At 47.6% G+C, this 144,179-nt stretch overlaps 1 protein-coding gene across 2 annotated transcripts; it reads left to right on the top strand.

Annotated features, from left to right (window-relative positions):
- The first annotated feature begins 30,670 nt into the window (after positions 1-30,670).
- LOC126530741 (brain-specific serine protease 4-like) lies at positions 30,671-141,980 on the top strand. 2 transcript variants are annotated; one of them, XM_072288197.1, is made up of 9 exons: positions 30,671-31,154; positions 96,656-96,708; positions 107,064-107,196; positions 110,016-110,262; positions 112,632-113,065; positions 117,196-117,358; positions 125,552-125,832; positions 133,040-133,197; positions 141,027-141,980. In XM_072288197.1, the coding sequence occupies exons 3-9, from the start codon at positions 107,094-107,096 to the stop codon at positions 141,180-141,182; spliced, it is 1,542 nt and encodes a 513-aa protein (XP_072144298.1). In that variant the 5' UTR covers positions 30,671-31,154; positions 96,656-96,708; positions 107,064-107,093; the 3' UTR covers positions 141,183-141,980. The 2 variants fall into 2 exon arrangements, with proteins under 2 accessions (XP_072144298.1, XP_050033985.2); XM_050178028.3 differs by lacking the exons at positions 30,671-31,154; positions 96,656-96,708 and adding an exon at positions 102,408-104,055.
- Positions 141,981-144,179: the final 2,199 nt, after the last annotated feature.

Here is a 144,179-nt window from a genome sequence, read left to right as displayed (position 1 = left end):
AAAGCGCAAGGATAGCCGAATGGTAAGAACGCTTTAAGAGGCCGAACAAGAAACAAAACATGAATAGAATGTGGCTCCCCTCGGCAGGCAGAAAACCGACGCGGCAGCACCACTTAAGGAAGGCCTAGACACGCACACAAACACACACACCTCGCTTTTTGGAGAGCGAGGCACCTTGGCGAGGGCGGTGACTTCGCACTGCTCGGTGTGTTTCTCTGCCGCCTGCCGTTGCTGCCGTGTTTGACCGAGAGCGCCCATGCAAAGCGGGGGATCGCCCCCAGGGGCCCCTGGCGGCGGAGGAGAGCGTTTCGGCCTTCATGACGTAAAGGCCGGGAGCCGTTCTTTTCTCGTTTTCAAGGGCGCACACAACGGTTTACTATATTTTCTTTCCCTCCTGCCTTTCCCTAGCTTCGTTCTTTTTTCGCTTCCTTTATTGCATCGCCGTACACGCCAACGAAACAGTCCGTGTACTCGGCACCGACGAACAGTGAGCGCGCAGCCGCGAGAAATAAATAAGCAACGAGGAAAGATACAGCTAACGAAGGCCCCAACGTTGGGGAGGGGGAGTCGCGGGGAAAAAACAAATTATCGCTATTCCTCGTACGATGTTCGCGGGGCGTATACACGGGGTATAGGCCACTTTTCCGCTACCGTCCGCAGCCACATTGGCGCCTCTCGACCAGCTGGGAGGAGCCGCTGTCATTACGAAAATAGATCAAACGACGACGAGAACGACGATAGCGCGCGGAGGGACAGTGAAGACGCCGCTAACAAGCCGTGGAGAAAGCGATGAGTCCCTTGGCTGACCGCCTTGCTGTTCGTTTGTTTGTTTGTTTTGTCTATTCAGCAGTGCACTCGACGTGGAAGAGCCGAGAGCTGCGGCACACGCTATTAGCAAGAAAAAAATCGTGCACTGCACTTTTGTACCCGCCTACAGGGAAAACAAGAATAGACAGAGGCTCGAAATCGGGCCGTTGCGAGCGGTCGACACTTTCTGCCGAACACGAGACAGAGAGAGAGATATAAACAAAAGTAAAAATCACGCGCGGTTTGTCCACACGCATACAAGAGATAACGAGTGCGGCTATATAGGATTGCAGAGACGGGAGCGAGCACGTGCGCATACCTTTGCACAGCCGACCGCACCGTAAACGAGACGAGCAGGCATCCCGCCGCAGGGACGACGAACCGACGACGGTCCTCGCTGACTTTGACTATTTTTAGCGACCAGTTGGCGGCCCGTACGCCCGTTTTCGGCTTATTTTCTTACGCGCGTTCTTACGCATTACGGCGGCCGCGTTCGAGGCACAACCGCCGCCGCCGCATTGCGCTCGTTTGTTTCTTTTGTTTTGTTTTTCTATGCGCTTTCGCCGAGCAGAAGGTCATCAATAATCGATGCAATCTCTGCAGCACGCACGCTGTCTTCGGGAACGTGTGGCTGAGCCTTTCGGGCAAATGTCTGTAGGAGCGCGCCGCGCGCGTAGACATCAGAGTTACGAACGTCGACGACGATGCGCCCCGACAGGCGCGCGCTGGCATGCTCATCGAACAATAGGTCGTCGTCGTCGTCGTATAGCTGCGAACAAAAACAAGTTCTGGGCGGTCACTCTCTTCGTTCAGGTGCCGAAAAAAAGGCGAGCGCAATTTTTCAAAGAAAGAAAAGGTAAATGTCCACGTAGGAGCGGGCGGACGCTTGACATCCACTTGACCTCGTTTCCAAAAGTTCGAAGAGGGTACCGAGGGGATCGTGTCGGTAGCCGCGTTTTCTTTTTTTTTTCGGTATTCTTGGTTGCTTCTCTTCTAGGGGCCACGTGTTGTTTGCGTGCTCGGTACAATTCAGTGCAACGTGAAATGAAAAGGAGGGGGGACAGGGGGGGGGGGGGGGGAGCGATACTCGATGGTCGTGTCGTGGAGTCTGAGAGCCCCTTGATTATATCGCGTCCCGAAGGTAAACCATCGAGAGAATGGCGCGTTTGTTAGCCGAAGAAACACGCTTTCGAACCGGTGCGAGTAATCCCATTATGGGAAGACACAGGAGCGGCGAGACTATAGCCTTGCGCTTGAAGGAGGCCGGCGCAAGCCAGATTAGGATCAGTCTAATGGGATGAATTACCGGGGTCCTCTGCGCACGACGCCTTTTGGTGCACGATATACAACCACGCGGGAGACGTAATTTCTACCCTCGGGGCCCTCGCCCGCGATATTATGTTAAGTCCGGCGGGTCAACACAAAGACAGCTTGAAGACCGTGTATTCTGCAGATGCGTTGAGACAAAGGCTGCTTTTCTTTTTTCTTCCTGCTTTAAACTCTTTTAAACGCTTGAGTGCGCAACAGATAGGAAAACCGCGATGAGCGGGTATTTTTTTTTTTTCCTTGTTTCTGAAAATATTTGCCGAAGAGTGAGTGGCCGTAACCGACGTCCAAGACACTATAGGCGGAGTGCGTTCTGCAATGAGATAGAAGGAAAAGAGGCTGTAAGCGTTTGATCACCCTAATTAAGGTCGGACAGTCTCTGCAACTGACGAGCGATGAGTCTTATCTAGGAAACTAGGTGTGAAATCTGCTTCTGTGAAGTGTTTTCATGTGACGGTTGTTACAAGTGCTCGCAGCCAAGTTGTGGGAATCTCCCAGTAATCGCGTGCTTTAATTGTTTATCCGCGCTGACGATAAAGATGTCGCTGTTTCACTGCGACAACTTAATCAAATTCGTAAGGAGTATCCCTTTAATAAGGTTTCAAAGCACAGAGTGCGTATTATTTATTGTGTGTTATATACTACTATGCAGTTGCTTCTCTTTCATGTCAGGATGCCACGATATTGCATTGTTACAGTATAACTAACTGCGTACATCATTCTTTCTTCATTTTTTTTTTTTTTTGTAGCACTGCCTTCGTTCGTTCGTCTCACTCGTTTGTTTCTGCCTTGCCGAAACTGTTTTTCAGTACCATATTATCCTCCTTACGCCCTATAGAAGCATTCTCATTTGATCAGAATGGATTTGTGCCTTAGTTTGTGTCCCAGTAGTACGCGCTCTGAATTTAACCGTGATTATTATTTTCGTGGGCCGTCAGAACTGCAGTGCATTGAAATAACTCAAAAATAAACAAATAAATTATGAAGAAATGGCAAGTACTTCGCCCTTTTTTGTTTTTTTGAGCCTGGAGTTTTCCACATAGGTGTCTATGCTTGAACAAACCGCATCATGGAGCCACCAACAAATCGAGCCCTTCTGGTTCCTACTGAGGTGCGCGAGAAGACGCTGACAAACACCGTGATGTCGATCAGGTTAAAAGAGACCAGCAATAACAAATAAACTTTTTGAAAGCAAAAATCATTTGCCAGTTTATCCCATATAAGGAAATTATTGTAACCATGGAATGCTATATCTATATTTTTTTTTAAACATGATCAGCTTAGGTGCTTTCATTCTAGGCTTAGTCCTACAGGACGTAGCTTCCGCATACATGTGCGAATCAACACGTATAATATCGTGTTTATGCAGGAAACATCCGGGACTATTTCTTGCTTTCGCACCATGTACGACACCGAGGGCCACGCAAGGTGCATCGGACACCCGGTTTGGAAGGTTCAGAGACCACACGACGTTCACTGTACTTCACTTACTTCGGTGTCGAGGGTATGGGGGAGACTTCGCCGCAAATGTATCTCCAGCGCTGTGGTGTTTTGTTTCCCGGCTCGCATAAGCTGTGTGCGAGTTACGACAGGGAGGGTGAGTCACGGGAATGCCTCCGCCTGCGTACCTTTCTTATCTATGCGATCACTTTCTATTTTCTCGTCTATAAACACGTCGACACGGGCTACTCCGATCTCGCAAAATCTGGACGGCCCTCAGTATATTAATTAAAAGACAAAAACACGGATAGGAAACACCAATACAAGACGAAGAAGACGATTGTATTGACTGGCTTCTTCATCTTGCTTGTGTTCACCGCTGTCTCTCTCTATCTCTCTCTCTTCTTCTTTTTCTAAAACGCGTCGATGGCCCAGCTCATCACTTTGTTCCCGACTTGGCCCTGCTTGAGCGTGTTATTTTGGCTTGCCTCCAAAATTCATGCCCGATAGCAATCATCTTGAACCTTCCTTTGACGTGCCCCGCGACCCTGTTAAATTGCCAAAAGTCTTGTATACTGGAGCGAGAAGAGCACGAAAAAAAAAATAATAAAAGGAAAGGAAAGGAAGCTCGCATAGCTGAGTACTGCTGGTGGCGACTTCTTGTGCGCGACTGTTCTCGAAGCGTTCGGCTTTTGGATACACTTGGACTAAGACACCTTTCTTCGAGCCTCAGTGGTGCTGCCGAGCGAAGGTTTATTTTTCTTCAACACTCTGTTTGACGTATAATTGTAGTTGGACTTTACGGCCTTCTTCTGCATTCTACGAACTTTCCTCCGAATAACCACTTAACTTTTTGTTGGATTCACAATAACTTGACTGCGGATTCTTCGTGGACGTCACGTCCATTTAGTCTCGTATCTAAATGCTCAAAAAGGTGAGAATACTGACCGTTCCGAGGGAATCAAGCAGCGAACGGGGAGACGAAGGAAAAACTGCCTTAGTGATCGTGAACCGTTGTCAAGAGGTTCCGACCAGTGGTCTCCTTCTAGATCGTATTCTATATACCTTACCTAGTTGATACCCTAGTCGGCTTTAACTCTGTCGTCAGCTGGGATTGATCCATTGTAGCTAACTCGATCGCCGGCGCTACTTATTTTAGTAGTCGAGTCGGCCAATCACCTCACGAGGAACAGCGGTGGAAACTTACATTTTACTCACGACGCCGCTTGTTTTACCTCTGTTGCGGAGACGCTCCCGTAACGTGTGCAGGTTGTATCAATGGCCATCACATTCCTCTTGTGCTGGCAGTCCTTCATTGCCTAGTACGTCCTTTATCGAATTATATACTTCCATAGACGAAGAAATTTGTTACTTTAACAAATTGCGATGTCTCATCTTTTTTTAAAGGTGTCGAAAGTACGATGGCTGCACAGGCCGACAGCTCTGAGTTAGTGAGCGTACAGAATGCAGGCGTTATATGTTCTTACGTGGCGCTTTGTAGTTTCTAGCTCTCCGTGCGTTCCTAGGGTCCATCCGTGACGCTTCGCCTCCCATCAGGGTTGCCGCGACGCTAATCTATACGCGTCTGCGCCCTGTTTGGATAGGCGTGGCACTTACAAATGCCTATGGATGTCGCACCTGTGCGCCTCATATGCTTATGCGTATAAGGTCTGTGGGCGCGTTCACACGGTCGCCCGTCGTATCTACTTTCAGTTTTGTGCGCGAAGAAAATAGTACTTGTTAAGCATCTCTCTCTCCCTCTCTCTCTCTCTCTCTCTCTCTCTCTCTCTCTCTCTCTCTCTCTCTCACACACACACACACACTCTCTTTCTCTCTCTCTAAGAGTGAAGTTATTTTTCAGACCTGTATCCAGCATGAATGCTATAAGCTCTTCAGTGGGACGCAGTTGATACTACGGACATTACCTCGGTCCGACAACGTCCCGTTGCTGAAGGAGTGTGTAGGGTTGCGTTTTTAAAGCGTTCCTAAAAGCGGTCCTTCAGCTTGTGGCGCAACTTGGTGAAGGCCGAATTCGGTGAATTTTGGAAGGCCGTATGCGTAGGCTTCGCGCGATATTCCACATTCTCGTGAGATACTTCTCTAAATCAACCTCTGTGCAGAATGATCTCACCGCCATTGCATACAACTTGTCAAGTTGCAGCAGAACCTACCTTTGTGTGTGGCTCGCTACACGAATGTCATCTGTAGAGAGTGATTTGCGCACGCGCGTTTCAGCTCTTTGGCTGATTGCGCGCGCCCATTCATACTTGGCATCCATCGTTGAAATTTACTGTCAAGATCCAAAGACGGATTTCATGGCTTGAGCTATTACGTCATGAATGCCGTCGTACACGAATAGAGATTAGTCCGAGCTCTCTGCCGTAGCAGTAAACACTCTACACGTCAGCAAGCCTGCCTGCTTTTCAATAAAGAGCTCTCTTTCTGTTTCTCCCCTATGTGACGAAGACAGAGACGTTTGTTATGGCAACAAAGCTGAGAGGTCAGCCTGAATCAATGTTCTGACCTGCTACTCAGCATTGTGAGAGAGAGGCAGGAGTAAAAAGAGAGAGAGGGAGAGAAGTGTCGATGCTGAGGGTGAACGTGGTGGTGAGTGAACGTGAACAGCGAATACTCTTCGAAGACTCAAATCTAGACCACTTTCGTGCAAGACTTTGACGAGAGCATTTAGGACATCACGTCGGAAAGAATCCAGCCAAGGTCCGAATAGAACCTTTTCGGACAAAGGTTGGTTGGTAAGTTTGAACAAATGTTGCACCAATGATTGTCTTTGTCCAGCATATCGTGGGCAGCTTCACGAGACTCGTTCCGTAGTCTCGGGTATACCCCAATGTTAAGTGCAGCACCGTATGCCAATAAAAAAAAAGTGTAAATGTATGTATGTTTCTCCCGGGTCCTGGACGATCATGAACAGTAAAGTGAACCCTGGCGCTTACACTGAGATAGCCAAAAAATCGCTATATACGCCGAAGGCTTACGTGACCGCCTGAACGAATACAGCGCTCAACGCGGAAACTAGGATTCGCTGTCCTACGTTCGATTTACAATTCAACAAAGGGACTATTTCCGTTTCGCGATATATTCGTTCGCAGGGTAAACGCTGCTCCCGTACGTGCCATGTGTTTGGATGACTGCGCACGGCGCTCTTGAAGGGAATACAGGAGCCATCGCCCGTTTTGATAACGGCGACGGCGCCAGGTTAAGGTATTCGATGGCGGTATAATTAATCACAGTGGCAGGAAGAAATTCCAGAGGAGGCACGCTTTTCGTCCAGCTCGAGTAGCTCGCCGTTCCAGAACGCGCCGCGGAGCAAAAGGAAAGGGGGGGCAGGGATTCAGCTCTGCCCTGCACGCGTGTGGTGGTGTCGCACGCGTCCGGGCAGCCAGATTCCGTTGCCGGGCGAGAAGCGGGCAGGCAGGAAGGAAGGCAGCCCTCCTCTCGGCGTTCACGCAGGAAGAAAACAAAGGCCGTCCCGTGACACCGAGAAAGTGCGCACGCCAGGAGCCTCCGCCGTAGAAGCCGAGCGTCCAGTTCCGGCCCGGTCGTCGTGCGTGACTATAGCGGTACAGCACGACGCACCCATAAACACGCGGGGGACGTGCTCGACCCGCTCGTGAATTCGGTGCAGCAGTGCCAGAGGTTTCAGCTCGCAAACACGGCGCAGCGTTTATACATCTTTAAGCGTTCAACTTCCACCGAGGCTTCACCGAAGAGACGCGACCCTTTTTGTGCAGGCTATGGTGGGGCGACGTGTTCATCAATGGCTACGCGTTCCGCATAGGGATGCCCGATACCGCGGCAAGTGGCGATTGCGGCGACGCGGAAACAATGCGGCATGTTCTTTGCTAGAGCCCGCGGTAGAGTGTGCACAGACAATCGCTTTCCATCGTGCTGAACCAGTTGGACGACCAGCCTCTGTCGGAAGAAAGAATTTTGAGACATCGATGCCACTTAACATCGCACCAGAAGGCCGAGCCGTCTTGAGATTGACCGGCCTGTCATTAGAACGCCTTTTCTGTTACCCGTTCCTGGTTTTTTATTGCGATAGGGATCATATGGACACTCCAACCGAATTTTTGCCGTCGTCGGCGTCGCCGTGAGGTTCCGCATTTATTTAGGTATGCTATATGCCACGCCCTGATGTATTGCATGCGGTGTAAGCCGGTTATATTGCCGCACCATTCTATCAATAAACTTGGTCATACCAGGTCTTACATTCCTGACACCATATCATTCCTTAGAATTTCGAGAATGGCACCCCATAAATAAATATAATGAAACAAAACACCGATAGCACATGCCTTTCATCATAAATCTTCTCAGAGTTAAATACTAAAACTGCGCAACAATAACTGAGCTTCAATTCATACTGCTACTACACCTACGAGTCTCACACTTCGCGCAATATTCTCACACGTTCCTGTAGCATTCATTGCTTCGCGATTGTGGCGAAGCTGTTATTGTTTTTCTTTTTCTCGCTCTCTCCGAGGTAAATACTAAAACTGCACAACAATAACTGAGCTTCAATTCATACTGCTACTCCTACGAGTCTCACACTTCGCGTAATATTCTCACACGTTCCTGTAGCATTCATTGCTTCGCACTTGTGGCGAAGCTGTTATTGTTTTTCGTTTTCTCGCTCTCTCAGAGTTAAATACTAAAACTGCACAGCAATAACTGAGCTTCAATTCATACTGCTACTCCTACAAGTCTCACACTTCGCGTAATATTCTCACACGTTCCTGTAGCATTAATTGCTTCGCACTTGTGGCGAAGCTGTTATTGTTTTTCTTTTTCTCGCTCTCTTTGCCCTCTTTCTTACCCCTATGTTATCTACCCCAGGCCAGGGTGAACCTCCCTGCCTTTCCTCTATCGGTATCTCTCTGGTTCCCTTCTGATGGACGTAATTCCATATATATATATATATATATATATATATATATATATATATATATAAACCAGGCCAACGGCTGCAAGGAGTTTTCTCATCTGTCTGTGTCCTTAACTTCTTTTTTTCGCGTCGCCTCTTCATCTTTTTGCCGCGGTAGCTTAGTGGCCATGCGTTCTCTTGCTGAGCACGAGTTCGTGAGTTCGAGCCCGAGCTGCGGCGGCCGCATTTCGATGGGGACGAAATGCGCACCCCCTCGTGTACACTGCCCTGGTTGAAGTAACCTATAGGTTGCCAAAAAATTTCCAGAACCGTCCGCTACGCCGTCTCTCAGTGTTGCCATGGGGCATTGAACACGAATCCGGTACCTACACTTCGCGCCAACTTCCCTGTCTTTCCTCCCCTTTTGTCTCTCTCTCTCCGTCTTTTTAATTTTCTTTTTTATATAATTTGGTGACTTCGTTGCTTCTACTTCAATTTCATCTTCATTTCATTCCGTACAGGAAGAACGTATTAAGATGATAGCTCGAGAAGTACTTAGGAAAGTGGATAAAAGGATGAGACGGCTTTAAGTACAGGCTCGCTGACAATAAGCATTTGAGTTAGCATTTCAGGCTCCTGCGGCTCGACCATCCTCTGCCTCGTGGTAAGCAAGCACATACTTAAATGCATCTCAGGCGCACAGGCCACGCGCCCTTAACTGAACTTAATCTGCATCGAACTCTTCGAGCGCGGTCGAAGCACGAAGCATAATTCAGTGCGCTAGGTTCCCAGTGAAACGTGTCTACAAGCGACGTATCGAGATCGAGCTGTACTGATTCGAGCAGGCTATGGGAAGCGTATTAGCCGGACTGGGGTACACTGTAAAATAATTTACACCCTAAAAAGTGAAGAAGGGTGTAAATGTGTCTATAACTCACACCCTTAGAGTGTCCATTATATATAGATAACACCGTAAGGGTGTGAGTTATAGACACATTTACACCCTTTTTCACTTTTTAGGGTGTAAATTATTTTACAGTGTATTCTAGAGTGGTCACGTGAAGACAGGGATCAGCGTATAATCGCATCCAAAGGTAAACGGGAGTATTTTCCACGTCAACTTGAGTCGTGCAAGTTGCATTGCGCTGGTTTACGATAGCCTCTAACCGCATCTCCACCCCAAAAAATTGCATCTCACCGCTAAATATATTTCATTTGCCCTAACTGAGAGCAAGGTTGCCACGCCTTAGAGCGACTTATACCTCTTGGCTAAAAGAGGCAATTAATTGCGCGCCATTTCCGCCCTTCCCGAATGTAACACGTTCCGGCTGCAGCGCGCCATCTTCTACTGCACGGAATTACTCGGCTGCAATGTAACGCGGACGCGGTGTCTTTGTCTCTCGTACATCCGCGCACGCGTAGGAAGTGTGTCTCGCGTCGGTCGGTGGTAACACCGCGGGCGTGCTCCGTGCAAGAAGAACTTGTGACCATAAGTGGAGCGCGGCGTCAACTATGGACGCCAGGAAGTAAAAATACAAACAAAAGTCATTTCCGCGCTCTCAGACGAGCTTGCGCGGGGGCTGGCGCTTGACCCCGAGTGACGGCGCGCTGAACTAAGTATGCTTGCTGGTCAGAGGTCGTCACCGTATGTGCGACGTCATTGCAGGAGAGGGCCGCGCTCATTTTCGTGGCTGGCGAATTGCACGCCCTTGGTGAGAGTTCGCACGACAGGGGCCTAGTTGTCATTAGGAGAGACTCAAAAAAAAAAAAAAAATGAAGAAGGCAATTTGAAACTCGTTCACCGGTCTAGAAAGGAAAACGCAAGTGCGCTCGCACGCCATACTGCAGTAATGAAGAGCTTTCAGCCTGGCGGCAGTTCTCTCTTTCGCCGCTTTCTTTTTTTTTTTTCTCCTTAGAGCGACTAAGTTGTGAACTAGTTATCAAAGGCTATTAAAGATACGAAGATGCAAAGGAATTTCTGCTAGCCGTGTGGTTACGGGTTCATCCGTGAACGTGGATGTGCTGATTTTGTGCACGTAATAAACAACACTATACGTAAAAAAAAAAAACCAGTGAAGTAGAAGAAATCTCTTAAAAGCATTGTCGCAGAATATTGCTTAACGCTCGGTTAAACAAGAGCCCTGTCCGATCTGGGAATAAACGAACATTTCTGTGACTCCACGTGGTGGCTCAATGGCCATGGCGTTGTGTATATTACTCAGCACATGGACGCGTGTCGATTCCCGGCCGTTGTGGTTGCATTTCGACGGCGTCTGAACGCCAAAACGCTTGGGCACCCTGCTTTGTATGCGCGTTAAAGGGACACAAATGACAAAAGAAAAAAGAAAGAATCAGTGTGAGCTGTGTTTATAACTTAACCTTCTGCAATAATAAAAAAAAGAAGAAAATAACAGTTAGCGGGAGAAAAGGCTTCGTAAGATAGAAAAGACGCAAAAAAAAGAAGAAAAACGAAACACACGTTGCAGCCTCCCCCTTCCAAACCAGTTCGCCGTGACGTCATCGATTTTTGATGGCGTCAGATATGGCCTAGTAAGTTGGTTACTGGTAAACATCGGCTACCGTGCATTCTTAAATAGTTAGCCTGAAGTTTGTAAGTTTCAGGGTACGTTAAGTGGGCCACAACCGAACAAATACAGGGAAAAGATTATTTCGTAATCTGTGACGTCACACTGGCGTGCCAGCTTCGGGACTATGCTGCGAAATCAAAACAAATATGGAACTTTGGCCGTCAATTTGTCTCCTAATACTCAAGCTGTGGCTACGAAATTAACGGAAGTACAGCGTTGAAAGTATACTTTGGCTGTCCAAAATGATTCAGCCTCATTCATTCATTTCAATGCAGCTGGTCAAACTTAACCCAGTGCCCTCCACTACGGCGCCCCTCGCCCACTGCTCACTTTCGGGATGGTAAACCATAGAGAGTAATTAATTTTTTATGTGTTTGGGACACTTATGTTGGCATACATGCTACTGCTGTGTATTATACTTAAATCAGGGTAGCAAACCGGAGGTTTTAACTCTGGTTAACCTCCCTGCCTTTCTCTCATTTGCAAATCAATGAGTACAGCGCAGTAAATGTACACCAACAGAAGTGCCACCAACTGCTGCTTTCTGTTCCGCTTACATCACTGAGAACAGTGCAGTAAAAACGAATCTGAATAACGAAGAAATAACGGGCTTGAAAGAATATAAATATGAAAGGGAGATATTTAAAAGGCCGGACAGCCTTGGGGCGACCTTTCTGAGAATTTCAGCTCAACTTGCAACAGAGCCGTTCCGGTCTAGCAGTTGCATTAATTTTCTAACGCCTGTATTTAACGCACACTTATTTTCTTGGAATAATTTTGCCCGCATATGGCATGGCTTTTATATTATGCTAGTTTAAACTGGGTGCGAAATTTCGATTTTTCAGGACACCGCCAGAACATGCGCTATCTACCGAACCTTGTCTATCAAACCTTGCCTATCTTTTCACGGTGGTGCAAGAATGTTTTAATGCAAGACGCGCAATCAACCCAAAATATTTATATTTTGGCCACAAACGCACCTAAAACATCGCCCCCATTCCTACAAATTGGGAGCTCGATGACACTCTTAATTCACAGGGGGCAGTGGGGAAACATTCCCGGTGTGGTCCATATTTGAAATAAAAGATAGCACGCAGGAAAGCAACAACAAATGGAGTGCAGCTGCAAGCTCAGAAGGCATGCAGTCGCAGCAGCTTTGAGAACTTGAAGTGCATGAGCATGACCTCTTAGATGGGGCAGTGGGCCCGTAATCTTGGAGGCTATGACATGGTTCGGAATCCTGACCCGGCGAAGAAATAAACCATTCTTCCTGTTCAGAGCAGGCAGATGATTTCCGAAGGCACATTGGCGGAACGTTTCGATATAAGCATAAGCAAAGCACCCATCACGAAAGCTCGAACTGTTCCACGCCCGGAGTTCCGTGATAAATACCGAACACCTTCTACACACCTGGACACATACTCACTGAGACTCGGACTTATTGCTTTCCTTGCCCTTCATGTGGCTCACGCGTGTCGTATAAATACAGGCCATTTTTCTGTACGAACAAGATGAACATACCTTTCCTAGCTATTCAAGCCTCCAGCATTTGTAACGGGAAGAACTTGCGGAATTTATTAGAGTAATTAATAATTAATGATAAATAAATTGGTGCTCTAGTTGTGTGCTTCATGCATAAAACGACGTTTAGGTAACAAATTAACCGGAATGCCAATGCATTTCGCCGCAAAGTTCGGAAATTAATATCTCGAAACTGGTGCCATCCTCAGAATTCGTTTCAAATGGATCCGCCTTGCGAACTCCACGGCTAGAATTTCTAAGTTGCAATATTGCAATAAGGTAATTATTTAAAAATTTATTTAGGGAATTTTTTTTTAATGAGACAATTATGCATCTCAAATTTTTGTGCAAGTAATGCCCGCCTCTTCGAGTAGACCAGCTCATCAACTAGAATTGTGATATCTGCCACAGGCAACCTCTAAATATTTTTGAAAGTGTTCTATGAAACACCATGCATGTACATATTTAATAAAAGGGAGGTGCACCACAAATCTAAGTCGGCGTTGCTCAAGACGCCGACTTTAGAAGTACTGATTGTTGGGCGTATTGGTAAACACGGAATGCGCTCGTCGGCGATTTTTTTTCTATCTCGTCCCTGTTCTTTTGCGCCATTCTTCCTTGAGTGTGGATTACCCACACGCCCTATAGTCAGTGCTTCTGAATTTGAGTTTGTTGCATCAAGTTATAACAAGGAAAAAGGTGCTTGTGAAAGTAGAACCTACCATGCAGCTAGAAATGCGGCAAAAAAAAAATGAGTTGAAGGTCGTCTTGCGGTACTCCTGAAAAGTTCGCTACCTTTAGGGGTCCACGTCAAATATGGGCTAAATAATGCGAAATACTCAGCGGTTGCAATTTTTAGAGTTCATTTCGAAGTTCCTTTTTTTATGCCGCGGTGAAGTTCTAGTGTTGCGATATATTTCCAAGCGATAACTGACTAATATGCGTAGGACGGCTGCAGCTAGGATAACACCGGTCGTTTGTCTCAGGGTGAAGTCAAATCGTCGAAGCCAAGTGATGGCCCAGACAAGCCCCTCGTTGGAACAATGACCGCAGCCCAATGCTTTCGATTCTTATTAGATCACTATCGACTATTTCAATGTCTCAATCGTCTCATTAATGCACTTCCTGGTTGTACATGATTGAGACGATTAAAACACTGAAACAGTCGACAGTGATCTAACAAGGGTCGAAAGCCTAGTACTAGTAGGGTCGAAAGCCTAGTAACAAGGGTCGAAAGCCTAGTACAGTATTCTTTAGCCTAGTACACGATTGAGACGACTGAGACTTCTTTACCAGGAAGAATGTGATGCTATAGATTTAAAATCGTACAGCCTCAAATGTCGAAACACTAATGCCGCAAGTAAACTCTGCATGCGGAAAGTATAGCAACCTAATAATAAATATTTTGTTACTAAAATGTCAGGACGTGATAAAAGAACGGCACAAACACACTGTTGTTGGCACCTTAATCCAATAACATTCCTATTATGCGCATCGGCGCACGCTAGCATAAATCAGTAGCGGAGGCCAGTGCGATATTATTTGTGGTCTCTATGGTAGACTTGTGTGGAATAACAATAATATTCAAAATTAAAAACCGAGGACGTCTTAAGTCCCACACTATATTTCTTAGATGAGTTATATGTTATTTCTAACCCGTCATAAGGTAAGCGAGAAATGAATGATGCAGGAGATAAGATCGTAATCATAAGACAAGCAAAACCAAGTGAAAGTTCCAACCACATCAACTTCACCGGATAGAGGGGAAAGCGAGGTACGTTGAACCAACTGAGCTTGTACTATCATCATTATCATTACGCGCCAGTTCTAAGAAAAACGCCTTTCAGGGATCTTCTGTTATTACCGTTCTGCGTCAGACGAACCGAGGCTCTGTCTGCAAGAAGTATTGCATTATCACCCTATCCGCCTGATCATCTGCCTTCCTGAACAATGCTTCGCTTCCCTTGATAGCCAACAAGTTCTCCACAGGACAAGCCGTTATCTGTTCTGGTCATACCGCGACATGTCTAACTCCATTTCAAGCTCTTAATATCAAACAATCACGTATGCGTGTTCACCCTCCAGTTCACACTGTACAGTAATTCCATGTGTCTTCAATTTGCAGCTGCCCTTTTCAGTACAGCCGACTCCATTCGCTGTCTCTGATTTGTTCTCGGGTCTCTTTGTTGTCATCCTAGCATCCACCCAACAAGTACCCTGTCCAGGTGGCATAGTGGCAACCGCCTTTTGCCGCTGAGAACGATGTCGCAAGTCCAACTCCCATTGTCGACTGCCTCTTTCCCTTGAAAGTGAAATGCAAAGTCTTTACCCTATCGAGCGTTCGTTGAACTTCGAAAAAAAAAAACAATTTATTGTGGAGCCCTCAACTATACGGTGCTTGTGGAACCTTGTCAATTGACCCCCAGATACGCCTGCGGGTAAAGTTCTACTCCCTTTCTATCGCTTGATAGAAGTTTGATTTCTTTTTAAACTTCGGTCTACTGTGGCCTGCACCATCCTGATACTACACACACTGAGACCATCAAGCATTTCATGCTTTAATGGGGCCCTGCACCACCTTTCTCTGAAGCCTCAAAAGTACCTTCGGACGAGGTTTGTACCTCCCAGGAACGTATAATCGAAAAGATTTTTTTAACAAGACCTAGCAGGAGCGTAGATACCACGAGAGGAATATTGACCTCTCTCATTCCTCCTCAACGTCCTCCGTTCCGACGCAGGGAGGCGGAGCCTATGATGATGCCCCGCCCACGGCATTAGGTCACCAGGCTTTAATGTTGTGTTCCTTCTTTCGCTTCAACTTTTCGCGCATATTAACGGGTGCTGTGTGCTGTTGGCAACATGGTATTTCAGGTCGCCTGCTTCTGAGTGCGCGCGGCTGTGCAACTGGTTCTCCAAACCGCTGTTTGTTACGCCGTCTGTGCGCGGTTCGTTTCAGTAGTGTGCGTAGTTACATCGGTAGCGCGCCCAAGAACTCGCCGATGGATACCGCGCTCCGTGCTTGCATATTATACTCAGTGCGCGCACTGACCAGCACGGGATCCGCGGCGTTGGAACTAAGCGGCAGCGCCGCATCATAAGCTTCGTAAGGTTTTCGTTCAAAACCACTCGAAACAAACGAGGTACGAAGGCGGCGATGCCGAAAAGGCAGTGCAGTCAAAAATTGTTCGAACGCATGCGGGCGCGCTGGTTCTGGGCGCCGTTGAGCCATGGCTGAGCAACAGCAGACGACAGTTGGTTTCGCCCGGAAGTGCGCCATCCATGTGAAAATTTCAAGTGAAGTTTTCGCTTACATCAGCTATACTTCAGCCCGTTTAGTTAACTATGTCAATTAATACACACGACAACAGCAGGAAGATGTGCAGTGATTCAAACAACCTTCTTGAGTGATGTCAGTGATGAGCCAATAGCAGCCGTCTAAGGGAATGTGCTTTATGACGAAATAAAGCACACAGAAGAGAGTGAGAAAATTGCTTCTTTTGAAACGAGAGCGTTTGAGAAAAAGGTGACTTCGCGCGCCTCTTGTGAGCCCCACGCGCCGCGCACGTGTGCAAAATTTGGCTGAGATGTTCGCAGCAGCATGTACCATCCGCTGAATGTGTTTTTCGCAAATCCCGAGGAGTGGTTCAGGGCCCCTTTATGCAACGCGACACAATGCGCCCATCTTGTTATCCACGTAAACGAGATGAATGTTCCAAGCCAGAAAAGGAGACTTGTAACGTCTTTGCCCAATATCCCCCCCCTCTTTCGCTGAGTCACGCTCTATCGCAACAATCACCGTCGACTCATGCGAAAGGCGCGACCGCATAGCGGCCGCCCGAGTTGAACAGACTCCCACGCGAACGACCGCTCCGACGGGTACCGCCCCGGCCAAACACCCTCGAGAGCGCGCAGCATAACGCAAACGCCAACCGCTCACCCTTGAAGCCGTCCGAGACTATACAGTCGAGTGACCCCCAAACGCCTGCGGCACACTGTCTGAGAAGTTACGGCAGACAAATCGCTTTGTGCATTGTCGTTTTCCACCTCTATCTTTCTGCAGTGTACCTTTCACGGCGCGTTCACCTAAAGGCTGAATGGAAGTTCACGTACCTCCGTCATAGACCGCCTTCGGAACGGTATTACACAGAGATAAATAAATAAATAGAAAAGTCGAGTTTGGCCCGTAAGGCCAAGCATCGATTGCGGTAGCAAATAAGTTGACAGTTATACGAAGGATAGTAGTTATATCGGCACTATAAACTTCGAAACATTCCCTTACTAACTGAATTAACAAGCATGATGTCAACGCGCACAAGCAAACATGAACCCATCACACTCGATGGGCGCGCACTCGCTGTCAAAACGCTGGTGTGAGCAAGCGCGGCAGCTGCAGCGAGCGAAGTAACCTTCGTGCGGGCTGTCGCTTCAACTCAACAGCCGGAGAACACAGCGCGCACAAAGGAATGAGCCGTCTGCAGATCCCTTTCGAGTTAGGCGCGCGCGACCGAGCGCGGCCGTGCAAATTGCGAGCTCGTTGGCGGAGTCGAAGCCACCTCTCCCTCGCGTGCTACCAACGTTACGTTGCGCTCTACCTCGCCGCTTTCCTCCAGCTATGGCGCGCGAGATTGGTCGCGAAATGTGCAGTTGCTGCCGGAGTTACTTTTTTATGAAACCGCGTTTTCGGCCGTCGAAGCACAAGAAATCAGTTTATTCAAGCAGCGAGACCTACGTTATCTCACTGGCAGGATATTTTTAGTATCCCACCGCTAAACTAATTACCCTTCCTATAAGTTTCTGAGTCAGGGTAGGCACCGGAAGGAATATCGGTCTGCGTGCAGCTGTGCGTCTGAAAGACGCACTTTACACACATGGATAACGCGTTTAATTTGAGGCGATCTTTGGATACTTTGTGCGACGCGCACATCGACACAAAGCATATAACGAGCATTCGCTTACTGTGCAACCTATGTTTACCGAAACATGCACGGTGCAGCTGAGCGACATAAGAAACTTGCAATTGTGAATTTCGTTCAAGAATTATCTTTTCTTTTCTTGCTGTCTCGTAGATTTATGCAAATACATTCTCGAACAAAAATGACAATTGCGTAATTATATCACAGTTATTAGTCTGAAAACTTGAGTGCAAATCATTACTTCACAGAGCAGTACAGCTGCGTCCTGTGAGAAACAACTGGGCTGAGAAACACGGGCAGCTGCAAAGGATGCAAACCGACGTTTTTTATTGTTTATTTTTTATTGCGATAGCAATTATATGAACACTCCAGTCGCCATTAGGTGCATACTTTGCACGGCCACGGGCGGTCGCGCACACCGTATCTTGAAAGGGACCCGCAGACGGCTCATACCTTTCTGCACGCTGTGTTCTCGCCGCTCTTGCGTTTAAGCAATATACCTCACGAAGGTCACTTCGCTCGCTTCTCGTGCTGCCTCACTTGCTCGCACCAGTGTTTTCAGAGCGAGTGTCCGCGTTCATCGAGCTTGATGTGTTCATGTTTGCTTGTGCGCGCTGACACCATCCTTGTTGATTCAGTTAGTAAACGAACGTTTCCATCTTTACGCGACCGATAAAACTAGTATCCTTGCTTCGTATAGCTACTAATTTGCTAGCGCACTAATACCGTTTGTTTTGCATCGTATATTTTTCTTCACATACCCATCTCCCACAACCAAATACGTTAAACGTATTCCTTAATTTGTAGCAGCAGAATGTCGACGGAGATCATTATTAACTACTGAGTATTAAATACTAAGCAGTCAACACTACGATAAATGCCATCTTGAAACAAACCTGTTTCATGTACGTTGAAGACCATCAAGGCTTAATAAAACGTTTATACGAGCTGTTTCCGGCTACACTTATGGTGGTGCGGGCCTTTTGGATTTCGCGTTTCTTTTCTACTAAAATCTTGTTTTATTCCATGGAAATTCTGCAGCCTACTTGTCACCATTTGGTTCTTAAGGTTTTCAATCAATTACTTAATGGCATTGCACTTCTTCATGAACCGATTACGAACAACATGTCACGTTATGGAGTTACCTGCCCTGACACCACTTTATGTTAATAAATATCAGTAATTATAAACGTTCTAGGTATAATAATATTCTTATTCTTGTTAGCGGCTCAGCGCCGGATTGTCGCATATTCAGAATGTTGACATGCAAATGCGGTGTCTTCGGCTGCACTTTATTCTATATTTGCACAGTTGTCTGAGCACCTTCTCGTGATAAACGTTTGCTGATGTCATTGCATACTCCAGCTGTTTCCAACAGCTGTTCCCGTGGGTGACCACCAACACTTTCATTCGAAAAAAACAAATGTTTGGAAACAAATAAACAAAGAGCTGTCGCGTTTCCAAAATGGCCGGCTAACCAGCCCAAGTCTCTACTCTCGTAAACAATGCAAAATCCGAAATCGGGTGATATACGCTTACTTCAGAACGTTTCCTAGACGTCGCTCGACACGGACATGGACAGTTATTCTGCAGGCACCGGATAGATTTCAGGAAAGCTAAAGTTAGCCTTCTTTTGTCTGCTGTGTTTACGAACAAACTTGGTGTAAATCTTACGCACATCGTACCGGGTCGTCGTAGAAAATAAGGCGCACAAGGCGCGTTTTCCGGCCGTGGCGCGCGCAGTTCCACGCTAATCGCGTGGAAATGCGAGACGCGACGAGTCGTCACGACACGCCGTCGAAACGCGTCACTTCCTAGAGACTCGAGACGACGCAGTTTATAACGGAGAGAAGTAGAGAATGCGCGCGGCGCGGTCCAAAAAAAAAAAAAAAATTCGCGCCGCAAATTTGTAGACGGTGGACGCCTCGAGCCGTCTCGTTCCCGAAACGTTTCGCCTCGTCGTTACAAAATGTACGGGTTGTTCAGGTCAGCGAGCCCCTTCTTCCTGTCCCGAAAGAGTCGTCTCGAGCGCCGTGTAATCAGCGTCTCTTCCTTGCGGCTTATATCTTCCAAGTGACCCGACAGGAATGTCCACTGTGTGAGCAGAGGCTTGCGTTCCTGTTTAATTACACAGGGTCTACGCCTGCCGTTATGCTCTCGATCTCGGCCACTCTCGGAAACGGTCACGTCGGCGAGGCAAGCAGCACTGCTGGCGGGCAAGTGGACTGGGAATGACTTTTAGAGGGAGACACTGAAAAGGAAACAAATAAGTCAAGCTGTTTAACTAAATTACCCTTCTGCAAATGACAAAACAAAAGCTACTCTTACCATGACCGTAGTACTGTTAAGCGAGAAAAGACGAAAGAACAAAACAAGGAGTGAACACCGCCTTGAAGTACCCCCATCAGCTCGCTGTGACGTTGTAGATTCTGACGGCGCCCTCAACAACCTCAGAATATAATGGTATGTTTACGCTGCTCAAGTCAAACAAAATTTGCATGGATGCGCCAGCCAATTACGGTCGCTTGCTTTTGTGACGTCAAACAGTTTAGCGTGTTCAGGACGGCCGTTTTGCCTGTACAGATATGTTATGGTGTCACTGGTTTTCTAGTGGTGCCTGAACGTCTAGGCAAATTTTATTGGTGATCCTGACATCAGCGCTCAACCAGAACCTATATTTTAGCTTGGAACAACGAGATTTTATTTGTCAGTTAGACTAGCGTTTACGCAAGCAGAGTAAAGTCGTTAAACTGTGAGCGGACTCTACTTGGCTGGGCCCTCTTTCAGAGGGGAAGGGTAGGCGCGCTGTATTTTTGTGGGTGGAGCTTGTACGGAATTCTGAGGTTGACAGCGACTATAATTACTTTTTATCGGCAAATCTAAAGTAATTCGCGTATCAGCTAACACTGACGCCACAGATTCTGGCTGCGTCTGCTAGGGTGTATAGTTAGATTAGATTTATTTAATCGGCAAACGTGAACTAAGTCTTACTGTAAAGAAGCCAACCAATGAACTTAGCGAACTTTGAGAACTTTCACAGCGTCATGACAGCCCAAATACGAAAAGAACCAAAATTATTTGAAGTTGGCGACGTCATGCTGATGTACCGGCGCTGGTGATTACACTTTCGTTTATTTTAAATTACGTAACCGATAGTGTAATCTTCAGCTTTGATTCTGCTAATGAACTTCCTAGAGCGAGACTAACAAAAACATAATTTTGAAGCAAGACGTTATCACACTAATCAACAGCAATAACAGAGGAATCACACGAATAACACAAGATAATCGGGTGTCATACGCGCAAACGAACAAGGTAAACAAGGTACTACCAAGTGTGTTGGTTTGGTTAGTCGGTTATCTATGAGGCTGTGTTGGGCAGCGCGATGTGGGAAAAGGGACACAGGAAAAATATGAGGACAAGCGCTTACTGCACACTGAAATTTTGTCTGATAATATATGTATATATATATATATGTATATATATATATATATATATATATATATATATATATATATATATATATATATATATATATATATATATATATATATATATATATATATATATAAATATGTGAAATAGAGAGATGCTTGCCATCACCGCTCACTGGTCGCGCTGCCATTGTCTAACAACGCCAACTCCCTTTGTGATAAGCCTAGGGATGGCGTACTTATGCAAGGGCATACTTCACGTGCCATGCTAGCCGATTCAACGATGACACGCGTTCAATCGTCCTTGTGTTTGAATATTACTTTTGCTTTTACAAACAGAGGGCTAAAAAACCTTCTTTTCCATTCTTCACATTATTCGCATGTTCACGCAAGCGATCGTTCAGACAGCTGCCTGTCTGACCGACGTAGCATGCGCCGCATTTCAAGAGCATTCTGCACACAACCTCCTGCACACAATCCACGCAACGGTTACGGTGCTTGACTTAACACTGGACTTTTTGCTCCTTGGCTGGTGTGATTCTCTTTGATAACGAAGAAAGTTTGTGTGAGGCAGAAAAAAATACAGGTACACCAACCAGCCCCCTCACCAACTTTTTTTTTTAAGTCCATGGGCGATTTGATCTTTGTATGCAATCACCGCGACCTTACGGTCCTTTTCTGTGGACCACTCTTCGGTGACCATGGTCCGCAGGAAAAAAAGAAAACCTAACAGCGAAGCCATGCATGGCTAGCTGAGGCAATCCGCAAGAAAAGAAGAAAATCTTACAGCGAAGCCATGCATGGCTTCGCTGTTAGATTTCCTTCTTTTCCTACGGATTGCCTCAGCTACTGAGACGATTAGTCAGTCAGGATAACCTGAGGCTTTCAGGCTTGTAACTTCTGCTTGAAAAGTGTCATTTAGTCTGTGGTGGTATGACCGGTCTAATGCATTAGAGAAGCAAGCGTCAAGAATAGCCCTCTTTACTAGTTTACTGTGTGCTGATGGGAGAGCAGGAGTGATTTCCGATGTCCTTTGTCCCACTTTGGGATGCACTACACATTCTCAAAGTACTAGCGAGCGTAAAAGATAAGAAAGGAAGAACGACAACATAAAGCCCATATGAAATGTCACGCAAACGCCAAGATACATCACACCACAGACAGCAAAGTTGTTTTTGAAAGAAATGTCGCAAATGTGTTTTGTCTTCATGTATTTGTTGCGCAGGCATACATCAAAAGGCAAGGCCAGAGGCTGAGTAACAGCATGCTAATCTGACGCTTCACATCACTGAAAACTTCGGTGCATATTGGAAGCTGATACAGTTTCAATTAAATCAGTGCCAATTGCAAATACCCGGCCAACATAGCCCAAAGTATATTACGCACAGTTGTTTTCTTGCAGCGGGCACGAGTGCGCTCATCTTTTTAAGGTCTACGTATACATGATAACTCACCAAGCAGGATAACAATACAGGCGGTTTTGCCATGCTGAGGGTCTATGTGCTGATGTCAGTGGCGCCGCCATATTGTTTTACATCCAGCATGGTGTAAAGCTTCGTTTCATTTTGATAGGTTTGTTTCCAGCGACACAGTTGATGCTGCGAATGGGACAACAAGATGGCGTCCGTGCCGTCACGTGGATACTCTCTTAACTACGTAGACGACTAAACGTACCTAAATGTATTCGAGCCGCTTCAAATTAAGCAACAATTGTCTCATGCAAGCGCCCGGTATAGTCGCGGGCGAATGTACGCGTTTTCCATGCATCAGAAATTGAAACGCTACGGCCTCGTTCGAGCATGTCTCCGAGAACCAAGTTTGCGAAGAAGCAACAGGAGGAAATATACGCATGCGCCGTATTTTCTTCTTTCTTTGTGCGGATGTAAGCGTATGGGGCGCTCCCGTTACTTCTCAGGGGGGTCACGGATACAAATGGCACCTGGTCGAGCGCCGTGTCACTTTATCGAAGACGCCAACAAGCCCGAAGGAGGAAGAGATTCCCTTCAGTGTGGAGGATGCAACGGAATCCGGCGTCTTCGGCGCGTAGGGCTCATTGAGGATGGCAAGCACCAAGCACGCGACAGGCACACGAAAAACTCAACTCACGCACTATGTACAATCACACAAACACACACAAAAGGTGACAGTAACATGCAGAGAGAGAAAGATTTCTCGGTAATAAAAGCTCCTTCCACCGTGTGCAAATGGTCAGCTAAATCGCCAACTCGGCTATTCCACACACGCCTGACCTCATCACCTTCCTGGGGACCGGGCCCAAACGCAACGATAAGCTCTACTCTCTTCTATAGCAGCAGCGGCACGTGCCTGTCGGAGCTCCCGGTATGAGGGGGGACTCGCGGGCCTCAGCAGACAGCCCCCTAATGTGGCGGCGCCATGTCTCGAAGCTGAAGAGAAAAAAAAAAAAGAAACGAAACAATTATGCGATATATTGTACGTTCAAATGAGGTTGCACAGATTCGTCAAAAAAAGAAAGAAAAACGATTGCAATGTAGCGTGAACGCGTCGTATGCTCTAAAGATTGTGGGGCCAGAGTTCTGCTATCAAGCTGAATACCCGCGCAGTTGGAGCCCGAAGCCTCCAGAACTGTAATGCACGCCGCGTGGCCAGGCTTAGGAAAAGTTAGCGCATTTCGTTGCTTTCACACGCGTCCCCCAAGTTTTCTGGCACTGACAGCGTAATCAAATTAACACGCAGAGAGAGAAAATTTGTTATCAATAGTTAATTAAAACAAATTGCAATAAGTCACAAGACTGTATTGAGAGGGACATCGCAAACTCCTGTTTCTTCACTCATTCTAGCCCGTGTTGGAATCTCAGCGCTGACACCCGTTGTTGCAATCGGGTCGCAAGCCCCAAGGGTAGCGTTGGCCTGGCGGCCTGGGGCATAACTGGAAGCATCCGAAGGTCCCGGCAAAGCATGAGTCGACTGGTAACAGAACAACTTGTTTATTCTAGCATCGCAAAAGAGCGGGCGGTCAGGTCGACCGAAGTGGAGAGACAGGAGAGCACGTAACTCAACGGAAGAAATCGGAGCCTCTCTCTAGGCGTCCGGGGGCAGCTGCTCTTATACTTTCGCAGTTGAGGGCAAGAAGGAAGGCCTCGTGACGAGGCCACGTGACGGCGGGTACGGACACGCTGAGAGACATGTTGAGACGAGTGTAGTGACGCATCCGCCAACCCGGCGCCGGTCAGACCTCCTCGCTTCACACTTGGGGAGCTCCTCTCCCCGGCTGCCGCGCTTTGACGAGCGTGGGCACACACACACACACGCACACACGAAGACACGTGGCACTGAAACACGCCTGGACGCGCTTGGCGGGGAGGCTTTGCAGGATCTCCGAACGGGCCAAAATGTCCGCCGCTTTGAACGAAGCCCCGGCGTCCGTTGCATCCGCGCCGGCTATACCGCGCGCCGTAGGCGAAACGTAACACCCGTTTTTCCTTTTTTTTCTTTTGCAGGAGAGGTTACGCCATCTAGTTGCGCAGTTCGTTTTTGAAACATTTAGGAGAAAAGCAGCTTCGTCGCTGTTATGTGATACTGTAGTCCCCACTCAACTGACTATCACTGACTATCAGCTTACTTGAAAACAGATTTACCCTCGAGGGCTTAACACAGCGCGAACTTACAGTTCTATAAAAGTACCGTTTGGCTTCGATCGTATGCGCATCTATGTTGCGCCTTCAATCACCACTGATTTCATGGGCGGGTTTAATGGTTCTTAGCCGGACTTGTTGCTACGACGACACAGATTAAGGAAACAAATATCACTTGCGCTGATTTCCTATTATAGCTAACTGCTCAGTGGACACACACACACACACACACACACACACACACACACACACACACACACACACACACACACACACACACACACACGCACACGCACACGCACACGCACACGCACGCACACACGCACGCACGCACGCACGCACACGCATGCACGCACACACACACACACGCGCACGCACGCACACGCACGCACGCACACATACGCACGCACGCACGCACACACACGCACGCACGCACACACACGCACGCACGCACGCACACAAACATACAACTCAGAAGGAAAAAAAATATTTAATCGTGACTGCGAGATTCCTAGTGCTAACGCGAAATGGGGAAGGGGAGAGTTAGCACGTAGATACCCAATTTGAAGTAATTGAACTGTTCATTTCCAAAGCAACCTTCGTTCCGCATAGTTAGGGGAACCAAAGGTCAGAAGGTATGCTAACGCCACCCTCCTGCTCACATAGCGTAGATGTAATATATGCCATAAAAATAAGAATAGAAAAGTAATTACTGAATTTATGCTAATTAGCCACTATTACATTTTGCCATAGCTGCTGTCTCTACGACAGGTTGTATTTAAGACATCTGCATAGCCTTAAAGTAGGCAGGTGCTATAAAAAGCCTGCTGCAGTGCTCCAGCACAGTTATCGAAATCTGCCACACCACGCTCGGTTTCGTACTGAACCTACTAATTTCTCCTTTGTCCTCTTCAAAACACAAAACTGCGAGGTCAAATGAGACGTGCCAAACTTTCCGATTTGCACTTGCGTATTCACTTTGTCTGAGCGAGATATTCGTGATTGAAACGCAGCCTCCACGCAGTCAGCATAACGAGCCAACAAATTCATTCACTGCAAGAGAGAGAGAGAGAGAGATGGAAATGGCGCACGACCGCCGTCATGACGTCACTCCGGGTGCAAGCCGCCACAGCGACGCACACGTTGAGAGACGTGAGACCTTGAAAAGCGACAAAACTATCTGATTGAAGCTGCAAAACGGTGCCATCAGATGGACGAGGCGTGTTGCTGCTCGAGGAAAGCGGGCACTTTGAAAAACCTGTCTCCACTAACCGAGTGAGCCGATACGAGGGAAATTCGCGAGAGAAACGAAGCAACGTCTGTTTAGGAATATCGTAGAAGGAAAGACGACGTTTTCAAACGAAGTGATCGTGGCGACTCGGGCTGGTTGATGTTCATAATGGACAGATTATTGAGGTGCATCAGCACACGCGCCAAGCAGAACAGAAAAAAGAAACACGTCAAAACTTGTGTGAAGATCCTGAAGCTTGTTAACCAACCACGATGTTCCCTGAGGCGATCGTTGACGAATCCTTCCCTATTGTCCCACATACATTTTGCCACATGAAAGGCAAGCCACGTCCAGAAGCGCTGTCCTGCCTCTTTTTCCTTTTTCTTTTTGTGTGCACGCTGGTGCATTTCAAGATCTGTCTATTACAAATGAACGACCGAGTGTACGTAGGCGCATGATACACCAGTCAGACGGCGCTACTGCGTAGGGAGCGTAGGGACGAGAAGGAGATAAAGAAAGTTGGCAACCGAGTACAGGGTAATTGAAACTATAAATAGACTACCAGGAGTCATGAGGAAGAAAGTGAGAGAAACAGAGACAATTAAATTGGGTGCAAAGAATGGATACAAAAAGGACCATATAGATTTACAAGAATGAGAAGAAAGTAACTACAAGAAAAAAATTGCTACGATAACCCAAAGGGCAGTGCCTTGCTATTTGTGGCTGGAGCCTGTTCTCTGAGGGCAAAAACATACTGGAGCAAATATTTGGAATTCGAGGAGGCAATTCATCATCATCATCAGCCTGGTTACGCCAAATGCCGAGCAAAGGCCTCTCCCATACTTCTCCAACTATCTCGGTCATGTATTAATTGTGGCCATGTTCTCCCTGCAAACTTCTTAATCTCATCCGCCCACCTAACTTTCGGCCGCGCCCTGCTACGCTTCCCTTTCCTTGGAATCCAGTCCGTAACCCTTAATGACCATCGGTTATGTTCCCTCCTCATTACATGTCCTGCCCATGCCCATTTCTTTTTCTTGATTTCAACTAAGATGTCATTCACTCGCGTTTGTTCCCTCACCCAATCTGCTCTTTTCTTATCCCTTAACGTTACGCCCATCATTCTTCTTTCCATAGCTCGTTGCGTCGTCCTCAATTTAAGTAGAACCCTTTTCGTAAGTCTCCAGGTTTCTGCCCCTACGTGAGTACTGGTAAGACACAGCTGTTACACACTTTTCTCTTGAGGGATAATGGCAACCTGCTGTTCATGATCTGAGAATGCCTGCCAAACGCAATTACAGCAGCAAAAATCTAGAGACCAGTCAGCACATCCTTATAGAATGCGAAGGGATTCACCCAGTGAGACCCGGTGGTAACGTAGACCTCTCAGAAGTGCCTGGGTTTAAAGTGGACGGAAGAGTTTACCGGTCAGCAACCGAGATGCATGAAGTTTGCCAGCGGCGCGACGTTTACTCGAAACAGTGTTCGGAAGGGAAACGGGGGCAGGGAGGGGGATTAAGGATGCAGCAGAAAGCGTGTTTAGGTTCTAACCAAAAGTGAAAGTTCGATAAAGGGCGTTTCCTTAGCGCTAGCGCCCTTTATGAGTGTAAGCGCCGGCTCTGCAAAACTAATGCCTCTTGATCGCAATGCCGAAAATGATTGCCCGGGAAGGAATGTAGATCGGATATCGATTGATTGTTCCCGGCTCAACGAGCTCCCGGAGTTGATGAGGAAGTAATGGCGTTTACGAGCGTTTACGAGCGCTTACGACCGCAGGCGTCTCGAAGCAGTACAGGCAATGTATACAATGCACAAGCCAGTGCTCGCACGTAATAGCGAGTGGTGGTCTCTAGCCGGCTATTGTTGTTCTCACAGGTACGCGGCTGGCGAGGCGCGAGAGCTTGAGGAACTACGGGCCAGCTCGGGGCTCTGGGCCATAGTTGGGCGCCGGCTCCTTTCAGGCGTGACGTTTTTTGCGAAGCCGCTTTCACCAGCAGTTTCGATTTCGCCCGCTGCGCCCTATTTGTTCCGTGGACCGTTCAGGTCGCTGCAGTCAACGGGTGTTTTCCTCGTGTGCCACACACCGTGGATGGGCGTAATGAAAAAAAACAAAACAAGATGTACAAGAACAAAAGAGCCTGGAGATGCTTGGCCAACCCAGCGTGCCGCCTCCGTAAGCCGCTTATTCTAAATTTACATAAGACGCCGTAATAACCGGGAAGTCTCGAGCAGCTATGCGCAGAAAGGCGCCTCGTAGATCGTCCCGGTGGATCCATGAAAACGGCGCGCAGGAAGGGGTAGGCACACTTGCCACGACAGGAGTGGAATTTGCGGGCTAAATTTGACAAGCTTTCGCGTACGCGGTACTAGTACATTCGGCAATTTAGGCGTTACTTCCGAAAAAGTGCCTTTCGATTGAGCGTACGTTCAATCAAGACTGAAATGATGCATGGAAAGGCAGGGAGGTTGACCTTAAGTAGTTTGGGTTCGGTATCCGACAAAGGAGGCGGCGGGCAGGGGAGGGGGTGAATAAGGGGATAGAAAGAAAAAGGAGCACAAATGAAATAAACCGCATGTACAATCATGCTGTGTCAATGGTATATCAGGCGCGTGGAACGTTAAAGTAATTCTAGATAGACTGAGAATTAAGAAATTAAAAGAAAAGAAAAGAAACGAAGAGTGAACCTGTCGACAAAAGTTTGCGCAAGGTGAACACTGCGAAAACCTTGAAATAATTTACCACTTTAACCTGCAACTTGGATTTCAAAGGTGAAGTTAGACTCAAGTGTAGAGCGCAACATCCGCGCACATTCTGCATGCTTACAAGACTCTGTCGGCTCACAAGTATACCGGCATTCACCACAGCAGAAATTTTATGGGGATGTGGGCCTCGTCTGCCGCCACTGTACTCTCCAAGCCTAAACGTTCATCTGCCGAACGGCTGCCTCAGGCCACATTCCCTGAGGATGAACGGTATCTGGTCGGTTATCTGCAATGATGCCAGAAGCCACGCAGCGAGACCCTGTACTCAGTGGCTTGATCAATTACTAACGCACAGTAATTGAGTTTTATCCCTCGCCCTCAAGAAAGATAAGCTTTGCCTAATACGGATAGCGGGGACCAAGGACTGCAGATTTCCATACAGCATTTTGAAATGCCAGCGCACCGAAATCCTTCGGTGGTCGGCTGCAAATTATATGACGACAGGTGCAGTCCACTGTGTGCTAACATCCCGTTAAAGACACGGCGTACAATGGCAAATAATAGCTTTTGGCATTGAAGAGCAGCCCTCTATAGACAAAACGTATCCTTTTACTGATCTTCTTGGTGCACTGAAATTTTCAGTGAATGTGAAACGTCTGTATTAAAAACGACATTTAAAAAAGAATGCTTACATGTCCTCAGTACTTAGGCAATAAATTAATTGGTAAAGGCGGTTGCTCTTCATATCGTGTAGACGGACTTGCTATTAGATGTGCACCATTCGTTGTAGACCTACTTGTCTGCACCACGAAGAGACAGTCCCTGTTGCCTCTGGGCGGCCAGGATCGGCCCTCCCACAAATACGCTTTAAATGTGGCGCCGTCTGAAGGCCACACATAGGGCACTACGGCTATTTTCTCTCTTGTGGTGGATTGGTTGGAGTACCACTGTTTTATTTGTTGATAGATAGAATTTATTGACAGGAAAGGCAGAGAGGTCGACCTGAGCTATAGTGCGTTCGAGTCTGCTACTCCGCACTGAAATCGATAGGTCACAACAGGGATTACGTCAAAATAAACGGTATCAATGTTGGTAATCTTTGTCTACGTGCATTCATTCCATGTGGGATGTGCAGATCTCCCCTGTGTTCACGGATTTCAAGGAAACCGAAGGGATGCAACTGAGGTGGCTCGGTAAGTGCAGCGTGTGAACGCCCGCACTAGGACACATGCAGATGAAATATTAATTCACGGATAAAATTAATTTACAAAATGCTTCAGTTATAAAAAAAATACACAAATGTGAAATAACCTAACCACATGCAGCAGCCACGCACGCGCTTGGCACGCTTCGTTGACAGTAGGGGCGTTGCTGACGTGATTAGCATGCGGAAGTAAAAGCTGACATACGCTGTTCGTTTGCCTCCCGCAAAGAGAGCTGCGCGCCTTCAAGTAACGTTCCACCGTGCGTCTTTTGTAGCCACTTTATTACCGTCCACTCAACGACGAGAGCTCAACGTGTAAGGCTGCGAGGCTAAACGCCTGCAACTGCAAACACCGCGAAGCCCCAAGTCAAAAAAAAGAAAAAGAAGAAAGACAGAAAAAAAAAGAGTGAGCACCCGGAAGAAAGTACGCTACTCCGAAGCGGGGGAGAGTTCCCCGCCTAGATGGTCAATAATGGAGACGTAGTACGGCGCGGCGACGGGATATCGGGACAGGGTAGCGGGCGCCCAAAGACGAGACGTTGCGTTCAAGTGGCGACAAACGAGCGACCGACCGAAGAGCAGCCGGCCGCGGTGCGGCCACCGCACACACACGCGCACGCACGCAAGGGGAAGGCGACGACGGCAGCCAAGGTGAAGGTCGCCGTTTCCTTTCTATCGCGAAACCGTCCCTGGCCCAGATCGCGGCCGAATGGAAAACTGGCCGAATGGATCGCGCGGCGGGACGGGTCCGCTCGCGCTCGCTCGCGGCCCGTCGCGGCAAACGGGCAGGCACGTTCGCCCGGCTGGTGCAGCGGGGGCGCGCCAATTCGGGCAAATGTCCCGACGCGCGCCCAGCGCGTACACCAACGGCGCGTATTGGCCCCGGGAAGAAGAAGAAGAAGAAGCAGAAGAAGACGCTTCGTGAAGGAAAGCCGATTCGGGAGACGGTGTGGCGATGTTGGAAAGAGGAGGGGGTGCTGGTGGAGGGGGGGAGTGAGGAGCATCTCTGCTGCAGGCTTGAGCAGCCAGAGTATATAGCGGTGGCTGCTGCCAAATCGAGGTCAGCGTTCCAGGTAAGGCGGTCAGAGAGCGAGGGAGAGGGCGAGAGGCGGCGGCCGCCGTTGCAGCCGCCCGCGGGCGAAGAAGGAGTCGGCTGCCCCTTCTCGGCGGCGAACGGCAGCATCCAGGAATGGAAGGAACGGCGCCGCGCACGCAACAACAACCACCGGTCGCTGCAGTCCAGCAAGCCGCAGCAGCGGTCCAGACAGTGTAGTGGCCACGCGCGATCCCGCGCGACGACCGCTGGACTCCGCCCACCCGACGCCGCTTGCCTCGTACTCGATGGTAATGCAGCTGCCGAGATTCGGGTGGCCCGCGACCACGCCGGCCGGCTAGGCGACTGTCAACACCCCCGGTGTCGTTCGGATGAAGAAACTCGCCTTCTGCGGTGTGACGCCCCACGAACGGATTACCGCTCTCTTGCCGGTGAGTCGCGGGCGGGCAGTGGTGGTAGTTGGCCCGACCGTGGGATCTGGTGTGAGTTTTGGTGCTTGACCGAAGCGTGGAGGTGGACAACGGTCGTCGCCTACGAAATAGTACTCGGCGCGGACGTGTGTCCCGTCGTTGGTTTTCGGAACGCCGTCTTTACAGTAAGTTAGCTGATTTTAGGGGAATCAATTTGGAAGCTCATCAGGCAAGAAAAAGGGGCCCTTAGATTCCAACAAGCTTTCACGTTCATTCTTTGGTGGGACTCGAAGATATTTAACGAGGAATGGTCAGCATCGTTAAACAGCCTAACACGCTAAGCGACTGCGAAAGAGACTACGGTGAGCACAAGGTCACCTGAAAAAAACCCTTTGGACACTTCTTCAATCTGAGTAATAATCCACTCAACCATTTTCACTCATGGATGTACCAACTGTCACTGTCTAATTGTGTCGAACGCCGCTTTCTCGAACCTGCGACTCTCTTCGAGGATGCTTATGAAGGCGCAGCGACGCGTCTTTTTTAAGACGATAACGGCCTGTGATTTAAGCGAGGTGCCCAATATAAGTGGCCGATGGGCAGCTCTAGAGACCCACCCCTGTATTTGCATTTATTAGCGGCTGCACTCACATGTCATCCCACCAGCGCAAGCAGCTGGAGGGTTGTGAGCTATTTGCATGCGTCTGTAATCTGCGACTTGGCTACGCCGACTCATCTCCACGTGCAGCTGCGGTGTACAATGCCTTGACTAGGCGAAGACGGACGGTCGTAATTAAATCTTTGTTTATGCGAGACTTACGACCTAGAACGGTTAGACATTTCGTTGCTCTGCATTTCACTGGGATTCACCTTCGTGTGCATTGGAAACGCTCGCTTGCATTCCCGCTCGGTTTTGCTATTTCAACTCAAGCTTCGACCTTGATGCCTACCGACCGCGTCGCGTTGCGTGATGCCTGTGAACTGAGTATTGTTATGGGATGGTTAGTATAGACGCAATGCGAAGACCAGTCGCGATACCACTTCGCGAGTTACCTTCGCCGTAATGGTAGGGGGCCTTACGCTTCGGTACTTGGCACTGAGTTTCTGAAATAAAATAGCTCGCGAATGCGTTGATTCCAACGTAATTCCCAACGACAAGTAATTCACCGAGCTAAAAATGCGTAAGTGATCAACGCGAAATGATAAAACAAATATTTTAACCTTAATTTTTCCACTTTCACCTCGTGAGAACTTTTGAAACGGAACAACTCTATCAGAAAGTGAAAAAAAAAGCACTCTCCTTTCTTCTGTGCATATTTTATTTGTTGCCTTTTCCTGGTTTGTTGCCTATTTATTACTCGTTACACAGATGTTCACGTGACGCACATCTTCACTCTAAGTGCTCAATCTTCCTCTTCTTCACTGCGTATTTTATGAACTATTAGTACTAACAAGTTATTGCGCGAAATACCGGAGCGAATACCTTGTGTGACTGTTAAGGTACTATATTGCCATCTTTTTGGTGAAATCGCTTTATTGCATCTGACATACGGGCGCTTCGATGTCCCTCAAGAGTGGTTGATTGTGGCATATCAGTTTCCTGGGGAATATTATTTTCTAAATAATCCGACCTCTACTGTCGTAAATTTCGTACGCGATCATAGCAGCCGATATTTCCACGCCTTAAATGTGATGAACGCCTTCTGGCGATATTTTTTTCTTCTCCGCTGCCTTTCCCGGCCACGCTGGATGCATTGGGATCGGGGCCGAATGCAAAAACGCCCGTGTGCGGTTATTCCTCTCTCTTTTCTTTTTCACTTTTTGAAATAAGAATAAACACAGTCGTCGTTGTCGCCGTTTGCTTGCGAATGCTACCCCTTTTCCTTTGGTCAGTAACGCAGGATTAAAAAAGAAAGCGCAAATTCTTGCACTAGGTGATACTTAAGTATAAAACAGAAGAATACGCAGCATAACTAAGATTGAAAGGCTCTATCGAACAGTTGTCGCTGTCTCGAATGGCGCCCGTGTCAGTGTACACAATTCTCACACGCAACGAAAGCGTTGGACGCGCCTTAGAGAGCTTTAAGATTTATTAAATTACTGGGTTCTACGTGCCAAAACCCCGTTATGATTATGAGACACGCCGTAGTTTGGGACTCCGGAGGTGTGGATCACCTGGGCTTCCTTAACGTGCACCTAAATCTAGGTACCACGGGTGTTGTCGCATTTCACCCCCATCGAAATGCGACCGCCGTACCCGAGGTTCGATCCCGCGACCTCGTGCTTAGCGGCCCAACCCGTGCCTTAAAGAGCTACAGCTGGTCACAATTAATCCGGAGCCCCCCACTGCGGCGTCCCTTATAGCCCACTGTGCAGTTTTCGGACGCCCAATACCACAATTCCCATTTTAAGCTTCTTCTCCGCCGCAGCGAAGCGCTGTACTGCTAAAAAAATCTAGCAGTCAGCTTTCATTGAACGGGGCAGACTCACGTTCGCAAGTGCCTCGCCTGTCTGGTCACTCGCGAAGCATCGTAGCAAATTATTCACGTCCACATCCTACCACACATGCCGGTGGGCTTAATGCGAGCCAGGAATTCCACGGCCGATTCCCGCTCGGCTTATGTGTGAGTTTCATGTGAATGAAACTGCGAAATGTAGTTGCTATGTGAGCGCTGTGTGCTGTATAGTCAGTGTGCTGTAAACCTGGAGAGAGTATGCTATAAACTTTGTAAAATTGCAGAATAATTTATCTCGTTGCGCTGCGCTCCTGGTGTGCCGCTATGGCACGAACAATATACCAAGGAAATTATTGCTACAGATGCGTTTATGCGCGCGGCACATTAAAAGTGAAGCCTACGAGAACCGAAAATTGCGAGAAATTGTGCGAACGCACGCTTACTTGCGTTATTATAGGCCCACCGGGAAAGTGAAGCGTCGTGTACGCTGAGCTAAAAAGAAATGCAGCATTCAATAAGACTGGCATTACTTTTCTGGTGACAGATGGACCAGAAAGGTTGCGTGCACGGCACAATCGCAAATCGTGTCGTGGCAATAACTTTTTTTATTACCATTTCTTCATAAACATTCATAAGAACTGTGACAGATTGTACCGTGCAAAGGCTAGTGGTTAAATGCAAACTCTCTGATTCTACGTTCTTCGCCCTTCCCCCTCCACAAATGTAGGGTAGCCAGCCGGGCAAGTTCTTGATTAACCTCACTACCTTTCCCTCTTCGTTACTCTCTCTCTCTCTGTGTGTGTGTGTGTGTTTGTGTGATTCCAACCCTGCCACTTTGATATCGCTGAAGTGAGTGATCTCTAACCAACGCCAGTCGTCCTTCGAGGATTCTGAGAGAAAGTTCGAACAAAATTGTTAAATTGAAAACTGCCAAACTCGGCCGATGATTGGCGCCTTATCTGTCGTCGCATGTGCTCTTCATCTGCATTCGATGAACGGCAGCTATTGAGCGCAAACCTAGTTTGTCTCTCAGTTTGTTCATAGATTACGGATAGCAACTCGCCGGAAACTTCTGGAATATGAGTAGCTCAGGACTGCGCCACATGCGATGCAACTAAAACGACAGGTATAACCTCCAAGGACAGCAACACGGTAGTATTCTTTCAGAAGCTTAGCCGGCATTCTAGTTCCGGTAAAGAGAAAATAGTGGAGCCATGCAGGTCGTTGAATGTGCATAGCAGATAACGCGTGGTCTATAAGATTAACAGAATGGTTGATTATGGGGGATAAGCGCTGTCGAGCATGCCAGAGGTCAACGTAGTTGAATGAGCTAGCAAAAGTTGGAAACACAATGTAGTCGGCTGACATAACACGAGGGCACTTCGAGAGCCCCGGCAGAGACCGCCGACGTGCAAGTGGACTCAAAATTGACTAATCTATATACTTACTTTGGTGATAATGATAGTAGTAATTACGAAGACGAATGACGATGATATTGGCGGTGATATTGGCGATGATGACTGCGGTGATAAAATCGTGACGATCGTTTGACGATGAAAGCGCATAGTCCATCCACGTCCTAATGTTATCACATGTCGCGACATACCGTTTTACGTAGGCCGGGATAGCGCTATCAGGACGCGTGAAACGAGCTTGGTCCTCCTCGTCGTTTGCCTTGTTGGAGCCGAAAAAAGAACGAAAAGCGGAGAGAAAAAATAGACTCGGCGGCGCGAGAACAAGTTCAACCTCGCAAGGCTTGCGGTGAGGCCGGACTGTTTGCATTTCTATGGGCAAACAGACGTGTAATGCAATGTTCACGCTCCATCAAGAGGGCCATCACGGCGTCACAGTCCCGACCGCGCAATGAAATATTCGGTAATGCTTGGACGGCGACCGTAATCAGCCATGTGGCTGGCAGCAGGGAGAAGCGTCCGGCGAGGCGCGAATGGTGGTCGCTTTACTAGTCCCCACCACCATTAAGGGCGCCCTTGACGATCTGCGGCGAGACCGGGAGTCCCAATTTTCTAAGAGATATGAGCAGCGTCTGTGCGCCGGCGTGTCGTGTCATTTGTGCGCTGGAAAGAACTGCCGCTGCTGGACGGAGTTGTTGAGGAGCTACAGTTGAGGTAGCCGCTGTAGGAGACTTTTCTTTCTTCTCTTTCTTTCAGAACTTACGGGAATGGCGTAGCCCGAGTATCACGCTTACCAGCCTCTGTACTGCAAACCACACAAAATAAAACATAGGAATGGTTGCCAAAGGAAAAATACAACGCTATTCTTGTTATGGGATTATGCGAGCCATACGGTTTCTACGTGAAAATTGTGTAAAAAAGAAGCAATTTATTAGTTCAGTTCAGGTATAATATGTCGATGCATCCATTGTGGCTTATTCAGAGCATAAATATAACGCACGTCGCAAAGAAAACTTCATTTGAGCTCTATGTAGACCGTCGGACATCCGCACGAGAGGCATACCTGAATAAATCACTAGCTTTGCAGCGGCTGAGATTACTGTGGTGTCATATTTGCTAAGAAATTATGATAAGGCACGTCCTATATATATATATATATATATATATATATATTTATTTATATATATATGTATAAGCCACGTGGTTAACTGGTGAGCTGAAAGAAGTTGAGAAGTAAGGAGTTCAATTGTTTGGAACTGTTACTTATAACCGAAAACCACAGGCGTTTCTCAGAAACAAAGCTTCGAAGTTGAAGAAACAATTCCTCCTGGTCCGGGTTTCTGAGAAATGCGGCCGTTGGGTTTCCATAGTAGCTTCATGCCAGATACGGGTGGATGTCAATTTGTCCTTTGATGATCTTTCCTGTACCTTGCGGAATTCTGCAGGACTGATTCGCCATATCAAAAGTTTGTATGGTTAATTTCTTTATTTATTTCGTGAGTACGCAACAAATTGTATGGTTCATAAACGTTCAGATCCCATTTGTCTAGCACGGTGTCCCTGCGTGTGCCGCCATTTCCCGGAAAAGTATTAAACACCCTAGAGACCGCACAGTACACTGAAAAATTCGCATTGAAGTTAAATACGATGTTCATGCTGTAGTATTCAAAATTAGCAGCTGTAAGATCAATACGTCTGCTGCCAACATAACTGGAACGTTCTTTTTCGGCGTTCTCGGACAGAAGTTGCAAATGAATTGTGCGCTGGTTTGTACGTAAAATTAGCCTATGAGCTGTTATGCCATATCTCAGTCGCAAACGATGGCAGAATACAAGGTGCAGTTCTCTTTGACAGCGGACCACACTATGCATTGTGAGCTTACGCAAGATCGTCAGTGACATCAATGCTACGGAAGCACATTGAACACTAATTAATTAGCTTTTATTTATTTATTGGGTTTATTTGTTTACACATTTAGTCATTTATTTCTTTGAAGTACTCTCAAGGTTTAAATGTATTCCAAACAGGAATGGTTACAGAAAATAGTTACATAATACAGAAAGCAAGATGTGTTATAAATGTGAAACAACATTTATCTACATCTGTGGGAATTATTACTGAAATAATTACAACGATAGCGAGAAATAAAACTGGCAAGCCTAATAACTGCACAACGTTCGGCTGTGTAAAACACAGACGCACTCACTCCGCCCCCCCCATGCACACACACACATGCACATACTATATACAGTAGATGTTGCAAAAATGTGTTTTCCGTATTATACGATGTTCGCTGATAACTGCAGAAACACGTCATGATCATCGATGGCCACTTGTGTTGCAGCAAAATGATTTGACTCGTCGTACGTATGTGGCAGATATGAATTTCCCAATGAAGTCATCCTCCAGCGTGGAAAACCAACTTTACGAATGTGATCAGGTCTTTAATTATGCTATGCATTGTGCTGAAAGTAACAGCTTGCGTAGATCATGGCGATTATACATCATTATCTTCAGCCTGGTTACGGCCACTGCAGATCAAAGGCCTCTCCCATACTTCTCCAACTACCCCGGTCATGTACTAATTGTGGTCATGTTGTCCCTGCAAACTTCTTAATCTCATCCGCCCACGTAACTTTCTGCCGCCCCCTGCAGGTGATGATACAACCTACGAGAAAAAGCCCCAGAAAGGATATTTTACCGTGAGTTGCTAGGTTTGTTAGGTTAAGGCTTAATTTCATTTCCGTCAGACTAGACGTACCATCGTAGGTAGATAGTATGAATCGAACAGAATTGTCGAGAGCGATTTCGAGAGAAGAGGTTCAATTGCTTTTAAATGCAGCGTACTGAAGTTCAGTCCTGACGCGGGTTTTGTATAGGTTAAGCTTTAGCTTAGCAGGTGATCTGGAAAAGTTACGTCGTGTGTATCCCAGCATGCGGATAGCGTAGTTAATGACAAATTGAACGTGAGTATTTCAAGAAAAGTGTGATGCGACGTGGCCACCGAGATACTTATGTGAGGACCCATTTTCTAACGAGACTTGGTCAGACTGTATACAGGAATAAGATGGTTAGTTTCTCCAGCTGCACGCATAAATGTATTAACTTTCAATTCTGTTAGTCATGTTTCACACCAAGAGGAAACAGCGTTAAGATCAGATTGAAGCACGATTACGTCATTGACGGTAGTTATTTCGCGGAATATCGCGCATTCATCAGCGAATAAGGGAAGGCTAGAAGAATGACACTGTGGCGAGTTGTTTATACGAGTAAGAAATAAAAACCAAGCATAGAACCAAGCATAGAGCCCTGCAGTACACCACAATGTACAAGTCTCACAGGGCTGAGAGTTGTAATCGTTAGCGGAGACGAACCGCGAGTGGTTGTTGAAGAAACATTTTATTCACGTTGGAATTCTTCTGTTAGTGTTAAGCAAGCTAAGTTTATGTAGCAGACGCTGGTAACACACCTTGTCGAAAGCTTTACAAAAATGCAAGAAAGCACAGCCGTCTAGCAATGATTTGTTAAAAATAACTTTGAGTTCAGAAGCGAAGGCTTCTAGCAGTGTTTCTCAGGAGCGCGATTTTCGGAAACCGTGTTCCTATGCAGTGGAGGAGTTAGATTCCAAAAACTTGGCGAGGTGAGAAAACAAAATGTGTTGAACGATTTTACATGGAATGTTAGTAAGTGATATGGGCCTGTAATTAATATCGGAATGTTTATCACGTGATCTTAGAAAGTGGATACACCTTTCCGATATTCCAGGCGGATGGTAGCGAACTTTCATGAAGTGTCTGTTCAAAAAAGCTTGATTAGCATTATCTAACAATAACAAGCCATACCATTGAAAAAATTTGGCACTGATTAAGTCGCTACCAGTTCTGACGACCGACAGCTGTCAGGATATTATATTTTATAATAGAGCTACAGCGAATAATTGTGTCTGTATCTCGTGCAAGGAAAGGTATAAATTGAGTAGCTGTGCTGTTTTCGTTCACTCTTGCCTCCTTAAAGCTGGCACCCACACAACGGGGATCGTGTGGGCCGTGAGCAGCCGAAGTTACACCAATAAGCGAATGTACTGCGATAACGAGAGACCATAAACGACACAGGCTATTCAAGTAGAGCTGGAAACTATAATTCTTTTTTTCAAGTAATCTGCTTAATAAAAGCTTTGTCCGTGTAAAATTTTATTGTTTATGGTTTCATGCACTCTTCCGGAAGAAAGCTGAAACTGTAAAAAGCTATGAGAAAAAGAATGGTCAGAAGCAGGTCGTCAAAATTGACTGCGACGGTGCCACTAACCAACCAGGGTAATGTTATTTGGGGTGCACTTTTCAATTGTGCCTCCACTCACGGCTCCAGTCGAGGCCACAAAATAATTTCGCCAAGTGATTATGCAATCGACAATCGCTTTACGAAATGAAGTGCATTACATTACGTCCACTGTTACTCTTGTATACATGAAAAGCATGCAAACTTTGGCTAGACATACAGCCTGAGTCTAGTTTGTTCTTAGATTTAGAAATGTCATAAAGCGAAGTTGAGGCAGAAAAAAAGAAAAAAAAAACTGTTTCAAGGATGAGCCTAATGACTTACACCACGTACAATACCACGGTTTTGATAAAAATGAAAGACTACAGAGCGCGTAAGTGGCAAGCATTCCTGTCCACAATAGAAGGTTACAAAACAAATCAGCAGCAAAGAGCGAAAAAGTGCGCTTTGTTTTTAGAGAAACGCGTGCTATACAGCTAGCTGATGCAATTTATATGCAATAACTACTTGGCAGGAGGCAGGCAATATAAGGTTTGCTTTCTAAGACATATTGATATATTTACCTATATCCCAATTTTGACGTTTACTGTAGTAAGCGTCTCCCTGCAGTATTGCAAAATTAGTTAACGTTTTTATTACACGGCGTATAGTGCTCGAAATTTTATTTCCGCGGTTCTGTGGAAGCGCTCATTAGGTATTGCTCACTAACACGCATCACGTAACGGTCCACATACAGATAGTGCTTGAAAGGGAAGCACAACAAAGGGTATAGGAGTGCTCCGGCGACCGTATTTGCCTGCGTCGGTAACCTCTTCGTCAAGTTACGTTAATTATAGTGTGGGAAATAGGTAAGTCACCATTTGCTTGTTCTATAGTACAGCGGGATTATTCGTGAAGCAATCGTACTGGACAACTATGAACGCATCTGTAGCATTGTTTTCTTTTTTCGAAGGCCATCGAAGGGCGAAATTTGTAAAATTGTGACTTGCTTGGATCACATTCTTTCAATAGGCAATCATCTCTACAGCGCAATCCTGTAGTCGTTTCATAGTTAGTTGGATGAGTCTCTATCGGCACAGCTGTACAGCAGGTAAGATGACTGTGAAAGAAAGCAAATATTTGAAATTGATATATCTTATTTTCAAGGTATTCGCGAGCTTGCGTCACCACGTAACATCTAGATGCTGGATTCAGAACTGACATATTGTTCTTTTTGTCAGCGAAAGTGGGTATCAAATATTATACCAAAGCCAGTTATTTGAGAGTACTTGAGGAAACAATGAATAATTCATTGACTATCAATAGTGAACGGAGGTTGCCGAAGGTTGCAGTTATGGGCTTTTAATAGTCTACTTGTAAATCACTGCGTTTATCTTTTTCTTCTGTATCAGTATAATAAATGACTGAGGAGAGATTGAAGAAGTACCTCGGGTTCTCCCGTCCTCGATTTTCTATGCAGGAAAAAAAAGCCCAGAATTGTTATGTTTCTTTTCATTTCGGTATTGTGAGGGTTGTCACCAGTAATCATTACACACTTAGCCTCTGCATAACATCATTTATCCTTCCGATTCCATTTACACACCTCGATTGCACTACATCTGACTTCAGCAACATGAAAAAACTGCGAAGAGCGACTGGTAAGTTTTACGGGCCACTAACCAGAGGTGGCGAGTTGGGTGTTTGCTCATTATAAGTTTACTCCATACTTTGAAGGTGCGTACCGAATCTCCCAAAGTCTTTCAGCTGGTCGCGATGGCGCTTAGCTGGACAGAAAGAGAGAGAGAGCATGGAGATGTTAAAGGCAGGAAGGTTAACCGGAGGACAAACAACCAGTTCGCTGCCCAATTGTTTGGAACCGAAGCAAGTGGAGACTGAAGAGTACCGCCTAGTTCCTCAAGATTTTTTAATCACTCTTTCCGATTCCTACAGCTGTCTTACAGCGAAGCTTACTTTGCCTAAGCCGTGGGCCTCTTGTGCTTGAAGTACACAAAAACGATAGTTTCTCAGCGAATATACTATTTATACCGCACTGAATGTTCGCCGCGAAGTAGTGCCAGTGAGCTCACACCCGTACTGCGTAATAAATAACCCTTACATAAAAGCTGTAGTACATATAATGTCGGCTCATAGGCATCTCTAGAGCTCACAAATCTCTTAACGGTACTGTCTAATGATAACTAACGACTTGTTCGATCTTCTCACTTTTTTTATTTATGCTACCACATTCTGGGGCCACTGGGTAAATGTCAATTCCTGGCCAATACCTCAGAATGGATATGTGTCACTGCGACGCAAGAAGTACAGAATACTTAGAATGCATTTGGATACGTGCTGTGCTTCGCTGTACCTATATGGGGGCCCCTCTCGGCGATTCTTCTGTGGTCAAGCATCATGCATCAGCTTCGCCCACGGGAGACGGAGAGCCGATAGCTATGCAGGTGACCGTAAAAGTGCGCAGGTCATCCGCTACCGCCGCTACCTTGCTAACTCAAAGGAGTTTCGTGCCATTTATAGATTACAAAATTGCGTGGGATGCTCGTGGTATCTTTTTTGAAGTAAAAACAGTTATTAATTATGAAGAAGATGAATACTTCATTTAGATTTCTAATTTTTCTTCCGCCCAACCCACAGCGCTGAAGGCGCCCATGTAACGGCATTCGTATATTTCACTATGTAGATCTCTCCTCTCTCTCTTTTCGTCTCCACACCCCTTACCCCCAGCGAAGGGTAGCAAACCAGACGTACGTCTGGTTAACCTCCCGGTTTTTCCGATCTTCTCTCTCTCTCTCTCTCTCTCTCTCTTTGCACATAAGAATTACCTGGAAGCTGATGCCGAAATATGAACGCGGCGGTGCGAAGTTTTCCGTGCAAGTCTGACATCGCGTTGACGTTTTAGCCGCCACCGCCACTGTGTTTCGTTTGCAGCACAGTAACCTAAAGGGCTCATCGTGTTTGCGCTTTCAGTTTGACCATTGCGTGATAATGACTGAAAGCTTTGGGTTAATTGATACTTGACTTTTGCAATTCTTTCGGAAACCAAGTGGACTGATTGTTATAACTACGGTGTAGTCTGTAAGAATAAAGCTAGGCGAACTTTACTAGCTGATTGTTATTTTATTGTATTTGAGGTCGTTATTTGGAGTGAAAAATTACGCGCTGGAGTGTGCCGTTCCTTACGGCTCGGTTTATGAAGCTCACTGAGTGTATTCTGCTTACTGGGGACATTACTAACACCCTGTAGCTATCACTAATGTACCACCTATTAACAATTACAAAAAGCTACGTCTAATTTTATCGTCACCTGTGTGGACTGACTGAATGGCGTGGTTATGATATGCATCTGTAACCTAAATTTCGTCATTTCTTTAAAACTGTTCACACCACAGCCATTTAAGTCCTTATAGTTAACGGGAAGTCAGCCTACAACACGTCGCAACAGACGTAGTGCAATGCAAATGCATTGCGAAGAAACAACGGTACGTTTTTTTTTTTCTTAGAAACGTCAAACTTCTTGTGTTTTACATTAGACAGCAACATCTACATGTATTCCTAGAACTTGGCAAAAGCATTCACTGTCGATGTCTACATCACCGGTACTATCCGTAACACGCAGGGATCGAAAATGCCGGTGCGTCCAATGTAGACATATCATTCATTAGCTGCGACGAAGGCTGCGGGAATACCACCTCTCGCCATTTTTTTTTTTGTCATATGGAACCCCGAATGCTGCAAACAGCCTCTTGAAATGTGTGCATGCAAACATCTTGCTGCATTAGTACTGAAATGACCTCGTGCATTGCTATGCATCGCCTATTCAATTCTTATCGCAACCCATTATAGCTTGATCGCTGACGACCCGCGCTTTCAGAACCTGGGCGAATAGATATCATTTTCCTCGAGCGAAACATTCCTCGCTATTGGGACCAACGCGACAACGGCTCAGGAATGGTACAATACATGTCTCTATAATGTACAGAACACTAACCACTCCTATTGTTCGCAAGTAACCATATCGTAGATCATCGATATCATGAACTTGCTCGCGCATTTCAAGCAGCGCCGCGCGACGGGAGGAGTGTCGCCGCTTCCCGCAGCGCAAATTTCGCCCTTGAGTGCCTTTGAAAAAAAAAGAACACCAACAGAAAAGAGAGCACACGAAATGCAAAACGCGGCTCCTCAGTCCCACGTGGTGATGAGAAAACGAACAACCAGAGCAGAAAATGCCCGACCTACAACTCCACGGCGCCATACAAATTACTTCCTCGTGGAAGGTGATAATATATAGGTGCCTCTTCCTCTGGCTCAGACTGTGGCACCGCAGGTTCATGCAAGGCATGCGCAACTGTTGGGGCTCACCGTGGGAGAGGTACGTACGTATACACGGCGGAAAAGTGAGAGTTCCGCCTGCCCACCTTCGAGTCGTGTCTTGATCGCGGGAACTGGACTTGGGCGGATTCGCTTTCTTCGAGAGCACGTGCACCAAACGGCGGCTTACCCCGACCTACGACGTGTTGACAGAGATAAAAACACCGGATTGCGCGGCTCCTGCGAACGCGGGGGGGTATTGTTGGACGTGGCACGCGCAGCGGGTGGGTGGGCCGCTTCCTTCTGATGCTCCAGAGCACGTTCGATTCGGGGAGCACTGCCCGCGCTTGGGTGAATGCAAAGTGCGAAGAACGCCCGTGTCCTTATAGATTTGGGTTGCAAGGTGAGGGAACTTCGCGTGGTCGCACTCGATTCGGTGTCGTCGGCTGCGGTGCCAATCACAATCCATGACGTAGCTCTGGAACGACGATAAATAGCCGAGTAATGCTTGAATTAGGGAGCTTTACTTGTCAAAACCACGATTTGATTGTGAGGCACGCCGCACTAGGGAACTCCTGGGCCGCTATCTTGTACACGTTCGAAAAGCCGACGTTCGTTTTCGCCTCGCACGAGTGTGCAGGCTGCGCCGATATCGCGGCCTAGGTCAACCTGGTCCAATCGCGTGAGGCGAAATCGAACGTCGGCTTTTCGAACGTGTACAAGATAGCGGCCCTGGTTATGTTTGGCCACCAAGGGATTTTTAATGTGCCCCCAATGCATGGGCCTCGGGCGTTTTTGCATTTTGCTCCGTGGAAATGCGGCCGCCGAGGCCGTGATCTGATCCTGCTACCTCGTGTTTAGCAGCGCAACGCCATAGCCGGTAAGCCAACGCGGCGGGTGCTAACCAATCTTGGTGCGAGTAAGGTGCTGTAAGAGTATCGTGTCCAGTGGTGTGCAAAGTTGAATTTGAAGCACATTTTAAGTTCTTATCTACTAAGCATTTTAAACGCGAAGCTTTCTTTGCCTACCCGCCGAAGTTTCTCGTGACTGGCTTTCTCGGTGTCTCAGCGGATACATTTGTGGATGTATCTGCGTGCCCTCTTGCACGATTGTCAGGTTGGGGGCATAGTACGAACCGGAACTGGATCTAGTGTCACCCGAGGTAACTCGGAGTGGCATGTGATGTACGTATAAGTGTAGACGGGAGCAGAAACAAAGCACACGCGTCATCGTCATGGCACCGTTGTCCTTCCGCTGTTATCTTCATTTTGTCGTTATCATTCCTTCGCTGTCATGTCATCATGCCAAGCATGATGGCATGACATGCATGCGTGTCATGACGCATGCGTGGTAGTGGTCGTTCCATTGTTGTCACTCCAGCTTCGTCATTTGATTGTCGCCATGCCGTCATCGTCCCGTCATTGTCGTCACATTGGCGCGTAGTAGTGACGGGCAAGAATACAGCAGCAAAACTGTGTATAACTTTTTATTGGGCGAACCTGTGCCCGCAAAAGTAAATTACACTCAAAGCACACCGATAGCGGCGAACACAGCCGGCGATCGTCGGAATCCGATCAGCGGGTCAAACGCGTCGGCTTTTATACGTCACTCATGGAAGGTCCTATAGTGTTATCGCTGGTGCCCGCGTGGTTTCCATAAACTATTGCCCAATTCGTGTCGCGCATGGAATCTGATAATACATGGTTCGGTGGGAACATACACAACAGATAGAATGAACGATAAGATTCGCGTAAGTCCCAAATCATGCAGGCGCGTCTTGTGCTGAGCGATAAAGTTTCACATTTGCTATACTCGCGGACAACGCTCTGTGGCTGTGGAGGGAAAGCTACGGGCGCGTGGCTGCTGCACATGTGTTATCACGCCAAGTAGTCCGGCAGCCTTTGACACTGCTTTTGGTTGCCCAGAACAGGCGCTGAATCGACGCAGCGTCCACGTGCGAGGGTTTCGCGTTTCCCCAGACGCGGAGGAGAAAAGCAGTGGTGTGTTCTGTCTTACTTAACTGTTCCTGATAAGGTGTCTATGCCACGGTGGTCTATGCTTTGTTTTCCCCAGCATAAACTGACGTGGTATAAAACGCGGGACTGTTTTCAGAAGCGCTCTCACTTGTGCGTGTTTTGCCTACATAGCTTTCGTTTCGCAGCTACAGAGGAGAAGGAGGAGGAGGAGGAAAAACGTTTATTGAAAGAAAAAAAAAAGGACAAGCAAAGTTGTGCGCGAGTATAGCCCGTGAAAAGCGGTCACCGGAGAAACACGAGCAAGTACACGTGTCAATATTATTGTCATTGGGCCGTCGTCATCACTGCATCGTCATAATTTCAGAATCGTCACCCGATTGTCATCATGAGTTGAAAACTTGCGCTTGGTGTGTCTTCTTCTCTCACGTACGTGTCGTTTTTTTGTCGCGCAATATCATTTAAGTAATTGATTACCAACTTGCCCGGAATGCTGCTCTCATTGTCATCATGTCGCTGCTAAGCATGAGGTAGCGGGATCGAATCCCGGCCGCGGTGGCCGCATTTCGATGGAGGCGAAATGCAAACACACCCTTCTACCGCGCATTGGGTTCGCGTTACAATACCCAAGGGGGTCCAATAATCTGTCGTGGTCAAATAATAAGCTGTCGTCATTCCTTTGTCAACATGCGTGAGATCCACAAGTCGAAGCAGGCGTTTCCCGGTGAAGACAAACCTAATCCCACAGCATGTGAGATCTGCGATTTCTTGCCAACCTCAATTTTTGTCGATACGCTAAAGGACACGCCCGAAACAAGAGATACCTTCGAATGTTTCAAACGATTTAGCGAGAAGAAAGGGGGTTAACCTAGGGCCCCGATTTTTATTAGTCATATCATAATAAGCCAACAAACACTGACACCAAGGACAACATAGGGGAAATTACTTGTGCTTAATAAATAAAACAAAGAAATGATAAATTAATGAAAATTAAAGTGGATGAAATAACAACTTGCCGCAGGGGGGAACCGAACCCACAACCTTCGCATTTCGCGTGCGATGCTCTACCAATTGAGCTACCGCTGCGCCGTTTTCTCGTCCACTTTGTTGGGTATTTATGTGTCCTTGTAGAACCCTGGGAGTGTTAGCCAGCGACATCACTCACAGACCTTGGCGGCAGACGTGGAACGTCGTTTCTGCCCCAGGCGTTTTAGGTTTCTTATGTGCAATTCAGAAATATTTTAAACTACACGGCTACTTTGAGCAGCAGTGACTGTTTAGAAATATATAGCATGCACAAAAAAAAAAAAAAAAACATAAAGTTTCCTTCCCGCAACAGTTATTACGTTCGGACAACTTGAAAACGCTGAAGGGTTCTGCAGTTATCACGAACCATAATGTTAAGTGTGTTATCTCCGATTCCGAAAAGCATTTTTTTCTTCTGCTGACTTGTTGAGGTGTTATAGCAGGGACGTAATTAATGGCTTCACATTGCTTGATAGTAAAACCGCCTTCAGTTTTCCCTGTTAAACGATTTATACAGATTCCACTCACTCTGTAGGAATAGATTAAATTGCTTAAATGATATTGCGCGACATAAAAACGACACGGACGTGAAAGAAGACGACACACAATGGATTACCAACTTGCCCGGAATGCTGCTCTCATTAAGTTCATTTCTAGTTCAATGGGCCCTTTTCTAAATGTTCTTCGTGATCCCTGTGCCACTGTTTCCCTCGCAATATCATTTAAGCAATGGATTACCAACTTGCCCGGAATGCTGCTCTCAATAGATCAAAGCCAAGCTCTCATGAGCCAGCGAGGCAAGGTGGCACATTACTACGAGAGACGCGCTGTACACTTCAACGACAAACATGCCCCCACCATGGTGAACCTTGTAGAGCAAGCGGAAGTATATTTCAGCATTACAAAGTGTTTAATCCAAGGACATGGCGTGCTCGACCTTGTAGAGACAAGCCATAGTGCCACCATGCGGTGAGAGACACAGCTGCTACTTTTGGCGACTAGTGCGTCTACTCACTTCTCTGTTGACCATGGTGCTCTGAGAAGCGAACACTTATACACACCACCTCGACTTGCCGGGCCATCCCCTGACTGCCCCCTATAGACCAAGCAAGTGTGAAGCGGTGGGAGGGGCTGCTGGTCAGCGACAGCCTTAACGATCAACTCAGTTTGATCTACAGGGCACGCAGAGCGGCAACACCCTGTGGCGCCCTGGACAGAGAGCAGCCACCACTGCTTGAATGGGACCCATGAACGAAGTGGGCCCCACACCACAAACCCCATTTGTTCCTTCAAATAAATGTTTCTCTCTCTCTCGTCATTGTCAGCTTGAAGGTGAGGGCGCTCACTTTTTTGCAAGTGTTGGTATGCGACGCGGCTAATGTCCCCAATTCTCAAGGGGCCGGATTGTGCGAGGTAAATTCTTATGGGTGTCTGATTCCCCCCCCCCCCCCCCCCCCTTTCGAGACATGCGTCCGTGGCATACTGGTTCCAGCATCGGGGTTCTTTGCTGCGGGAACCTGGTTCGAAATCAATAGTTAGATGCATGTATTCTCCTTCCACGAACGTGTCAAGGTCGCATCATCAGCCAATAACTGGCATACAACTTCAAAAGTGGGGAAAATGCACAAAGACATACCTACCGCTTTAATGTAATGTCGCAATTTTTAAAACGAAGCTTTCGTTGCCTACGATCCCGTGGTTTCGCCTGGGTCGGTCGCTCGTCGGGCTCACGCAGAGTAGATGCCTACTCACTCTTAAAGAAAAAAATATGAAGAAACACGTCTGCAGGCGTTAACGCCGGACGCTCGCCGGATCTATCGCTTTATGGGGCACACAAGCCTTTCGCCTTATTATCTCGCGGACGTCAAACAAAACGTTGCCTCAAACGCTCGCACTATGGGAGTCGGTCTATGCGAAGCTGTCGTCAGCCGACAAGATTGAAGCGGCCCATCTCGACAAGAGACGCATAGCGGGCTCTGGCGACGAACGCGTGCGCCGCAGCAGTCAGCTTTAGGCGCACCCCAGGAAAACGCGACACGGACCACTGACCACATAGCATCGAAACACTCAGTTGCCACAACGCTCTCGCGCGTGCGCACACGCGTCTCAAAAACAGTTCGGCCGACGAGCGTGCCTCACAAGTGCGCGAGAGCGCGTGCCCGAGTGGGCACGCGCTATCGGGCACGCGAGTACAAACACGCCAGTACGTGGAAGAAGTCCCACGTACTGGCGAAATAGTCAAAGAAAACAACTAAGTTTATTGAAGCGCTTGAAGACGCATATATATAGCAGTAAAGGAGAAGAGTATTTAGGTAGCCTTTGTTGTTTCGTTGCGTTATTCCGAAGACAACAGGTCAGGTGACCGCCACACCTGTAATGGTCGTACAGATTGCCATGCGTACACGCGGACGAGTTATTTGTGTGCTCTCCCGTGTTGAGCCATGTAGGGTGATAGTGTATAGCTTCCGTGAAACGGAAGTTTGCGTGAAATCTCGAGCAAAAACCACCTCCGGAATGAAAGCGCAGGTGTCATTGTCTCGTGCGTTCCTCTCCACAACTTGAATCTTAGTTGTTCGTACTGTACTGGAGAAGAACCAGTAGTAGTATGCAGTGCTTCGAGAAATACGACGACGACGAGTTTGGTCTGAGCCTTGTGCCTGCATTGCGTGAGTTGTGTGACCTCTCGCTGCGTTGCTCTACTCTCTGAGAGCTACATTACATCAGGACACCTCTCGACAATTTGGTGGTGGTTCTTGGCCCTATACTAGCCTGGAATTCTGCAGCCGGACGCTTCCTCCAGTTTCGGCCGTGCCTGAGGACACCACGCAGCCTGATTCTCGTCTGCTCCAGTACTCCGCGCCAACGAGATCCTGTTGTCTTCAGCGGCACTGATGATCACGACTAGGAGGATTCGCTTTCGTCATACGACCGCGTGAGTGCCCATAACAAATGGGACGACACAGCTAAACTGACTTACGTCACCTTCTCTCTTTCTGGGGTCGCTAATCTCCGGTTCTGGAATCATGAATCAACACTTTCCACCTGGACGGCATTTACGAATTGCTTTAAAGGAGTCTTCGGCCACCCTGCTGTGCGCGAGCTTCGCCCCGGAACAACGCCTGCGGTTGCGCTCACCAGAAGGGTGAAAACTCCACCAGCTGCATTGAAGATGTAGTTGACATTCTCCCGCGCATTAATCCCGCTATGCCCGAAGCTGAAGAGATAAAGAATGTCATGAAAGGCACAGAGAATGACGCCTTCCAAATCCTCTTCGCGAAAGATCCTCAAAGGGTGACGTGGTTAAACTGCGCCAGAGCTACGACGCGCTCCACAAACAACGCCTTACTATACGCGCCGAGCTATCGCGCCGGACGACACGATGTCGGCCCTGACCGACTGTTCCAGTGCTGCTCCCACACGCTCCTCGTTCCTCGACCAAATCAAACAATTTGTTCGAGAAGAAAGATGGGGGCCAAGTGTCACTTTACATATACAGGGTGTTTCAGCGAACACTTTCAAAAATGTTTAAAAGTTGCCCGTGGCAGATATCACAATTCTAATTCAGAACTGGTCTACTCGAATGGGCGGACTGTACTTGCACAAAAGATTCGCATGCAAAATCGACTAGTTAACAAGAATTCACTAATTAATATTTAGCTAATTATCTTATGACCCATATTGCAATTTACTCATTCTAGCAGTGGACTTCGTAAGGCGGATCCACTTGCAACGAATTCTCAGGATGACAGCAGTTTCGAGATATAAATTCCCGAACTTTGCTTAGAATGCATTCGTGCTCCAATTAATTCGTTAACAAAACGTTGTTTCATGCACTGAAGCACACAAGTAACTGGAACTTCAATGCATTTCTCCGCAAAGTTCGGGAATTTATATCTCGAAAGTGCTGTCGTCCTGCGAATTCGTTCCTATTGGATTCGCCTCGAGAAGTCCACTGCTAGGATTAGTAAACTGCAATATGGGTGATAAGATAAATAGCTAAAATTAATTAGTGAATTATTGTTAATTAACCGATATTGCATTGCTATTTTTTGTGCAACTAGAGTCCGCCGTTTCGAGTAGACCGGCTGATAAACTAGAATAGAGCTATCTACCACAGGCAACCTTTAAATAATGTTTAAAGTGTTCGCTGAAGCACCCTGTATATGGTCGAGCGGTATAGTGGTCCGGCTTATCTACATCGACGGATATGCGGCATTGTAAGTGCTTGTTGCCGCGGTTACGCCTGACAACCGCGTGGCCGGTAAGAAAAGTGCCAATCAGAAGATTAACTGGTCAAATGGACCCCATGTTCTTCGAAGACCTGCCCTGCCTTGAACACCAACATCGTGTCTATTTGTACAAGATATGCGTTCCTGCTACACGCTCTGCAAACATCTTCTCGCATTTCGCGTCGCACTTACTGGTGTTTGCGCACTGGTGGGCGTTCATGCGGCAATTGCCGTAGACACTACCTGTGGAGCCACACAGCACTGCCTTTTTTGGAATGAATCCCTTTCAGAACCTCACTTGTGGCACCAGTCGCATCCACCTTTTCAACCAAAATATTTCTTCAACACACGCTATAAACAGAACGGTCAAGATGCCACAGTTGAGCATTTGTTGCTCTGGGCGTACCTTTTAGTGCAGTATTGCAATAAATAATTAAGGCAGTATATTTTTAATCGAAGCTTTTTCTTCCTACCTACACCCGGTTTTGCATGGCTACTCTCTCTCTCGCCGAGTGAAGAGAGCCAATCCTGGATGCTGCAATCGAAAGCCATGACTTGTGCATGGCGATAGGGACTCCAATGCACAATGCATGTTCTCGTTGGGGGCTTCAATGTGATTTGTAACACGGGAATATTCTCAAAGCGAAATAATCCCGACCACCCGATATTCCTTACAGGGCACGCAATGCGCGGTAAACGAGCGTTTCTTGCATTATTCCGTATCGGAATGCCACCGCCGGGGTCCGGAGTCGAACCAGTGACCTAGCTCACCCTCAGCAGCTAAACGCCATAGCCGCTAAATTGCCGCGGTGGGTATACCACACGCGCAGCATGAATTGCGCATCTTGCAATATGTCTCTCTGTCAGCCCGACCAAGCTGCAGCAGGTTGCCGAATAGGGTGGGATAATTTGAACAAGGGAACGGACTGTCGATAGGGTGTCTGACAATTTGCTATAGGAGTTAAAAACGTCTACTCCGTAATTAAACCATCGCCGTTCTTTCGAGCCCCTTGATTCCGTTCTCGGAAGGCCACGCCGTAACGTTCAGTGCGAAAAGAAAGACCCGAAGTGTAAGTGAGCGACTTAAAGGCGAACTACGGCGACATTTCACTTTATATAAATTGGTTATGAATAATAGGTCGCAAAATAGCTGCAAGAATGGTAACTGCCTCATTTTCCTAATGACAACCTTTATCGAAGCACGCCACGCCGGTGACTCCTGGTTAGCTGATGTGACGCAAATCCCAGCCCGTGACCTCCGAGATCTCCTACTCGCCGCTTGCAGTGCCTAAATTTCGGAAGCCATGCCCAGGTACCACGCTTGTTATCAGTATTGCGGCTTTTGCTCCATTTCCGGCTTGCGGTAATGGCGGCTGTATTTATTGCCTTCCTTTCTTCTTTCTTTATTTCTTTATCTTTTTCTCTTGAGTCTTGGCACCGAAAGCGATAATTCGGCGGGCCTTCGTGACACACTCCCTCGTATTCCGAGCTTAAAATTAAATCTACAACTATAGGCATCATCAAGAGGTTCAAAACTTCCTTGCAGCTGGCTCCGTTAGGTGTTTTGCTGTTTGGCAGGCTATGTGCTTTCGCTCGTAGGTGGCGTCGCCCAAGCAAGTCAACAGCGTTCGTAAACCTCGTCCCGCCAGCTGCTCAGTGGTGCCACGCTGGCTTCCTGAAGTCTGTCGCGCATTTAAACCGCGGAATTTGTCCACTTGAAGGGGGGAACTCGCGGAAACGTATTCCCCGCAAACTTCTCTGCTCGGACGGAACCGCACGAATACGTGCGACCCGCACGTAGAGGAAATGTGTTAGGAGTGCACCAGGACGTGAAGCCGACAGTGTTGTTCTTCTCTATTTTTTTTTTTCCCCAAGCCTGGCATCCACAGGTGACGACATTTCCTTTTTATGCCGGCCCAGCAGAAGCGCATGCCCAAGCCCGCGTGCACCAAACGACGCCCACCAACACGCGACTGCCAGTGTGCAGAACACTCGCGAGTGTTTGAGTCGCACGCCGACGGCAACAGTGTCTAGAGGGCTGCTCGGCGTTGCTCCGGTCTCGCGCTCTCGCGAGACGCAGTGACGCCTGATGCGGAGTTCCTCCTCGTCTCCTTTCTTTCTTTATACGCGGCTTTCGCTCCAACACTTGCGCATTGGACGTGTTTAAGGAACTCGAGGAAGCAGAGACCCGGCGCGAAAGGAAAGGGTATGAACACGGGACGAGGATTCGTCTCCCGCCCTTTTCTTTCGTGCCGTGTCTGTGTCGTTGAGCTCTTTGATCGCGTCAGAGATGCAGCCGCTATAGGCCCTCTGAAAGTCGTGTGAACTCCCTCATTCTTTTCTGCTCTCTCTCGCTTAGAACGCTATGTACGAGTACGTGCATCACGTATTACATTGAGTAATGGTCTTCAGCGCCCCGATGCAGCTCCCCGACTAATACGGGCCCCGAGGGAAAGCTGCGGCGTAATTTTTATCACATAGTTCTCTATTCATCATCATCATCAGCCTGGTTATGCCCACTGCAGGGCAAAGGCCTCTCCCATACTTCTCCAACTACCCCGGTCATGTACTAATTGTGGCCATGTTGTCCCTGCGAACTTCTTAATCTCATCCGCCCACCTAACTGTCTGCCGCCCTCTGCTACGCTTTCCTTCCCTTGGAATCCATTCCGTAACTCTTAATGACCATCGGTTATCTTCCCTCCTCATTACGTGTCCTGCCCATGCCCATTTCTTTTTCTTGATTTCAACTAAGATATCATTAACTCGCGTTTGTTCCCTCACCCAATCTGCTCTTTTCTTATCCCTTAACGTTACACCTATCATTTTTCTTTCCATAGCTCGTTGCGTAGTCCTCAATTTAAGTAGAACCCTTTTCGTAAGCCTCCAGGTTTCTGCCCCGTACGTGAGTACTGGTAAGACACAGCTGTTATAAACTTTTCTCTTGAGGGATAATGGCAAACTGCTGTTCATGATCTGAGAATGCCTGCCAAACGCACCCCAGCCCATTCTTATTCTTCTGATTATTTCAGTCTCATGATTCGGATCCGCAGTCACTACCTGTCCTAAGTAGTTCTCTATTGCGTCAAACTAAATCGGAGAAGATGAACGTTCTTCCATGCTACACTTATAGAAAAGCTGGGAAATTAAACTGCGTTCATTTCATTCGTCTCCATTAATTTATTCGCTTATTTATTTACTTACTTAAATATTAATTCATTCGTTTATTTATTTAAAAATGCGATAAGCCGTACGCCACCATTCAAGTGCCAAGGCAATCGGTCGCATAGGTACATTAAGTGTACCAAAGCCCATAAAAAAACTTAATTAATCAACATCATTTATATTAGCAACCTGATCAAATTAACACAAAATATTAGACAAGACATATAACGGGTCTAATGTGCCAACCAAAACAACATGTATAAAGCCCACTAGGAATAAATATTTCGCACCAACTACCATTGTCACAGTTATTCTAGCTTCTATTTTACTCACTGGTTTTGCCGGCTATGCGGCACAATACACGGACCGCATGCTTGTTTTTCGCAACTACGTAGGGGCGGTGCGAAATTTAAAAAAATAAGGACAGCAAGAATCACCGAAAAGATTAACAACGTCCCGCGAACCCCGCTTCCACCTGTTGAAAAAAAAAAAAAAAAAGACACGAGACCGGCATACTACCACACGCTTATTTCATAGATCCTTGTCTCTCGGCCACAGCTACGAATGGGGATGTTTAATTTCATTACTTCCTTTCATTTCACTTCTCTGTTCTCTTTTTCAGAAAGCCCACTTTCTAACAGGGCTACGGAGCAAGCATGGAATTATCTTCTCCACTTCCTCATAGTTCTGCCTCCTTTCTTGTGATTGCCGGTGTGCGTGTTTTCGTGCGTGTATGCATGGGCGTGTACACATGCCCGAGTCAGAAAAGCTCCAGAACGACGATTGTGCGCAACCCGTCACTGACCTTTTCTTATTTCTTCCCCTTTCTCTTCTCATCTCTCTTCTTTTCTTCTATCTTCCTCCTTTCTCTTTCTTTCTTTCTCTTTTCTTATCTTTCATTCACTTCGTTTTCTCACCGTGATTTCGCTTGTGTGCGCGTCCGTGTACCCGCCTCTGTCAGAACGGACCTCCACGTCGACTACGTGGGCACTCCAGCACAAGCTTTTGTTTCTTGGTCATTTTGTTGTTGTTGTTGTTAGTGTTTGCGCGTGTGTTTCGTGTTTTTCGTTTTTTTTTTTTCAATGTCTGTTTGGCTCTCACCTTGATAGCGGCCTGCATTTCACGGGAAAGAGAGCGACGTAATTGGAGCTGCGGCCTGCCACAATTGATAAGAGAAAGGTGAATTAATAAGGCACCGCGAGATGAGCCCTAATAACTCGCGTCTGTGCCGCACGCGGACGTTCCGCTGTCTCGACGGGTGCGGGTCGCGCATGCGTTGAGGAAGTGGTCGTCAGCCGTTCACGTACACGAGGGGGAGGGAACGCCCGACCGGCACCGCTGGCGAGATGGAGAGAGCGAGAGGGCCGTCAGTCGTAAGCGGCTGACGTCATAATGGAACGTGTCTCACCACGCCTTTGAAACGGGGTATATGCGTGTGTGTGGGTGCCCCCCACCCCCCTCTTCTCCTTTCTCCTTGCCGTATCGTGTTCCCTATATGAATGCGGTCCGTGCGTAACCGTTTTGGGCACTCTCTCGTCGAGCGGTTTATATAGGCACTCAAGAACGGGACTGCTGACCGGGCTAATTCCTAAACGGTCGTTGGCTTTTTCGTAGTCGGTCGTTAGGCGTCTGCTGTCTCCTTTAAAGGTGCGCACGGCTTATGTGGGCCCCTAGCCGTGAACGTGTCTATGTGGGCGAGATTCCTGCATTGTTCGGGTTTTGTTATGTCCGTAAATAAGTCCGCGCTATCCACAAATAAGAACTACATTGCATGATAAAGGAACAAAAGATTGGAGTTAGCAAGTTTCGCGGATTTCTAAACCTCCGCAAGGGCCAAAATACGAGAAAATACTTTGAATTACATGATGTCACATTGACGTACTGGAACTTGAGAAATGAGAGATGAAAGTATACGACCTTAGTTTGCTCTTTAGAAATGAGATCGTTGCCGCGAGATTTTAACTGAAGTATATTATTTATACTTTGTCTGGTGAAACTGTCTTAGCGTGTTTCTTTAGTGCATGTTTAAGCGTCTGCTGAGTAGCCTATGCGGGAAATGTGCTTTTCCCTACAGCTTTATAGAAAGCACTGCTCACTTATCCTGGTTCGCGGTCGGCACTTTCCAGTGTCGCGACCATTCACTGTGTAGGTCGACAACGGCCACCACCGGCGTCGAGCTTCCTGAATACCAAAGCGAGAAGACTCTAATGGCATCTTCGATCGGCCACTTCGGAGCGCTGTAAAACCGCTCTCACGAAGAGTCTTATCTCCGGCTGGTTGAAAGAGGCGTGCCCCTTGCGTCCGGGGGGGTTGTTTTCCATCGCTCCCCTCCCGCGTCGAGCGCTCTCAGGTGCTCCGAAGCCTGTGGTCGGAGCAGTCGACGAGCTTAAGAATGTTTCAGATCACGTGATAGAGCGTAGCGGTGTTGTCGCCGCCCCCCACTCCCCCCCCCCCCCCCCGGAATCTAACCAGTGCATTGTGTCCCAATGAACAATCTACGCATCTTGCCTGCCGTTTTGCCTGTATACGGGTCGGGAGCTTTGGTTATAGACTTCGACAACGTACGCCTTCGACGCGAAGTCAGATCCATCGTGTAGTCGTGTGGTTTCACCTCTGTCGTTTCCTCATCCGAGGGTAGCTATATGGGCCCCCTTGTCGGTATGGCACCTTCTACTTAGTCGTAGCGCAAGTTCAACGCCAGGGACAACAAGAAGACACATTTGACAACCATACGGCAATGATGGCTAGATGGCATTGTGTCATGGGGGCTAGTCACCCTAACACAGCGCGGTGTAGCGGTGAAATGTGCCTTTCTATTGTCCCTATTTGCTCAGCTTGTGTTACAACAAAGTAAAAGATCCTCCACCTAGAGCTAATCACGGGTTAAACCTGTGTTTGTATTCTGTTGCTCAGTTTGAGCAGCCCCGAACCCGCCCGACTTTCGAGGAGTAAGGGAAAGGGGGAATTGAAAGAGGAATTAAGGGAGAGGTTGAGAGAATGAGCACTACGCGCGCAGAGTAGAACGCACAGGACGACAGCTGTTTTATGTAAAACGCGCGATGATTCTGTCAGGCTATGCGGAACAAACTTTTTTTTTTGAAATGGACATGAAAGAAAGACACTAGGCCAGTTTAAACTGTAAGAGTAGTCTCTCAGAACTGTGTTTTCGTAATACATTATTAGGAGAGTGTAACGAACAAATTTAGCATGTTGAATTTCGCAGAAAATGCACAGGCTGGGTGGGTCAGCGTGTTGTCGCGGATTTTAAGTTACTTTCTCACATATGGACTGTCCCCTTTGACGCAGGAAAAAATTCTCGAAACTTGCCATCTTGATTCTTGGGTTCTTTTACAGTGCCACTTAGCCGATAAACAGTAAAGCGGACTTGCGCACACGCTGTCAAAATCCATGACATCACGACGAGCTAGAGCGGAAACTTCAAAGCGGTGTCTCCACCAGTCCTTCATTCTCGACTATTTTCCAGCCTCCTGACATTATGCTCACAGTAAGAGTGGCTACTTTTAACGATAGTTTCCTTTGTTTACTTATTAGCTCTTTAGTTATACAGCCGCACTTCATCTTTACGGTCTTTTAAGAGTCTTCAAGTGCCCCTCGGGCTTCATAAAATAAACGAGAGTTCGCGCATAGCAAACGATGCTGCGAACATCTCAGGCAAATTTTGTAGTCGTGGGCGATGTGTGGAGCTCGTAGGTGGAGCGCGAAGTCACCTTTTTCTCAAACACTCTCTTTTGAACAGAAGCCTTCGCCTTACTCTTCGGGCGATATATTTCATCATAAAGTATATACCCATGCGAGGCTGCTGCTGGCCAATCGCTGACATCAATCAACAAGGGCGTTTGAATCAGCGTGCTTGGTCCTACAGTTATTGTGTATAGACTTACTGACGTCATTTAATAAACAGGCTGAAGTAAGCGAAACTCTGCGCTTCGAATTTTGATGAGAATTATGTACTTCCAGAACTACGACTATCGTACTATCGCCGACTGTTGTCTGCTAACGTTCGGCCGCGCCCGACCACGTGACATGATGAAACTTTGGTCGCACCGCTTATCGGTTTCGTAGTCGTCGGGTCTTGCCAATTCCGATTAGTTTTGAACACTCAACTAGCCTAGAACCACGCGACACTTAAGGTGAGACCACCCGCAGGTTTGCCAGCGCGGGCTCACTCCTGGCCGCACATGGCTAAGACGCCATGGCAGACTTCGCTTCGTATTGAAACATTTCACAAGAAGCGCCATCTTGGATGCGGCTCCTATACGTCGGCCAAGCTGGCGCAGGACAAAGCTGCTCCGCACTAAGTAGCACGGCCAGACTGGAGCACACCAGCGCGAGCCCGCACTCCAGCCCTGTCCGGCACATAGTCAGCCACTACAGTTGCATGTAGCTGCGTCTGTAGCATAGCCTAGATACGGCGGCCGCTGCGTGGTTGCTCGACGAGCCTGCTGCTCGCTGAGAACCACCGCTTGCTCCGAGTGGTGTCTGTGGGTGACGCGACTCAAGGTCCGAGCGCTAACATCTGACGAACAGGGTCGTCTGCTTCCCGAGTTGCGCACCTTCGAGGTGTGACGCCCTCGTGGTCCGAAGCACTTTCCGTTCGAAATCCTTTCAACGCGAGTCCGGAGGAGGGCATCCATCGCTTATAGCCAATGTGCGCGCTGCCGACGTACTCACACGAGCGAACGTGGACGGGAAGTTTGTCAGACCCTCTGAAATTCTGTCATTGTCGTAGAGACAGGTGCTAAAGAATATGTGCTACGTACGTCGCTCGGTGCGAGCACAGCCGCGCCTATACTTGTATAGCACGACATGTAGCACAGCAAAGGGATGAGACACCACGAACTAAACCTCATTCTTAGTTTGGCGCGTCGTAGGGCCCCCAAATCGAAGTATAGCGGCATGTATGTGATCACCCGAAATCAAATTTTAACTGCGTGTCACGGTGACGTTCAGGAGTCGGGGCGTCGCGGGCAACACCCCGTTCCTCCGTAGCCTTCACACTGCAATGACACTGAAGGACCACGAGTACTGTGAAGGGGATCAAGGGCGATCTTTGGTTGCCAATAACTCAGCTTCTTCTGAACAGATTGAAGTACTTTTTGCCGCTAAGTATTTCTAACGTATTTTAACGTCAAATGCATTTCTAAACGTCGACAAAAAGTGACTCAGGGCCTCTTAAACAGACACAAAACAGAACCACTAAATCAGCTTAGATTTATAAATTATTCTATCCAAAATATTCTCGTTAATTTCCCTGTAAAAGGCTGACTACTAGAAAAACAAAATTGTTCCGTTTCTGTTTTCTCTCTCTCTCTCTTTTTCTTTCTTTCTTGCCGAAACCTCAGCGCCTGTTCCAGCCTATATACTTGCAAGTTTCCTGATCCCATCCTGCCACTTGACTCTTTGCCATCCTCGAGTGCATTTCCTCTTACGCAATGTACAAAACAACAATATCATCGATGCTTTATCATTCTCGCTTTACAGGCAAGTAGATGTAACCCCTGTGACGTGCGTGCATAAAGCGAACAAGTTAAGATTGCTAATTTATTCATTTTGTCATTTCGCCAAAGGTCGCACAATGTGCGGACTGTAGCGCGGCAATTACGGTAGTTGTAGACGTGCGTGCAACAACTTAGCGCCGGCGCGTGCATTTAACACCTCGCGGTAACCAGGCTGTTATCGTTGCCGACGCACGCATACCGTCGAGCAGCCGCTTTTAATCGCCAGCCACACGGAACGTACTGCGGCTGGTATTTCAGAGCGCAGCCCTTAGACGCCCGTTCCTGCGGCGAGCGTTGGCCTCCGTAGAGTTTCCTACGATAATTACTGCACGCAACTCTGGCGCTGAGATCGTTCAGCCCACCATGGGAAAGATTGGAAGTGCATAAATTTGTCCGATCTTCGTGCTTGTGGATTCAGACGTTCTTGCGACTTCATTCATTGTGCGTTATCTTGCTCCATTGTCCTAGGTTTCGGAGCAATCAATACTTTTCCAGGTGCAGAAGGCTCAGCGAAAACAGACAATCGCCATTAATTGCAGCGATTCAGCCTGTCGAGGTGGCCAACTCGACACGCACCAAACGTCTCAACGGGCTGAATTGTCCGCTAGAAATTCATGAAGGCGTTCTATGCCCCTTGTCGGCGCATGCATCGTGACGTAACGTGGCAATAAAGAAAAAAAAAAACGGCCGTGGCGTAATGGTCGCAATGGCGGTCTTCTGTGCTCGGTGTCCCGTGTTCTAATCGCAAAGTCGGGCAATCTTAATAACGTTTCTTCAATTATTTATTACACAGTACTTCGTTGAACTTAAGAAAGTAGCCAGCCGGGTTTATTGATACGAACACATTCTTTAGGAAACAGCGCGATTAACGTGACACAGAAAAGAGGCACACCACACAGGCGCTGACTTCCAACAAGTGCGTTGAGTGTGCGAGCGCAGAATATATAGGCAGAGAAGTAAAAACATAAAGATAGTAAACACCTGCATTTTGAAGCCATTCTTTTCATGTTTTCACGCCATTTATGTTTTGACTATTACTTCTCTGCCTATATATTCTGCGCGCGCACAATAAACATACTTGTTGGAAGTCAGCGCCTGTGTAGTGTGCCTTTTTTCTATGTCCCCTTATTCGCGCTCTTTGCAAAAGAATGACTTCGTTGAAACTTATGAGTTCACAAAGTCATGAAGCCGTCTGAAGCCAGAATGACGAAGTTTAGGCAAACCCATGCACCTCCCATAATTCACATGCTGACTGAACTACCGTTATTGCAGCTCCCGCAGAAAGTACAGCTAGAGTTCCCTCTAGTAGTTATTGTATGAAACTCTATATCGGCAGTGGCGGCGTCGGTGGCGTAATCGAGCGAACGACCAAAGCGAAAGATGAAAGAGCGAACGCGGAGCGGGAACTGAAAGATGCAAGCCGCGGACGCCGCAGACCAATGGGAGCAGCCCACTCAGTGACGTGCGCGCGGGAAACTGGTCTCATGCGGACCCGCCCAACCGCTCGATGAGAACTCGTGCCTGGTCTCAGCTGGACCGCTCGCTTCGTACTATCGTCCGCCCGCGCCAGCTCTCGCTCGAGCTTGTTTCGATTGTCATGGTTTGCAATTGTTTAGTAATATGATTGTACGCGCGACGCGAATTGTGTAGCGCCTTCTGGAAGCCACGCTGCACCAGCCACTATGCAAGAACCCTCGACGAGTCATGTATAAAAGCCGACATGCTTGACCCGCAGATCAGATTTTTTTGACGATCGACCGCTCTGCTACATGTGTCCCTCAAATTCTTTACCTCAGTACATCGCGAAATGAAAACACGTATAGAGCAGCGCTCGGATTTCTCATTAGGAAGTATCGTAATCGTCGGTGAATTTTTTTTTATACCTAGATATATCTTATTTGTCGTTACTGCCGCTACTGCAGCTGTTGTTGCCGAGATTCCCACAAGCGCGGAACTTTCCAAACGCAATGAGCAATTAGAAGATGCGTTCAAGGGAAAGCTGGATGATGTGTTACCGCCTATATTTAGGCAAAATTTGATGCCGAATCTTGTTTTACTGTCGATTGTCTAAAGAAAGCAATTGACGAGTTGGCGAAGAGCGTAAATTTTCTGAACGCTTTAGTGCAAACTTTGACGGCTGAAGAGGGGCTAAAGGTGACCAACAATCTCTAAGTGCACGGAACGCAGTACTTGACTAAAATGCAGCTGAACTAGAACAGTATTGTAAAAAAAATGAGGTGCAATAAATCCACCGCTCGTCACAAACAATGGCTGACTCCAGGCTAGTTGGAATCATTACGCAAAAAAAAAAAAAGATTATTTGTAGAAAAAAAGTTAGAAACAGCCATTCAACATACGGTTAAAACTGCGCTACAAGGAATACTGCAATATTATTAACAATCTGTTAAGGATCTCAAAGACGCGTTATTATGAGGATGAAGTCAATCGTTCCGTATCCAACATTAACAAGCAGTGGCGATTGATAAATTAATTTTTTAACAGCCCCATCGGCCCTCAAATAACAGATATTGTGCATCACAGTGTCATTTTCACTGATACAACCGAAACTGCCAACGCATCTAGCATTTTTTTTTCTGATCCTCCTCTCGATTTGCCATCGGATCCACCTCTGATCTCCCGTCATTCAGCACATTCATTTTTTTTTCTTTATCCCACCTCACCCTGCAAAGTACGCAATACTGTTTTCAATATGAAAGTAAAGAGTTCTGAAATCGACCATATTCACGTAAGCAATAGCAAGCCAACAATTGATATCACACGCGTATTGTCATTCATTACCAATCTCATTTTTGAAACCAACGCATTTCCCGGAGAACTGAAGCACAGCAAACTAATTCCCATATTCAAGAAAGGCGATAAATCTTTATTGACCAACTATGGGTCTATCTCTATACTTCCTTTCTTCAGCAAGCTAATCGAAAAAGTGATCAATGTTAGACCACCTGGTTACCTTCATAAATGTCATATACTACACCCAAAACGATTTGCCTTTCAACCAAGATACTCTACTGACCTTGCGTTAATAACTTTTCGCGATAGATGTAAATTGGAAATCGATAAAGGGAACTATGTCGGCTTCATATTTATTGATTTCAGCAAAGCCTTTGACACCATCATTCATTACCTATTATAAACTAAAATGACTGCGTACGTAATTAATGACACCCCACTAAAATTGTTTCAAAATTACCCTCTCAACAAGAAGTAGACTGTCAGTATAGGATGTTCTATCTCCCACAACAACCACCAATATCGGGGTCCCTCAAGGCTCCACAGTGAGTCCGCTTTTATTCTTACTCTATATTAATGATCTCCCTGACTGCCTTTCCTCATTCAGTGTCTGTTTACCATATGCTGACGATGCAACACTGACTGCTTCTAATCCACGCTTGGGCATTTTAACATCCGAACTAAACTCTGACTTCGTGAATTTACCCGCGCGGTGTCAAAAATAAAAAAATAAAAAGCAAATTGCATATTAACACTTCAAAGACTAAGTTTAGGATTTTTAGTTAAAGGTCTCTTAAGCTTTCAAATATACCCCCAGTTTTTATTAACTCCCTTGCCATACCACCGATTAAACACTGTACCTTTTTAGGTGTTCAAACTGACCATTCCTTAAAATTTACCTTTCCCATTATGCGCTTGCGGAATAAGATATTAAATCACATTTCTCCTTAAAGCACGGCATCATTTCCAAAAACATGCCGCAATCACACTTTACTATGCCCGCATCCACACTCACTCAATCTATTGAATTGGGACTAACTTGGGGACTAAGTTACAAAACAGACATAGCTCGCTTCAACGAACTCAAAATCAAGCCATCCGTGCGACTACATGGAGCCCTTGCAATTATCATGTCTTTCGCCTCTTTCATCATCATCACAATATTTGGTGTATAATGTCGGAATATTTGCCTCTCGCGTAATCAATAACCACATTCTTATTCCGTTCATCCATAGAACTAGATCCATAATCACAATGTCACCAGAATCTCATTACAAAAGAATCTTCTTTTGCGATAATTCGAACTAATAACGGCATTCAGACGACTGGGTTTTCATTAATTAGGCTATGAAATGCTTACCTTATGAAATCAAAACTAAACCATCCCTTTCATCATTTAAGCGAACTCTAAGTTCATACAATAATTCTCTGCATTTCATAATTCGTAAATACCCTGCATCGCGCGTCAAGTTTTTAGTATGTACTTATGTTCTACGTTGTATTCGGTATAAACTATGTAGTGAAGTTTTGATGTTTGTAATCAATTTTTGTTTTGTTACCTCATATGGGCCGTGCAACCATTTGCTGCGTTTTTCTTGTTTTTATTTCTTTTTTTTTCTTGGATATACCGGTTTGTGTGCGCTTATGTAAATATGTACGCCTCACCGCATTCTCTTTTTTTTTTCTTTTCGTGCACTAAATACGAGAGCTCCACCCTAGAGCAATGTCACTTTGAGACCTCTTCCTGTACAGTATATTGTCCGTAACATGTATCGTTGCACAGTATGTACTGAATCAAATAAAGCTTCAAACTTCAACTTCAATTAGCGTTAAAATGTACGTACCGGCGCCGCCGCCGTGCAAGGTGGAGCCGCAAATAGGCTGGCATTTTTTTTCAAATGTTACATCGCCCCAAGGCATTGTGTGGGGGTGTGGCGAGGAGCACGAGGAGATAGCGTAAAGCGCAACTCAGAGCAACAAAAAAAGTTGTTACTGGAAATTCAGAAACACAAAAATTACACCATAATTAGGGTCGAAACGCTCCACACGGTTGCCGCTTACCGTGTCCGCGCGTATGCTCAACTTGCCACAACGCAAATTAACAGGTGACCACCGTAAATGTTGTGCAAACCACTAAACCCGATGTCTTTTTTATCCACATTTTATTGGTGACCGACAGTGCTCGCTCTAACCAAGAGCAATACGCCCTATATGACCCAAATTGACCCAAGGCCTTGAGTCACGCCTGGAGTAATGCGACACCTATAGCTTCTGCCAGCCGAAGTAAACGTGACCGAAGCCAATCATACTGAGTTGCTTTGAAAGAGAGGGAAATACGAAAAGGGAAAGATGGGAACGAGTCCGGTTGGCTTCTCTACACGTGGGGACGCGGAAAGCTAGACAGATGAGAAATGGGAAAGGTAAAAACACTGAAGCAAAAATTACAACCGCGATGATGATGATGATGATGATGATGATTATAATAATAATAATAATAATAATAATAATAATAATAATAATAATAATAATAATAATAATAAAGTGTAGCTCAACACGGGCACACGACCACAAGCAAGAACGACACACACACGGCCATGCTCGCTTTCAATAAGGAAACTTTTTTTGGGGTATCAGCTGTACGAGGCATGTGCGTCACAAGGGCACGTGTGAAGGCATCATTCGAAGAAAGCCGCCAAATACGCAAGAAATATTTTTTTTTACGGAACTTGTGAAAATGTCAGACAACCGCCAGATACCCTGCAATATATTGTGTGGGACAACAAAATTATGGAAATGCGCAAACGACGCGGTCAAAGAAAGAGCCCTCCAGGACAAGTCATTATGGTCGTTAGCGCTGCCCGTTAAACTGAATCGATACCAACTCATATAATTTTCCGTTCTCCTGACAAAATTATTCAGGCATGAGTAGATATTCAAGTTCTTTAACTGAAAGGCATTGAATGGCTTGCTGATGCGCTGGTTGCAACATCATCAAATATTTATTTATTTATTTATTTATTTATTTATTTATTTATTTATTTATTTATTTATTTATTTATTTATTTATTTATTTATTTATTTATTTATTTGTTTTGGCACACATGAACAGCAATATTGCAGGAGTAGTTATAGCGTGCGGGGAATGTACAAGCAGTACATTCCCCGCACTGACGTACCTGCACTACGTCACTTACATTGAAAGAACGCAAGGCAAGATCAAGACGCTCACGAATGAAACGGCGTCACTTTAGCGCTTGCAATGACGATATAGTAGTATGCATAGCTCATTTCCTTAAGGAATCCTTTTTTCAGGTGTCGGCTCCTCTATGAAAAGAATGTGTTGAGCGTATTTCATTACCTAATTAGTTGTGAAAAATGAAAAAAGAAAGAAGAACGCCAATATGGCTTAATGGCTATGGCACTGCGCTGCTGAGCTCGAAGTATAGATGCGGGTTCGATCCTGACCGCGGCGGGTGGATTTCAACCGCATCGAAATGCAAGAACGTTCATGTATCTAGAATTAGGTGTATGTTGAAGAACCCCAGCTGGTCAGAACTATCCGGAGTATCCCATTACGCCTCGCTTCATAATGGGATCGTGATTCAGACACGTAAAATCCTAGTTGTTCCTTCTTTCTTTATTTCTTTCTTTCTTTTTTTTTTTGGGGGGGGGGGCAACCATAGAACCGCAAAACTAATTCGTATGACATAAATCTTCCTCATACATTGCGTCATGCTTCTGGCTCACTTTTCTCTTTCCTTTCACATCAGCGAAGGCCTTGAAGTGACCGTTCGGCAATTTATAAAAGAACTTGAAGTGGTGGACCTTAGTTCTGACACAAAGTGAAGCTGGCGCCGCGCGATGCGGAAGAACGGTAGATTTTGCCTGTGTAACTTTTCTTATCATCTTAGAGCTATCCTCTGAACGAGAGGAAAGGGGGTCAACCAAGGGGCCCGATTTTTATTAGTCATATCATAAGAAGCCAACAAACACTGACACGAAGGATACCATAGGGGAAGTTACTTGTGCTTATTAAATGAAATAAAGAAACGATAAATTCCACATCCGCCGCCAAGGTCTGTGAGTGGTGGCGCTGGCTAACACTCTCGGGGTTCTACTAGGAAACACAAATACACAAGAAAGTGGATAGGGAAGCGGCGCCGTGGTAGCTCAAGTGGTAGAGCATCGCACGCAAAATGCGAAGGTTGCCCCACCTGCGGCAAGTTGTTTTTTCATCCGCTTTCATTTCCATTATTCTATCGTTTCTTTATTTTATTTAGTAAGCACAAGTAACTTCCCCTATGTTGTCCTTGGTGTCAGTGTTTGCTGGCTTCTTATAGAGCTATCCTCTGTAGTTCTTCTATCGATGTCCCCGAGTTCCCGACAGGCTTTGTCACAATTCAATACGGCTCAGAAACAAACCCACATCGGCATCGTAGCCAACAACGTGTAACAGTGACGGCGGATGACACATGTATAATATGATGTCTGGGCCTCAAGCGTATAATATGCCAATAATCTGCTCTTCCATCCATAAACTTAGCATAGCTCTGTACCCGTCGTGAAATAGATTCTGGAAAGTTTGTGCCCGTGTCAGCTTTCAAATAATTAACTAAACATTCTTCGATACTTAGTTATCATGAGCATAACCTGCAATCGCTTTACGGTTATATTAGCGCACTTGGATACACTTTCTTTCCGCGTAGCGCTTACCCTTGGAATTTTATATCTGGCGATCTTAGTTCTCTTTCACTAAATAAAATTTACATCGAATATGATGGCAATGTCTTTTCGTAGCCGTATCTCTATATTAAACATAATTTCTTATTTTGTTACTCGAAAAAATGTCCCCATTATTGGAAACTTGCACTTTTGTAATCTTGTACTGTGTACCTACTGCCGCAATAACGCATTCTGAGCTGCAATATGTTCAAATAAAAATAAAGAAAAAGGTCGATTCTTCTAGCGCAAGCTCTAACAAACCCGTTGCTACCTTGAGACGCGACAAAAGTATAGCAAAGACTACCCCGATAGCCCATATTTTGCCGTTATTTGCGGTGAGTGAGTGGGTGGAAACATTGGTGAGCTCTAGCAATTGCGTTCTTGTGCGGCTGGGGCGGATTCTTCGGGGGAGTCTTCCTCCTTGTATCTCCCCCGAGGGTCTTCATCCGCTGCTTCGTCCGTCCTCTATCGCAATGGTCGGCTGCCCTCTGTCCAGGGCACCGCTGGCCTCTGCTGTCCGTCGTGCACGTCGCAAGCTAGACCTAGCTGGTGTTCGCAGCTGTCGCTGGACAGCAGTTCCTTCCATTGCTCCGCACTTGGGTGTGATATGATTGAAACTACGTCAGCTTGTTGACATGCCCATGTTATGAGGTATAATGTGGGTTTCTCATTGCACCATGGACATTTGTCCTTATATAGCGGGATCGAATCCCGGCCACGGCGGCCGCATTTCGATGGGGGCGAAATCCGAAAACACCCGTGTGCTTAGATTTAGGCGCACGTTAAAGAACCCCAGGTGGTCCGAGTTTCCGGAGTCCCCCACTACGGCGTGCCTCATAATCAGAAAGTGGTTTTGGCACGTAAAACCCCATAATTAAATTATTAATTATTTGTCCTTATATAGTGTGGGGTGCATTTTACTTAGCACGTTAAGGTTAGGGTACGACCGCGTTTGTAGTTGTCTCCATGCTACAGCTAGCTTCGTTCCTGCTAAGGGACTTGTGCGGTAAACAGCGCCTGCTCTTGTCTACAAAAAAAAAAAAAAAAGAAGAAGAAGAAGAAGAAAGTGAAAACATGCGCCTTTATGAAGTTAGCGCGCTCAGTCTTCAGTAACGGCTCCAATGTTAACACTGTACTAACCGAAAGGAAAGCCTCTCGCTTCAACTTTCATGGCAGTGATTCGCACGTGTATGTTCTTCTGCCTTAAGCCGTTCCAAATAAAGCAAAACAGCTCGGCTCGCGTGACCTACGGTGGCCTAGAAAAAAAAAATAGTCTTCTGAGCCACACCATTACACGCTCGTCGTCCTTCGAGCGAGCGCGCCGCAGAAGGTCAGAACTAGCGCCGCTTGCTATATGTCCAAATGCTCGAGCGAGCGCGTTTGTACTACATGTGCCAACCACTCGTGCGTTCCAACGCAGCGAACGGCAGCTCTCTCTCTCTCACGCCGAGTTGAACGGCCACGCGAGCGGCTCGTTTCAACGAGCGATTGCACTCCTCGCTCGGTCCACCGCGAGCTGCCGTGTGTCGGTACCGGTGTGAGACCATATCTTATTCTCGCCCAAGGTGTTATTTTTAACCGGCACTAGGATATAGCTTGGGATCACTTGCACGGACATCTGAGGTGTCCGTGAGAAAGGTTGCGAAATTGCCACTTGTCACGGCAGGTTGGCGAAGCTCGAGAGAATGCGGTGAGCAGTAAGAAAAGGTGCAGTGTCAAAGGAGGGAGGCGATGTGTCCTTGCTACTTCCCGGTAAAAAAAAAGAAAGAAAGAGAAAAGAGAGAATACGAAATTGCATAGCCTGCAGGGGCTGTGATGCGATGAGTGGCCTCTGATTCTTCTATAAAGAAAGGGACAACTCCGAGTGGAAGAGCACAATGCTTCACATCCTGCTGCGTAAGATCGCCGTATAGTGTCTTGTTCAACGGCCAGTTCCGTAGTACCATGCACCACGAGTCACAGAGCGGAGCGATTCGCCCCATCCCCCCTGCAGCGGGACTGCATCTGTGCGCGCTCAGCTCCGTCACTCACTTTCACCGATTCGTATACTGCGTAGCACACAGCACGAATAAAAAGCACATGCTGAATTAACGCAGTAACAGCGCAAAGTGAGTCGAAGGAAATACGGATACGAAGTTTTTGCGCACCGTTACTGAGTTCATTAAAGAAGTACCGACTAGCCCAAGTCGAACTGCTGCAGGCTGGTACAGAACACATCGGCCTCGCTTAATGGTAACACTTAATGATAGTATTGCTTATAAGGGCAGTTACTACAACAGAGCTAATCTTAGCATTTGATGTTTTGCTGCCAACGATGACGATTCTGGTAGCGATCCCTAAACACGGCACGCAGTACACAGGCGCATAATGGGGGATGAACCAAGAACCGGTTGTTTCTACAGTAAGCGCATGGATAACAATAAATACAGTAACGAGAAGACGTTGGTAAAAAAGGTAAAACTGGGAACTCTGTCGTCCATTGTCATGCTTCCACGGCATACCCAAGCAACAGTTCTCGCAAGATCTATCCATTGCGTTGTATAGCGTTCTGCGCAGTTACCTGTGCACTATTTTTGGAAGGAAAGTGATTCGTGGCCGGCGGCCTATTGCATCAACAACGCGATGCAGACTGACGGTCTAATGCAAACCCTGCACACCGCACACGTTTCGCAACCGATCACCGCGTTTGTCGCGGCCGCCGCTTCGCTCTCTACGCGCGCATTAAGCTCGTGATTGCTATGCGCTGACGTCGGGCTGCGTAACGACCCCGCACGTCACTCACAGAGCATCGCGGCCGCGAGCACTCAGCCAGCCGCTCTTCCGACAGCCGCCCCCGGCACACGTAGGCGCGAAAGTAATTGAACGTGATGCGTCTCGTGTTTTTGTTTTTATACGTACATATATATTCGCGAACACGCGCGCGTGCGGCGAGAAGACAGCGCGAGTTCTCGTTCAGCGCTCCCTGGGCGTCGACGCGTCAGATTAGGGCCAACTCGTAACTCGCGTCGGGAGAGCGTCTGCGGACGTCGTTTCGCTTTGACGCCGCCTATACTGGGAAACAAAAAATCAAGCTCTTTCCTTTCTCCTGCTTCGGTTACTGTCACTCCGAGCGACGTTCCTTTTTTTTTCTACGAGGAAAAGCTGCGCGTCGCGATCGAGATAGGCTCGTGCGAAATTTGACACGCGGCGCAAGAAACGTTTCAGTGCATGCCTGGTTCACAGTGTTCAACGTTGTCAACATTTTTTTTCAATACGAACATTTCCGACACGACTCGCGAAAGGTAACTATTTGGACATGACGATTCCTTTTCGGAACGCATGAAGAGTTACGTCGTATCTTGCAGATTGCGTATGGTTGCAGTAAGCATTGAGAGTAAGATGAAGAGAGTCGTTCGTGTACGTTACATTCACTTTCTCTCAAATAGACTTAAGACAGTAGAGAGTTGACACGGGGTTAGCGTTGTGTTTACGGCGGACAATAAATTAGGAAAGATATGCGCTGCCATGCAGAGAAAAGAAGACCAGTTCAACTGGAATAAAAAGACGTAATACCGATTTATGTAAATCATATCATGAAGCTTGCAAAATACAGTATGGGCGTAGTCTATCAACTTCCTTTTAGATGTGGTCGCATTTTGTGTCGGGCAGACACGGCGTTGCATCGACGAGTGATTAATTGGGCATACACGTTCCTTGAGCGCTGGAACGCCATCAGACAATTCGTTACACTGTCGAAACAGCATGACGAGCTGGAGGTCGAGAGATGAGATTCATGCCACTGTGGCAAATGGCTGGGCTCGGATGAGAACATATAAAGTGCCTGTGCGTTTCCCTAGGAGCACTTTAAGTAGTCCCAAGTAGGCAGAATACTTAGGCAGCCTACCACCACGGTATCAATCAGCGTTCAGTTGCTCTTATACTTAGCAGGAGTATATCAGGCGGACAGGTTGGTGACACGTGCGTTCTGCGACTTCATACCACTCACGTATGGGCTAAGGTCTTATAAGGGATGAAATTTACTGAAATAAATGCTGATAAACATAGAATAATTAAGAACTAAATGCCGGATGATGTGGTTGGTGTCAGACTTAAGAGCGAGCTACAAAAGGATGAATAAAAGCCATGTTAATATACATGCGCGCTCAGTACCCAGTAAAAGTAAATAAGTTCGAACGCACATACGTACTATGAATATATTGAAGCAAGATTGCACCCCATCAGAAAAAGAAAGAAAATCTGCGCAGCGTATGATACCTTCTTTCTAACGGTTGGAGAAAGCCACCGTTCAAGAACAGTCCCTATAAAGAAAACGCTTAAACCACAATTTTTTTTTTGTCATATCTTCTGCTACGGACAACATAGAAATGCGTGTCGTTTAATACGGAAAGAACATGACCTGTCCGCGGCCCCTCAGGCATTATAGTCAAGTGCTCGGTGCGATACTAACCAAAGTCGCGGGAACATCGCGCACGTGGAGACGCGTAAGTGCAGTTTAGGCGTTTCGTTCCCTCCCGCGACGGGCTCTGTCTGCGCATGCTCTGAACGGCGCTTTCTCGCTGGCCATCTTCCGCCGGCGAACGCCCTAGACGGCCGGGCGACCCAGATATCAAAGCAAGCTCGACGGAGAGACCCTGATAAGCGCCCACCCTGCGGCACCCGGCGTGTAGGAGTAGTGTAGGGCTCATCTCTCGCGCAACGTTCCGGCATGAGCTCGAACTGCGAATTCTCCCGGCTATTTTTATTTTTCTCCTCCGCCACAGCAGCAACGGGCGTAACCGCTATCCGCGAGAGCAGCGAAGTCGTTGATCTATGCGCTGCGTGCCCGAGGAGAGTGTGATTGGCTACTGTCAGCCACTCGAGGGCCGCCGACGTCACAGCGAGGACGTGAGCGCAGAAAGGACTAAGACGACGTGACGGGGCGGTTTGACGCTGACGTGAGGGGCCGCATAACGGGGACTATAGCGGCTCGCGATGAATTACATCCGAAAGAAAGAAAGAACGAAAGGAAGACCAGAAAAAGGGACACGAACAAGGCGCCAAATGGAAAAATGCGGAACGTTTCGAGGTGGGGGAAAGAAAAAAAAACGCTAAGAAAAGGTTCAACTGGCAAAAGCTAGGTCAACCGGAAGAACAAGACAGTGAGCGCGCTCACGCGGTGAGTGATTGTTCGCCGAGTAAAATATAAATTGACCTCTCCAACAACCGACCCCTTTGCCCCCCCCCCCCCCTCTCCCTTCCAACTACCTCCGGGCAAGCGTGATGATTCCGTCGGCGAAATAAAATATGTTCTGTCAGCGGCGGGTAAAAAAGAGCGCTTAGTTGCAGCTGCGTATCACGAACCGAAACATGGAGGGGCAGAAAGAGTTGCGGACACGCATGGACTGAAAACCACCGGCTTAGGTGTCCCACTGAAGCCCCAAGACATTCCGTTTTTTTCGAGAAAGCCTCGAATGGTTGCAAGGGTGCGTTGACACGCGAACTACTCTTGAGAATGGTCGTTTCCTTTCTAAGCAGGAAAGCACACTTCCGGTTGCAGCAGGCAGGTCCGCCTGTTGATTGTTTCTCGCGCTTTGTCGACTCGCTTTGTCCCATTCTCGTCGTGACCTGCAAGGTTGTTGCGTAAACCCTGTGACAAATCACTTGCTCGTTTTGAACTGTCTCTTCCTTGTTCGAGTCCGCGCGTATCTCTTACTTTATCTTTTTTTTTTCCCCAGACTCGGATCCTTTTTCACTATACGCCTGCTATGGTACAGTGATCACAATATCATGCGGCGCGACGGTGGTGCAGCGATAAAGAATAATGAGAATTGTGTACGTCATAATCATGACTCAGGAAAAGAGAATAATATTGCCGGGGCGGGCATATGGGGCCCTTCACGAAGCACGCCTACATACTTCGGTGCCGGCTATAGCTGGCCCACGTGTAGCTCTCCACACGAATAATGCGCACAATTTTGCAGCGATTTCGGTCCAAGTCCGTCACGGACTGGCTAAGGGGTCCTGCTGCTGTTCTAGAGGTATCGGGTTCGAATACCATTTGACGCTCACTCATATACGGTGCAACGCAGAAGCGCTTCGCTACATCATTTCTGTGAAACACCCATCAACCCCGCAGTACTGAGGCTTTAGCCATCGCCAAATGTTATGTATGCTATGTCTAGCGACTTCTCATGAACTAAGACGTTTTACGATTCTTGGGAAACTGTAGGTTACACGCCGGCAGCGGTGACTCAGTGGCTACAGCTTTCTGCTCCTGAGCACGAGGTCGCGGGTTCGACTCAGGGCCGAAGCGGCCACAGCCACAGTTTCGATAGAGGTGCAGTTCAAGAACGTTGGAGTACCGTGTTTGGCGGGCACGTTAAGAAACCGCAGCTGATCAAACAAATACGGAGCTGCCCACTGCAAGCGTCTTCCATAGCCTAGTGTCGCTTTGGGACGGTAAAATCAATCAATCAATCAATCAATCAATCAATCAATCAATCAATCAATCAATCAATCAATCAATCAATCAATCAATCAATCAATCAATCAATCAATCAATCAATCAATCAATGAAGCTAGTGTTGTTCAAAAAAGAGTAGATGTTGTCGCAAAGCCGCCTAACATTTTAAAATGTTAATGTTCTTGGACAAGCTTCCCTCGTGTGCGGCGATGGTTCTGTATTATGGCAATTTCTGGTACGCCTGTCCGGTCACTGGAGCACCCTGATTTCTCCACTTATGTGTGACAAGTGTCCATACTGTGTTTGCTTTATTACGGGTCCTCTTGGCGTCAATGCTTTGGAATGGGCCAGATAGTGATTTTGGCGTGTCGTCTTGGAGTGGCGTCTAAATGTTGCGCAGCAGAACAGGCGAAAAAGTAAAGAGGCACAGAATAATCTGTACGGAGATGTTGAGCCCCGTGCGCCATTTCTTATCTTAGTCGTGCTTGTTTCTGCGTTACACATAGAGGTGGTTCAGCAGCCATACCTTGCTGCTGCAGAGAATGAGTAGGAGTGTTCTATTCCAGGCAACTGCGGCCACCTTTCAATAGGGAAAAAAACAAAACAAGCGGTCCAAGATAATTAAACGTTCATTGTTGCCCCGCCCATGCGTAATAGCGGGAATCGTTCAGGTGGACCGCGCTGCTGCGGCCGTATAGAAAAGCGACTACTGGTGTCCAACTCAACTGGCGTCCGCGATCCTTTCTCTAAAGAATTCGCAGTTTCGCACCAAGACCACGCTTCGCAGTGCTCCCTCACCGGGTTGCACATTTCCTTCTTTAGACCACTATCATCGAGCATCCAAAGCGATAGCTGTGTTTAGCGTCGCCCTCGAGATCCTGCCACTGTGTGCGAACACGACGCGGAGGCGACGTGGAGCACACTCCGGACGCGAGGCAACTGATGATGATGATAGTGATCTAAAGAAAGGAACGACGATTTGCCGCGTACGCACGCTGGAACAGCGCCCTGCTGGTAGATTCAAGAAGGCTGGCTCGGTGAGGAACGCCGGCCGCGGCGTTATAGGCGTCGCATCTATAGTCCGTGACAAGGATGAGGAGGAGGAACTAAAGAGAGAAGAAATGTTAACCAGAAATGCGTCTGGTTGGCTACCCTATACCCTGGGGGACGGGAAAGAGGGAACGGAAAGATAAGATAGAGAGAGGGAGGAAAGCCGAGGTGAGATCGCGCACGCACGCGGAGGGCCTGAGCGAGTCAAAGGCGTTCACATAAGCCAGTCGCCCTCAAGAAAGAATAAAGTGCCTTCATAGCGTTGTGGGCCGACGAGTGATGGGGACGGTCTTCACGTAGCGCCTGCACGGACAACGGCCGATCGTCCAGTCGCCGTAATGCGATAGATAATGTTTGTCTTTCCGACTGAAATCGGTGACGATGGCACAATAAATGTTCGATGTTCTCTTCCACGCCACAGGCATCGCGTGCTGCACAGTCACTCATTCCAATCAAAGTAGTGTACGCCTTCGGGAAAACCACTCCCAAGCACAGCTGGTACAGAAGCGATGCCTCGCGTCGGTGACGCTCGGGTGGAGGTCTACGTAAGAATTAAAGCAAGCTCCTCCCAAAAATACACAGTGCATTAGCCCTTCACCTCTGGAAGAAAGCCGAGCCTAGTCGAGTCCGCTTACAGCTTAATGAATTTCCTCCGCTAATGCAAATGCTAGGCTAATTGGAAAATAAACGCTCAATATTTCAAGCTAAAACGCTGGCTATGGCTGAGCAGTGAAATGAATATCTCCCATAAACTTCAACTTTGACGCTCAGGTTTCGCCCTGTAGCCAGCGACACAAAGTCCGGTCTGTACGGGGGAAAGCAGCTGTTTTGCACGCGCTCAACCGCTTGAAGTAAACCTTAGAGTCTGCCTCAGCTCTTTCATTTGCTGATCGGTTTCGTTTATATCAAGTATAATGTATTACATGTGCTATGCTTTCATCATCATCATCCTATTTTATGTCCACTGCAGGACTGCTATATTTTATATTGTACTTTACGTTCATACTACAGCTGTACGCGTGCCTATGGGTGAATACATTTTCTTGTTAGCTTCAGTAAGCTGGTCGAAAGAATGTTTGGAGCATCCATCATGCGGCCATCATGCGGCCACCACCATAGCGAGATCGATTTGCAAGTCTCGTCTACTACAGCGCTAGCTACGTTTTGAGATGTTCCTCAACATTGCAGAACGACTTCGGCAATCAAACAAAGCAATGTACCCCAGAGTGCGCAAACTAAGGGTGATAGTATCGGCCCATCTAGAAGAACAGCTGTTCAAACTCGCTGAACCTGAGTTTCCTCGCCCCTGGTCCACTAGGTACCTAACCGTCTCTCGAGGCAAAGTTTTCCTACAGCCAGAATGATGCCCAAATTCTGTTTGCGTGAGTAGATTCTCTGTACTTGTGTGTGCCCCGGGTACCACTCATAAATTCGAGGCTCACAATATTTTTCTTGCATGTACACGGTAATAATGTCTTCCTTTTTTTTTTTAAGTGGAAGTGGCGAAGCCGGTGTCAAGCAGTCATCGTTTACTGTTTTTGTTTGCGCACCTGCTTCGTTTATATCAAGTACGATGTATTGCAACTGCGATAGGTTATATCGTGCTCTATATTCATACCACAGTTGTACGCGTGTCTACGGGCCAATACAGTTTTTTGTGATCCGTGCGAATCGTGTTCCAGTTGGACATCGTGCGTATAACCTTGTAGTTCTTAAACTGTAACCGAGATGGTGCACGAGATAAGACTAACGGCACACTAATTAAAAAAATTCATTATGGGGTTTTACGTACCAAAACCACTTTCTGATTATGAGGCACGCCGTAGTGGGGGACTCCGGAAATTTTGACCACCTGGGGTTCTTTAACGTGCACCTAAATCTAAGTACACGGGTGTTTTCGCATTTCGCCCCCATCGAAATGCGGCCGCCGTGGCCGGGATTCGATCCCGCGACCGCGTGCTCAGCAGCCCAACACCATAGCCACTAAGCAACCACGGCGGGTAAACGGCACACTGTCGGCGTTTAGAGTACTAGGTAGTTTCAGATTGTCACTTATACTGTCCGTTCCGCTCAAACTTGCATGCGCACTTTGGATAGATATGCACACAGATGCTTAGCAGGAACTCAATATTCGTGCGCACAACACTCGCGCCAACAGAGAGAGAGAGAGAGAGAGAGAGAGAAACTTTATTTCACAACGACCCTTAGAGCCAGTTGTTGCTGTTGGAGTCCCTCTGAGTCGCAGGTGTCGATATTGAGTCCATTTGTTGGGCTCTAATAATGCGTTTCATAATGGCTACCAGCAGTATCCATGCATGTAGGGCACAGCTCTTTGAGGTGGACTGATTCAGTTCTTTGAGGTGTCTCATGTCAGCAGCGGAATCCAGAATACTGTCGCTCCGCTGCCGACTCGATTGAGTGGAGTGTGGCAGTGCGTTTACTTGGCTTCCTCGTACCTGCGGCCAAACGCACTGCGCATATCTTGAGGCCTCCTAACCCTCCACACGTGGGCAACGCATGCAACGTCGATACCGGCGTAGCACGGCAGCCGCGGCACCAACGGCGCGAGCGAGCTTCGAATCTCCGCAGAATTGCTATGACAATAAAATAGGGAAGTCCGATATTCTGTAGGCCAGATGTTCTCTTTTTTTTTTTTTTTGGCAGCAGCGCGAAACATCGAGCCAGTTTTGTCGACGGGGACCGTCTTGGAAACTAGACGAGACCACGTCATTTGTGCAGTGCCACTGTAATCGGTTGACCAAGACTGGCTGTCCACGCAAGGTTAGCCCTAGCAGCAGGGAAATTAGGGACTGAAGATAAAGAAAAGGAAACGTGGCAACCCCAACGAATAAAAAGGAAATTTGTCAGAAGAGATGTTAAAGAAGAGAGCAAGGAGAAAGGCTCGAGAGGTACAAGAAAAAGCAAAAAAAAAAAGACGATGGTCGATTTCCCCCGGTCGGGTGAGTGCGGGCGTGCCACGTACGTGAATGTAGGGTGGAATTGTGTTGCCTCCGCCGAGGGGCCTTAAAGGTCCTAGCACTCAGCATTGGCTCCACCACCAGTATTCCTTCTAACCACACGGCTAGGTGCAAGGGGGTCCACTCCTCATGAGCTCGGGTGCTCATGGAATCGCAGTGCACCCAACGCCTGCACTACGCAGACGCCCCTACATGGACGAATTTTTATTCTAGGGTATAGCTAACGTACCTTAAGCACAGTGCGCAATAACGCGAGCGCCACGTTCGAGCCACTACGCGGCACGGAATAGCAGGCTAGTTCTCATCTTTCTGCCATTTCCAAACTTGCATCAGGTAAATTAAGCACATTGTACGGGTTTCCTAGAGCCTTAAGCCTGCGCTTATACAACACAAAGACCAGGTGCGTTAATAAAGACGACATCTGATTAGTTTTCGCAGTCAAGTATCGCCTTCCTCGTTCCATTCGAGCAGTATTCAAAGAAGGCAGGAAAGCATCTAAGCACAAAGAAGCAGTGGGAAATCAATATGACCTTACCGCTGCACTCTATACGTTTTCTTTTAAATTACATTTTCAGATGTGATTAATGATACCTTGGATGGCGATAAAAATGAGTCAAGGGAATGGCATGCACTCCCTCCTGAGGGAAGCCCTGGTACGTTTCCTATAAAACGTTTAAAGCGCCTAAATCCCTTGTTGGTTGTCTTCGCAGCATAGATTGGCTTACTGTCTTAACAGCCTGCGCCAGCAAAACGCGGAAATATGGCACCGATGAACGGAAAAATAATTTTAACGCTTATGGATTCATTATAACTAATCTATATATGATCTTGACCACTCCGCCAACACTTCCCCAACAAATTCTAATCTTGAGACTGTTAGAAATGCATGAAGCTTCGGTCTAATTCTAATAGTGTAATAGTGTAACAGTGTAATTAATAGTGCAAGTGTAATAGTGTAATGCTATGTGTAATTATAATATTAGTGTAAAAGTGTAATAGTGTAATAGTGTAATTAGTAGTGTAAGTGTAATAGTGTAATTCTAATAAGAATGAAAATATTTGTATTGCTTATCTTAGCGCCAGCCGAATAGCAGACGTCCTTAACGCGTTTGCAGAACCATTTTGTTTAGTTTATGACAGGTCCTGGTGACACGGATTTGCATTACGAAGTCACCTTACCGAAGTGATGGCTCCATCCTCGGTCATCGCTTGTTGGACCAATACTGGTCACTTTTTGAATGCGTGTCGGATGAGCATATCGTTAGAAGGCGAATTAAGGCGTCGTCAATATTGGCTTAAAGAAAGGCGGGGGATAAGAGCGTGAAAGGTTGGACAACGACCTTACGCGTCTCGACAGCGCACCGTTTTCGGAGGATGTTATTTTAGGCCCTTATCCAGATGCTCAATCGAGTTTCAAGGCCATCCAGGCATTACTGAACTTTTTAAAAACTACGGGCCTGGATTGCAGACTTTGAGCATGCCAAATTGGTTGCCATGTGTTCTACATCTTTCTTCTATCGTCATCGTCACTCATCATGCACCTCTTTCTTCCCTCTTTCTTTCCCTCTTCCCCTTCCCCCAATGCCGAGTAGCTGGCTAGAGGAATATACCTCAGGCCCACCTCTCAGCATTTCGCATCATTAAACTTGTCTCTCTCTCTGTCAAAATATTTGATCTCTGTTCCATGGCTCTATTAGCATTATTAGTTCGCAGTTGCCTTAAAAGACAGACATTGTGGACTGTATGCGAGAACATATGGTGGCGCCACCTACCGGAAGCACCCGGTGGACGATGACGTAATACGGCGCGCATCGCTTGTCTGTCGACGCTCAATTGAAAAATTGCGCAGGCGCCCCCCTGAACTTGAAATTACTTTCTAAGTGAGAGGAGTTGTTCGCTACCAAATTACTGGTCCTGCGCAAACTGAAAGAACCAACCGCTTTGAAGACTCTGTTTTTCATAAAGTACGATGAGCAGTCACTTTATGCGTATGTCGCGGCATGGTCCGCCGTACCGGCTTCTTGCGCGAAAGAAGCATTCGTTGGGAGAATAAGATATAAAATGTGCTCGTGTTGGACGCTGTCTGTAAAACCGAAGCCCATGATGAATTTACGCAGTGATCGCGTGGTCTCGCAGCTAATGATTGCGCATGTGTTTATGCACGTCAGTGTGTGATGTTTCTCTATCACTGCGATCGGTACTGTGTTTGTGTCTGTTAAATGCTCCTTACTTTTTGCTTATTTTTGTTGTTTCGAGGGAATTTTCTTTTAATCGTAGGTGCGAAAGGTAAAGTATGTCGTCGGCCTGCACAGGGGCAATACATGAAGTGGTACAGATTACTTTCACGACAGCTTGTAATTTCTGTGTCGCTAAATAAAAAATTGTTCACTACTAAACTTTTTAATGTATTCATTTCATGAAATTAAGTTTCAGCTGCATACTGTTGCAGTCATTTTTGCTTAACAGAAATCGTCAGGCTTGCATAACTTTCGACATATTCATTACCAAAATGGGCTAAAATATGCGTTAGCGTTGGAGTACTTTATCGCGGACCCTTAGAAAACGCCAATGTCTTTCGTACAACATTTTGGAGATAGATATGACAGAAGTGGCGCTAGTCCTGGGATTTGTGCTAAGCAAGCGTGATTTAACTTCTGAATTTCGCGATTACAGCGCCTAACATATGTTGAATAATTTAGAAGTGAATTAGAAGATATGTTTAATTAACTACCAATACATTGTCATTGATGGCGGAAGTAATGTCCGCGTCTTCAGATAATCAGCTTGCAGACGGTCAATTGCACTTCCACAGGCAATGCCTATAGGAAAAAGAAAGAAAAAGATACATGAAACATGGCCTATATCAAAGACATGTGAATTGGATATGATTGGTACAAGATAATTAGAAAATAAGCGAGAAAAGTCACAAAATAAAGAGGGTACGGGACAAAGCTCAGTTCGGTCCGCTCGCGTCCCGTATTGTGCGCAGATTTTTTTCTCTCTTTCTTCGTCTTGCACACGTTGTATTATGTGCGCATTTAGGCGACAGCATATGAGCGCTTTACAGGACAGAAATCCTTGTTCATCGATAGCTTCCTGGAGCTGTTGGGACGTACTTTCAGGATGCAGCTATAGAAGATTAGTCATGCTCGGGCACATGTCATAGGACTGAATTGGATTATGGGGTTTAACGTGCCAAAACCACGACTTGATTGTGAGGCATGCCGTGGTGGGGGACTCCGGATTACTTTTGACTACCAGGGTAGCTTTAACGTGCCCCAAATGCACGTCACACGGGCGTTCTTGCTTTCCGTCGCCATCGAAATGCGGCGGTCGCGGCCGGGATTTGCTCCCGCGACCTTGTAGAAGCGCAACACCACAGCCGCTAAGCCACCGCGGCGTGTACATGTCATAGCCCTTCGCAGCAACCCAACGTTTCTGTGAATCCTTCAATGTCTCATTATTTATTATAGCTGGGCTGCCAACCGCAGCGCGGCAGAGACTCACATGGCGTGGTTGAAATCGGAGGACATCTACGCACTTCTTATCAGCAGTGAACGCGAAAGCATTACTGTCCAATTGAGCGCCGCTCAGTGGTCATTCGAGCTTTGCGCTGCGTCTAATATACCACAGCGGCACGTGCTGCCCGAGCCAGCAAGCAGCAGCAAGCAGCCTGCGGTGCCAACGCCGCATGCCACCACCGCCCTGCGCGTCCAGTGACCGAGGTAGCAGCAGCGGCCACCAAGGCCGGCGCGCGCAGCAGCTAGGCCCTGTGGGGTTGATAGATAGATAGATAGATAGATAGATAGATAGATAGATAGATAGATAGATAGATAGATAGATAGATAGATAGATAGATAGATAGATAGATAGATAGATAGATAGATAGATAGATAGATAGATAGATAGATAGATAGATAGATAGATAGATAGATAGATCACGCGCCGGCTTCCAAGAGCAAGAGAGAGGGTGACGTGGCGTCGCGGCAATCCCCGCTCCTTTTCCCCGCTTTTCACCTGCTAACACATATTAACGCCGGTTAACATAGGTTAACAAACGTTATCGCTCGGCGCAAGTCGCACCTGTATAAGAACATTCTCAATTCTTGTAGCCGATTCTATCTGTTGTCTGTGTTGCCATCGAACCTATTGTAATCAGATTAGATGTGCGACGCGACGCGTGTTATACCTTGCAGAACTTTCCCGAGTGCCAGCGATTACGCTGGAGTGCTCGATCACTAGCCGACGTGTCTGTGCCGCAGATTTCGGCTAGTGTGCTCGCCGCTATCGTTGTACTGGCTGTTACTCGTTTTGCTGGGCACAGGTTCGCCCAATAAACAGTTACCCCTGTACTATAAAGCGCTCCTCCGCTGAACGCTCCACCTTGATTGGATGATGCTGTTGATGATGATGATGATGATGATGATGATGATGATGATGATTGACTAGGCATTTCCTTTGAAACGGGTATGCTGTACAAGTTTTACAGCGAAGCTGTTAGCCTCTAGTTGCTCGGAATTTTTTCGCGTCCAGATGCACGGTCTTGCTCGTACGAAAGGAACGGCCGTTCGAAGGCTCTGTGCTTGAATTCCCGTCTAAGGAATAATGTTTTCTCGTACATTCGAATTACAATCCCATGCTACCACATCTGTAGGTTGTCCGTAAATTGCATCTTACGAATTTTCGGGCACATTTTACTCTGAGAAATTGAATTAGTTCGATAACGTACTTGCGCTAGGCGTAGGCCCTTCCAGGATGAGGTCGTATGCCGCACTTCTATACATTTCCGTGTAGGCGTGACGTACGCCGCTTGTGGTGGTAGTGATGTGCAACGTGTAACGTCGGCAACAGCGTAGCTGTTCATCTACATTCACGGAGTGTAATGGAGGCGGATTTTTTCATTCAAGCATTTTTGTATGCATCTCCATAATATTTCTTTTCCTCAAAGCTTATCCATCTACCTTGCATCGCTATCTGTGCCTTCAACGGATCCGGTCGTATCAATCTCTTCCCTGCTTTAATTTTCCACAAATACTCTAACAGCCTCTTGCTTATCTAGATTGCTGATCGGTTGATGCTTCCGTCCGCTTTAAATCCAAGCGCTTATGGAAGGTGTATGTTACCTACAGGTCTCACTAGGTAAATCCTTTCGCATTCCATTAGGATGTACTAAGTGGTGGGTGGGTGGGCGGATGGGTGGATGGATAGATGGATGGATGGATGGATGGATGGATGGATGGATGGATGGATGGATGGATGGATGGATGGATGGATGGATGGATGGATGGATGGATGGATGAATGGATGGATGTATGGATGGATGGATGGATAGATTGATGAATGAATGAATGAATGAATGAATGAATGAATGAACGAATGAATGAATGCTATGAGCGTCCCCTTTGAACAGGGCGGTGGGTTGCGCCACGAAGCTCTTGGTAATATATAACAATAGTAACATATATATATATTAATAGTAAGAGTAATATATTGCCTAATTTCCTACCTATATCAAAAAAGACACGAAGAAGTGGCATCACCAAACTGTGAGAACCTTGTTTTTCGTGCGCCTCCTTATTTTGTCGTTTCCCTACTTTTATTCCACCAATCTTCCACTACCCTGTTACTAGTCTCAATTGGGACATGCTTGCTTTCCCCCAGCTCTCACTGAACACGAGGGTTTCAGGGAGGCCAGAGGGGCCTAAATTGACTGCTGGGCCGATATCTTCACATTTCAATAAAACATGCTCCATCGTTTCCCTCTGCGTTACCGCCGCAAGCACATGCTTCTTCTTCCTTGTTTTATTTCTGAAGCTAATGACAGCACCGCCCCTGGGCAGAAATTACAAGTGCTCTTCATTGACGCTCCACAGAAATTCTTGAGAAGAGTTGCGAATTTTCAGTTGAGGGATGGCGCTGTGTTCAAGTCGGTGAAGTGGGGGAAAAGCTTCGAGTCGCGGAACATTTGTGGTGAATACGGGGCTAGTTTCGTGACTTGCCTTGTGGCACTGCGGCTGCTCACCGTCACTGCAACGTGTCAATATAGTTCAATAATTATAAGAAACAAAAACAAGCTTGCTCTTTCCATTTCTTGCAATGACAATAAAAGGCGCACTCGATGGATGATCTATACTGTGTCGCTGTTTTAAATAACCGGATCATTTTACGCACTAAAGAAATATTTTCGTTAAAGCAGCACAGGTTCCTTGAGCAGCTGGCATGCTTGTGATATATAGCCTATGACAAACGCACATCGCTCTGTGACAATACCTCAAAATGTTGCTCCATTTCTGTTTGTATTTTGCCTGGCCACCTACGCGGGCAAGTGCTTCGAACTCGGGACAGGGTTGAGCGGTGGGGCGTTGTCCCATCTTCGCAGTGTCCCAATTGCCCCCTTCAAGAATCCAATAAACATGTACTGCTGCAATGCGTCGTTGCCAGGATATTTTGGAGGGCCGTGCATACTGGATTTCGTGGCGTTGGAGTTAACCGCTTTATTACATCTGGTCGCTGCTCACGTGGCCGCTTCGCACGACTTTTAATTGCTGCGGGGGCCTTCTGTCTATGGCGTAACCGGTGCGAGGCAGTTGCCACGGGACGTCGTCACCGCGCTCTTTTTCCACTTATGGAGAGACTCTACTCTGAGCTACTGTCGTTTCTGTCGGAGGAGTTGTTCTTCCTTGGAGAAGAAGAGTTCCTTCGACAGTGGTCATGTCGTTTCCTGTCGGTGGCTGATGGACGCGTATGGCTGAATTTTCGTCCAGCCTGGTTCTTGTAGCCAGACCATCAGAAGTATTCATTTAATGCACATAGAATGCAGGTGCCCGTGATTTCTGTGTGTGTGTCCTCTCGTATACATGATCATTTTTGTCTATACACATCTCGTGCACATCAATTCAAAATTGTGCAACGTGTTCTATCACATCATCATTGTACATAACCATTGTGTACACTGTATATATTGAAAATCATTTTGTACATGTGGCATTTAGTTTGTGTGTAACTGTGCCTTTCCGTGGGTATACGTGTTTATATGTTGGTGCGTGAGGACTCGGACATTACTTACGTTGAAAACGTGCTGTGTTTCGTTTCTTACATGTTATCGTCCCGGTGGAATTGTGCCGTGATAATGACTCAGTGTTCGTATCGTCTCTTGTCGAAATAAACTATTTCTAAACACAAAAAAGCTTTTTTCTATACACACCAGCACGACCGTAAGCCATCAAATTTGCCCTGACAAGAGTTTTTGCTGATGTGCCTGCGTGGTCGTCAGGGACGTCTACCTCTCACGCCATGGTGTCCACAACGTCGTGGGCTCCCTTGAAGGCCCAAGTCTTCGTTGCTGTTGTCCCTACGGCGAATGGTCCAGAGACCGTCGTCGACGCGACGGCCTCAACAGTTGTCCTCTCTGAGGTCTACTGCGTTCAGCACATGGGAGGGCTCAACTTCCAAGTCACCATCAAGAGCATTGCTTCCATGACTCTAATCGTCGATGCTGGCTGCCTTTTCATCGGTGGCGAGCGTTGTCCTATCGTTCCCTTCGGCCCACAGGTCACCAACGTAACCTGCGTCTGCTTGCCGTCCTTAGTTCTGAGCGATCGTCCTCGTCCAAGCACTATCACTATACAGCAAGATTCTATCTATCAACGCTGGTCTTATGAGCGGACGATGTGGCGTGCTCACGGGCACCTGCTTTGTTCGGATAGAGATGAGCACCACAACTCCTGTCATCAATTACCTGCGAGTCTTTGGTAATAACGTCACGTTTGACTACCGCGGCTTACAATGCGTGCATCGTCGATGCGGCTCCAGCGACCACTACTGTGCACAGTGCACCGCAGCGTTACGTGGCCGTTGTGCTATCCATGGCCACGAAAGCGACGGGAGTGACCATCCTTGCCGGCATTGCGGGGATGGTCACCCTACGGTCGCATGCCCTGTGCGACGCACATACTCGTACTTTGCTACTGGACCCTTTTCCCCCTTACCGTCGGCGTCAGCTGCGGTCGCGACTGCGCGTGACGCCGTAACCACAGACATTGCCCTGACACCTCATCAACCAGCGTCGGCAAATGACAAACAAGAAACATGCAGCTCGGGCAATCACGATACGCCATGTTCGCTGGCCTCCCAAGCAGCGAAGGACATGCATGTTGTGGCCGATACGCCTCTACTTCGGCTACTGCCATCAATCTTCCTGTTGTCACCGAGGTTGTAAACATGGCTCAAACACCTGACCCAACGATTTCTACGCTCTACGCCCCACCGGATTTGTGACTTTTCTGCAAAAGCCACTGCGCCGTTGCATCTGAATGAGGCCACGGCTGCCGATGTTGTCGGCGGCGATGACATCAATCCCGCAGTCCTACCACTACCGACATCATCATCAACCGAAAACAGCTTCAGCCGCGGAGTTAATAGCAACGTTAGACTCTCGCCAAGCCTGGATGGACTCGACGAAGAAATGGCGGCCCGACGAGACGCAAAGCGGGCCCATGCGTCAGCCTCTGGCTCGGGCGGCGCCCCGAATCGCCTCGCCGAGTTACAGCGGCCAAAAAAACCTCGGCATTCTTCGACAGGGTGAATGAAGTGACGTGTGTAGAGCATGTCTCCTGGATTTGTTCCCAGGGCGCCGACTTGAACAACACGACCAGGTCAGTTTGGTGACACTTTCAATTAAATGTGGTGACACCCTGAATATTATTTCATTAAATAAACCCACAGGGGTTCCGAAGGCCTATAAGACAAGCCGAAATTACCAGCGTGGCCGGCGCTAAACATGGTGACATTCTGTGTTTGCAAAAAAACAAATTTTTTCACCATTGGACATGTTCTTGCTTATAAACGCACTTTCAGCCTAGACTTTTTTTCTCTTTCGCGACAGCCCGGTCTAGTGGAGTCGGTATTATTATTTCCAATAGAGTTCTCTTGCGAGATCATCATGTTTTTTATGATGGGACAGGTGGGATATTGGTATTTGATTGTGTACTATATTCATTTAGGTTACGGATTTTGTGCATTTATGGGCCCACTCAAGTCATTAAGTCCAGTGTTTTCTTTCGTGACCTGGATGCGTATTTTCTGGACGGTCGTCACGTGGTTCTTGTTGGGGATTTTAATTGTGTTTTAGACACGCGAGCAGATGTGCAAGGCACGGGCTGGAGTCACCCTGATTGGAACGCATGGGAGTTGCGTCGCCTAGTGCAGCAGTTTTCGATGCTGGATACATATAGACTTTTTCATGCTTCTTCATTTGTCAGAACGAGGTGACGAGGCGCGTCGTCAAGCAGGTTATACCATGCATATGTGCCAAGAAATTTAGCTATGTCTCCCAATCTGATGTGAAAACTTTACCTTGATCTCCTGTTTGCGTTTCCAATCACAGACCACTCATGCTTGAAGTTTGCTTCCCTGCTTCCTCATCAGTAAAACCATGGCGTCTATACAACCGCGTTCTACATGATGCCCGCTCGCGCTCTTGCTTGTCAAGAGTCTTGCGCGGCTCTCTTTCTAGATCTGACCCAGAGTCATGGGACGCGCTCAAGGTGCAGTGGCGTCTGCATTGTTCAGTTGAAGGTCGTGCACTCAGACGAAGTATGTCAGAAGAACCGGCGGATACTGCCACGAAGGTCCGTATTGCCCTTTGGGTCAATCAACTGACTCCGCTGATGCGTTCATGGCAGCGTGAGCAACGGAAGCGTTTCCAACGCCTCATCGCAGCGTCGTTTTTGTCAGCTGCAGCTTGGCGATGCAAACGTAATGCTTGTGCACATCCTGAAGTTTTGCGCTTTGCAAGAAACTCGCGTTTTAGACAACTGAACGCATTCGGTTCGGCGGCCCCAAGAGCACTTCCTGTTACGTCGCTTCCTGCGTGCGATTATTCGCTCTTTGTAACGCATTTTGAAAACATGGCACGTACGACTATGCAAATAGACCCTGGTTCTCGAGGATCTCGTACAATGGTTAGTGGGCTACCTCAGATTCCACCTGAGGTAGGTGACCGTCTTTGTGCACGACCATCAGCTGATGAGGTGAAGGCAGCATTATCTTCCATGAAGCGTGGCTCCACCCCAAGGCCGGACGGGTTACCCGTTGAGTTTTACCTAACGTTCTAGGAAGATATTGGTGCCACTTTCCTATCTGTTATCAGCCGCTGCTTTGAGAACTTTGAATTCCCGGCTAGCTTTCGCGACGGTCGGATTGTGCTGATACCTAAGCACGATCCATGATCAGTTCGTCAAGAGGAATGGAGGCCAATCAGGCTTCTCAATGTTGACTACAAAATCTTCACAGTTATTGTCCCTTGAGTCTTGGGAAGCCGGATGCCTTCATTAATAGGACACCACCAGGCATGCTCTGTCCCAGGCAGAGACATACACATTCTCTCGTTCTTTTCGCGTGACATAATGACGTACACGCTGACCAGGTCAGCACGAGGTTTTTTGTTTTCACTAGATCAAGAAAAGGCATTCGATCGCCTTGAACATAGCTAAATATTTAATGTGCTGACCTCATTGGGCTTTTCATTCAATTTTGTTGAACTTATTAGGAATGTCTATTCAAATATCCGAAGTACATTATTTCTTGATTGTCATGAAAATGAACAATTTCCATTCACTCGTGGTGTTCGTCAGAAGTTCCCTCTGTCCCGAGTACTATTTGTGCTCAGCCTGGTGCAATTTGCACGCTCGGTACTGAGACCCCCTTACGTGCGCGGCCTCCCATTGCTCGGATGCGGTGTTGTGAAGGTGACAGCTTTCGCCGATGACATCACATTGTATCTCAGGAATAAAGATACCTTATCCCGTAGCCTTGGAATTTTCACTGATGACGGAAATCATTCAGGTGCTGCGCTGATTTTTTTTTTAAATGGCGTTATTTGTTCGTTGGTTCCCCACATACACGCCTAAGTCATCTTTTCCGTCTTCAAAACTGCGATTCTATTCGCTTTTTAGGCCTCGATTACACCTATGCTGGCATATCAAACTCTGTGTAGCTCTTAATTCTTGATGTAAGGCGGAACATTCAGGATCTTCAAGGGTATGATTTACCCTTATTATAAAGACGGTACTTAGCACAGTCTGTATTTTGCGGCCGTGTGTGGTACGTTTGTCACGTTGTAGAACCACCATTACAGGTTACTAGGTCATTGCAGTCCCTTCTTGGTTCCTTCTTCTGGTCGGGCAGTACAGAATTGGTCAGTCGCGCGGCGCTTGAGCAACCACACTCTCGCGGTGGGTTCGTGTAGCTATCCGTGTCTGTCCGCTGGCGGCTGCTTGCTCTGCGATTTCTGCTCCGCCTGTTACAGCGTGACCAGTGTCCCGCGCGGGAACTCGCCTACACTTTGCTTGGCACAAAAATTTGGTATATGCTTCCGGGCGTACATTTAAAGCGTGGACCACAAGTGTTAAACGCATTTGCATTTTACTCTACGGCGGTGGCATTTCATCGCCACGTACAACAGGTATGTACTGATGTAGACGCCCTCGTACACCCTGTTGTGGATATAATGTCAGCCCTACTGCTTCCTCTAGTTCCCCCAGCGCGCGGCGCACACTCCAACATTGCGTCGTGGGTTGCGATAACGGCGCCATTTCTGCCTGGCCACTGTTGCGACGCCGGTTACTCGCACCTCGACCAGCGTTACTATTGGGTAGCGTAGCGTTGTCGGCAGGCTGCAGCCGTACGGTAGACTATGGCGACCAGGCAGGGAAGAGACGATTTCTAGTGCGAAACTTGCACCGTTTATTCAATGGTTGGGGAAGGATATAGAAGAAGATAATAGAATGAATGAAAAATACATTGCGGAGCCGCTTAAATAGGCCCGTTAAAATCGTAGGCGGGATCTTGCTCACGTCGACGTCACGCGACATGCACTGAGTCTGGTCGGGGATGGGCGGCTGATCCTTTCTCCTAGGCGACGTTTCACGTGCTTGCCTCCTCTGGCGGCAACCCGCGGGTCCTGTCGCTCCTAGAGTCGGACAGTTCGCGGAAAGGGTGTTTCCCTAGAGTCGCACAGTTTGTGAAAAGGGTTCTCTCCTAGAGTCGTACAGTTCGTGAAAAGGGTTCTCCCCTAGAGTCGCACACACACAAAGGGGCCTGTAGTCACTGCGGGGCGCCTGCTAGACCGACAACCACTCGAGACAACAATAGCAAATTAGGGATCCATCCTCCGTTTTGATTAGGCATGGTCTTTGAGCATCCTTTTTGCCCGGGGTGTTACACGCCAATCGTAACACCACCTACGCGACTTCATGTGGTGTCTAGGGTGGCAAGTGCTCCCAACGCGTAAGAGACTAGAGCGGTGGGGCATAGTCTCATCTTCGCTGGGTCCCAATTACCCCCTTTTAGAATCCAACAAGCATGTGCTGGTGCAATGCGTCGCTTCTAAGGTATTTTGGAGGGCCATGCATGCTGGATTCCGTGGCCTTGGAGCTTTATTACATCTGGTCGCTGCTCACGCGGCCGCTTTGCGCGACTATTAATTGCGGCGGGGGCCTTTTGTCTATGGCGTAACCGGTGCGAGGGAATTGCCGCGGGACATCGTCGCCGCGCACTGCTTAGGCTCCAGGAGAGGCTCAATTTTGAGCTACTGTCGCTTCTGTCAGAGTATAGTTGTTCTTTTTTGGGGAAGACGAGTTCCTTCGGCAGCGGTCATACCGTTTCCTGTCAGCGGACGATCGACGCGTATGGCGTAATTTTCGACCAGCCTGCTTCAGTAGCCAGGCCATCAAAAGTATTCACTGAATATACATGTATGTAGGTGCCCGTGATTTCTGTCTGCCCTCGTATACCTGATCATCTTTGTATATACAGCTCTCATAGCATCGCTACAAAACTATATAAAGTCACATCATCATTGTACATAATCATTGTGTGCGGTGTATGTAGTTATATGTTAGTGAGTGTAGACTCTGACACTTCTTTCAAAACGTGCCACGTATAGAGTGCTTCGTACATTGTATATGCTATCGTCCTTGTGGAATTGTACCGTGATTGTGACTCAGTAGTGGAATCTTCTCTTGTTGAAATAAACTTTTTCTAAACACATTTAAATGACATAGAAAGGAATCGTGCAGTTGCCGCAACTTCTTCGTTGGTGTCAGTCGAGAAGGTTTAAAAGGTTTTGCAGCTTCCTCCGTCAATACTCAGGCGAGAGCAGGAATATAATTATAAAAACTGCGTTGTCATCAGAGACATCGCAGAGGACATGTAGTGGTGCGTTCAATTCCCTCAGACGGTGTTAAAACTATACCCGGTAGGGACACGTTGGCATGGCGTAGCACGCACTGTTTGGCGAAATGATCCGTGCCCTTGGCAGCTACGAAAGACACGACAAGAAGCGCCACCGGCGGCACTGTAGCCATCGCATCTCGATAGTGTGCGAGATGAGACCAACGGCAAGTTAACTGTCGGTATTCCCAGCGAAATTTTAGATAACACTTGCTTGACGTTTACTGTGCGTTCCGCTCAGAACAGCGTACATATGCAGCAGCTCACTGAGGCCGCGATAGTGTGGCTATAGTGTGTCTGCGGCGGACCACGGGTGTGCCAGCAACGGAAGGCAGAACGCTGCTCTGGCTCGACCATTTTCCCGCGGTCGACGGCCTATGCGCCGGTTAGAGGGTCTCCCATAGACGCGGTATGCGTTTGGCAGTAAAGACTACGAAGCGAAGTGGACGCACCATCCGTTGATGGTGCTCAATCGGCTCGATGCATGGTTGGTGGTATCAGGTTGGTAGTATCAGGTCCACTCGGACATTTCATATTTACTTTTATCCTTTTTTTCTCCCACTCTTTTCTGGAATCTTTTCATCCCATTCCCCATCCCTATACAGAGTAGCATGCCAGCGGTTATATACGCGCCGGCAAAATTCTCTGTTTTTCTAATAAAGAGCCCTCTCTCTCTCTCTCTCTCTCTCTCTGGTGGCTGGTGAGACACTGTAAACCGGTGCACGCGCAGGCGACAGTGAGACGGCACGACAACGGCGACGGCGCTAGTGCGCCTCAAGCCTCCGTGTAATTTAGATCGCAATAAAAGAAGGCAAAAAAAAAATTTGCAGCCATTCCAGTCTATGAATGTGGGCTTCCAGCGGAGCTGTAAAATTGACAAAGCACACCACTGAGTGTAAAAGTTTGCCTATTCTGAAGATTTTCCCTTCCGCCTTTGTAGAATATGCTCTGCGAACACGCACAATCGCTACTAATTGAGGCTCAACCTGTCGAGGTGTCGAAATTGAATCGCGCCAAGCGTCTCAAGACAGCTGGCTTGCCCGCAAGAAATTCGTAAGGGCGTTATGCCGCTTGTCGATGCACGCGTCCGTGGCGTATACATATATATAATGGTTTCAATGTCGGGCTTCTGTGCTTGAGCTCCTGTGTTCCAATCCTGCCAGCGGATGATTTTAATAGTTACTCAAGTGATATCGCGCAACAAAAAAACGACACGGACGTAAGAGAAGATGACACACCAAGCGCTTGGTGTATGGTCTTCTCTTACGTCCGTGTCGTTTGTGTCATTTTTTGTTGCGCAATATCATTTGAGTAATGGATTACCAACTTGCCCGGAATGCTGCTGTCATTTTAATTGTGTTTCTTTAGTTAGTTCTTGCGCAGTACTTTGTTGAAAGTGACGAATTGATAAAGTCGAAGAGACGTTTAAAGCCAGAAGGACGAAGTTTGGGCAAATCCATGTACTTCCCATAATTCCCTTGCTGGCTGTACCGCCCCGATTGCAGCCCCTGTAGATACTAGCGCCAGAGTTCCCTCTAGTAATTAAGGCAAAAGCTTTACATGTCGATGTTTCAAGGTCGCGTTGTAAGGTACAAAATGTCACGTGACCCAAGGAAGCCGAAAAGCGAACCAAAGTATGCCCAGCCATGTATAGAGGTTGATTAATGATTAGCAAAGTTAATTACTGATTCAATAATGATTGGATTAGGGTGGATTAAAGCGAATAAAGGTGCATTAAGGCGAATAAACGTGCAATAAGGCGTATTAACGTCGATTAAGGTGGATTACAGTATGTTTTACAAGGCCTTCGCCTTTGCGTCACTTAGGCGATAGCTAAGGACGCTTCTGAATTTTTCTTTCCATGAAGCTATGTATTGGGTAGCTTTTTAGCTCTCCTCTTGCTACGCCAGGTGTCAGCACATGCCTTACTGGTTTGCTTTGCCTCCTCATAAAGGGCTCGGGAGGCTTGACATTGAAAAAATGTTCGGGAAGGTAGACAGCTCCGCTGTGAAAGATTGGTCTCCAATCCACGCTGCGAAGGTACACGAATTGGACAGCGAAGCTGTAAATGACAACTAGAACGATTACCCATTGCGAAGTAGCTTGAAATTTTTCACATGGCGACATTCACAAGCACTTTACCTAATTATTAGCCTAAGACATTTCAACGGCCTGCGACTGCACTTGCGCCGCCGTTTCGTTCACCTACAAGTAGTGTCCCAGAGAAAAGAGAAATGCCGTCAACCACTCTCTCTCTGCGTCTATTACGCACGCTACTCTTCAGGGGGGGGGGGGGGGGGTATTCTGTAAGAGTTCACTCAGTGGACTGTCCATTTCAACCGCCGCTGATTGGCTGGGGCCGCTCATCTCCTCTCTCGCACAGCTCTATCCAATCAGCACATCAGCAGCGGCCGAAATGAAAAGTCCACTGGGTGGACTTTTACAGAACGCCCCTCCAGGAGTCCACACTACACGTGACCTTCCCGTAGGACTGCCACAACACAACTCAGTTGCTAGGCAGGTTCTTCTTTTACATTTACGTGCGAAAGTGCAGTTACGTCACTCCTTGCTTCGTATGCTACAGTTGCCGCCTCTCGGCAACTGCAGGTTATGCAACCGTAATCTCTACCGGGAAACGCTTGCGGCGAACGCTATGCGCGAAGGCGAGCTTTCTGGTTCTTTTTTCTTTCTGTCTGCCGCATGGACGGTGGCGCCGCTGCCGCAGATGCGCGGAGGCGAGCGCCATCTGCTGGTCACGACCGGGATAGAGGAGTAGAGGCCTGATTGACTGCCCTCACAACCCCTATTGCACGTGCTTGATCACGTTAGCTTCAAGATTGCCTGCGGTAGAAGACGACAGGCACCAAGCGACTATTCTCGGCTCACCCTCGCACGACTTCCATCGCACCCTCAGGATATAGCGTTGAGGGCACGATCTTATTGCACCTGGACTTTATCCAGTATATCACGGCTGCATCAACGCCGACGACAAAAATTCGCCTGACGTGTCCATGTACTTGCTCTCGCAATAAAAGTATTGGAGGCGAGGACTTACGGAGTCGCCATCTGTCGGAAGCGCCTCACTTGCGTAATACGAGGGATAACGCGGCGCGCTCCTCATAGGTTTGGCTGTCGGCGCTCAATAAGAACATCACGCAGGAGCCCTCCTGGGCATTTCTCTAAGCACTCTCAAAATGAACGAAGTTTTTTATTGTCAAAATCATAATCTTGGACAAACAGAAAAAAAACAAACAGAATGGTTACCGAATACGTACAGTGAACGCCCACTGGGCGCAGTTGCCGCGATGGAGTCCCCCGAACCGGTTTCTTGCGTAAAAATTTTAACCAAACGGACTAGAGTCATTGCTTGGGTTAGTTGGGAATTCATGAGAAAAATGACGTACAGCACGAAGGACAAGGACTGCGACAGTGTTTATCGTCTCTCGCAGTCCTTGCGCTTCGCGCTGTACGTCGTTTTTGACCAAATGGAGTTTAACGGAATGAAGTCTCAATGCAGTGATCGCACGGGTTGGCGGTGACCGACTGCACGCCTGCATGCATGTCCACGCATAATGTTTCGCTTTCGCTGCGTGCGCGTTTTCGCACCGTGCCGTGAGCCTTAGGTCCTAGTGTATGAGCATCTTACAGTACACAAGCAACCAGTTCCACGTGGACGCTGTCCGAGCTGTTAAAAAAATAATTTCTTTTATAACTAGAGACTTCGACGCCTACGGCGGGAACTTATGATCTCCCGTCGTGAAGATTCAATCTTTTTTTTTCTTCTATAGTATTGGACATTTCAATATCATTATTTCTCATGTTGCGTCGCACTGTATATTTATCGGTCTTCTCAGCGAGCAATTACCGCTGCTTCTTTTTCTTAATCCAGTACATTAAGTCATTGTTTGGTGATACACAAGCATGAGTCCATGTCATGCCTTTTTTTATGTGCAATCCAGTGAACTTGCCATTATCTAGCATCAACAAGTCTATAGACCAAAGCTTCATGACATTAGCCGGGCTGCACGCGCGGGCGAGTGTCTCATTGCGCACTTCCTGCTACTCACCGAATGCCGCAGCCCCGACGCCGTATCGGAAATCTTCCTCGCGGAAATGCTTGCTGCACACCGGAGTTGTAGCCGATGGCTGCTTGCCGGTTCTAAATATCGCGATCCAAGTTTCACGCAGCTTCTTGCCCTGTGGGTACGTGTGAAGGCTGACACCGGGCTCCGTTGCGCAACTCCGGCACTGCGGCACCCAGCATAGCCTGCCATGTTGGAAGCCTTCAAAGGCAGCCGCTACATATTATAGATCTTTCAAGTGTTGTCAGGCACACACCCGAAGCGGCAAAAACCACCCCACTTAATCAGAACCGCAGCGAAGGTGGTACTTTAAACTTTCGTTTTCAGCTCGCTTCGGCGCTTCCGAAGCAGCCGACGCGGCCGCTGTGTCCACGTGATCCCTCATACCACGTCACGCCGACGAAGGCGCCAGCTTTTCTAGTGGTGGAGCACGCCCCCAATAGGCGGTCCATGGTGAATGGCATCGCGTGGCGCTCTCAACTTGCTCGGTCGTCTAATGCACCGCGACAGTGGGGAGCTTTCGAATTGTCAACTCAAAACGTGATTTCCACATTGCTAGTTGTCATATAAGGTTTGAGCGTACTTATTCCCTGAGCAAAAGTATGTAGGCTAAGTACACCACGTCAAAGACGATTACAATGTGTAAGCACTCTTCGGCGAGTACCCCAGCAAAATCTGTCTGTCACGCGAAAGGTATAATGCCTTGTATCTCCGAAGTTAAAACATTTAATAGTCATAATAGTGTAAATGTAGATGATTGGCAGCTTTATAAGCGACAAGGAACAATTGAAAAAAGAAATAGACTGTTCAGAAAGAACACCCATATTATCATATTTATGCATACCCATACTGTCGCTATAGGGCTATAGGGCTTCATAGCAAATAGATGGGGAGGCCTGTAGTAGGGGTGAGCCATTTGAAATTGGGGGTGGGCTAACTGAAATTTGCGGTAGGCTAACTTGAAATTTGGGGTGGGCAAACTCGTAATTTGGTAGTGAGCCGACTTGAAATGTAGGGCTGGGCCAACTTGAAATTTAGGTGTAGGCCAACTGAAATTTGGGGGTAGGCCAACTTCAAATTTGGGGTTGGGCCAACCGAAATGTAGGGGTGGGCCAACTTGAAATTTGGGGGTATGCTTACGAATACTTAGACAACTGCAGTGGAGCCTCTGCATACTTTTTTTCTCCACTTATGAATGTCATTTGTTATGTGTAACAAGCAATCGTGTTCGATGGCTTGTATCAAGTTTCGTGCGTCTGCGCACTTATAGCGGGTGAATTAAATCCGCTTTAAATTTGCGTTGCAGCTCCTTCGAGCGAAACCATGTTATTTGATCTTGCAACACCTCAGCTATGCCTTGCGCGCAACGAGGGTGCTATCAGCCTTCCTCCGGGACACTGGCTTGAACCAGACGTTTGTTGCCGGTTAACGTTTGTGCTTGTTGCTTGTGTGTGTTCTGAGCGTGTGCATTTTTCGAGAGTGCGTAATTTCATGCATCGCCTTTGTCATCCAGATTGGCATGGTAGGCGTATGTCAAGGCAATGGTCTGCAGCACACATTAAATCATATCTCGCTTTCTCTCTCCCGGGACTTTAAACAAGACCGTAAATCATAAGCTCATGTGCACCTCATTCTTCTCTTAATCATGGTTCACTTATTAAGTCATAAACTTCTTCAACGACGTGCTTTGTAAAAAAAGTAAAGATCATCCAGTGACGAGGAGCTCTTCTATCCTAATAATAAAAGAAACTTCTTTGTGTATACTTATTACACGGTATGCTTTTTCTAATAACATAAATGTAGGTAAGTTGTGTAGTGACTGACCAGTCGCTAGTGACTGTGGCCAAATGTGCGCTGATCTGACGGACACAAGCAATCACAAGTTTTCTTCTTATCTTTTTTCAGTGCTATGAGAGGATGACAGAAGCGGCCAGGTATGGATAGACGTCGCAAATGTCGTGAGTATACTTTACTATCTCGTTTGCGGAAAGCGTAGAGACCAACGCGTTGTGTGTCATTTACCAGCGCCGTATTGAGTATTGCGCCGCAGAAACTCCTCTCCTACGAGCCACTCCATTTAAGCTAGTCAAAGAAAGGAAAAAAAATATGTAGCGGTTGAGTCCCTTTCACGAGAGGGTACTTTCTGCCTTGCTGTTTCTTGCCGTGTAATCACCTACTGTTTTCAGGCAAAATTTTCACTGGCGTCAGGACTGAATATCCCTTTCCCTCACTGAACTAGGGCAACTTTGTTAGCACGTGTATTGGTCAACCTAAAGAGCCACTGCTTTCTTCACCACATAAAAACGAGATATGTTCCAGAAAAAAAGAAGATAAAACTATGAAGCGCGTAACGCACGGATCTAGAGCAGCGAACGCAGCGTCTCGAAGGCGCCCCTTCCAGGCATTTCTACGTGGCAGCATGTGGTTAGCTCACGCGATCACCGAAATAGAAGCCACACGAAGCCAGTGTAGGCAAACGGCAAGAACAAATCGCCATGAGGTAACAATGCACGCGCTTAAGCGGCGAAGAGCCGGGAAAGGAAAGCCAACGTGCCGGTGCCGTGCTTTTCCGAGGTCCTGCGCCGGCCAGCCGGTCGGTCCGGCCGGAGAAAACAGAGCGAATGTTACGCGCTGTTATGAAGCATGTCTTCTCGTTCCGACCGCCCGCCCACATGCGAGCGCGCGCGCGCGTGTAGTTCGGGGGCCAAAGAAGAGCCGACGTTTCGGATGCATGTTCAGCCACCAGAAGAAGGGGGGCGGTGTCACGCTTGAGATGAACGACCTTGTTTCGGCGACAGAAGGAGCACGCCCCCTCCCCTCCCCCCCTCCCCTCCCTTCCATTCTCATGCTCGCAGATGCACGTTTCCGTCTTTCTGCATCACAGACCACAATGGCTTGCTTAACGTCGCGTGCGCACCAGAACGCAAGAATAGCAAAACGAGAGCCAAGTTTTCGGGAGCGCTCCTTTACAGAACGCCAGCGGACCCTCTCCTAACGTTGCGTACGCGCAACGCGCACGGGCTTACGAAGTAACCATCTGTGGTTACGAAGCATACACATTGCAGTTGGTGGTTCGCGCGAGGCTTTAATTTTTTCGCAGTGGTTTAGATCGGCGATATGCGCCATAAACAGCAGCAGCAGTGGCCTTGATCTGATCGGTGCGAGGCCCTAAAGGACTTGTGCGTATGTGCTCTGGTTACTCGGGTGATCAGATCAGTTCGAGAACAAGAACTGGTATCGCATATAGCCCGGACTGGATCGTATGAGCATGCGCTCTTCGTTGGAGATGAGTTACCAACAAGCCGAGATCATATCGCTTTAAGACAATCATATCATTCACGAAACTGCAGCTACAGTCAGACAATACCACGAATCTAGTTTTCTCTGATCAATTCTAAAAATTTTCCAAGCACTGTTCCCTTTGCTTTCTGACGCGAAGATAGTCGCGTAACCACTGCTTAACCGAAGTTTCCATCAACCGACTTGCAGGATAATGAACCTGCTAAAATTGCTTCTACTTGCTCATAATATGTGTATTTGGTCATGCTGGATCATATAATGAGGTGTCGCACACTGTTTGACGCTGTAAGAGTGAAAAGCGGGACAGGGTGCTCAGGTATTGTAGGCCCATTTTATTAATCCACGGACACTCTCAAGGCTGCACTAGCTATACCGTAGTCAATCGACGTATCTTAACCCCACAACTGCTAAAAACCTAAGTGGCTCAACTAAACACATTGCATTCATTGGCACAGACAGCTTTAGCAGAGCTTTTGTCAACCTACATACCACCGATAAACGAACAGCGCTCGTTTTACTCAGCGCCGGATTTATAAATTTATAAAAAAATTATGGAGTTTTACGTGCCAAAACCACTTTCTCATGATGAGGCACGCCGTAGTGGAGGACTCCGAAAATTTCCACCACCTGGGGATCTTTAACGTGCACCGAAATCTAAGTACAGGGGTATCTTCGCATTTCGCCCCCATCGAAATGCGGCCGCCGTGGCCGGGATTCCATCCCGCGACCTTGTGCTCAGCAGCCCAACACCATAGCCACTGAGCAACCACGGCGGGTACGAATAGCTGCTAACCACTTCTAATTTACCAGATGGTTGCATCAGCACCACCTTTCTTGCCCCTACCCCACCCCTCCCTCCAAACCTGCACCTGGGAGTCAAGTGAATCTTTAACTAGAAAAAAACTAAGGCCACACATTTCCTTATTTCATCCCCCCCCCTAATCTTCTGCCATCTTTGAGTGCACTTCCATTCCCTTGGCACCCTTCCTGTGACCCTAACGGTCCACCGGTTATCTGCCCTACGCATTACATGGCCTGACCAGGTCCATTTCTTTCTCCTAATGTCAACTAGAATATCGGCTATCCCCATTTGCCCTCCGATCCACACCGCTCTTTTCCCGTCTCTTAACGTTACGCCTAACATTTTTCGTTCCATGGCTCTTAGCGTCGCTCACAACTTGTCCTCGAGCTTCTTTCTTAACCTCGGAGTTTCTGCCCCATATGTTAGCACCGGTAGGATGCAATGATGATACATTTTTCTTTTCAACGACAGTGGTAAGCTCCCAGTCAGAATTTTGTAATGCCTGCTGTATGCACTCCAGCACATTTTTATTCTTCAGTAAATTTCGTTCGAATGATCAGGGTCCCCTGTGAGTAATTGACCTAGATAAATGGATTCCTCTACAAACTGTAGAGGCTCACTCGCGATCCTGAATTCTTGTTCTCTTGCCAGGCGATGAAACATTATCTTTGTCTTGCGGATACAATCTTCAACCCCACTTTCACACTTTCTCGATTAATGTCATTCATCATTTGCTGCAATTCATTTCCAGTGTCGCTGAACAGGGCAAGGTCATCTGCTAATCGAACGTTGCTGAGAGATTTGCAGTTTATCCTCACTCCTTAAGCTTCCCAGTCTAATAGCTTGAATATTTCTTCTAAGCATGCAGTGAATAGCATTCGAGAGAGATTGTGTCTCCGTGGCTGACCCCTTTCTTGAGAAGTAACCTTCTGCCTTTCTTGTGGAGAACCAAAGTAGCTGCGGAATTTATAGATATTCCCCAAGATACGCACGCATTCCTCCTGTACTCCTTCATTACTCAATGTTTCTATGACTGCTGGTATCTCTACTGAATCACCTCTTCATAATTTATGAAAGACATATAGAGAGGTTGAGTGTACTCCGCAGATTTCTCGAAGCCTGAATATCTCTTCCTTAAAGAAATTAGGATATTTCTAGGCGGAAGTTGGAATAAGCTAGCGCAATACAGAGCTAATTGGTGATCGGATGGAGAGGCCTTCCTACTGCAGCAGACATAAAAATAGGCTGCAGCAGCCGCTGCGGCTGACAATACGAGAAAAACTGCACGCGTGGGGGATCTTGTGCGTTGCACTCCTGTCTTGCATTTAGTCTGTTTGCGCTGTTGAGCACTCACCATAAGATATAACCAAACAAACCCACCCACAAGCTACAGGCTGCACGCTAAACAATAAGAATCGTGGCCTAGCTGTATGAACAGTTCATTTGTATCGGGCCGGTAGCGTTCCGTTTGCTTTAGGCTGTCAGAAACGTTTTGGCCGTCCATAGTAAGCTGAAACAAAACAGAGCAGCATATTATGCAAGGGACCATAAGTTTCCTGCCGTTAAATCCCAAATTCATGTATCGTCAAAATGAGACAATGAAAATTTCGCGAAGCACACAGTGCAACAAATCAAAAGCTTTGTGACAAACATGAAAACGGAAGCTCGACCGTGAGCTCGTGAAGTCTCTTATTTGACCAGTAGACCATGAAAGAGCGCTTTTCGAAGCTGCATGCAAAGTAAATATACAAAAAAAATATAGAATTCTCGGTGCAACAAAGATGCGGAGTGAAACGGAGAGTATACATGGGAGTGACATTTATTTTTTGGGCAGGCAGAGCGAGGAACTGCTCGCAAAGTTCTCGCAAATAGAGAGGAGAAATCGTGCCTAAGGAGTCCCTCTTGTAGTCAGGCGTCGAAACAGGAGAGAAAAGCGCAAAAGAAAAAAGTGTAATTTTGTTCAAACACAAGGCGCGAAGTGAAGGAGGGTCGTTTGTTCCGCTTGAAAGAAAGTCTGACGCAGTCGCGTGCGCGGGGCAGAGGAAGCTTCGAAGCGATAATACTACACAGCGTGCTCCATTACCGGGGCCAGAAATTTGCAACAGACCTGCACCAGTGCCGGTAGCCTAAATTGATGTTCGTTCTGCAACAAGTGGTCACCTGCTGTGATAGTCAGCGGTGACAGTGACCGGCTGTGATTGTGCGTATGTGCCTCTCTCTCTCTCTCTCTCCTACTTTCTTATCTCTCTACCTCTCCCTCACTCGGTCCGCAGCGTAGAGTAGCAAACCGGATTTTCACTTCTGGCTAACCTCCATGCCTTTCACCTTTCCCCTGTCTTTCGCTCTTGCTCCAAGGCAGAAACTTACCGAAATTGCGGAATATGCGCGTGTACTGCAAACCCATTTCACTATTTCTTAGTTGCATGCAACTTCCGCGAGAAGACAAATTTTCTTTTTCATTGTTGCCATTCATGAAAACACGCTGCTGTGATTCACTAGCTGTGGCGTGCTGCTGCAAAACACGAGGTCGCAGGTTCGATGCCCGGTAGATGCAGCCGTATTATCATAAATGGAGATGCAAAAGGTTGGTATACCAAGTTTTCGGTGAGCACTTAAATGAGTTATGCGGCCAAACTTATTAAGGAAGTGTCCACTATGGCGCCTTTGATTAACTCTCGGTCGCTCTTCAACGTTAAACACTACCAATCAAGCGAACAGCGTTACACAGATAGTCGTCCATTCACGTACGGCCGTATTCAAATTGCATTAATTTGGCAGCCAGCATGCCTGCCGGCCTGATTATGCAGATAACGAGTACAGATAGCCTGCACAGCAGAAGTGAACCATCTAGAACTATCATAGACTGGTTCTTATCAATATAGAAATAATGCAGACGGTGTGTAAATAAATGTGTTTGGTCTTTTATGGTTCACCTGCTTGCAAGATGAATTTTGCTGGAAGTATTCTTGTCGTAGTCGTCAGAAAGCCTAACTCTATATCTCGGTAGACAGTTTAAAACATTATATAAGCTCCAGAGTAATGCCGTTATAAAAGCTTAGTGGACAGTAGAAACTTCACTCCTGTTGAGACGAATACTCTTGAGTGCATTGCGATGACTGCGCTCGCTCTAAGATTATGTATATTGTTTGAAGAGGCATCGTATACTGAACATACAAAGCGAGCAAACACGTTGAGCGTTTCTTTCTCGTTTACTAAGGTAGTGCAGTTATATATAATGATCGACTTCGGTTAATTTGACCTATCGCTTCATTCTAACGCACTCGAAAGTCCCGAGGCGAAACCGTTTATTGCTATAGAGCAAAACTCGCCAATTTGGATCCCGATAGTGCGTCGTTTCGCGTGATTTGACCCCTCCCCCTGTTTTACTCCAGTAACTGTCGATCCAGTAAAACTGGATCGACAGTTATGGCTGCAACCTGTCATGTAGTGAAGATAACGACATTCGCTGCGCCCTAGGCGATGTCTCTTTTGAAGGTTATGTCCCTGCCAACGGAATTTGAGGTACGTTGGCTAGTTACGAACGACGACGTACTTTTGATACTGTATTTTAAAGAGTGGGTTGGTAACGACAGACTATTTCAAGCAAAGAAAATGATTGATTGAATTCGTTCCTTTTGCTACCGCCTTCTTAATTCGAGATTTCGGATAATTCGACCAACACTTGAGTTCCCGCAAACGTTGAATTAACGGGAGTCGACCGTACATTGCATGGTTATATTTGGTAAACATACGAATGTAGCAAATCATCTATAGGGTGAACGTATTCCACTTTATAACAGGTAACATAAGAAATATATAATCGATTGTGCTCGCACTCACCGACGCCTTCATAAACCCACCTTCATGAGCGGTCAACCTTCCGCAAACTAAAACAGTTCATAGCATTAGAGGATTTTTTTTTTTCAAAAGGAAAGGTACGTGGATATATAGGTCTGCCGAAGGGGCTTGTCTTTGGTCTGCTACTCAACGACTGGGAAAGAGATTCTTGGATAGAGGGAAAGAGAGGTTGGGGAAATGGCGTGAGCACGCAAAATTAAAGTGAGTGCTAGTAGTCAGCCGAGCACACGTTATAAACACGGTGTACAGTTTTTACACCTGCACGCCGCGCGCTGTCTTCAGCTTATTAGGAACTGCTACAAAAGTCATAGCAGACCTTTTGTCGATACACTAATATGTCCTACATTCAATGTACACTGATCTCGTACATAAGCACATTACAGATGTTATACCGCGTACCACAATCGAGTAAGCGCGAGAGAAAGAGAGACACTGAGACAAAAATAGAAATGGTGTAATGAAAAACGAAGGAGTCAGCCCACCTATGTGCAGGGCTTGCTACTTCAGATGGAGTTATTCAAGCAATATGAATAGAAAAAAAAAGAAAAAGCCGGTTGCACAAAGAAATAAATCAAACACAGATGACACAACATCCAAGAATGTCTGTAAGTCTTGAGTGACGTAAGCATTGCAGCCGCGCTTTCGTGGCTTGTATTGCATCCCCACTTCTAGGGCTGTAGCAAATCACTGGCATTAGCCATCGTGTATCAAGGTAAGCCCCTGCTGCTAACGCTCGTGGTGCACGAGTTACAAGTAAGCAATAGGCATGTGTTGCACACGTAACATGAAAGCCACGTTCACTCGCTTTTAAGCAGCGGCGAGTGCTTGAATGACAGCCGATCCTGGCAACCATGTTTACTATCATATTGATTGCTAATAAACACTAGGACAGGGGAAGCGAACACAAAACGACGGCAGTAACTTTCCCTTGATTTATTCACGGCAACTCGTGGCAATATATAGACAGATATAATATGCGCAGAAACAAGACCACTCACCAGCGTGGCGGGGCAACCCCTTATCAAAAAAAAAAGATCTATGATGCGCAGTAAGCACCACCTAGACCAAACTGAAGTTCTGAAACGTTTACTCACACCTGCGCGCGTCGGAGCAGTTACAAGTTGGCGCAGGCAAGTGCGAGAAATCAAGATTACTGGACACGTGATGTCGGACGAGCCGGTCGAGAAATTGACGCATTGACGCACTTGCTTTAGTATAGTGGCGGTAGCCTGTAGGTGCAACGATGTCGGTGCGGTGAGGAGGCTAACGAGGCTTCTTTCCTTTTTTGGGGGGTGGCGCAACGTGGAACGAATGCCCGGCACGATTCCGTTTACCAGCGCTCAAGGTAAGGCTATTTAATGCCTTGGTGGGCCGCCCAACAGTGCGCTAAGACGCTATGGTGCTTGCTTTATAATTGCCGGCGGCGAAGTGTGTCAAGCGCAAGCGAGTAAAGGGCTTCGGGCTCGAGCAGTTCGGGCGCTATGGAGAGAATCGTATACGTGATCTTCGTGTTCCTCTGTTTCGTACCTTCCCCGAGCGCATTCTTCATGTACTTTTGCGAGAAGTGATTCGAACGCGTACAGCGTCGCATCTTGCACGTAGAAGCTTGCGCGTTTTTCGCAGCGTACGCCCGTCTGTGGACATTATAGCATTTAGATAAGTGGAACACCCGTCTCCGCGTATTAGAACATGCTGTGAAACTTTTTATGTGAATGAAGTGTGCTTGGTAACGTCGAATTCCAAGCGTCGATGCGAAAGCGTTCCAAGGGAGCGCGCAACTACCGTATTTCTGGCACTTACGACTGCATCCCCTACCCGCCCCCAACCCCCGCCTTTTTTCTTTCTTGTATTCGTAGGACCTTGAATTATAAGGTTGGAAATTGAAGGATGCTCTCTAATATTCTGTAGGTAACTTAGTTCTGACAAGTTACCTATAAGAGCGGCGGCCTCTAATCATGACACGAATGCCGCACATCGTTCCAACTTTGCTTCTGAAGGCATATGCCAGCCTGCGAGCCACGTAACGCAAAACCTTTATTCACGTGAAAAGTAAAAAAAAAGGTAAGCTGACGGAGGGAGGTTGTTTTCATTTACACACGTTCATGCTACCCGCAGCTACTTAAGCTAGATGTCGCATGACGGAACCGACTCGATGATTCATTCGGTGAAATAGACGTGAGTGCTTCTGCAGCCCCGAATAAGCGCCCAGGGTTCCTGGTCATAGGAGTCGCGTGTTAACTCGGGTGGTGTGGCGTTATGCTGCCGAGTACGACGTCGCGGCTCCAACTCTCCGTCTGTCGGCCACATCACGTTTGGGGTGGAATCCAGAGCACTTTTGTACGCCCTTGCAATTGTTTAACCTCACCACGCGAGTGTGGAACACACGGCATGTCAGCGCCTTGAAACGGCAAGTTGGACATCTTTTACCCGAAGTCATTTATGCGGTGCCGGACAGGTATTATACTGCTGCATACAGATTGAGTCGGCAATTTACTACTCGGTGCGAATCAATCCACCTTATTACGTGTTATAAAAAAATTGGTTCGCCTACCCCCGAAGCGTGTCAAGCAATTCCCTGCCTTATACATATTACCTCTATCGATGTTGTAAGCCTTATCCGTTTGTTTATTCTACTCGCATTTAGCACCGCGTAAGTGGCTGAGTCCAGTATCAGCCTTAATTAGAATTCGAGGGGGAGGGGAGGGCACTTCGGGAGCACCTGTAATGTTTCAGCGCAGAGACTAATGAGCGACTCTGCGACGATGGTGAAAGTAATGAGCCGGTCCCGGTCCCCACGCCGGCCTTTGTTCTACACCGGCATGATGGAAGAGGTGCCCGTAGCCCATCCGACAGCCGGGGCCGTTTCATTTGTCTCGCCGTCTCGTTAATCGCGGCCCGTTCGGTGTGGCTTCTTGATAAAGGAACGGCGCCAAGCACGCGTCAGGACGTCCACTTCCTCATCTGCATGAACGGCGCGTGCGGTCGGGCCCGCGTTGATCGCTGCGACAAAAATACGTGCGCAGATGTAGAGGGAGGGAGGGTGGGGTGAGGTGTAGCTCAAATATTTATCGCGCCCTGCCAAGCATAGCGCACGCCTGTCGAACACGCACGCAACACTGTCGAACGCGGTGGAGAAGGAAGTGTACCACTGCCACCAGCGCTCGCGGGCTCCGAGAAGAGCGTTTCGGAGGAACGTTCCGAGTTCGGGATTCAACCGCGCTCTTCAGGAAGACCGGCGCGCCGGTGGCTCGGAAGTTAACCTTGTCTAAAAACGGCATCACGAGCTCAACCTTCGCGACCTTCTTTCCAGGCAGCGCTATAGGAAAGCCCTCTGCGATGAGTTAAAGCAGGCTTTCCCGACCGATGACGCCGCGTTCCCGATCCGATGCCTCGATCGGGTGGGAGGGGGTTCCGTGTCCGCCTGTACAGAGAAAAACTACCTTATTTCCTCACTTCTTTTCTTTATTTTCGTTTTTTTTAACCGCGCGCAGTCAAACGCATAGGAAATCCTCTTTTCACAACTGCGGAAGACATTGCCAACTTCCATTTCTTCTTTTTTTTTTTCGTCTATGCTCACGGGGTCAGAAGAGGCGCGTCACCGCGCATGATGGGACCGATTCGCGAGTGCGGAACCGATTCCGCCTGTCGTTTCGCGAACATCGCCGCGGTTGTCCGCGCTCGGCTCGGTCAAAACCGGGTTGCGTCGCGTTGGCACTGCCTGCGAGCGGCCGCGCCGCGCTGCCGTACGTGTTCCGCGTGCCCGCCTGAAAGTGACAGTCAACGACCCGGCGTCCGACGCGCGTGCAAACAGTTGCCCCGTGCTCGCAGTCGCATATGCAGAAGCACCCGCCCCTCAACGAGCGTGCCCCCGTCCCGCCGCTGCCGGCGCGTCCTTAGGCGACACAAAACAACCGTTCAACGGTTCACCGGCTATGTGGATCGCGTGCAGCCCCACGGATATGTCTCTATTGAAAGCGACTGCCTTTCAAATTTGCCCCTTTCCTATGGGAGTAATTGGTTGCGTTTAGAGGTTGTCTGGATGGTTGGGATGGAGGACAGCGGCATGAGCTTGCTGCCTGCCTCGCTGCGCGCGAGGCGAGAACGATGAAAAACGAAATGAGAGGAAGCTGGGCGCACGCTTGGATGGAGCGCGCGGGTGGTGTGGTGTCCGCATCGTGGGTGGCATGGATGTCCGCGTACGGGGGTGCGTACTGTCGCGTGTCGTCGCTGCTGCCTGTGGCGGCGGCAGAGGATTGATACGCGATGACAGCGGAGTCGCCGTGTCCGCCGCGAGCGTGTCGCTGCTGCTGCTGCTGTTGTTGTCGCCGCTGCCGCTCATGACGATCGTCGCAGGACTGCTGTCGCCCGGCAACTGGTTGCACGATGAACCTCCGAGCATTATGCCTGACCACGATTGTCCACGCTGCCTCCCTAGCCCGGGGTTACACCATCAACATCACCATCAACGCAGTTGACAGCACGCCACGTGAGTAAAAGTTGCGTTGACTAGCTGCTAAGCGATTAAAGCGTCGTATTTGCATAGTATTGGGACCGAACTATCTATAGAAAGCGAGAGTCATTCACGTTTTTCTCCTCAACGCCATGTCTTGTCGATACTAACCCTCTAAGACTCATTTTTCTTGGTTGTACCTAGTAGCAGGGCTCTGCCTCTTTCAAATGACGTTATCCTATGCTTTCGTCTGATAACCAGGGTCAAATTCACTGCCAGCAATAATCGGGGAAACTTGGGCGAGATCGTGGCATTTAATATTTGACAAGCAGCTAGGCTTAAAAGATGGGGACGAATAACAGAATCACACGGCAAGCACTGTGTTGTGATCCTCTTTTCTTCATCCTAGTCTTCTTAGCGCTGCTGCCTGTCAAATATGCTCTTCCACTACTAGCTTCTAGCAATCTTTCAATGGCCGGACATGCTCGGGAGTGTACAATAACGCACTGATCACTCCACTGCGTGATACGGTATTCCTTACCAAATCTTCAGCATAAACACCACCTCTCCATCAACAAGCCCCCTACCCGAGATCAAATCCGCCAGCTTCCCAATCTGTTATCACAGTACTCTAACGTGTCATCCATACCCACAGGTCATGTTGGCTCAGTTTTAATACCGTATACCGAAGCAGTCCTCGATAGTCACTTTTCTGAAGTTGGGTACCATGCGCTCCGGCGGCAGTTTTTGTTAGTTTTGGCGAAATCTTACCCACGGATAGTTCATTATCATCAGCAGCAGCTTATTTCAATATCCAGTAGGTGACGAACGCTCCTCCCTGCGGTCTCCAATTAGCCCTGTCCTGCGCCAACCGATTCCAACTTTCCTCAGCGAATTTCCTAATTCTATCGGCACACCTAGTTTTCTGCCGTCCTCGACTGCACTTCCCTTCTCTTGGCACCCATTCTGTAACACTAATGGTCCCCCGTTTATCTATCCTAAGCTTTACATGGCCTGCCCAGCTCCATTTATCTCTGCTAATGTGACTAGGAAAATCTGCTATCCCCGTTTGCTGATACACACCGCTCTTTTCCCGTCTCAACTTTACGCCTAACATTCTTCGTCCCATCGTTCTTTGCGCGGTCCTTAACTTGTTCTCAAGCTTCTCGCCAACCTTCAAGTTTCAGCCCCATATGTTAGCACCGGTAGAATGCATCGATTGTACACCTTTCATTTCAATGATAATCGTAAGCTTCCAGTCAGGATCTGAAAATGTCTGCCGTATGCACTTCAACCAATTTTTATTCTTATGTGAATTTCCTTCTCGTGATCAGGATCCCCTGTGAGTAATTGACCTATGTAAACGTACTCCTTCAGACTCTAGAGGCTGTCTGGCGATCCTGAACACTTGTTCCCTTGCCCGGCTATTGATCATTATCTTTGTCTTCTGCATATTAATCTTCAACCCCACTCTTACAATCTCCCTATTTAGGCCCTCAATCATATGTAGTAACTCGTCCCCAGTATTGCTGAATAGGATAATGTCATCTGCAAATCGAAGGTTGTTGAGATATTCGCCATTGATCCTCACTCCTAAGCCTTCCCAGCTTAATAGCTTGAGTACTTCCAAGCACGCAGTGAATAGCATTGCAAAGATTGTCTCTTTGTCTGACCCCTTTCTTTATAGGTATGTTCCTACTTTTCGTGTGTAATTAAGGTAGCTGTGGAATTTCTTCAGATATTTTCCAAGATATTTACGTAAGCGCCCTGTACTCACGTAATGCCTCTGACTAATCGTATTTATACTGAATCAAATGTCTTTTTGTAATATATGAAAGCCACGTAGAGAGGCTGATTGTACTCCGCTGATTTCTCGATTACCTGATTGATAACATGGATGTGATGCATTGTAGAGTGTCCTTCCTGAAGCCATCCTGTTCTCTTGGTTGACGGAAGTCAAGCGTTGTCCTTATCCTATTGGAAATTATCTTCCTTAATATTTTTTACAATACTGAAAGTAAGCTAATCAGCCTAGAATTTTTCATTTCTTTAACATCTCCTGTCTTATTGATTACTATGCTGGCGCTCTTCTAGTCCTCTGAAAGCTTTGCTGTTGTGAGACATTGCGTATAAAGGGCGGCAAGCTTTTTAAGCATGATATCTCCTCCATCTCTGATTAAATCGACTGTTATTTCATCTGCTCCTGACGCTTTTCCCCGGTTCATGTCCTGCAAGGCCCTTCTAACTTCATCGCTAGTTATAGGAGCCTCTGTACCCTGTACATTACTACTTCGAATGGCAGTGGCGTGGCTGCTATGGCTACAGTACAGGTCAGTATTGAAATCTATCCCTTCTTTTACTATACCTTGGAAATAACTGATATTATCCTGCTTATCTTTCAGTGCATATATCTTCGCTTGTCCCATTAGCTTTCTGCTCACTGATTTCATGCTGCGTCCATTTTTCACCGCTTCCTCTCTTTCTCACGTTATTATCTTAATAAGAACGAGTACAATGCAGTTGAGGACAAAAAGCAAGCTTCGGAAATTTGCGCGCTCTCCTGCGCAGAAAGCTCCTAAGTACCTTAAAATACAGAGGAACAAGTTGCGTCAAGATGACTACTATCGGCAGCGCGGTTTGGAAGTGAAATTAAAAGGTGAACGTGCGGCTTTCATTTTGCTAAGTGTGCATGCATTATTGACCAAAAAAAAAAAAATACGAAGGTCAAATGTGGTTGAAATCTGTGGGCGTAGATTGGTTTGCTGTTTCGCTATATGGGGCCAGGCGTATATTTCTGGCGTACACAGTTGACGCTCGTCCTACGCCGCCGTTTTTGTTTGTCTCCCCCTTTCCAGGGTACGTAAACTCTTATTACTCAGCGCCATTCGCCTATCGCCCCATGCACCCCATCTGGCGGCCAAAGCCTCCAACGCGGCCATACTACCACCATCGATCGTACCATCGGCCCCGAGCCCCTTACTATTACAATTCGTACCGGCCTCGGCCAAAGACTCGTTACTACTACAAGCCTCGTTACCCTCAGCCACCTCTTCGGACGATACCTCGGCCCCCTCGGAGACCGTATGGACCACCAGCGTACAGGTAAGGTTACTAAGCGCGCTGCAGGATGAGTTCGTGCATTTTCTTGTTATTCAAAAATGAAAACGTACTAACGGGTATGAGCAAAGTATAGGTATTCTCGCAGTACATCGTTTCTGAGATTACGGTCGGCCACAAGAATTCGTGCGACACTGAATTTGCGAAAAGATGTAGCCTCTGGAAACCTCAAGACACGGTCTCGAATTAATACTTTCAATCAACGGTACTCCTTGCGACCCACCCAGTGATCCATTAAATTATAAGCGCCACGCCTCAACCAAGCAGCTCAGATTTGTCGTGCAACCAGTGTCCCGCGCACTTTGTGGCCGAATGTGCGTATACTCCGTTGTCTTGTATTGGAGCGAAGGCGTGTCAAACAATCAGTTACGAGAACGGGCTACATGTTCAAACAGAAGGCAAGAGAATCCACCCATTTTGTGCTACAAATCTTTCTGTGAAGCTTTCGTTGATTTCTCATTTTGAACAGTTACCTGTTTTCTTCAATGCATCGTTTTTGTTCGCTTGAACAGCTGTGCCCCCATTCAAGCAACGCTAAGTTCTAAGCATGTCTGTGCATTAACTACGTAATGAAATGTGGAAAAGCCGATGAAGAAAGTTGCCGACCATCCGAATATAAACCTATGCATCAGTCAATAATGGGGACGACGTCACACGGTGTCCAGAGGACAGTCAAGCAGCCCTTATACTTCTCCTTTTCCGTTGGCTGATGCTTCCCGCGTACCTTACGCTGTAGTGCGCGTACTTGGTGTGCTAGAGCCTAGGGAGCCCCTGTATAGTGTGTACTGCCTCGAAACCGCGAAATTGTTATCGATCATAACTCATGTTTGTTCAGCTTGGCGTCGTAAGCGAGAGGGTCCCTCGAGCTTTGGAGTTCAAAATAGAAGTTCAGAAGAGAGGCCACAAACGTCTTGGGGGCCCCTATGGTAATACCGTCTTCACCATTGAGCATGCGCCAGGCGCGTAAGGCAGTTGGGGTTAGCGTTGGACGCGCTATTTCTCAGATATAGCGCGCAACCCCAAACGTGCCCCAAAGCTTTGTGTCAATAAACATGGCGGCACCCATCGAAGCGACGGCTACCACCTTATAACAACTTGAATTCGATTCTTTGTAACTCGTGAAGCTTCTATGCTACAAGTGGGGATTTAGGCTAGCTATCGCTTTGTCTCAACTGTTAATGTCATTCTCATCTGTCAATGTCTCGTCAATGACAGATGGATCGATGAAACACCGCAACTAGTACTAATACTATCATGCTTTGCAATTTAAGGTTCCTCTAACGTTGTATAAATTGGAATATTCGCGGAATCTCCTTTGGTTAGGCCCTGTAAACCATGCTAAAAGAAGCATGAAATTTTCAGTAGTGATACTCCTGGAATATAGTGTGAGACATTTAAACCGTAAGCCGAGACATTAAATGGGCGACATCATTTAAATTACGCAGCCACCGGTTTTTTGCCAGCATTCGTAGTTAAATAGCACTATTGCACATGCTGTAACTGTGGAATTGGTTTTTTTTTCGCTGTTTTTTCTATTGTTTTCTCACTTATGTACAGTGACGTGCGCCAGTTGATAATCGCACGAATGTAATAACTCCTTGTTTTTGTCGTAGACTTGTTTTCACGATCTTCGATATTTCACGCTGTTCAGCTAGCCACGACTTGCCCAGTTCTATTCCGTCAAATATTCTCCGCGGCAGCTTAGTAGATATGGCATTGCACTGCAGAGCTTGAGATCATAGATGCAGTTTCGGACACAGCGGCCGCGTTTCATTGGAGACGACTCTTTATTGCACACCAGTATGAACGGGTCTCCCCACTTCGAGTTTCTTTTAACACACTAGAGGAAAGAGTTTATCAAGCGGGCGACATGCAGTAAACGCTCGTTTACTGAGATTTAGTTGCACGTTGAAGAACCACAGGTGGTGAAAGTTAACCCCGAGTCCCCTGCTACGGTGTGCCCCATAACCATATCGTGATGAAGCACGAAAACTCCTAAAGTCTCGTATTTTTCTGTTCGTTCAAATATCAAAGCACGATAGCATCGTTACACACACGCGAAGATAAACAAATAAACGTAAACGAATGTCCCGGACTTCCATCGTTAGCAAGGTTCTTCCTTGGAATGCGTTTGGAAGCTACAAACTACTCAGTAGGGCTGCAATGCGTTCCTCGGCAACGCGCGAAACACCCACGATGCGCCTTCGCATGCCCACATGGCCGCTTCCGCGCGCCACCACTTCCGCGAAGTCCGTCCCGTGCGCGCGTGATTGAGGTCTGGCGGCTTGCGAAGTCCAGCGCTGCGTGTTGTGTTTGGCGAGCACGCACTCACGACACTCGGTCGACTTCCGCAGGCCACCGTACGAGACGGCGCCCTTCGTGGCGAAGCCCGTTCAGCACCTGGAAGCTGCGGCGCAGCTGAGGCCCCCCGCGGCGTCAGCGCCGTCTTCCGCGAGGCCCCTGGTGGAGACCGGCGACGTGACCGAGGTGAGCGGCGCGGAGGCGGCGGCGGCCCCGAAGCCCTCTTCGTCGGCGGCGGCCTACCAGCCGGCGGCGTCGTCGGGCGGCCTCACCAAGTTCCTTCGGCGGCCTCCCTTCGCACGCCCGGGAAGGACGGGCAGCGGCTCGGACGCCTGCTTCGGCGGCTCCCGGTGCACGTTCTTCCTGCACTGCTGGATGGCCGGCGGGTCGCTGGGCTCCTCGTGCGGTCCGCTCCTCTCGTGCTGCATCACGCCCTCGGACGCGGTGATTAAGCCGCGCTACTACGGACCCGTCAAGAACGACCCCTGTAAGCAGGCTCGGGCTTTGTCGACGTTCAGTCTATCTGACTAACTTTAGCGCAGTACGAAGACTTCTGCGAGCTTTATAGTTACACTTGTCCTTGCGTGAATTCAACCCTACACCATCCACAGCAGCTCAGCGGCTGTTGCTTTAATCTGCTAAGCAAAAGGTCGCGGTTTTAATCCATGGATTCAAGCTGAGCGCCTTCCGAAGGAGGCGGAATTGGAAAGCGCTCGCATACTGCGCCTTAAGTGTACGGGAACTGACAAAACACCTGATCTGCGAGCGCGTGCCAAGCTGCATTCTTGCGCCCTTTAACGAAGCAAGTGCCTTCTGTCAAGACGTGGCACTGCGCATGCGCGTCTTTTGATGCTCGTGCGCATGTGCCTACGCCCATTTCTTGCCAGCGTGGGGTTGGAATCGCGGTGATTGCACAATATTAAGCTAGGAGAGTGCTGTCCGTTACGGGCGTCCTGACGTGCAACAACGCACTGCATACTGCCCCTGCTAAAAAGGAGGGCGCCCTCTTAGTGTAACGTTCTGCAATCCGCACGATTCCGACAGCACGCCGACAAGAAATGGCCATAAGGACACGGGTACGAGCATAAAAGGGCGCGCGGGCGCAATGCCATGTCTTGACAGAAGGCACTTGCTTTGTTCAAGGGACACTAAAGGGAAATACTAAGTCGACGTGGACTGTTTAAATATAGTTCCAGAAACCTCGCTGCGCCTTTTTCCTGCCAAAGAAAGACTTAGTTTACGATAAAATTGTATCTCAAGGGCCCGAATACCTTTATCGCATTTCAAATCTCCCACTACCCAACCGGGGAGTGGTGACATTGCATACGCCAGCACCGCTCTTTGCGGCCGTCGGTGAGTAAAATGGCGCACGACAGACGGCAGTACAGTTTTCAGCGCATCCAAACACGCGGCCTCGGAGAAACGGAACCAAGAAAAAGCGGTGAATTCGCCGCTGCAGCTGTTTTTGGTCTAGTGGCGTGGACTGTTCGGGCATCCCACGACCTCGTATGGTCTGGAATTCTCTGCTACTTGCAGTTTCCTGCTAGTTTTGAAAACCAGCGAAAGCAGCGCAACACTACGCGATAACGAAACTACAGGAGCGCGAAGGAACCGGCGGCGCAGGGTCAAGCGAAAACGAAACCTTTCGACAACCCGCGTCGTTGACAAGGGTAATGTCAATGAGTTCGTGTTTCTAAAAATGAAATAGAAGCGGACACATGGCATTTTCTTCTAATGCAATACAATGCTGCTTTTATAAGCGTTGGTTGAGTACAGATTACAGAATTTAAATGAGTGCCTTCGTCATCGGGCAAGTACTTGATTGTCCCGGGGAGAGTCTCTAATCGTGTCCTGCATTTACCTTGATTTCTCGATTACTAAGGCCCTGTTCGAGGTAATATTGACACCTTACATTCTCGAGCTGTAATCTATCCCTTCAGCTTGACTTTCTTTTAGTTTGCCTTTAGTGCCCCTTTAAAGGGAGGAAGAATGCAGTTTGGCATGCGCTCGCAGATCCCGTATTAGTTTGCCCTAGTTGCCTGTACGTTGAGACTCGGCGGCCCAACTGCGGCAACTCTCCGCGATAGTCCAAGTTTTGGACATAAAATCCCATAATTTAATTTTTGCTGAACCCAAACTACCTGCTCATTTTCTAACCTAACGCGATCTACTTCTCTACCTCCCGCGTTTTTTCATTCGTTTTTCTGCACTGGCACCCACTATATTAATCCAATACGTGTGGCCAATCCAGATAGCCTTCCTTCTAATCTTCTTTCTGCGTTCAAAACGTAATTCGTGTTGTGTTTCCGTTTCTTAATTCCCATCAACTTGCTCTCCATTGCTCACTTTGCAGTCCTTGGGTTCATTTGAAGTTTGTGCGTTTCTGCAGTATAACTCTGTTTTTCGATCTCCATGTAAGAGTTGATAACGGGAATGTACTCCGGAAAGTACCTCCTTACTCCCCTGCACCCGTACACTGCGTTTTCCAGCAACGACATAAGCATCTAAACTAACAAATCAGCAGGCATTGCAACCCATTATACCCGCTGTCGTGTTTATAACTTTCTACAGCACTACTAAACATTGTTGCTGGCGCTCTTTGGCCGTTGTAGCCCTTGCGCCATAAAACACTAATTAATAGTAATAATAAACTAACAATTCAGGATGGCGCTTATCTGTTAGAATATTTTAGAAAGAGGCAATGAAACGTGATTGTCAGCGAGGAGATAGTCCCGATAAAACTGCTGCTCAGAACATTCTTTGGAAAACGTTCGGAACATAGGTAACAAATGTTGAGTTGCTCACCGCAATAAGTGACATGTGATGGCGTATAGTAAGGTGTTCAGTATTGACTGTGCGCCATTTCTGGTGAAGATCGTTACAACACATATGCCCGAATAGTAGTACCACGTCATTCCTTGCGTGTGCGAACCAGCGGGACACATAAAAGCAAACGCGAACGTTCCTGTATTCCATGTGTATTGGCTGCACGATAAAGAACCCCCAGGTGGTCGAAATAACTCGGGAGCCTCCCCCCCATTACGACGTGCCTCATAATCGGACCAATGGTTCTGGTACGTAGAATGCCAGAATTTTTTTTAATTGGTTCTCTTTCTTGCATACATTTACCGTCCTCGTGCGTCGATCTGCAGAGAAATCTCGCCTCCCAAATCGCTCACTGCTACAGTTCATAACACCGAAGTGCATTGCTGCTGGTTAACTTATTTTGCTACGTGAATATTCTTGATCACTTCAATGAGCTATGGTGCTCCAATGAGCACGTGCCTTCCTGAAAACCTGAGCTCTACAAAAAAGAAACTTGGAGCGAAGCAAAAGAATAAGAAAACACAACAGATCGTCGTTTGCAGCGCTGATTTTCGTTACTGCAATGCAATGCCAACCAATCAACTCGCCTATCCTTCCATAGTTAAGCATTATGCTTGGTTCACCTCCACGCGCAAAGCCTGACGCGTGTATTTTGTGAAACGTAAACCGAGGCCAGCGTTTATGGACGGAGTTGAAATAGCGACCACTATTGAGGAATCGCGGTACAAGCTTATAACACGCGAAAATTTTCTTATAAAAGGACAGTTTCGGTACCAAGTACTCACAAAAAAATATACGGTAAGTATTGAGTTTAAGGCATCGCAAAACAGGTCATGAGCCTCAATAACTGCACATAACATTACCGAGCACTAAGCAATGTAGTTAGGCCACAAAGATGGCCGCTGGTTGGCGCGATGTTGCACGGACTCCGGGAGTGACCCTGGGGCATGGTCCTTGACTAGTACTCTATCCTTGACAGCTGTGGGTGATGGCTTCGCGTTGTTGGGTTCAGGAGGCGTTGGGTGTCTTCGCCACGCACTCTTTCCCCACGAGGAGAGGTGTGTGGGAAGGGAAGCAAAAAGAGAAACAGCACGCTTGCTCCCGCGAACACCTTGCATCGTTAATTGTGGCGTTGCCTGTCGTTCTTTGCGTGACAGCGAATTAAAGGATTGCGCATAGTTAGTGCCGCGTGTAGCTTATTAGCCTTGTGGATAGTTACGTAGCGTTGCACATACTCGTACTTGCACTCCCATGCAGTTAAGTGACTTCCACCGGCGCCATCGATGCAAACGGTTCGCAAGTGGCGTGAACAAGAATGCTTCTTTTTCTTGAAGGTATATAATCTGAGAAACAAGTCTTCGCCCACAGAGGAGTCAATATACAACTGACGGAAGTTACCGTCGCGTGACGATGAATCTGCCATCCCTCCTTCCGCACAGTATGCATGTTTCATCTTGGAGTGCTTTCAATTAATTTCACCTGGTGCCGTATCCTCAATTCCTCACTTTCGTAGTCTACCACCTTGAAGGAACAATAATCGGCTGAAGCGAGCCGTAAAGGGTGTGGCACTTTTCGGCTCGCTTCACAATCACAATCAGTGACGCACTTCCCACGTTTCCGCGCCACATAGATGTCGCATGCATCATCGCTTCAGCGGTGGGCGTCACGCTACGCAGTAGTGAGCGCATAGCCTCTAGTATAAAAGAAAGTTGTCGATCTAGAATGCGGCCTCCGTTGTCAACGCGTGGGTTGTGCAGTGTGCTTTCCGCGTCTTACTGCGTCTCCTTGCAGACTGCGGTCGCAGTGGCGGTCGTATCAGCCGTATCGTGGGAGGCAAGGAGGCCGAGTTCGGCCAGTTTCCCTGGCAGGCGTTCATCCAGGTGGCCGGCAGCCGGTGCGGCGGAACGCTCGTCTCCCGGCAGCACGTGGTCACCGCCGGACACTGCGTTGCCAAGTGAGTCGGCACAGCCTTCCTTCTCGCCTCTATTTGAGGCTTCGTTGGATTGTAAAGAAAAAGCGTGACAATGACAAGAACACGTGCGCACAAGGCGTTGGTGCACTTCTCCGCTTCTGAGCCGAGGCTGCCCAGTCGTGAACAAAAACCATAAAGTTGATGCAGACGGCGATTTACTCGTCCATTTCTCATTCAGCATTGCAATATTCTGTTATGGAAATTAATGAGTTAATAGAAATATGGTGCCTGTGTGATAGCATTACTCTCCACTACGATTATTATACAAATAAGGTTTCCATAAAGAAACTGCAGTGTTCTGCACTGAGAAAGGTACTCCAACTCTCTACATGCAGAACTCGACCTTTCAAGATGAGTTACGAGACAAATCATCAGATGTAATGGTTTCCTGGGCCTTCGTCAAGCTGTTCGTACAGCTTTTAGCCCAGGTGTCCATCCAGATACTTGCTCGAAAATAAAATGATTTTGATTTTGATCACTTTGGAACATAATTCAAAGAACAATCGTGCCACCGAAGCGCAAAGCACACGCGTAGTACAGTGAAGGCAGCCCAAAGGGCAAGTCGTGAACTAACGAAGAGTAATATATTTCTAAGTAAATTTTATAGAACAAGGAAGAAATTATTCTTCACAGATGACACCAAACAGGTGTAATCACTACTACAGGACACAAAAGCTACTCGCAGTTAATCCGCATTGACGTTACACTCGTAAAATTGCTCGGCCCTTAGCCATCGATAATAGCCCATTGAAAAGTATTGCACGCGCAGAAACGTATATTTAAATAAAAATGCACAGTAATCGCATACTAGGCACCACATTTGGTATAGTTACGTAAGCGCAACCCATATTCAGCATACGTATTCAGCTGCAATTGTTGTCTAATATGTGTACCATACTCATATTTATATGCCTCGTGTCATGAAGCAGTTTGTTTACTGCCTCTGTGCCTGATTGTCACCAATTTACTTTCAATTGTACACCTTGGTAATTTTGGACCCTATCGAGCCTTTGTGTACACTGTCGTCCACTGCTGTCTGTAGAGTGCGCGGGTGGCCTGTGATAATTTAATGGCATCCACGTTAAACGGAGCGATGATAGTCACTTAGCCTGCTTGATTTTATCAGGTATACTGTACACGTTCTTAATCAGCATTTTTTTTGCATATCTTCATAATCTTTTGTTTTTCATCAAAACTTCTACCTTCCTTCTATCGCTACCTATGCCTGTAACAGATCCGGTCGTAACAATTTCTTGCCTCTGTGTCGAAGTCTGGCCTCGGGGCACGTGGTGTCGGTAAAAGAGTAGGCAGGAGAGGCGCGAGCTCTTCGTTCGAAAAAAAATAATCAGCCAGAAAGGTTAGCCTTGCAAGGAGGTCGCGTCTTAGGTATTTCCTGTCTCTGCGGCATCGGTGACCTCGGACCATGGGCACAGCCGCACCTTCCGACGGCTCCTCGACGACTCAGCTGGGCATCGCTGCTCCTCTTTCTATCCCTGTAGTGCACTACGCTGTCAAGATGCCGTCATGCAGCCAGCATCCTTACAACTGGTTCCTTCAGGTGAAGGCCAGCTTCGAAGCCGCTGACGTAACCTCTCAGCAGACCCACTACGCCAACCTACTAGCTGCCCTACCTGGTGACGTCGCCTTACGACACCCTCAAGGCCGCTATCCTGGAGCGCGCAGTTCTTTCTGAAAGACGATGCCTGCAAGAGCTCCTATCTACCACAGAGCTCGGCGCTCGTCGGCCATCCCAGCTTTTTCGACATATGCAGCATCTACTTAGTCCACAGGCCCCCACCTTCGATGAGGCACTTCTTCAGCACCTGTTCCTCCAGCGCCCCGCACTTGCTGTCGAAATAGTGCTACTAGACGCATCGGACTGTAGCCTTTCTGCTCTGGCGTCTTTGGCCGACAAACTCTGCGACGTGTTATCTCCAAACCTCGTTGTTTCCCCAAGTGACCGTGGCCGAAACCGACAACGCCAAGGTTCGCCCACCTACTTCGCGATCGTTTGCGAATCGGCATATCACGGCCGATTCTTCGGTCCCACAGCGCGGTGGGTTTTCGACCTTTCACAAGGATATTCTTGCACCCTCGGATTTCGTCGCCCCTGCACTTAACGACATGTCCGCCAACCAACGTGCTCGCCGTACGTCTGCCACCGTCGCCTGCTCCCCGCTGCCCTCACGAGCAATCCCCTGGCCAGGTCCCATTCCTATGCTGGTACCATCGACGTTTTATCGTTTCGGCACTGCAGTGCACCCAACCTTGTTCTTGGGCGGGAAACGATCTTCGTGAGCACTAGTGGTGACAAGGTACCCCCGGAAAACTGCAGCCGCCTTTTCTTTGCCTCTGACTCTGACTGGAATTTCTCGTTGACACAGATGCTGAAGTGAGCGTGTTGCCGGCAAGAGCGGAAGACAAACGCTGCACACCCATTCTGCAATTGGAAGCCGTGAATGGTTCGAGCACTTTCCTCTTCCGTAGTAAATTACTCACCCTCACCAGCGGCCTCCGTAGAACTTTCCTGTGGCTGTTCTTTGTTCCTTCTGTTAGCCATGTGCCGACTTCTCCCATTTCGGCCTCCTCGTTGACATGGCCAACAAGAGGATTCTAGATTGCGCTACCGCATCCAGCATAGCAGGTAAATCTTCTCCGGTCGCCCCATTAGCCTTCACGGTGCAACGTGCAGTAGCGGAGCCATTTGCCGCCCTCCTTCACGAGCACCCGTCTTTACCTGCGTCACTCGACTGGTCTAAACCAGTGCTTCAGTGTTCGGCATCACATAATCATCGAAAGCCCGCCATGCCACGCATTGCCTGGAACGAGTTCGAGCTTATTTTAGAAATCGGCTCTGCTCGTCCCTCCAGCACCTCCTGGTCCTCCGTTCACATGGTGCCCAAAAAGACCGGAGATTATCGCGCGCTGAACGCTGCAACAATTCCTGATCGGTGCCCTCTACCAAACATCCAGGGCTTCACTGTCGGTCTCCACAGTGCCCAGATTTTTTTCCAAGATCGACCTAGCCAAAGTCTACCATCAAATTCCTATGGCTTGAAAGGACATAGTTCTGTGGTTCTGAGTTCCTGCGGTTGCCTTTCGGCCTGAAGAATGCCGCGCAGACATTTCAGCGCTTCATTGATGAGGGCTCGCGGGCTGCCGTCTGTTTTAGAAAGTCGATGAGATCTTCGTGGCTAGTATACTTCATTGGATAAGCATGTTGAGCACCTACGACTTCTCTTCCATCGCCTTCAACGTCTTGGCAGAGTGCGCGGACCTCAAGACCCCTCCTCCCCTTCCCACCAACACCCCCCAATCCCCAACCCCTTGAGCGATGGGAGGCCTTGTTATCCAGCCCCGCCCTACCGATTCAGCTCGCACTAATGGACAGGGGCCAGGAGCTGCTGGGAACATATGGGTCCCGTAACTAGGGAACCACCCCGTCTGGTGCCTGCGTGCACCACCGATTTATTTCGGGCCCAGTAAATGTTGCTTCTTAATCCATCGCCTTCATTCTCACGGCCTTGTCATCGACGTTGCCAAGCGCGACTGTGGTGCTTCTATCAATTCCTCGGCCATCTCATGACCGAAGAAGGCATCAGACCATTTCCTTCCATAGTCGAGGCTATCAACTTTCCTCGGTCCACTTCATTGCGGCAGTTACGTTTCCTCGGTTTTGTGAACTTTTAGACGTTTTATTCCATCTTGTGCTGCTGCAATCAAAGCTTTGGAGCTCTCCTAAACATCAAGTCCTCACCATCTTTACTGTAGTCAGAGCCGTCAGACAAAGCCTTCACGGAGATTAAAGCACAACTGGCGAACGCGACCTTGCTTGTACAACCAGCTACGGAGGCCCCCATTGACCTCATGGTGAATGCTTCCGACATGGCCGTCGGCGCAGTGCCTCAGCAGTACATGGCTGGCGTTTGGAATCCACTCACTTTCTTGTAAAAAATTATCAGAAGCAAAGGCAAGGTACTGCGCTTCCGACGGCGAACTTTTAGCAGCTTATATCCGTCAAGTACTTCCACTACTTCCTCGAAGACCATCGTTTCACCCTGTTTACAGACCACAAGTCTCTCATCCGTGCTTTCGGCTCTGCAAAATGGCATACTCCCTTCGCGAAATAAGACATCTGGCTTATCTCGCCGAGTTCTCGGTGCTAAATCAACCCTTCAACGGAGCAGTATATATTCTAGCAGACGCGCTCAGCAGAGTCGAAGCCATTGCAACGACGGGTGTTTAGCAAGAATTGGCCATCGCGCAGCAAAACGAAGCACTTTAGCACCCAAGATCAACACCAAACAGCTTGCACCTGCGACATTTTCCGTGCAAGGGCGACGCGCTCCTCACTTGTGACGCATCCACTCTCTATCACCCCTTCGTTCCGCATCATCTCAGATTCCGCATCTTTGAACATTTACCTTCTCTCGCTCACTCTGGCATTAAGGATTACCAAAGGCTCGTCGCTGAGCGCTACGTCTGGCCAGGTATAGATATCAACGTGCGGGCATAGGCACGCTCTTGTATGGCTTGTCAAAGAGCTAAGGTACATCGCCACATTCGAAGTCGCCTATGTTCATTCCTCGCGCCCACTGTACGTTTACAGAAGGTTCATTGATCTCTTCGAACCTCTTCCTTCATCAAAACAGAATCGCTACGCCTTAACAACGCTCGACCATTTTACTCGATGCCTGAAGTCATGCCACTTCCAGATATCACGGCAGAAACTGTCGCAGATGCTCTTGTAAGCCCATGGATATCCCAATTCGGCGTCCCATCCGGGATTACAACTCGGAAGCCGATATTTCGAGAGCGCACTCCTCCCAAAACTGACTAACCGCTTCGGTATACATCCCGCAAGCCAACGGACTTATCGAGCGTCTACACAGAAAACTTAACGCGACACTCATGGCCCATCATGGCGACTCTGCAAACTGGCTTGATGTCCTCCCAGTAGTACTTTTGGGTCTCCGTGCTGCTTTTAAGGAAGTATTCGCAGAGTTCCCCAGCCCAGCTCGCTTATGATACCACCCTGCGCCTTCCGGCCGAACTCGTCCAGCCCCTCTCTCTCTCGACAACCTTGTAAGCTCCCTCATTGCTCCGACTGCAACACTCGTTCACCACGCTTTGACCCGTCCCGCCTCGCGACAAGACCGCAGAGAGAGAGCGAGAGAGAGAGCAAGGCAAGGGAAAGACAGGGAGGTTAACCAGAGGTTATCTCCGGTTGGCTACCCTGTACTGGGGGAGGGGCAAGGGGATGCGATAGGTGAGAGAGAGAAGGATAAAAAATATAAAAATAAAGAAAAATCAAACTACACACACATGCACGTGCACACAAACTGTTTCTGTGGGTACTGTCACGCAGCCCGCAAAGGCGTTCCTAGTGTTATGCAGTGTCACCGCACAATCCTGCGTCACACAGTGAAGTCACAATCTGTCACAAAGTCCAGTGTCCTTTAAATACCGCAGCAGCGCCTTTATAGCCGATCGCGCTGATGTTCGCGCAGACGAGCTGCCAAGGATCTTGTTTTGTCATTGGGCGCTTGTCCACTTTGTCAAGGGTGGCTGAAAGGACTGCTCTTTGCGGGTTGAAACGAGAGCACTGACAAAGAAGGTGCGCGATTGTTTCATTGCACCCGCAGAAGTCACAAAGTGGGCTGTTGGACATTCCGATAAGAAAAGAGTACGCATTTGAAAATGCTACTCCAAGCCATAGACGAACTAGAAGGGTGCAGTCGCGTCGTGGAAGCTCGGGCGAAATACGGAGTTGTAAATTAGGGTCCAGGGTATGAAGGCGTGCACTTGTGAAATCGGATGAATTCCAATGAGCTAACGTCAGGTCATGTGCAAGTACGGCAAGTTTTTTCGCTGCGTCGGCTCTCGAAAGAGGAATGGCAACGTAGTTGACGCCGTCATGGGCAGATTGGGCAGCTGCGTCTGCTAGATCATTGCCACGTATGCCACAGTGACTAGGTAACCACTGATACAGGATATCGTGTCCTTCGTCAACTATGCGATGGTGTACTTCTCTGATCTCTGCGACGAGCTGTTCATGTGATCCATGGCGCAGGGCTGAGAGTACTCTGTAGGGCTGCCTTGGAATCACAGAAGACTGACCATGCATGGGGTGGTTCCTCCTGAATGAAATGAAGAGCCGCACGCAATGCTACCAGTTCAGCAGCTGTCGTTGATAATACATGTGACGTTTTCAGCGGTATTTTGACGGATCTTGTTGGTATCACCACAGCAGCAGCTGAACTTGCCGATGTGACTGAATGACGGCATGTTAGCCTTCTTCCTGCTTCCTGGGATGGTGAGGCGTATTTCAGGTCTGTGCAGACACCATAAAGGTGAGGATGGTCTTGCTGCTGGCATTTAGTTCGACGGCAATGGGGAGCAGAAGCACCCTCAACCTTCAAGGACATGAATACATCCCATGTTTTTCGGCGTGCCAACGCTACTCGACGGTCGCTGGGGCCTCCATATGCAGGACTGTATTTTGTTTTTTTAGGCCGGCAAGCCCAAACCCTTCAGTTAACGTCGGTGACAAGCCAATAATCGTTTCCGTTAACACTCAAACCTGCTTTCATCGACAGCACTACCATTTACAGTTTTGACATTATCCCGTTTTATCCACTTTCCACTCCCTCACCATCCTCTTCTCCAGCCCCTCGCCGTTACAAGCACTTTCATTGGCAAACACCGTCTCTCCAGGCGGGGGCCGCTGTGGCAAAGTCTCGCCACGGAGCGCGCGGTGCCGGCAAAGGAAGAGGCGGGACAGGCGCGAGCTCTGCGTTCGAAAGAAAATATAGTCTGAAGGATTAGCTCTGCAAGAAGGTCGCGTCTTAGGTCTTTCCTGTTCCCGCGACAGCTGCTTTCTTGTTCAGCAGGGCGACACCTGGCGGCAGTTGCTGAGTCCGACATATTGTGCCACGGCCGGTCTCTAGGGGAGCGCGCGCTTTCCTTCTAAGAAGAGAAGCGCGCGCACCCCTCAAGACCGGCCGTGATTGTGCCCAGGAGCAAATGCCACGGAATTAAGCGTATGAGTTGATAAAGCGCGCGGATGCGCTCACGGACTATTCGAGATAACAAAGACGCTTACGAACATCACCTCTGCTTAAGTGCAACACGGTCAAGGTTGCATGCTTATTAGGCCGCGCACTCTCCTGGGCACGCTATCTTGGAGCCAGCAGCTGCTAGGTGTTATCCCGCAGAGCGAAGCCGGCGCAGATATTCGCAAGAAAAGTCATGTGCAAAAATTTGGAGACCCCTAGCATATATCACAACTCATATGCGAAGGTATTCACCCAGTGAGACGTGGAGGTAACGTACACCTTGGATTTATAGTTTGAAGGATCGACCGGCCATCAGTCTTGTTAAGCAAGACGTTTAGAGTAACGGTGGAAAAAAAAGGGAAGAAATTAATGTGACCGGATCAGTTACAGGCGTTGGTAGCGATATGAGGTAGTAAAAAAGTTCTGAGATAAAAAGATTATGGAGATGCATACAGAAATGCTACAATGAAAAACAGGTACAGTAGTTGTGAATAAATCAAGCAGGCTAGTTGGCCATTCGTCACCGCCCCGTTTCAAAGGGGATGCCAATAAATCATCGCCGACCGTTCGCGCGCTCTACACAGTAGTGGACGGCACTGTACGTGCTCGAAACTCGGTATACGTGTTTGTGTCCGTACTCGGTATAACGCTTGTGATGCAACTTACCTGCGCCTTTTGTCTGTATGTTATAGTGTACCTGTAGAAAAGGAAATACAAGCGGACTTCATTAACTTCCTTAAGCCAACTCTTCTGTATGATTTTCAAACCTGCGACGTTTATTCTTTGTCTGACAATATTTTTTTTATATTATTGCTATTACGTGGAAAGCAGCAGCCGTCGCCATGAGTGTCCAAATCGCAATCACTTTTCATTTGAAGTGATTCATTTGAATAAATCGCTAAAATACGACAAAGAACTCACTTGAGCAACACCTGTTGGCGAAGCAGGTGACTAAACAGGATGTCCAAGATACTTTTTTCTGTATTTATATTGAAAGTTTAGAGACAAGCCAGGTTTCAGAGAACGTTTAACCGGACCCCTATTAAATTTGTTCCCGCACTGACTGTTTCCGGAGGCATTAATTGACGAGACTGCTGTCTTTGTTCGCTCCTCGCAGGTACCAGTACACTCCGTCCAGCATCCGCGTGACGCTAGGAGACTACGTGCTCAACTCTGACGTCGAGAGCCTGCCCAGCGAGACGTTCGGCGTGCGCCAGATCCGGGTGCACCCGGACTTCAGGTTTACGCCCCAGGCGGACCGCTACGACGTGGCCGTGCTGGTGTTGGACAGGCCGGTCACCTACCGGGCCAACGTGATGCCCATATGCTTACCGCCAAAGGACGCCCAATTCGTGGCTCGAGTCGCCGAGGCCGCCGGTTGGGGAGCCCTCGAGCCTGGCACGTATATCTTTCCTATTTGTCCGTTTCTCATATGTCGCGCTCGTTTGCCGTTTGCAGTGTGTCTGTGCCTCTTAATAACGTTTAGAACTGCCCCAGCGAACCACGCAAGCTTTTCTCTACCACCTCAAGACAAACGTGTCGGGTGCCCAACTGTAGAAGCACTGGGCCTCGTGCAGTGTATGCACGTATTTGGGCATGCCAGTCGTTTCTCTCCCTTTTACAGCCAAGCTGTAATTTTTCTCACATAAGCAAACGACAGATGGAAGGCTTGGTCTTTGAGCTTCCGCGAAACAGAATTATGTTTCTCGTATATTAGAATTGCACATCGATGCTGTCATGCAAGTTGTGCATAAGCGAATTTCTTGGCGCAAGAACGCTCGCTTACTTAGATTTTACCTGTTCTTTAAAGCACCGCAAGTGGTAAACAATTTATTCCTAGCGTTCGAATACGGCGTCCCTCAGGACCGACTGCAGAGTTTTGGGAAGGTATTAAAACTCCGGAATCATCTGCTTTTGTTATAATGAAGCAAGTTAGGGATTATGGCAGTCGCTGATTACACTGCAGCGTAAATGACAATTGCGGTATCGATATTGATAATCACGAGCATACGGAGTGCTGGACACATACAGCCTCCTGCACGCAGTCCTCACGCTTTTGAGAGTCGGAACATGGAAAAATTAATTATTAATAAAATTAATAAACGTATGACTGAGGCTGTCATTGAGGTTCAAGAATCCAGCGAGCGTACTTGAAAAACAACCAAAATTAATATAATTAAGAAAATTAATAAACGTATGACTGAGGCTGTCATTGAGGTTCAAGAATCCAGCGAGCATATTTGAAAAACAACCAAAATTAATATATGCAGTGCAAGCACAAGTTTTATTGACCGCCACAACGGGTACGCTTAGCGTTGGGCTGTTCGCATTACGAACAGCCCAACCTCTGATTTCAGCCTCTGATTTTTTTTTCAACCTCAGCACGACCTCTGATTTCTGAGGGGTGCCGTTTTTCCTAAATTCAGTGCTTAGTGTTGATGTGACGCACGGTTGGCCTAAAAGCGCAAGTAAAACGGAAACAGAAAAGATTGGAGAACCAGAATATCGCTGGCTCTAAACTAAAGTTATAAGGGAAGAGAATTACGATTGCAACCGTTGTCACAAAACATCATAGCAAAGCAAGTCGCAGTGCATGCCTGCGTACTAAGGCACGGATAATATCAAAGTGATACAAGAAACGACTTTCATATAACGCTAGTTCGCTGCTTAACAAGCTCATGATGGATGCATACCAGACGTGGCGCTATCTTTCTGAACATGAAAAGGCCTCAATTCTCTCGGTGGTTGAACGTAACCGAAGTGCCCTGCGATTGCGGTTTTATTCGCCACAATGTAACGCAAGGTGCGAACTGGAGGCCCCTTTAGGGATCTGGTGCTCCGAGAGCCTGGACCGGCTACGACTTCTTTTGCTATATTTCGCCCTTTCTCCTTTTCTTTTTTGAGGCGGTTATTTGGGACTTACGTTAATTCGAATCGGAGCTCGTTTGCTTGCCGTTTCCCGTGTTTGCCTTACTTGCGCTGCCAGGCCAACCGCGCATTCGTTCAAGCTTTGCAGGAGCACTTCCAGACTCATGGACCCGACGCACGCGAGAACTGTACTTGCTCCACCATGCCAGCTCTAACCCGAACCGCCACTTATGAATTTGCCCGCTTGAAGGGGCACATAATGGCGAGTTACTTAGCAGTGCACCGCGGCATTCAAGCGAAAACCAATTTTGCGTGTCTGAGTTTGCTAGGTGCATCTGAACGGGTGCTCAGCAGTGGAGCTGCTTAGCGCGAGTCACGCACCGACTCGGGGCTGACACGCCGCGTTAACTAAGTGGCTATCGCGTCGCACACTGCTGAACACGGTATTGCCGACTCTGTTCCGGTTGCACTAGCCGCATTTCTTTAGGCGCGAAATGCAAGAAACGCTTCTGTACTTAGATCGAGGAGCACGTCAACGAGCACCAGCTTGGTCGGAGTTAATTCGGAGCGCCACACTACGGCGTGCATCATAATGAGATCGTTATTTTAGCTCTTGGAACCCCATAATTTAATTTTAACTGACTCGGGGCTGCCGAATCTCTCATCTTCTGTTCTTGTAGGTTGGAATGATTTTGAGAACGCAGATGTGAGTGCAAGAGAACTCTTTTGTAAACCTGGAAAACTAGCCGGTGGAATGGCAAACGCTCGTTTGTTGGGTTGCGTGCGGCAGCATCTGGAAATTCACAGTAAACCACTTAATATTGTGTTGAGTGCCACGGTGCTATGCAGGGTGTCCCAGCTAATTTTAGGCAGAGTTTAAAAATACGCAAATGCCACGTAGCTCGACAGAACAAAGGTAATGTTGTTTGCCGTCGCTTGGAGATACTCAAACTACTTTATTCATTCCGCATAATTGGTTAATTCATCATCAGCCTAGTTACGCCCACTGCAGGGCAAAGGCCTCTCCCATACTTCTCCAGCTACCCCGGTCATGTACTAATTGTGGCCATGTTGTCCCTGCAAACTTCTTAATCTCATCCGCCCACCTAACTTTCTGCCTCCCCCTACTACGCTTCCCTTCCCTTGGAATCCAGTCCGTAACCCTTAATGACCATCGGTTATCTTCCCTCCTCATTACATGTCCGGCCCATGCCGGACATGTAATTGGTTAATTAGCCTTAATTAATTAGTGAACTTCTCAAATATTGTAATTAGATGAAAAGTGTCAACAAGAACATTGTAGAGCGACATGAGACTCCCGGCTAATATAGCTTTCTGTTCCTTAATACGTGCTGCATATTTTTCCGAGCATGACAGAAGCCTGCGAGTACACGCAGAGTGCCTGAACAGGCCTGTCGCGCGGCAATTTTGCGTGCATTTGTGAACTGCATTCACTCTCGGAAAAAAAAAACTGTTTTGTAGAACGTATTGAGCAACGGAAAGCTGTATCGGGAGTTTTTCATGTCGCTGTAAAATTCTGTCATTGACGCTTTTCACCTATATTTGTGAAGTTGATTAATTCCGACTAATTATGTAATTAGGCGGAACGAGAAATATGGTTTGAGTACCTCCAAGCGACGGCAAACATTACCTCGGTTATGCTCAACTACGTAGCATTTGCATGTTTTTGGACTCTGACAAAATTAGCTCGGACACCCTGTATAATAAATTTCACGCGCCCTTTCTCGCAGGATAAACGCGGGTAAAGAACACATGGCGGTGCATCGGATTAAACTTGAAACTCGCGTTCCTTTCTGCGAAAATATACTATGAAAAGTACTTATATACTGCTACCAGGCTACATAATGCTCATTTTACCAGCCGTACGCTTGTCGAGTTATGGACGAGTTCTGCAAAATCCTGTTGATTCTGGCCGAAAGGCTCCTGCACTCTCATTTTTGCCTCCCTCTCACCCCCCCCCCCCCCCCTCTTAGCTGCACCATGACGCATGGCATTCCAAATGTTTCTAAACCTTCACATCATGCGCGATTCTACCAAATCTCGTTCCGGACAGAACCACCGCAGGTGCAACAAACGGTGCCTAAATATTACCAGCGCAGCAAAAACACTCCTTCAATCCTACAATTCCTTAATTAAAGCGGAGTTTTGTATGCCTTTGTTTCCATGGTTTGGCGCGGCTACACGGTCGGTGTGAATTTTTCCCCATCCTTTGAGCATACTGCTGACAGATGCTCGACTGTCGGCTGTGCACTAGACATGCATACGGTGCGGTCAGCAGGTTTCCCACTTTGCTGTCAACCAATCTCTCTTTCTCTCTCTTTCTCTCTCTCTTGCTCTCAGAAAACTGCATTGATCTTGGGGTCAGACTGTGTAATCCGTGGTTGCCTGGGGGAGGGGGATCCGCTTCTTGCTGATTTACCTGCAAGACATACTCCCTATGCTGCACAACGTGTTGAATCAGTTTTATAGCATTTAAATAACTCCTTCACGAAAGCTTCACCTAATAGATTCCAAGATATGCACTGAATCGGCATGTTTTTGTGCAGCGAAGAGATCTAGGTACCACTTCTTGCTACATTGCGTCACAGATCAACTCACTGTCACATCTGTAGCAACAGTATGCAGATGTCTACTATATAAACGCATTCATTATATTCTTGTGGTACTATATGTAGGCTATCCTGCAAGGTCAATAGCAGGCACGGCAGCAGCCACTGTCAGCTAGTCCTTGAGGGTTCTCAGACAGCTTTGCTTTAAAAACCCGACTAATGATGGGGGCTCACAAATTTCGTGTTACTGCTACGAGTGCCCACAGTATAGTCAGTGGGAATCGGGACGCAATCCGATATGCACGAACTATTAGTATCAATAGTCCAACAGTCGTTCCACCTTCAAATCAACCAGCGAAGTTATTTCCTTTAAAAAACCTTATTTGGAAGATTCGGGAATTTTGAAACAAAGAAATACGGCTCATACCTTCTCTGGAAGCAACCTCCACGTATAGACCTCATGTGAAAGTAGAGGAAGTGACCAAGTGCTTCGTCAGGCTAAATATGATTAAATGGATAAGTCTTCGCGACACACGAAGGCTACCTTTTTCAGCATATTCATGCCAAACTAAAGAAATGCGCGGTCGTATAGTGAACAGGGGCTCTTCTTGAAGCTCTCCTGCTGCATCGTATTTTTCGGCACGAGTTCGTGCGAGCGGACTAAAACTACTGTTTCCTTCAAATTTGCGGTCACAATCCGCCCGGTAATTATACAGTAAAAGTTCCATGGACAAGCACAGGATCACTTTTTTTCACAGAGGCCGTGCACCTGGAATTTCTTTGATGCCAGCAATATTGAACATCTTTTTTTTTTTTTTTGCGAATTCATTTTTAGGAGTAGACGCAACACTGGAACCACATGCCGGTCCAGAGTTGTCAGTCTCGGTCAGAGCTGGCAGTCTTGCTGTCACACTGCGGTAATGTTTTTGCGAGTTTTCTTTTTTTTTTTTTGACATCCCACACAGGGCTCTGAAATCGCTGAAATCGCTTTTGGGTTTTTTAAAGATGTACTGTCTTATGGCAATCGCATTTCAGCACCTGGCGTATACCTTGTGTGAGCATCTGTTCAGGAAACCTTTTTCTCTGTCGTCTTAATTCCTATTTCATCCTTCGCCTGTGTAACGTAGCCGAGTGGACGGTTTATCGCTTAACCTCCCTGGCTTTCCCTCATTTTGTTGTCTCTCTCGAAGAACTTATTGGAGCGTTTCATGCTACGCTGTATAAAACAATAATCTGTATTGTGAGCCGGAAGGGTCGTGCGTTTGTGCAAGTTTTCCCAAGTTTTCGCACATTTATTATGAGTTTTATGAGTAACTCCAATGACTATGATACCGTGGGCCGACCAATGGTGGAGGCATGTGCGATAAAACTGAAGCACAGGGCACAATGCACGACTTATGGCAAACCGTGCGCGGTACTTTGTGTTAAACGAGGAAGTAGATGCCGTCCGTCAAGCCTCTCTACCTCTACAGCACTCTCGTTCTACATAAGAGTTTGCATGAGAGGGTGCGGGATGCAAACATATTTCAACTTAATGATTAAGAATCCGATCGGAAAACATTTATTGGGCTCTAGAAAAGAGATCTTTGCGGCTTCAGACGGCCTCTTCCATCTTCTGATGGATTCTTCTGTCTGCAATCACAGGGTTGGTGCCCTAGTTCAAGGCTCCACTGAGTATGGCCAACCCGCGAGCTCGCTCAAGAGAATGGAAAATGCGGACAATGGTATAAATGGTGCTATACACTTCCACGCATCAGGCTGTAGACGGAGACAAGGGACCTTATGTCAATGAAAATGAATGTCACGTAAAAACAAAAGGAGAAATCTACCTCCGATTCTTAAAGACGCTGATTGCTCATGTCATTGCATGTTTCGGTGAAAGCGATTAGTTGTTCAGAGAGCTAGTTCGTCAAGCGTTGTCTGCACAGTATGTCATCTGTAGAAAATATTTATGCTTGGAATGAAACTTGCAGAGTTTTTTCAGCCGAGCTGATTTTAATGAGAGGTGTTTACGCATGGGTGGTGAAGCCGTTGTAGCGCAAGTAAAACCGGCACACGAAACCTTACAGCACGGCCGCTATGATTTTGGTTTACGGATGCAATCTAGGAAGCAAGAACCCACTTCCACGATTCCGCAGTGAGTCACTTAAGGCTTCGCTTATACGGTCTTTGCTTGTGCAAACAAATTTGTGACGAAGAATTGTTGCTAGTACGCCCATGTGTACGGCAAAAAGCGAATATCGAACATGAAACGTCGAATATCTGTTAATTACTATAGTTACTATTTCGCTATTTCTTTGTAGCCTTGTTTTTTGCGTGTCACTATGTACCACTTTCTTGCTTAGAAGAAAACGCACACAACGCACCCTCCCCCCCCCCCCCCCCGCTATAATGCTTTTAAAGCGAATAATGGTTACTGCAATTAATTGTAATAAATAAGAGCCATATTTTAGGGGTATGCCAATATTCCGAAGTCTCGAATAAGAAATCAAATATTGCTCTATTTGATTCTCTCTTGGAATTGAATGGTCACTATTGGTAAACACGAATGTTTTTCAAATACTTGAGATCGCCAACTGTGCGCTAAATCCTATCCGTGTGGCCACTGTAGACTTAAAACACGAGAAACGAGGCAGCAGAGCACGATATAGCGGAAGCCAGACCTTTCCGGGTAAACCAACGTCATTCGCACTCGCCAATGATTCCCGAGTAAGCGAATAAACTGCCTGCTTACTGTTAATGCTCCACTTGTGCTTTGAACAAGACCACAACAATATGCACATTGTACTGGCAGAAACTTGCTAACATTGTTTGTATACCAGGGTGTGAAATTCGATGGCATTAATGACTCTTCATTTTTCAGAACTCTTCAGAAGGTATTCGATTAGATTCGCTCCTGGTGCGTTACGATTCGAATTCGATTCGGTCTCGAAAATTACTGTTAGCACTTGCTCAGGGCTTCGAACGCGACTGCCAATTGTACTCGCTTGAACCGAGGCAGTCGTGAAGTCGTTGCCCTTGATGCCGTTCTGCCGTGTACCGTGTTCACCTGGACGTTAGCCGCGGTCGATCGACTGCGTGGAAAACGTCAACTGCTTCAGGGCAGTCGGTATTGTTGCCGACGGCTCAGACAGGCCAATGATAGCGCCCTTTTCTTTTTCCTTCAGGCTCCAAGGTGCGACCGCGCGTCCTGCAGCACGTTCACGTTCCAGTGCTGCCCAACGAGGTCTGCGAGAACTGGCACCGGCGACAGGGCATCAACATTCGCATCCACGACGAAATGCTGTGCGCCGGCTACGAGCGAGGCGGCAAGGACTCCTGTCAGGCAAGGAGTCCTAACGTGTGCTTTCATTCTGGCCGCCACGCTGTTTATTTCCCCGCACGTGGGCATGCAGCGCGCCGCCACGCAGTAGCCCCCCTTCAGCGCCGGTCGCGAACTGCGTCACGCTCGGCCGGTCCCCCCGAAACGAGCGCCGTTCCCTATCGGTCCTACACATCGACAGCCGCGTCGTAAGCGCGGCGTGAGCTATCCTTACCCGTCATCGTGTCCGGTCGGCGCCTGTCCTGTGCCTCTCCGTATATAGTCGTTACCGCTTATGGGTCGCCGCGAGGGCGTGTGGGAGGGCGACGTCTCCGAGGTGTGCAGGGACGTACCCTCGGTCTCTTACGGCGGGGTTTCTCATTATGCGGTATTCAACGTGCTCGGCGAGAGAAAATTGAGTGCCTGCGGCGTGAAACGGCGCGATGAAAATAACGGTGGCTTGTGGAGAGACGGAAAAGAAAAAGGGGTACTGCGCGCGACCCGGTTATATAAGCTCCGTGTTTTTTTTCGGCGCCCCGACAAAGGCGCCTTGCGGGAGAATGGCGGTGCTTTGAAAGGGCCGTCGCTTTCGGCGGCACTCTCTCCCTCTTATCGCGTAGCGGTATGCGGCGTTCGCGTTGGGTCGTGCGATATATAGCGCCGCTGACCTCGTCCCTGCATTCCTCTTTCGGTGCTTGGGGCCGTGGCCGGTTGTGACATGGCGCGCGCAGGTGTTTGGGTGGTCATCAGCACTTCGTCCGTCACTCCTCCCCTCCCTCGTCCCCACGCCCTCCCCCTCTTGCTTTCATATACACTGAATTTTCACTCGTAGGTATCCTGCAGCCGTTGACCGCTGCCCTCCCCCCTTTTTTATCTTTTTGATGGCGGCCTAGTTTCGGAGAAAAGCGCCTGCAGCTAGGCTGCGGTACTTGGGCCAATATAGCGAACTGCTCAACTGGTATTTCCCAATGACTGCCATTTTATCTTCGCTATATTTCCATTTTCTGATCTATCCTTTTTTTTCATCCCCAAATGTACGGTACCCAACCAGGCTCTGCCTTGCTTAGCCTCATTGCATTTACTTCCTCGTCTGTACCTCTTAACTGCACGGTGTCTCCAGGCGTTTGTCGTTCTCATTTCTAACAAATACATGTATAACGAGATAATCGGCTGACACTTCTCGAGTAAGAAAAGATTAACAGAATAAACGTCACCATCTTCGTTAGTTAGCTCAGTGGGGAAAATATTTATACAGGGTGTCCCAGCTATCATGCACCAATATTTAAAAAAAAAACATGCACATGCCGCGTAGCTGTTACAGAACCAAGGTAATATTGCTTGCCGTCGCTTGGAGATACTAAGATTATTTCTTGCATTCCACCTAATTGCAGAATTAGTATTAATGAATTGTTCAACTTCTCAAATATTATACTTGGATGAAAAGTGTCAATGAGAAAATTGTAGAGCAACATGAAAAACTCCCGATACAGCTTTCTGTTGCTCAATACGTGCTACATAAGTGTTTTTTCTGAGCGTGCAGGAAGCCCCCAAATGCACGCAAAATTGCCGCGCAACCGGCCGCTCGAGGTACTTTACGTGTCTAGCGCGTACTGAGCAACAGGGAGCTTATAGGGAGGTTTTCGTGTATGTGCAAGTTTCTCATTGACACTTTTCATCTAACTATATTATTTGGTAACCCGATTAAGACTAATTATGTAATAAGGCCCAACGCAAAGAAATACTCTCCAAGCGACGGGAAACATTCCCTTGTTTCGGTGCAGCTACGTGGCATTTGCACACTTTTAAATCTTGGTGCAAGATATTTGGGGCTCCCTGTTTATATAACTGTACGAAGCCATGGCGTGGCATACGCTAATCACAGATTGTCGCTATAGGCTAAGGCCGTCAGGCAGCTGATCTCAAAGTTCGGAGACGTAGCACACTGCAGGGCGTCGCTTCGCGGATATCCCGATACAATTTCGTCTCGTCACTCAGTCGGCGGCAAAGCTTCCAGAGCATTTTACGCAGTTACTTAGGAAAGTTCAGTATGAACTGCTCATACTTAAGCTGGAGAACAGGTAGCTGCTGTTTATATCGTGATGCACCGTGCCCATGCGCCAACTATCAGGCTTTTCTTTCTTTGCTTTTTTTCATCAAAGTCCATCCCGCGATGGACTTTGCTGAAACAAGCATTGTGTCTGCACTTACTATCAAGGCACGCGTCGATTCCGTAAAGGGCGTGAACCTACTGAGATTCAACGGAGTTGTAATCTATGAGAATAACGATTTACTCGAACCATCCATCAAGTGTATTGAACTTTGTAAACTTAACGCGCCTCGGTTGCCCAGTGGATATACGGCGTTGCGCTGCTGAGGGCGTGCGTTCGTATCCCCGCATCGGCGGACGCATTCTGGAGGGTTATGAATTCAAAAAAACGCCCGCGCACTTAAATTTAGGTGCACATTAAACAACCCTAGGTTGTCAAAACATCACTCGGGAGTTCCCCAATACTGCATTCCTAATGGCCACATCGTCATTTTGGCACGTACGTAAAATCCAAAATCCAAAGAGGCTGCGAATGAGTTGAACATGGTTACAGGCACGCTACATTTGAGGAATGTATGACGTTCGATATCGTCAAGGTTTTGCTAGAAAACAACAAAACTGGCCTGCATGCAAAAAAGAAAAAGCACTGCTTAAAGCGAGAGCATGTGCCTGGCAAGGAAAACTAAAGTTGGAGGAGCTGACGGCAGGATCTCGTGGCCGCTACCACTCCTGCTCTTAGTTAATAATGCGAAAGCATTATATGGCGCATGAAGCGGGAAATCCGGTGGCATGGCCGGAGATGCTACAAAAAGTCGCGTGGTCGCAGCCAATCAAAGGGAACCGCGTGCTGCGTGGGCCCTCGGGTTCCTTGAAACACCACCAGATGGCACTCGCCTCCGGGAATCTGCGGCAGCGGCGGTGTCGACCGTGCGGGGGAAGGAAACAAATTTGGAGGACGCTTAAACTTCGCCTTTAAGAGTGGAACGTGATGGCGTTCAGACCCTTTTCTGCTTTTCATGCCTTCTAGCAACTGGAGCTTATATAACTAACGTTTACCGGGAAACGCTGGCTGCAAACTATTAACGAAGGCGAGCTTTCTGGTAGAAACGCGGCCTCTTGCGTGAGTCAATCTCCTGTTACTATTTGGCACTTTTAATATTTTAGTTTGAGAAGAGCTAACATAAACCTGAGAACGACAGAAAGCTGAGCTAGTTGGTAGGAAGGAGGAAAGAGAAAAGTAGAAAGCAGGGAGGTTAACCAGAATAACGTCCGGTTGGCTACCCTACACCGGGGGAATGGGAAAGGGGGAAACAAAGATCACAGGGAGAGAGAGGAGGGAAGGAAAGAAGGAAATTGCGGCGAGTTCGCTGATCCGAGTGGTCTTACAGAAATCGCGTTAATAGTCACAGATGGTCGCACAAACCCGTCGTCCTTAAGAAACACAAAAGCGCCTTCACCGCTTTATGGGCCGACGGGCGATGGGGGCGGTGTTCTAGCAGCACCTGCACAGAAAGCGGCCGATTGTCCAGTTTTTGGAAAGCTTTGGCGAGTTCTTGTCTCTCTGAGGCATATCTTGGACAGTGGCACAGCAGGTGGTCGGTGTTTTCTTCGGTGCCACAGACCTCGCAAGCTGCACTGTCAGCCATTCCAATTAATGTAGAGTATGCCTTTGTGAAGGCCACTCCTAACCAAAGGCGACAGAGAAGCGTAGCTTCACGTCGAGGAAGTCCGAGTGGAGGTCGGAGTTGCAGGGAGGGGTTTAGTCGATGCAGTCGCGTGAGTCGTAAGTTTGGTGAGTTCCACTCGGTCACTGTGAGACTGCGTGCCAGGTGTCGAAGCTGCTTTGCAGCATCAGTCCTCGAAAGCGGAATTGAAACGCTGTGCTCTCCTTGATGTGCTGTGCTAGCAGCGTTATCGGCGGAATCATTGCCACTGATTCCACAGTGACCAGGTATCCATTGAAAAACGACCTCGTGACCTTTTTGTTGGACATCATGGTAAAGTTTCACAACTTCGTATGTCAATTGGTCATGACATCCGTGTCGGAGAACTGACTGCGTGCCCTGTAGTGCTGGTTTTAATCGCAGAACACAGCCCATTTTCTAGGTCTTTCAGAATCAATGAATTCCAGTGCTCGACGCAGGGCCGTTAGTTCTGCCGCCGTTGAGGTCGTGACATGCGATGAGCTAGTGCAAAATAATGCAAAAGAGGTGAGGCGTGCAGACAAGACACAAGAGTAGAGAAGTGGACAACACGAACGCAACTATTAACTGAAGGGAGCACTGAGGCGAAAAAAGAAAGAAGACACAAAACTCATCAGTGCAAGCTCAGGAATGGTATCACCACGTGTCAGTCGGGTACATGTGCCGGTCTACGTAAGAGATAACTGTTAAAGCACTTAATCTCTTATGTAAAGTAATCGAATGCTGGCTCACGCATGGTGAGTGAGTCAGTAATGGTGGAAGTGCATGCGTGAGTCAGCCTTCGATTACTTTACATAAGAGATTGAGTGCTTTAACAGTTATCTCTTACGTAGACCGGCACATGTACCCGACTGACAGGTGGTGATACCATTCCTGAGCTTGCGCAGATGAGTTTTGTGTCTTCCTTTTTTCGCCTCAGTGCTCCCTTCAGACGATAGTCGGCGTTCGTGTTGTCCACTTCTCTACTCTTGTGTCCTGTCTGCTCGCCTCACGTCTTTTTTGTATTATGAATGCTAACCTAAAGGACATGCGCTGTCGGTGTTTTTTTTTTTTTTTCATGACGTTTGGTTATGTTGTCAAAATTCCGAGGAATAACTTTGTAAAGAAGGGAATACAAGGTGTGAGCAACTTCGGTGGTAGAGAAGTGGTTGCGCATGCGTGGTTCGGAATTTGGTTCGAAATTATTTTTGCCGAAGCGACGTCCAACGCCGATGCAGGACGCCGATGCGGGACAACGCCGGATTTTCTGCTGCACGGGCTCCTTAACGCTGTCGCGTTAAAAATAACGAACCAGGAAGCTCGTCTTCGCTCATAGCGTTCGCCGCAAGCGATTCCCGGTAACGATTACCGTAACATAAGCGGTAGTTGCCGGTAAGCGGAAACTGTCCGGTCAGTACATAGCGCCGCACGTCGCGGCGCTGCCTGTGGGGGCGGTGATTTCCGTGACTTCTGTCGTGCACTCGATGGATCAACCTTCGACTTGGACTTATCAGTCAGCAGCTGTGCCCAGCTCGTTTGGACGTCCACGCAAGTACGCGAACGAAGCCGAGATGTCATCGGAGTGAGGCCGCAATGCTTTCGCATTCATCCACGTAGGGATACCTAAGTGCCCTTGAATTTTCTATCAGTGTAGCAATTCAAAATAATGGCGTGTGACTACCGACCGGGCTCTCGGAGCGGTGGCAGTCTTGAAAGTCAAACATCGCGTTAAAATTCGAATTCGCAGCGAAATTCAAGAAACTATGGAGCGCGCGCGCGGAACTGTGTGCATGGCGTAGCATGCTGACAGCCAGTGCACATGCCTTTGTTTGCTTTTCTTCTATGGTGGAGAAGCACAAATGAGTGAAATGAAACAACTGAATGTGCCTTGCTTGCAACCTCTTTACCTAGCACGCACATTCACACATGTATAACCAACGACACAAGGTGGTGCCATTAGATTTAGCTGTGCGTAATGCACGATAATTTAGGCCCAATGCGCATACGCGTTTTATGCTGCTGAATACGGCAGTAGGTTACTATACTTGCGTAACACGGCAGAGTCCAAACGATCCTACGTCACTCGCTTCGATCCGAATTCGCACTTACTACTTTCTCTCCCATGTGACATAAAAAAAGAGATAAATAATAAGCAAAATCAGCTATAACTTTGTGACGCCTCAAGGCGAAGACAAAGTATTAGAGATGTTCTGCCCTTATTAGAGAGATCAGCTGCTTGTTTTCAAACTGATAACTTTAGAGAGATCGCACGAAGCCAGGAAATCTTTTTGCTTTCCACGTAGCAGGTGACACAACAGCATTAGCGTTGGTGATGCGTTGGCGATGCGGAGCGCTCTGTAATTTAAGTTCACTGTTCCCATTAATTTGATTCTACGCTTTATCACGGTACTCGAGCACGGCATGCTACAAACGTTGATCTCTCGGCACGTTTAACGTGGTTCCGCGGCTGGACAGCACGCGCAGAGAGCCTAACGTATCACGGTGACGCATCACTTGAAGATCTCTATTGAAGACAACGAAATACGCGGTCGGTCTTGCATGTGTCGCCAACAACTGGAATAAAATGTGGCAAAAATCGACCATGCGTTGTTCCGAACGACTGCTCGGCCAAATATGCCTAACTACACAGCCACATATGCCTAACTACACAATTCGTAAGCTTTACGGGTTCATTCCACAATGGTTTTCACTTGGAATTTTGCGATATGACGCAGTCGTCGGATTTCATACTTGCCGCTTTTCCGTCAGCGCGACTTGGCATCGCGCTGTAATCGCTCCCGCGCAGGCAGAGCGAAACTGATGTAATGTCGTCAGTGTATCAAACTTTCTCAAAGCATCTCCGTACTTACCGTCTTGTACGTTTGTTTTAGTAATGAGTCTCGTTATTTTAAAGCGGATGAGGCGCTATATTCCGTCACACTGGCAAATTTAGCTTACTGTGAGCAAGCGTACTTCGCTGCTAGTGTCCTCAGCAGGCTGTTACAAGGGAAATTTTAGTGACACGCGCTGAACGCACTCGTCGGTGAGTCCGTTCGTTGAACTCGTTTCACTGCGTCGAAGTGTGCAGCCTCGATAGGAGTGCTTCACAAATAAAAATATTGCCATTGCGAGTCGCCAAATAATTCTACGACCAGTCCTGCCATGTGTGCGTTTCCTAATGTTCTCTCTGCCACCTCTGCCAACCGCCGTACTTCCTGTACCAACGAGAGTCGTCTCGTGCGCAGTGACAAGAAGGAAGTCTGCGCGCAGTTTTTGTTAGGTTCGATGCGACAACGTGGGCAGTGCGAGTGCGGATAATGCTCGCTATCTGGAAAAGAATGACATTTGATCGCAATACTGCCATCTTTCTTTACTGAAAGTCGTCACTTATGGTGCCGGTTGATCGTCAGTGTAACCCGTAGTAGTAAGCAGTGCTGCGACTCGTTTCTCGAGAATGAAAAAAAAAACGGGCGCTGTGTAGCAGCTCATACTTAACGCGAGTGTGCGTTGGCAGGCGTTGCTGCAATATACCACAGAGCGAAACGCGTCCACGAGTTTCATTTGCCACCGCCTGCGGCCCTTCAAGCTGATGCGGTTTTGAGATACACCTATAATCCTCAAGACTCCGGGTTCGTCGCTTTTGCGCTTACGTGCTTTCATCTTGGCAGCGATTCATTCATTCATTCATTCAGTATCAATTGGAAGGGTTGACAAGCGCGAATAGTCACCGGCTTTGCATTCCTGATATGTAGTTTATAAGAAAAGAGTTCGCGTTCCTATATATTTCACCGGCACTTACCACGCGGTACCACGCGGAAAACGTGATACGTTGAGACCGCTATTTCGGGACCTACAGCCTGGCCTTGCTGACAATTAGGCTTCCTGGTACCCGATGGCAGACGGCGCTGTCGTGAACCAAAATTACGTGCACGCAGAAACTATAGCTCTGGCACGTGATTTCAGGTTGGATTGCGAGTAAAAAATGCATCAACATGCATTACGGACATTTAGACCCTTCAGGGACTCGTAGTCAGTTGACGCGTCCCTTAATGTACGCCCACTACACGATCGCGCAGATCTACTAAAACGCTGTTGTTGTTTCCTTGTAACCTTTCTTTTTGCAGGGTGACTCGGGTGGTCCGCTGATGCTGAACGACTACGGCGTCTACTACCTGATCGGCATCGTGTCGGCGGGCTACTCCTGCGCCAAAAACTACCAGCCCGGCATTTACCACAGGGTCAGCAGCTCGTCCGATTGGATATCGTCCAACATCTACTAGGCCCGATGTCGACGTTCCAGACGGCACGCGCCTCTCAAAGCGGCGCTTGCGCAGTCGTGTCGAAAGAAAAAAAAACAAATACAAGAACAAGAAAGAAAGCCAGGCTGCTGCTGTGCGTGCGGCTTCAACGACGACGATGAACCCGTGCGTTGCGGACCAATCTGCGTCACGTTCCAGACGTGAAGACAGTTTCGAAGGAGCAACGAGTGAGCCGTGGTGTGCGAGTGGTTTATCTGTTTTTTTTTTTCTTTATTGCGCGAAGACATTTTGGTGCGCGGCGCTGGTGAGCCGATAGGGGGCGCCACTCTACGTGACGCGTGCGTGATCTTCGAGACCTTCCTTGTGAGCAGACGCGGCGTTCGAGGAAAGTTGGCGTTGTTGTTTCGTTTTAACTGTTTTTTAAGTGTTTCGTCTCGATCTAATGTTGTTCGCAATTTTTAGGCTTTAAAACAGTGGACTTGTCGAGAGTGGCGTTTTTTTTTTCCTCCTCTAGGTCACAATTGACTTTTTTTTTTCTTTGCCAGAACAAACCTGAGCTGCTGCTGCACATCTCAGTCGCTCGCTTTTCTTGGCACAAGGATGTAAAGGTCACCCATTTCAGGATGCCGTACGCTTTTTTTTAACCCCGAAATTTGCCGCGCAGAACTCAGAGTCCTGTTTCTATTGCTGGCCAAGCAGCGTCGTCACTCTGCTTCCGCGACCCCGTTATATAATTTCTTCTCAAAAATGAACGACTTCGAGGTTTTACAAACATGGCATGCTTTTCATGCATTTCTGAAATAAAACGTGTTTAGGTAAGTGTGCTTTCTGGAATCCGTTGCATGGCCAAGTGTCGGACTCTAAAGGTGAGTGCAAAATGGACACTAACGATAAATACTACAAGTTACATTGGTAAAGTATGTCGAGTAGGTTCGTTAATTCAGCTATCGATAATGTATTAAAAGAGAAAGAAATGGATGTCAAAGGCAGAGCCAAGGCGCCAGCTCATCAGTGTCTCTTCACGAATTTCGAAGTATCTTCTCGTTCTTGTGTGCCGCGAATGTTCTGCGACCTCAACGAGTTCCAGCTTTCGTTTCTTCAACGTGAAAGGTGGGCACTGTTTCAATGTCCCCGTAAGCGGCAAAGTAGATTGCTAAGTGGTCAGCGGCCACCTTAAGCCTCGTTACAATTCTGACGAGGACTTCAAAAACGACAGCTGCGCGAAGACAGCGTCGTAGTCAAAAACTATTCAGGCTACGGTGCTGTCCAAACGATATTGCCGCTCAGTAAGAAGCTTACTCAGCTTGACGGGAAGGTCGTCTGAGCAGAAAACGCACAGAGGCTTCTCTACTCGCTTATACCCGTCGTGGTGGCGCATAGACTATAAATGGTGCGCTGCTAAGCCCGATGACCCGATATCGAATCCCGGCCGCGACGTTCGCAGTTCGATGACGGCGAAATGCAAAAACTCTTTTATCGTACATTGGGTGCGATTTAAAGAACCTTAGGTGGTTGAAATTAATCCCGAATACCTCACTGCTGCACACTTCATAATCATCGTGGTTTTGCCACGTACAGCAAAAATATAATGCTTTCCCATGCTCTCATTGCGAAGGACGGTGCGTTCTTAATTGGTCGATCAGCACTCGCAAAGACGTAAAAATGCAGAAATGTGCGCTCTTAACTTTCTCTCTCTAGTCGCCGCGAAGTGGCGTCGGGTCACCGAGGCGCCGTCCCACAGTCTTCCAGACGCATTTCATTACTTGGGCTCTCGGCTATCTGCATAGCTGTCTAAGTAGACTGTCTCCGATGCTCGCCATATCTGGCACACGCCGAAAGTACACTTTTATGCATAAAAAAAAAACACTACGACGAGAACAGATGCCGTCAAGATACCTGACGCGACTGTGAGCAGGTGCGGGTACTTCAAAATGGCGCTGCTGGCCCGTCTTACTTTAGGCGTTTTCTCTACAATTAACCCTAATCTCGCGGTAAAGCAACTTCTTCGGCGTCGTAGATGGGTAAGTTAGTATTACAGATCAAGTTATTCTTTCGCTTTAAAATAACTTGATGTGAACATAGAGCTTCAGCAGCGGAAAGCTGGCGACTTTCGTTTTTGGCTTCTGCAACGCTGTCCTCGCAGTGAAGGCAAAATTATACAAGAGGCACTGTCAACACTATTGCCAGGCGGAAGACATACCAATATAGCTGAGGGCGGCCAGTTCGTGGAACACCAAGACACCCTCTGGTTTTTGTAAGTGAATGTTTCTCGACATGTGGCAGGGCTACAAACATTGTTCACGGAAGGTAATGAAATAGTCCAGAGCATGTGTTGCAGCATTACGCGTAATATTGCATTCCAGCAACGATTAGCGTTGTCCAAGTTACTAAATCTGCTTATAATGCAACGGAATAAAAAATGGACAACCCCTTGCCTAACACTCGTACGAGAGAGAGAGAAGAATACAGGAAGGCAGGGATGTTAACCAGTCAGTAGTCTGGTTGGCTACCCTACACTGGGGGATGGGAGAAGGGGAATAGAAAGAAGGGAGAGAGAAGGTGTAACGAGATGCACACAGGCGAAGGCACTTAAATTCAATATAGCGACGAGCGTATGCCACGCAGCAGTGCTCTGCATCTGATGCATGCGCTGTGATCTGTAGTCGTTTGCATCGTTGATTCCGCGCAAACGAATAACGCGCACAGCGTAAGCATTTTCTTGCCAAAGTGACTCTCTAGATCGGGCATCGAACCCGCTGCGATGTTCACCGGGAAAATGGGGGCAGTGCATAGAGAAATACATGAGTAGACAGCGCAGCCAAACTATTTATTGTGCCTGCAACAAAAAGAGAAGTTAAAAATGATTCGTAGAGCGCACGCGTAAAAAGAAGGTGCACTTATGCATTTCAAGCGGAAAAAAAAAATTTTTTTCGCTTGTTGGCACTTGCAAGAAGTGATGTCTTCCATTCTGGCCAGAGTTACTGCATATCCATGCATTGCAATACGAGTGATATTGGA

This window comes from Dermacentor andersoni, chromosome 5 (genome assembly GCF_023375885.2).
Source record: "Dermacentor andersoni chromosome 5, qqDerAnde1_hic_scaffold, whole genome shotgun sequence".
Lineage (NCBI taxonomy): Eukaryota > Metazoa > Arthropoda > Arachnida > Ixodida > Ixodidae > Dermacentor > Dermacentor andersoni.
Note: the sequence above shows the minus strand (reverse complement) of the source record. Positions and strands in the feature narration are given on the sequence as shown.

Coding starts and splice junctions, on each gene's coding strand:
- LOC126530741 (XM_072288197.1), top strand. CDS start 107,094: ATGAACCTCCGAGCATTATGCCTGACCACGATTGTCCACGCTGCCTCC. Junction 113,066..117,195: donor ACCCGTCAAGAACGACCCCT/GTAAGCAGGCTC, acceptor GTCTCCTTGCAG/ACTGCGGTCGCAGTGGCGGT. Junction 133,198..141,026: donor GCGGCAAGGACTCCTGTCAG/GCAAGGAGTCCT, acceptor TTCTTTTTGCAG/GGTGACTCGGGTGGTCCGCT.